The sequence below is a fragment of the Mytilus californianus genome, unplaced genomic scaffold, assembly GCF_021869535.1.
Source record: "Mytilus californianus isolate M0D057914Y unplaced genomic scaffold, xbMytCali1.0.p SCAF_3, whole genome shotgun sequence".
In the NCBI taxonomy this organism is placed as follows: Eukaryota; Metazoa; Mollusca; class Bivalvia; order Mytilida; family Mytilidae; genus Mytilus; species Mytilus californianus.
The window spans coordinates 15,920,054-16,050,276 of NW_026262679.1; the positions used below are offsets into that span (position 1 = coordinate 15,920,054).

At 32.9% G+C, this 130,223-nt stretch overlaps 4 protein-coding genes and 2 long non-coding RNA genes across 7 annotated transcripts; 1 reads left to right on the forward strand and 5 right to left on the reverse strand.

The window, feature by feature from the left end:
- Window positions 1-26,707: 26,707 nt before the first annotated feature.
- Window positions 26,708-39,009, reverse strand: LOC127734008 (uncharacterized). The gene is made up of 2 exons (XR_007997343.1): window positions 38,797-39,009; window positions 26,708-27,304 (listed from the first exon to the last, which is right to left on the reverse strand). It is a non-coding gene; the product is annotated as an uncharacterized LOC127734008 (long non-coding RNA).
- Window positions 39,010-40,636: 1,627 nt separating this feature from the next.
- Window positions 40,637-51,954, reverse strand: LOC127733997 (toll-like receptor 4). The gene is made up of 2 exons (XM_052243491.1): window positions 51,863-51,954; window positions 40,637-46,267 (listed from the first exon to the last, which is right to left on the reverse strand). Exon 2 carries the CDS (start codon window positions 46,256-46,258, stop codon window positions 43,772-43,774), a length of 2,487 nt encoding a protein of 828 aa, XP_052099451.1. The 5' UTR covers window positions 46,259-46,267; window positions 51,863-51,954; the 3' UTR covers window positions 40,637-43,771.
- Window positions 51,955-53,357: 1,403 nt separating this feature from the next.
- Window positions 53,358-55,426, reverse strand: LOC127734007 (uncharacterized). The gene is made up of 3 exons (XR_007997342.1): window positions 54,714-55,426; window positions 54,042-54,137; window positions 53,358-53,746 (listed from the first exon to the last, which is right to left on the reverse strand). It is a non-coding gene; the product is annotated as an uncharacterized LOC127734007 (long non-coding RNA).
- Window positions 55,427-56,561: 1,135 nt separating this feature from the next.
- Window positions 56,562-99,060, forward strand: LOC127734002 (uncharacterized). 2 transcript variants are annotated; one of them, XR_007997336.1, is made up of 2 exons: window positions 56,562-56,606; window positions 98,924-99,060. XR_007997336.1 is itself a non-coding variant. In XM_052243546.1 (2 exons), the coding sequence occupies exon 2, from the start codon at window positions 84,689-84,691 to the stop codon at window positions 86,594-86,596; it is 1,908 nt and encodes a 635-aa protein (XP_052099506.1). In that variant the 5' UTR covers window positions 56,570-56,606; window positions 84,611-84,688; the 3' UTR covers window positions 86,597-89,362. The 2 variants fall into 2 exon arrangements, 1 of the variants encoding a protein (XP_052099506.1); XM_052243546.1 differs by lacking the exon at window positions 98,924-99,060 and adding an exon at window positions 84,611-89,362 and having other exon boundaries at window positions 56,570-56,606.
- Window positions 96,513-115,431, reverse strand: LOC127733993 (toll-like receptor 4). The gene is made up of 2 exons (XM_052243487.1): window positions 115,359-115,431; window positions 96,513-99,332 (listed from the first exon to the last, which is right to left on the reverse strand). Exon 2 carries the CDS (start codon window positions 99,323-99,325, stop codon window positions 96,746-96,748), a length of 2,580 nt encoding a protein of 859 aa, XP_052099447.1. The 5' UTR covers window positions 99,326-99,332; window positions 115,359-115,431; the 3' UTR covers window positions 96,513-96,745.
- A 3,761-nt stretch (window positions 115,432-119,192) lies between these two features.
- Window positions 119,193-124,992, reverse strand: LOC127733992 (alpha-latrotoxin-Lg1a-like). Its single transcript, XM_052243486.1, has 2 exons — window positions 124,901-124,992; window positions 119,193-122,269 (listed from the first exon to the last, which is right to left on the reverse strand). Exon 2 carries the CDS (start codon window positions 122,113-122,115, stop codon window positions 119,347-119,349), a length of 2,769 nt encoding a protein of 922 aa, XP_052099446.1. The 5' UTR covers window positions 122,116-122,269; window positions 124,901-124,992; the 3' UTR covers window positions 119,193-119,346.
- Between the last annotated feature and the right edge of the window lie 5,231 nt (window positions 124,993-130,223).

A 130,223-nucleotide genomic window follows, 5' to 3' on the forward strand; every position in this document is an offset into this window, starting at 1 on the left:
ATAATCTGGTAAATAAAAAACAAACTAACTATTCTTACAGGTATAGTAACATTTTGGATATTCCAAGGGTAACAACTTCTTTTTTTTTTGGCAAAAACTCTTTTCGTTTTGCAGCTCCTACATTATGGAATACCGGTAGTTTGCCTAACGATTTCAGGACTGAAAATAACTTCTCCCAGTTTAAAAGCTTAATTCAGTCCTGGAATAGATCAGAATGTAGATGTAGTGCATGCAAGTAGTATTTTTAATTTGTTCTCATAGCTTTTAATTTTTTCATTTACTTTTTAGTTGCTTATAGTGCTTAATGATTTTGATTGTTTTGCATGGCTATTCTATTCATTTATGAGTGCTTATATGTTCTGCTTATATATGCTTTGATTGCCTTGCATGTATATCATATTCATTCTATGTCTGTATGTATAGATTATAACATGCCCTTTTCCATATTGGCCCTGGTATCATCCCGAGACTCTCATATCGGCCTCGAGGCTTTAGCCGAGGGCCGATATGGGTCGAGGGATGATACCAGGGCCAATATGGAAAAGACATGTAATAATCTATTTATCACATATTACACAATTGCGTAATTCTCCGGCACTTTTTAACCACTCCTTTAGAATTTTAATGTCACTTTCAGTTTTTTTCCTTGTGTTAGAGTTTTTCATTTGCTCTACAAAGTCTGCCGTATCGCTTTCCTCCACTGCGATGAAACGAGCACCGTCATTGTTCGGAATCAGGGCACAATAACCAATAACTTCTTTTTTGCCCCGGGCAATTTTGAGGTTATTACATATGCAAAACCCAACGTATTCGTAACAAATATGTGATAAGTGTATGTATATCTGTTTTATATTATGTGTTATTGTTTTATATATTCGGTGAAAAGCTCTCAAGAGCTTATGTTTGTATGTTTTAACCATGCCGAATCAAAATAAAGTTTTCTTATCTTATCTTATAGTTAAAAGCCAAAAACAATTAATGATAAAAAATCATGCATCAGAGACTAAAATCAACTAAAACACATCCCAGGGATTTAGTATTTTAACGTCATAGACAGTCAAAGATATATATATAAGCCTATATGTTTTTAAATTTGAATCCAGTTTCCAAGAGTTGTATTATATCACGACTGGTTTCAATGATATTTATTTATCACTGAGATTACTCTTGGTTTATCAACATAACACTACGGAGACAATATCTACTCTCATCTCATGATTGTTCATAACTTTGAAAACGAAATATCTATTTATTAGCGTATGATATACACAATACACAGCTTGCCTATCATTTTATAGAAGGAATGTCTGATAACATAAATACAATAATTTGAAGTAAACGTTAATAAAACAAGTAAAGTACCATCCCTTTCCTTATTTTAATTTTCTCAAATGCTTGTAAGGATCAACAGGAACGGATCCAGAAAATTTTCAGGGGGTGACACCAAAACGAACTTATATTTCATTTTTCTTCGTTGATATTAATTATATATAAGGTCATTATAGGTAGTAACAAAACACATGGTAACACATGGTTTACAAAATTTATTCTAATTCTTTTTTTTTTACCGCCTCGTGGTCTTTTTTGTAGCTTGCACCCCTCGAGTGTGGGAAGTTGTGGGTTTCGAACCCGGCCGTGTAAAACCAAAGACTTGGAAATACGTCTTTGCTGCTTCTCCGCTAGGCACGCGGCATTTAAGAGTAAGATCATAGATTTGTCGACAAGGAGTCAGAATAATTTTTCAGCGGAGACTGACATGTCTACCTGTGGACTGTTTCCTTGTGAAAAAACACGTTAAGAATCAGGCTTATTGTGTCGATTCAGTTCAAAGCAGGGTTTGTACTCTGATTATATCAAATCATTATGATGCCCAAAAAGTGTAAACCATCATATCAAGGTTTAAGTGTAAATATATAATACATCAGTGCTAATCCATTTTCAGGAACATGATCTCACTATTTAAACGCTCACATTCGGAAATGATTACTATAATGCAGACAATTTAAGAATGACAACGATGCATTTGGATAGTCAAACTAGATGCATTTCTTTATGCTTTCAGTTGTTGACTTTGGGCAATATTTCTTTTGTATTTTGCCAGAAAGAAATATAAAAATAAGGAGATGTGGTATGATTGCAAATGAGACAACTATCCACCAAATAGATATAAGAAGATGTGGTATGAGTGCCAATGAGACAACTCTCCATCCAAGTCAAAATTTGTAAAAGTAAACCATTATATGTCAAAGTACGGTCTTCAACACGGAGCCTTGGCTCACAGCGAACAGTAAGCTATAAAGGGCCCCAAAAATTACTAGTGCAAAACCACTCAAACGGGAAAACCAACGGTCTAATCTATATAAAAAACGAGAAACGAGAAACACTTATGAACCACATCAACAAACGACAACTACTGAACATCAGATTCTTGACTTAGGCAAAGTCCACTTTGCTAAACACCAAAACAGTTTTAGGTTTTCGAGCCTTGACATGCTAGGTCTATACTCTGGGGAGGGGGGCATTTTCTATTTAATATGTGGTAGGGATCGCTGTAGTAGTTACTGTTTTCTGCTTCATTATATGGATTATACTGAAAATGTGTTTGTGTATATGTGTGTGTGTGTGTTGGGTTGAGGTTTGGCAAGCAATTAATTCAATCTCTGAACTCAAGTAAACCAAACGATATTTCCGATAGACTTTGAATTTTCGATATCGAAAGTAGTCAATAGTTGTCTATGCATGTCAATCTTTTATGTTAGGTTGCCGACCCGCTGATTTTTCACTAATTATCTCCTTATTCATATATTGAATATTAGTATTTAGTATAATAGAATGTTTGGTTCCTTCCTCCTCCCCTAACTGACATGTAACCACACCCCTTTTTAATAGTTCCTTGATCCACCACTGATTAAACTAAGCGAATCAAAATATGCTTCTGTGATTTACCTCTTTCGTTTGAACAATTCATGAAGACAAATAAAACAATTGCTTCTATATACATGGCATTTTTAAGAAACAGTGAGTAAATTAGAAATATTTAAAATTAATCAAAGAACAAAAAAGGTCTACGCGTACTGTTTACACAAGCAAGAGTCACATGAGTATAGAATTTTAGTCACATAAACTTCTCCAGTCTTGTATTGGGGAAGGGAATCTGTTTTAAACAATCACTTATGATCGAAATGCATTCATTAAATTATTATCCAGTACGGTGCAAAACACATTTATCTTTTTTTGTTATCCCTTTCGACCTTCTGTGCCCATAGAACCTAGACAATTGATTACATGTTAAATACTAGTAAATGTGGCTGAAAATTTTTGATATTTGACTTGAAAAAGCAACTGCTAGTAGTCTATATAGAGGTAGAACATTTTTTTTAATTTATTTGCCAGCCATCAGATCTTCGGTTTATCCGAGTAAACAGCACGTCAGTACTTTGATTATTATTTGTTGTTATGCTGTGTTGTTACACCGTTGTGCCAGGTTAGGGGAGGGATGAGCGTTAACAGTTATATTGTTATTCAGTATGCCGCCCAGAATGGCGGTTCGATTTTCAAATGAAAACAGCTCCAAAATACCTGATTTACAATATAACAAGAGTGCACACGCTGAAATGTCTTGCCTACTTTACTAACATTGATTTTATGTTGATAGCCCTAAATTTAAAGTTTTACTACAAGTATCACATTAACTTACTAGTATCATGATCCAACAAAATGAGGTCAAGGTCAGATAAACCAAGCCAGAAATACATGTACACCTTACAACCATTTCATACATTGAATATAGTTGATATTGCTTATAGAATACAAGAAACAGACAAAACCATGAAAACATTGTATTGACCAATGAACCATGAATATGAGGCAGACAGACATGAACACTTCATTCCATACAGCAAACATAGTTGACCTATTGCTTATAGTTTTAGAAAAACAGACCAATACAGAAAAACTTATCATTGAGCAATGAACCGTGAAAATGAGGTCAAGGTCAAATAAAACCTGCTAGACTGAAATTTACATCATAAAATATTTCCATACACCAAATATTGCTGACCTATTGCATACAGTATTAGAAAAATAGACCAAAACACAAAAACTTAACTTTAACCACTGAACCATAAAAATGAGGTCAAGGTGAGATGACACCTGGCAGTTGGACATGTACACCTTACATTCATTCCATACACCAAATATAGTAGAACTATTGCTTAAAGTATCTGAACTATGGACTTGACCACGAAAACTTAACCTTGTTCACAGATCCATTTAATGAGGTCGAGGTCAAGTGAAAACTGTCTGACAGGCACGAGGACCTTGGAAGGTACACAATACTAAATATAGGGTCCTGTTACTCATAAAAGAGAGAAATTAACATTACAAAAAAATTTTTTTTCAAGTAGTCACTGAACCATTAAATTGAGGTCAAGATCAAAGGACATATGACAGACGGAAACTTCATAACATAAGGTATATATATATACAAAGTATGAAGCATCCAGGTCTTCTTCCATCTGTAATATTAATCTTTTAAGTAGTTAGTTAACGCCACCGTGGCCGTCGTGGACGCCGCCGCCGGATCAGTATCCCTATGTCGAGCTTTCTGCGACAAAAGTAGTAATATAGGCAATCGTATGGCCTTCAACAATGAGAATAAAATGCTTCGCTGGGCGCAGCTTGATACGACCGCAGAGGTCGAACCCTGAACAGTTGGGGCAAGTATGGACACAACATTCAAGCTTGATACAGCTCTGAATTTGGATTGTGATTAAATATTTGACACAGCATAGGTTTCTGACACAGAAAGAATGTGGTCTAAAAACTTCAATTTTTTTAATTTACCTATTATGGTCCAATGTCCAAAATCAAAATACATGGTTAGATTCAGCATATCAAAGAACCCCATATATTCAATTTTTGTTGAAATCAAACAAAGTTTAATTTTGGACCCCAACTTGGACAAACTTGAAAACTGGTCCCATAATCAAAAATCTAAACACATGTTTAGATTCAGCATATCAAAGTACCCGAGGATTCAATTTTTGTTAAAATCAAACTAAGTTTAATTTTGGACCCTTTGGACCTTAATGTAGACAAATTTAAAAAACGGGACCCTAAATTAAAAATCTAAAAACACAGTTAGATTTGGCATATCAAAGAACCCCAATAATTCAATTTTTGATGAAATCAAACAAAGTTTAATTTTGGACCCTTTTGACCTCAATATGAACCAATTTGATAGCGGGCCCACAAATAAAAAATCTAAATACATGGTAAGATTCAGCATATCAAAGAACCCCATATATTCAATTTTTGTTGAAATCAAACAAAGTTTAATTTTGGACCCCAATTTGGACCATCTTGAAAACTGGGCCAAAAATCTAAAATCTAAATACATGTTTAGATTCAGCATATCAAAGAACCCCATATATTCAATTTTTGTTGCAATCAAACAAAGTTTAATTTTGGACCCCAACTTGGACCAACTTGAAAACTGGTCCCATAATCAAAAATCTAAACACATGTTTAGATTCAGCATATCAAAGAACCCCAAAAATTCAATTTTTGTTAAAATCAAACTAAGTTTAATTTTGGACCCTTTGGACCTTAATGTAGACCAATTTAAAAAACAGGACCCAAAATTAAAAATCTAAATACACGGTTAGATTTGGCATATCAAAGAACCCCAATAATTCAATTTTTGATGAAATCAAACAAAGTTTAATTTTGGACCCTTTTGACCTCAATATGAACCAATTTGATAGCGGGCCCACAAATAAAAAATCTAAATACATGGTAAGATTCAGCATATCAAAGAACCCCATATATTCAGTTTTTGTTGAAATCAAACAAAGTTTAATTTTGGACCCCAATTTGGACCAACTTGAAAACTGGGCCAAAAATCTAAAATCTAAATACATGTTTAGATTCAGCATATCAAAGAACCCCATATATTCAATTTTTGTTGAAATCAAACAAAGTTTAATTTTGGACCCCAACTTGGACCAACTTGAAAACTGGGCCCATAATCAAAAATCTAAACACATGTTTAGATTCAGCATATCAAAGAACCCTAAGAATTCAATTTTTGTTAAAATCAAACTAAGTTTAATTTTGGACCCTTTGGACCTTAATGTAGACAAATTTAAAAAACGGGACCCAAAATTAAAAATCTAAATACACGGTTAGATTTGGCATATCAAAGAACCCCAATAATTCAATTTTTGATGAAATCAAACAAAGTTTAATTTTGGACCCTTTGGACCTCAATGTCGACCAATTTAAAAACGGGGCCCAAAATCCACAAACTTAATACACAGTTAGATTCAGCATATTAAAGAACCCCAAGAATTCAAGAATAAAACCCCATTGAAATTGATCAAGAAATAAGCAATTTATACGAAGTATCTTCTTTTGCATAATACTGTGCAATTGAATATTTCTTGCTATTGCGCAATACTGTACAATTGACAATTTCTTGCTATTGCACAATATTGTGCTATTGGATATTTCTTGCTATTGCGCAATACTGTTAAATTGAAGATTTCTTGCTATTGCGCAATACTGTGCAATTGAAGATTTCTTGCTATTGTGCAATACTGTGCAATTGAAAATTTCTTGCTATTGCACAATACTTATTATATAATAATTTACACATCCTGTTTGGTGTGTATCTCCTACCATATCATTATTATTTGCTTTTAAATATAAATCAGAAATAACCAACTTAAAATGGAAAATTTTAAAAGAAAAAAAAAAGGAAAAAAAGAAAAAAAAAAAAAAAAAAATCCCCCCCCCAAATTTTTTGAACCCCCTAATGATTCATCACCCCCAAACTCAATCCCAGCCTTCCCTTTGTGGTATGGTACCTTGCAGTACAATTTCAGAGAGATCCATACACTTGAACACAAGTTATTGTCCGGAAACTAGAAAAATGCTTATTTTTGGCCCCTTTTTGGCCCCCAATTCCTAAACGTTTCGGGCAATTACCCCCAAACTCAATTCCAGCTTTCCCTTTGTGATATGGAACCTTGTAGTACAATTTCAGAAATATCCAAACACTTACACACAAGTTATTGTCATGAAACTAGAAACATGCTTGTTTTTTGCCCCTTTTTTGGCCCCTAATTCCTAAAATTTTGAGGCAATTACCCCCAAAATCAATTACAGCCTTCCCTTTGTGATATGGAACCTTGTGGTACAATGTCAGAGAGATCCATACACTTACACACAAGTTATTGTCTGAAAGTTACAAAAATGCTTATTTTTTGCCCCTTTTTGGCCCCTAATTCCTTAACTGTTGGTACCATAACCCCCAAAATCAATCCCAACCTTCCTTTTGTGGTATTGAACCTTATGGTGAAATTTCATGGAGATCCATTCACTTAAACTAAAGTTAGAGTGCGAAAACCAATGTGTCTTCGGACGACGCCGGACGACGCCAGACGACGACGACGACGACGACGACGACGACGACGAGACGACGCCAACGTCATACCAATATACGACCAAAAAAATTTTAATTTTTGCGGTCGTATAAAAACCCACACCGTATGGTCGGCTATAAAAGGACCCGACATGAAAAATATGAAACAATTCAATTGAGAAAACTAATGGCCTAATTTTTAACAAAACAATTTACGAAAAACAAATATGACAGACATGAACCAACGACAACCACTGAACTACAGGCTCCTGACTTGGGACAGGCACATAAAGAAAGTGGCGGGGTTAAACATGTTTGATTTGCAAGTCCATCTTCCGGAGATCTTACGGATGAGATAATCTCATGTGAGAACTAAGCTAGATAGAGGATAATATAAACGTATGATACCTATTTCAGTAAGTTAGAAGAGGCAGATTCATCGACTGAAAGTATCAAGCCTGTTCTAATCACAATATAACTATAGGAGTAGAGGTTTGAACCTTATTAACTCATGTTTTGGAGGTTTTGATGTTGAGTAATATGTCATTTTTCTTAAAGAAAGCCTACAATTATTGTTTGTATTTGATAATATAGTCAATTTTGAATGCCTTGCTTAAACAAGAGTGCACACGCCCAAATGCCTCGCCAGATCTACCGATAATGATTGAAATTATGTTGAAAGTTTGAACTACACGTATCACATAACTAACATTATGATACATGTAAATAGAGTTAGGATCAGAGAACAGAGCCAAATAGACATGCACACATTGCAATAATTCCATACTCCAAATATAGTTATATAGTTTTAACTACAATATATTACTTGCAGTATCTGAGAAACGGGACCAACTATGAAAACTAAACACTGACAATGAACCATGAACATGAGGTCAAGGTAAGTAAAATCCCTCGCCAGACGGATTGTTCATCTTACAATCATTCCGAGTATGTTGACATGAATTATCATTGATTAGTCATAGTTATAAATTAACTATAACAAACCTTTGAGTTTTTCAAAATTCCACCAATAGATAACCTTAGCTGTATTTGACAAAACCTTTCGGAACATTGTAAAGAAAATTTTTTCGAGCGTCACTGATGAGTCTTTTGTAGTCGAGGCTCGCGTCTGGCGTACACAATTTTATTCCTGGGGCCTGTTTATCGAAGCAGTCTTAGGATTACGACGTGTCCTAAGACCAACTTAGGACATATCTTAGTCCTAAGTGGGTTTATCAAACATGTCGTAACTTAGGAAAATAATAGGAATTGTCCTAACTTTAGGATACCAATTTAGGTGTCTTAAGATGGTCTTAGGATGGTCCTAACTTTAGGTTATATTTAGGATTGTTATTTTATAAACAAATATGGCCTGTTTTGGTTGCATTTACTTTAGGGAACTACCATTTGATTTTTATGACGGGGTTGGGCTAGGGTGAAAAATGTTGTTCTTCTTTTGTTATTGTTGTAATCTCTGTCCTTCCTTTTTATTTTTCACTCTTTTCGATCCTGCTTTTTTTTTTATTAGTTTATCCTAACTTATTTTTACATAAATTGTCATCTTGCTTTTTTTTTTGCAAAGTTGCTCATCCTGCCTTTTTTTTTTAACTCCAAACTCCTGTCCTGCCTTTTTTCAAATTTCATCTTACTCACCCCCCCCCCCCCCCCCCCCCCCCCATAAAATCAAATGGTAGTTCCCTTAATGCATATTAAATCCCTATCCCTCTTTTCAGCACCATTTGTTGCAACATTTGGCAATTTACCAAAAAGCAAAGGGTTACTCTTGTCCACGTCGTCTAAGAGAGTCTGTAGTTTTGCATCGGTAGAATTCGAATTTCGTCTTTTATATTCACACGTATCATCGCATGTTTTTTGCAGTAATAAAATAGTTGAAGTACTCAGTATTTATATGAAAGATGCACGAGATTTGCCTTTGAACTTCTAAGTATGAAACCGTGACACTTCGAATTCAGCTCACTCAAAGCATATAATGATTTTACCGATTATATATTTTATTTTAACATTTACAATTCGTTTGTTTCAATTCTTATATAAAACGTAGTTATATTTTTTTGTTTTATGAGTTTAAATGTAAAATTATAATATAAAAAGTATTTATCACCTTTAAATTAAAACTAATAATTATTTCTCATCATATATCTTTTTTTTAAATTATAGTTTTTGGTTAAATTTGATACAATATTTTCATTTTTTCATTTTTAATTTGTTATTTTCTTTTACGCCAATACTTAGGACAGCGGTTAGGACATCCTAGCTAAGATAATCCTAAGATAGCTTCGATGTGCATGCTGAGACATGTCGTAAGTCGGGTCCTAACTTTATCCTAATTTCTGTCCTAAGAAATTCTTAGGACCAATCTTAGGACAGTTTCGATAAACAGACCCCCGGTATCTATGACGAGTTTAATATTGTTATGATATTGTAACTATCATATTTATTTAGTTGGCCTGATTTGTTTTGTGTGGCCTTATAATATGTTTACATAAAATTTTGTAGGTTTTTACAAAATGATATTGTAACTGTGCAGTTTAGAAATCACTGGAAAAATCATAGGGAATGATGGAATGATTAGAACTTTCTATTTGACTTAATTAAATAACGATTCCAGAATGATCATAATAAAAGATGCTTAATTTAAACTTCTTATGTTGTTCTTGAAATTTCCGTTCTATAGTTTTCTATGAGTTTCCTTTCTACAGTGTTCTAGAGATTTCCGTGACAAATATATATATATATACAGACACTTAAGTTAAACTTTCAGACATAGACATCAGTAGACATTAATATTCTCAGAAGTTCTCTCAATTGGTCCAATGGATTGACACTTTTATTTACGAACTACATCATACTAGATTGTGTCCTATTGAACGTAATATTCTGTTTGGATTCCCAAGAAGAATTCCGGATAAAGAAAAGATAAATGATAGGACATATATTTTGACAGTTAAGTTGACATTTCCATTTTTGTAATACTTCTTGTAAACTTGTATTTAATAAATCTTGTTTAATTTAATTATTGATTTGTGTCTTTTGTTGGCTACAATTTAAAGGTGATTCTGGCCGTAACAATATCAATACATCATTAAATATAGTTACCCTATCCTTATGGTATCTGAGAAAAGGACCTAACTCCTTACACATTGACACATGGACCATAAAAATGAGGTTATATTCAGATGAATCCTGCCAGACAGACATGCAGTATACCTTGCAAAAATTCCATACACCAAATAGTACTCGCAGCTACTGACAGCAAGTTAAAAGCCAATAACAAAACAAATCATGTTGTACTAGACTAAAGTATCAATCGGTACACAAACAACGCTGCCAAGCTGTGTGCCAAATACATTAGCCAATAATCAAAACATGTCAAACTTAAATTATAAAGTGGCGTCAATAACTGAAAAGTTAAAAATCATTTTTATGTAACTTAATCTATACAAGCTAGATAATTAATCATACATATATTTTATACCAACCTTCTGTAGTTGAAAATATATACTTACCAATTGCCTTTGCATGAGCAACAAAACCACCTTTGGTCGATATAAGAAAATTCCAAAAGAACATAGAGAGTGCAAAGTTTTCAAAGTTTTAGATGCTGAGGAACACTTTTTCCTTCATTGCCAAATCAGCAGTAATATTAAAAATCCCATTATAAATACAATTAAAACCCATTATCATAATTTTAACCAGCTTTTCTCAAAATGTAAACTATTTAGATCCCAATAAAAATATTTAGTCTAGTGTTGTGGCTATACAAGCAATCAATGGAGTTGCGAAAATAATGTCCACATTGGTCAATTATCTATATACTTATAAATACAAATGTATATTATTAATATTAAATCGACTCGTTTAGAACTTTTTTCATGTATTAAATGTTTCTTGTGTACATGTCTATTATGTTTTCACCCAGCAGGGTTTAACTTTTTGCAATTATGTTATGTATAAAGATTTTTTTTAAATTTTTTTTTATATATATATATACTATTTCTTGCAAATAACAGATGTACCCCATCTGGAAACATTAAAAGTTATATAGTGTGCATGCTAACATTAGTTATTTAAAAAGACCGAATAAGGCAACATTACCTAATGAATGATATCGACTGGTTCCAGAGTTAAAATGTAAAAGAATACGTAGTATCATCTGTACTTGTAGTGGTGTATACCCCTGCAGTTGTATTTAAACATTCGGTTGAAGAAGTCTGATGTCAGTCCTACAACTATGCCTAAGAATTTGCATCAAAATGATGTTGGATGGAAAAATCAGCTTATCACCAACACCACTTAGAAAACACAAAATTTTCAAATAAATTTGTCACTCCAATTATAAGTTTGTTAGTTGATGAATACCACATGTTTTGTTTTCTTGATAATTGGTGGTAGTTGTTGCATGAATGAATTAAAAGTAAATACAAATGTGAATATTTAGTTAATTACAAATGTAAACATGTAATAAAAATTAAAACTTATAGGTAGACAAATAAAAATTTCAATTTTTTTTTAATGTGTAGGGAAGTATAACATCACAAACTTTCCTTCATCCTTTTTAATATTTAATTTCCATGAGTAGTTATTATAAAATGTTAAAATAATCAAAATGTCAATTAATTTCATTGTTCCTTTTCTGGAATGGTAATATCAGAAACTGGACATTTTCTGTATTATCATCTCTACTGTTATTACAAACTCAGTTTTTTGTTTTAAACATCTGTTTGTTAAGTATTATTATCTGACCCTTTATCAGCATCAGGTGACAGATTTACAGCTTTAGTTAACCATTTTATAATTGAGAGAAGATATGAAAATTACACTATGTAGGGTTTGGATGCAAGACTGATGTGGTAAATAGCAATACTATGTAGCCCCAATTTGTAACAGAAGTAGTTGTTGTTTAACTGTGGTACAGGTACCAATATAGTTGTTAGCCTTTTGTTGACTTTCTTGCAGAAGCTGCAACTGACAGTTATTGATGTAGTTTGCTTTTTCTTGCCGACTGTCTGCACTAAGCAGACATAATTGCGTCACCTGCACTGTTTCATTATTGACTTTCTCAACTTTTTATAAGGGTGAATTTTCTATTGTTCTCGTTCACTAGATTGCCCACTGCTTCATAACTACAAAAAAAAAAGTTCTTAAGATATACATTTCCTAGCTACCGTAATGCAAATATATATTACATACAATGATATCATGACACAAATTATCAATGTAAAATTTGATAATAATCAATAATGACAAACAACTCATCCGTAAATATGAATTAGATAAAACAAAAACCATCTCTTTATGATGTTTGTCATCCTCACAATTAAATGGCATGGTCGAAATACGTCTGATGAATAAGAAGTGTGGAACTATAGTTCATCGAAAGAATGCCCAATCTATAAATAAAACCCAATACTGGCAATTATAGTCAAATAAATTAACTTGGTAAAAAAAATTCGAGAAATGATTTTATATATTTTTTTTTATTTTTTCCATATGGTCGCCATGTACTTCTGTATTTCAGTCAGCGTACGTTAAAAAGTGATTCATAATTGACGTCCCTTTATGACGAAACACCTCTCTTGCGTTAGTAAAACCACCAAATATAACTTCAAGGGTTTAAATAATTCTAAATACTCCCTGACAATATTAAAAATTTTCAATTTCTTTTGGTTTTATATTTTAGCTGAATTGTCTTCTGCCTTCCTCCTTGGATCCAAATTGAAAAAGGCTCGTGACGTCAGATTTTATGGTTCAGTAACCACCAATGAGATTCGGTATACTTAAACTCACTAATAACCAAGCAAAACATATATGGTACAGCGCACCGTGATAACTGAATTTACGTACAGGACTTAAATTCTATTAAAGACGTCATAATCACTCTAAGAATCGCATGACCTTGTGCAATGTCAAAATATAAGTATACAATTATAGCCTTTGTATGAGGTCGATACGAGGTTATATCGACCTAAGAGAAGCATATTGACTGAGGACGAAGTCCGAGGTCGATATGCTTCTTTCGGTCGATATAACATCGTATTGACCTCAACCAAAGGCAACAATTGTTATATTATTAATCAACAACTATAGCATGAAGAATGTAAAATTGGGGATTTCTAGAATCTATTTTTAGTAACATGCTGTATGCTCTGTGCAATATGCTGTTTTCGACCTACGAAAAGCTAAACACAACAGTATTGGCGTCCAAACTGAGCAAATACAAATGTACATGTGATCAAGTTTTAACGAATCAAAAATCCTTAAAAATATTTGATTAATAATATTAAACAATATCGACAGGATGTAGGATTATGAGTACTCATAATTTTACATAATTATAAAGCAATATAAATTAAGTTATGTTAAATTCTTGAAAATCAAAGTCAATTTTAGTACCGATAAAAACAATATCTTAAGATTTTACCTCAGTCTTAAATTGGTATCCGTTAAGAATAAGTCTATTCAAAGGATGGATGAGTTTACATGGATCGTATCTAGATTAACAACATCGCCGTAAAAATTAATATGTGATAATCCGTTTTTAATCAGAATTTTACATGCACAATCAACCTTCCTAACCAAACCTTTGCATCTTTGAAAGAATTGGGTAAAAATTTTGATTAATTTACGTTATCGAAATCCCTTACTTAATAATTTATCAAATCAATAATTTAATATCAATACATAAATTACGTTCTTTGAAATCTAAAATGCGACTACAGACAAGGGCACATTGAACACGCTGTGAAATATACAATTCGTAAGAAGGGACTAAAAGAAACATCACCGTAAAAAACAGTTACTGACTTTATTATCAGAACATTTAAAGAAATTCTAAAATTACACGAAAAAATGTATCGTTTAAATCATGTCAGTACCGAACAACTGGTAACTAGACAGATCATCAGGGGCTGTAAGTCCACCAGTTGTGGTACCCGCCTTGACTGATGCACTGTTGTACTGTTTGGTAAAGATATTTGCCAAAATATTTGAAAATCAAAAAATCTAATTCAAACGTTTAAGAGCTGATGTAACCGAGAAAGACCGAAAGTATAGCCAAAGCCAAACAAGAAATCTGAGCTATGCACAAGGGATGTGACAATAGGGAGCAAAGTCATGTAGCTTTATTTCATCTGGATTCCCTGTTTAGCAATATATGTTAAGTATATAAAAATTTCTGACACCATTCTGATTCATCTGTTTTTCACTTAACAATGTATAATTACTACGGAAGGAAACAATTTTCGACTATTTCTTGTTTATATAGATTATTATGTTTTTATCAAGAAACATATTAAGCGTAATGATTTGTCACATGACCTATCTGAATTTGATGGGTATTTCTGTATACACTTTGGGGGGATTTCCAGATTGTAAATGATAAATAAAATGAAATTCGGTATATTCGAGCTTTATTTCTACACATTCAAAACAAAATAGAATAATGAACGAGATGTTAACTTTTACTAAATGTCATGTTCACTATATTGAATCATACCTTAAACTAACGTTTACCTGAAGAATGTAGCTGTTTTGTGTGCTGCATTGAATACGTACTGCCCGATAATGCCTATTCAATTAAGAATGCCCATTTCTGAATTTTTTTCGTCAACTGTGTTATATGTCTGTGGTGTATGTTTACAATTTTGGCTGCTGGATCCCAATTTGTCATATTAACCTATCATGTCTGTTTAGGTTGCTCAACCAACTTTGTCAATTTAACGGAACTTTAAACAACCGTCACACAAGTGGGAGGTTAAGCTACATAAAAAAATATGTTTAACCCACCATTTTCCTAAGAAAATGCCTGTACCAAGTCATGAATGTGGAAGTTGTTTTCGATTCGTTCCCTTGATTGATAAAGTTAAAGTTTGATTTTGTCAGTTTTTATGGACTTCCCCTTTTTGAATTTACCTTGGAGTTCGGTATTTTTGTTACACCTTTTTTTTCTTATTGGTTTCCTGTATAATATTGGAATGTAGTTTATTTTTCATATATCATTTTTATCTCTAACGATTCATAAATGTAAGAATATTGCTTACTATTTCATTACTTCAAACAAATCTATATATGTCCAACAGAAACAAATTCGTGATAAATACAAAAATAAAAGCTAGTAATAGTGACTCTATTATACACAAATATGGAGATAATAGATGTTAAAAAATATCTGATATGAATTCAATGTGCACGTGGTGCGTTTCTGTAATGACATTAAGCAAATACAACCGTGACCAAAAGTGTCAAAGGCCAAAACTATATAACCTTGAGCAGGTATCATCGTGACCAAAAGTGGGAAAAGCCAAAATTATATAACTTTGAGCAGGTACAACCGTGACCAAAAGTGTCAAAGGCCAAAACTATATAACCTTAAGCAGGTACTATCGTGACCAAAAGTGGGAAAAGCCAAAACTATATAACCTTGAGCAGGTACAATCGTGACCAAAAGTTTGGAAAGCCAAAACTATATAACCTTGAGAAGGTACTATGAATAATCGTTACCAAAAGTGGGAAAAGCCAAAACTATATAACCTTAAGCAGGTACTATCGTGACCAAAAGTGGGAAAAGCCGAATTTATATAACCTTAAGCAGGTACTATCGTGACCAAAAGTGGGAAAAGCCAAAATCATATAACCTTAAGCAGGTACTATCGTGACCAAAAGTGGAAAAAAGCCGAATTTAAATAACCTTTAGCAGGTAATATCGTGACCAAAAGTGGGAAAAGCCAAAACTATATAACCTTAAGCAGGTACTATCGTGACCAAAAGTGGGAAAAGCCGAATTTATATAACCTTTAGCAGGTACTATCGTGACCAAAAGTGGGAAAAGCCAAAATCATATAACCTTAAGCAGGTACTATCGTGAATAAAGGTGTGAAAAGACAAAAATATATAACCCTAAGAAGGTACTATCGTGACCAAAGGTATGAAAAGCCAAAACTATATAACCTTGAGTAGGTACTATCGTATATCGTGACCAAAGGTGTGAAAAACCAAAACTATATAACCTTTAGCAGGTACTATCGTGACCAAAAGTAGAAAAAGCCAAAATCATATAACCTTTAGCAGGTACTATCGTGACCAAAAGTGGGAAAAGCCAAAATCATATAACCTTAAGCAGGTACTATCGTGACCAAAATTGACAAAAGTCAAAACTATATAATCTAAAGCAGTTACAATCGTGACCAAAAGTGTCAAAAGCCAAAACTATATAACTTTAAGCAGCCATAATCGTGACCAAAAGTGGTGAAAGCCAAAGACAATTTTTCAAAAGCCTACACAGAACAATAAAACTCATCTTTTTTAAAAATCCACTTTAGATTTAACACACTTACAACTTAATTGGTGTTATTTCTTCCTCTACTTAAACGATACTTCAAGGCCAATGTGAATTTCATTGTCACAGTTTTGATACAAGATGCAGCGATTTATGTCTACAACATTTTTTAAAAAAGCCAGTTATTCATTAGTGAAAATTTTCTCTGTCTATTGTTGAAGACGGTTTGTAGCACTCTATGTGTCTTTTGATTGTTTTTGTCGTTGGGTTGCTGTATCATTGACGAATACGCCGCACCTCAATTTGTTCATATCTGTGAAAATGTTCTGACTATCTGTTTGTTGTCAGTCATCTCTGGTTTAACAAATCATATATTAAACATGAGGATTCTTCCGAACTCCAATTTTTTGCCAAGAAAAAAAGAAAAAAGATTGACATTCAATAAGATTAAAAGGGAGTTAATTTTATACAACAAATATGAATCAATAAAAACACTTATTGTCATCCAACAGTTCTCTGTTATTGCGGTATAAATTGTCTAACATTGGACTATCTCATAATACAATAAATAAAAAAAAAAAAACGAAAAATTAAATATGTTATAAGGTGGTATTCACAAGCCAAACTTATTAGACTGATTTTCATAACAGTGTGGACATGGACACCTGGTATTTAAATGTTATCGTGTCGGTCACTGGCTGCCGACAACAAAGACTTCACGCAATTACAGTATAGCAGGGGCCTCTCAATGGGGATGTACGTAATTACTATGATGATAATAATCTTTACACATGCCCATTCATAAAATAAAAGTTTTTGCATGAAAGTTTCTAGGAATTTGTTTTGAATGAGTATATTCAGAGGTGAAATCACCAAGTAATCGAGAGAAAAAATGTTATGCTTTTTCTTACACAAACGTTCTGCGGCTCATTAAATTAAAATGCTTCGCTGGGGCGCAGCTTGATACGACCGCAGAGGTCGAACCCTGAACAGTTGATGCAAGTATGGACACAACATTCAAGCTTGATACAGCTCTGAATTTGGATTGTTATTAAATATTTGACACAGCATAGGTTTCTGACACAGAAAGAATGTGGTCTAAGAACTTGAATTTTTTTAATTTACCTATTATGGTCCAATGTCCAAAATCAAAATACATGTTTAGATTCAGCATATCAAAGAACCCCAAGAATTCAATTTTTGCTAAAATCAAACTAAGTTTAATTTTGCACCCTTTGGACCTTAATGTAGACCAATTTAAAAAACGGGACTTAAAATTAAAAATCTAAATACACGGTTAGATTTGGAATATCAAAGAACCCCAATAATTCAATTTTTGATGAAATCAAACAAAGTTTAATTTTGGACCCCTTTGACCTCAATATGAACCAATTTGATAGCGGGGCCCACAATCAAAAATCTAAATACATGGTTAGATTCAGCATATCAAAGAACCCCATATATTCAATTTTTGTTGAAATCAAAAAAAGTTTAATTTTGGACCCCAACTTGGACCAACTTGAAAACTGGGCCCATAATCAAAAATCTAAACACATGTTTAGATTCAGCATATCAAAGAACCCCAAGAATTCATTTTTTGTTAAAATCAAACTAAGTTTAATTTTGGACCCTTTGGACCTCAATGAAGACCAATTTAAAAAACGGGACCCAAATTAAAAATCTAAAAACACGGTTAGATTTGGCATATCAAAGAACCCCAATAATTCAATTTTTGATTAAATCAAACAAAGTTTAATTTTGGACCCTTTTGACCTCAATATGAACCAATTTGATAGCGGGGCCCACAAATAAAAAATCTAAATACATGGTTAGATTCAGCACATCAAAGAACCTCATATATTCAATTTTTGTTGAAATCAAACAAAGTTTAATTTTGGACCCCAATTTGGACCAACTTGAAAACTGGGCCCATAATCAAAAATCTAAATACATGTTTAGATTCAGCATATCAAAGAACCCCATATATTCAATTTCTGTTGAAATCAAACAAAGTTTAAATACTGGACCCTATCTTGGACCAACTTCAAAACTGGGCCCATAATAAAAAATCTAAACACATGTTTAGATTCAGCATATCAAAGAACCCCAAGAATTCAATTTTTGTTAAAATCAAACTAAGTTTAATTTTGGACCCTTTGGACCTTAATGTAGACCAATTTAAAAAACAGGACCCAAAATTAAAAATCTAAATACACGGTTAGATTTGGAATATCAAAGAACCCCAATAATTCAATTTTAGATGAAATCAAACAAAGTTAAATTTTGGACCCTTTTGACCTCAATATGAACCAATTTGATAACGGGGTCCACAAATAAAAAATCTAAATACATGGTTAGATTCAGCATATCAAAGAACCCCATATATTCAATTTTTGTTGAAATCAAACAAAGTTTAATTTTGGACCCCAATTTGGACCAACTTGAAAACTGGGCCAAAAATCAAAAATCTAAATACACGTTTAGATTCAGCATATCAAAGAACCTCATATATTCAATTTTTGCTAAAATCAAACAAAGTTTAATTTTGGACCCTTTGGACCTTAATGTAGACCAATTTGAAAACTGGATCCAAAATTAAAATTTTATAATAGAATTAAAAATATAGTGTCAAATCTTTCATATGGATTTTTTTGTAAAAAAAAAAGATGCAACATTTGCAGATATTTTTACTGGTCTTCCTTTATAAATATGCATTTCTTTAAACATAATTTAAAAGCAGTGTAAGGGAAGTAACCAAAACGTTGTATTTGGATTACCTCCCTTACACTGTTTTAAATTATCTTTATTGTTCATTAACCATTACTTTATACATAATTTAAAAGCAGTGTAAGGGAGATAATTTCAATGATGTATTTGATTTATCTCCCTTACACTGCTTTAAATTATGTTTTGTACTAAAGTATTTGTCCATTAACCAGGACAACCTTGTTTTTCCCCCTTTTTTGCCCCTAATTCCTAAACGGTTTGAGCCATAACCCCCCAAAGCAAATCCTAACCATCCTTGGTGGTATGGAAACTTGTAGTATAATTTCAGAGAGATCCATACACCGTTCCACAGTTATTGTCTGGAAACTAGAAAATGCTTATTTTTGGCCCCTTTTTGGCCCCTAATTCCTTAACTATTGGTACCATAACCCCCAAAATCAATCCCAACCTTCCTTTTGTGGTATTTAACCTTATGGTCAAATTTCAAAAAGATCCATTCACTTAAACTAAAGTTAGAGTGCGAAAACCAATGCGTCTTCGGACGACGACGACGACGACGACGACGACGCCGGACGACGACGACGACGACGACGCCGGACGACGACGACGACGACGACGCCAACGTCATACCAATATACGACCACAAAATTTTTTTGCGGTCGTATAAAAATACGAAAACATTTATTCGTATGAGCTGATGTAGAGTAACATACGATCAATTTTCATACTAAGATTATTATTGTTGGTAATAAGAACCCCGGACCTTCGTAAAATCATTTTAATATTCTGGGCTACATATGCACGGAACAAATTTTAATTCCAACCGTGGAAATATCAAGAAGCATATGAATCCGGTCTTATGCATGTGCAAAATTTACGTTGATTGGAGTCTGATATTGTATTAGGTCAGATATCAAACGCACCATACCATAGATGTATGGGTTTATATATCCATGACCATACAAATATCGTGTTTTTTTACAGGTACATGGTGCTGGGTTGACCTAAACTATTTTAGAGGTCCATTAGCACTTTTCTTGTGCAAAATCTTCTTTATTTTCAATAAGTTACTCAGAGTAGCTTTTGTTGAAACAATGATATTTATTTTAGATTTTGTTATTACCTGAACACGTATAATAAAAGTTACGGGATCTATATTCTTTTACTGAAAATGAAGCAGGTAATTTCAATGAATTTTGTCTTACTCAACTATTTTTTTTGTTATATGAGGACGCATATTTGATATAATTCTGCATAAATGTTTATTTTATATTTTTTTCATGCTGATTTCAAAGGCTTGCACATCCAACGACCATCACCTCCCTTATTTTAACTGAATCAGGAATGGTCGCCCACTTACAATTTAAAATTGTACTCACTTCTTTTTTTGTATTTCAATATCTATTCATGAATTTAATGATATGTTCACAATACTTCTGTTTTGTAATAATAAATCAAGTGCACAAGACTTAACTGGTCAACTGTAACACGAGATAATGTACAGGTTATTATGAGTGCATTTCTTTCTAACCAAAAGTTTGTAAACGTTGTGTGGCGTTTGTTGTTGTTTTCTAAACGCTACAAAAGTAGAAACAAATACATCGTTAAATCAGTGTTTTTACTGTCCCTGTTTGAACTTCCAATAATGCATGCACATGTTGTTGGTAAACAGACGTTTTGCAAACGTAGAAACAAATACATCGTTTAATCAGGTTGAAGTTAGAAACAAACTTGTAGCCTTCCTGTACTATTGCCATTTTCAGTTGATTTTTTTTGAGATTCAACATAATCTTTAGCCTCTTTGATAAAATTAGGCAGCGTAAGGTTTTTCCTACATACTTTCTGCATAGCATTGTTGATGCTTTCATTGTCATTGATTGTATACCACTGCAAGGAAGTAAGGTCAGCTTCAGATCTAATAGTTTGTATCATTGTTTGTTTAAAGGTTTCTACCTGATATTTATCGAACCATTTCCAGAAACCTTGACTCATACTTTCCCATTTTTCCTTCAAAGAATTGACTTTGGTATCAAATTCAGCATGTGTCAATCTATCTACCAATCCTAGAATTTTAATTGTTGCACTTTCACTTTTCCCAAATATGTCTGCCAATATCAGCGACCTGTTGTGCAGTTATACACCCATGTTGATCAATTTATTCTTGATATTTTTCCTCATGTGATTGAAACATCGTAGCTGTGTATGTCCTTCAAATGCCATTAGTGTAGCATTTGTCAGTGCTATTTCTCCATCACTACCTATCGCTTTAATGCATTTCAGTTCTTTCTCTGCTTAAATCAGGGTTGAAAAGTATGTAGTATTTTTTTTCTTCTTATGAATACAAATTGGTCCTACAAATACTGGACTATTGTTAATCATCTGTTTACCAGGCACAATGTCTTCCAAGAGAGGATGCTTGTATGTTGTAATGGTTACATCGAAATTCCCGAAATGAAATGTAGGGTCTATACCTACTATACTACATGGATGTCTTGTGCAAAATCTTTTTAAATCATTCAACTGCTGATTAGATGCTAATACTACTATAAAGTCTGGCCGGACATCAAACTTTCTTATGAAAGGCTGCTCTTGATTCTGATTATCATACATGTGAAGTACTTCTGTTAATTGCTTCATCCAGTTCCTCTTTATTTGTCCTTCTTGTGTTTTTCACCTGCTGTTCATTCCTATGATATGAGCTAGGTCCACAAGATTCAATACCACCATTTTCATTTATGACGCCTTTCATAATTGACTTTGCTGATGTTGTTGACTTACTTAGTTCAGTTATTCTCTTCAGTGTACTTGGCGCCACTCTGCGGTAAGGTGCTGCATGCATGCTTTCCATGAGGTTTGAGTACAACTGGTTCTATATCTCCAGTGAAATAGAATTGAAGAATGGCATGTGGATATCCAGGAATCTCTATTATAAGCCGACGGAAATTTGGTGTTTCTTTATGGAAGGAATATGTTCTCCAAAGCTCATAAGAAGATTTGTCTGTTAGCTCAGCTGCTGTTCCCATTAACTGTAATTTCCCTGTCTGGTCTATTCTGTATCTTCTTTTGGCCTTGTTTCTAATTCGCAAGACACCATTTCCATCTGCTCGAATGTCACGTGAGTCTTTTAATTTCTCCATGTTGATAATAAATGCAGCTGGTTTTTGCACATACTGGGGAACAGATACACAATTGGAATATTTGTCAACATTTATAATAACCTCAAATATTTCCTCAACATTCAAACCTCTATTCACAGTTGTAAAAGACTTGTAGAGATCATTGAACATTTCACCTGGATAGTCTGTGAAGTCTGGAACTTTTTTGGTTTTGGTGGTTTCCACTGATTCACTAACATTGTTGGCCTGTAATATCTCTTCAAGGCTGGGCAATGACTCATCAATGCTTGAAGACATTGGTAGTTGTCTCTACGCGTTTTCTATATGGTGGTCTGTCGTCGCTGGAATCACTCTCTATGGTTATGGCATCCTTAAACGGAGACTTTTCAGGAGATGACCATATAATTATTATTTCATCAATTTCTTTGTCAGGTGATGATGAAGGTAAACCTGAAAGATAGAGAAATGCAGTTAGTAGGGACAAAAACTAAAGGTTATAATAGTATAATTTCATTTGTTCAGATTGTTGGTAAAATTGATTAATAACATAAGGTAATCATATAATACAATTGTTCTTTGTGTCGAACATTAAGACATAATGTTTACGTGCATTGTCTATGGTCTCACTCCAATCTTATTCGTGCAATAGATGCTGTATACCTGTTTTGTCATACTAGTATACCTCATACTTGTTCACAGATTATCACTAAACAGTTTCATTGCTGTATACACTATCTCTAGTCCGATAATTTTGCTGTGTGTCTGACGTTTTGCGGACATGCTTTGTTTTTGTATAGTATTTTTGTTTTACGAGGGGGGGTGGGGAGGGTAATTTGTCAGTCACTCTCTGTCCGATATCATATTTGACCGATATCATTGCTTTATATCAATTTTTTGTTTATCCACTCACATTAGTATATAATTTGTTGATAGCTTTTGTCTGTTTCATCTTGCCAATGAAAACAATAATCAAAGAATATATTATGTTATCATTTGAATGATGCTGACATTTAGGTTATTTTTTGTTTTCAAAAGTTTTTATCACTGATCATTAAGTGTCTATCTTCAGAGGTGTGCTTCCTAAAAAGGAGATGGCATTTTCATATTCGAATACATGTTTATATGTGATTCTCAAGTGTAAAGCATTAAAGACATTAAACATTTACATTAAACTAAAGGCTCTTAAGAGTCTGAGTCGCTCACCTGGATTTACTAAGGTATTGAAACCCAGGTCATTGAGTATGTTATGTAATCATTATACGACCAAGGCATTATCGACAATTAACATATCATTTAAATTAAGAGATGCACGTTTAGGGATAATTTATTTCCTTCCTAAAATTCACCTCTTGAAACGCAGACGTTCCAATAAATACAACATGATGGGTTAAATGAATTGAATGTAATTTATAAACAAATACTTAGTAATAGATACGGCAATTGGTGCAGTCCCTTCGGGAACTGCTATTTTGCATGTTGCGTGTTGCATGTTGCATGTTGCATGTTGCATGTTGCGTGTTGCGTGTTGCATGTTGTATGTTGACTTAAAGGATAAAGTTAAATGACATTTTTTGTACATTAAGGAAGCCTTATAGTCTTTTCTTTCTTTTTTGTTTGTTGTTGTTTGATTGCTGTTTCAGTGACGTCATTCATAGATGAATGGTGGTTTGATTTTTAAGGGTGGTTAATTAATCATCATGAGAACAAATTTATGTTTTTTATGTTTTTACCAGTGTCTGTAAATTTAACTTTTTTATGTTGAATTGACAGAATCTGAAAAATAAAGGCTAAAAATTTTCAATATTCATTTGTTAAGTTAAAAACTTGAGGTTCAGTGTTTAGGTTTATGTTATAACTGAATGTATGAGTCAAGTGTATTCTGCACTATATTATGCTTGTAGATAAATGGACCAAACATGAAACTATCTGTTGACATAGTGTATCCTTCAATTCATTTGAAATTTATAATTAACCTATCAACAAAAGTCATCAAAACTTGGATTCTGGAGACTGATAGTATTAATTAGATGATATGGGATAATTTGATAGAATTTTATGACCTGTTAATTATTTTTCAATGACAGAGATTTTCTCTCAACATAGAGATTTTTATATTCGGCTAAAATAAATAAACAATTTATCAAGCTAAAGGTGAAATGATCTCTTATAGTGACCCATAAAACAATTAATAAAATGCTCCGCAGGGCGCAGCTTGATACGACCGCAGAGGTCGAACCCTGAACAGTTGGGGGAAGTATGGACACAACATTCAAGCTTGATACAGCTTTGGATTTGGATTGTGATTAAATATTTGACACAGCATAGGTTTCTAACACAGATTGAATGTGGTCTAAGAACTTAAAAATTTTAAATTGGACATTCACCTATTATGGTCCAATATCCAAAATCTAAATACATGGTTAGATTCAGCATATCAAAGAACCCCAAGAATTCAATTTTTGATGAAATCAAACAAAGTTTAATTTTGGACCCTTTTGACCTCAATGTGGACAAAGTTGATAACGGGGCCCAAAAATCAAAAATCTAAATACATGGTTAGATTCAGCATATCAAAGAACCCCATATATTCAATTTTTGTTGAAATCAAACAAAGTTTAATTTTGGACCCCGATTTGGACCAACTTGAAAACTGGGCCCATAATCAAAAATCTAAATACATGTTTAGATTCAGCATATCAAAGAACCCTAAGAATTCAATTTTTGTTAAAATCAAACTAAGTTTAATTTTGGACCCTTTGGACCTTAATGTAGACCAATTTGAAAACGGAACCAAAATTTAAGAATCTAAATACACAGTTAGATTCGGCATATCAAAGAACCCCAATAATTCAATTTTTGATGAAATCAAACAAAGTTTAATTTTGGACCCTTTGGACCTCAATGTGGACCAATTTAAAAACGGGGCCCAAAATCCAATAAAATGCTCCGCAGGGCGCAGCTTGATACGACCGCAGAGGTCGAACCCTGAACAGTTGGGGGAAGTATGGACACAACATTCAAGCTTGATACAACTCTGAATTTGGATTGTGATTAAATATTTGACACAGCATAGGTTTCTGACACAGAATGAATGTGGTCTAAGAACTTAAAGATTTTAAATTGGACATTCACCTATTATGGTCCAATATCCAAAATCTAAATATATGGTTAGATTCAGCATATCAAAGAACCCCAAGAATTCAATTTTTGATGAAATCAAACAAACTTTAATTTTGGACCCTTTTGACCTCAATGTGGACAAAGTTGATAACGGGGCCCAAAAATCAAAAATCTAAATATATGGTTAGATTCAGCATATCAAAGAACCCCATATATTCAATTTTTGCTGAAATCAAACAAAGTTTAATTTTGGACCCCTATTTGGACCAACTTGAAAACTGGGCCCATAATCAAAAATCTAAATACATGTTTAGATTCAGCATATCAAAGAACCCTAAAAATTCATTTTTTGTTAAAATCAAACTAAGTTTAATTTTGGACCCTTTGGACCTTAATGTAGACCAATTTGAAAACGGAACCAAAAAATTAAGAATCTAAATACACGGTTAGATTCGGCATATCAAAGAACCCCAATAATTCAATTTTTGATGAAATCAAACAAAGTTAAATTTTGGACCCTTTGGACCTCAATGTGGACCAATTTAAAAAGGGGCCCAAAATCCAAAAACTTAATACACGATTAGATTCAGCATATTAAAGAACCCCAAGAATTCAAGAATAAAACCCCATTGAAATTGATCAAGAAATAAGCAATTTATACGAAGTATCTTCTTTTGCACAATACTGTGCAATTGAATATTTCTTGCTATTGCGCAGTACTGTACAATTGACAATTTCTTGCTATTGCGCAATATTGTGCTATTGGATATTTCTTGCTATTGCGCAATACTGTGCAATTGAAGATTTCTTGCTATTGCGCAATACTGTGCAACTGAAGATTTCTTGCTATTGCGCAATTTTGTGTAATTGAAAATTTCTTGCTATTGCACAATACTTATTATATAATAATTTACACATCGTGTTTGGTGTGTATCTCCTACCATATCATTATTATTTGCTTTTAAATATTAATCAGAAATAACCAACTTAAAATGGAAAATTTTAAAAGAAAAAAAAAAAGGAAAAAAAAAAAAAAAAAAAAAAAAAAAAAATCCCCCCCCCAAATTTTTTGAACCCCCTTATGATTCATCACCCCCAAACTCAATCCCAGCCTTCCCTGTGTGGTATGGTACCTTGCAGTACAATTTCAGAGAGATCCATACACTTGAACACAAGTTATTGTCTGGAAACTAGAAAAATGCTTATTTTTGGCCCCTTTTTGGCTCCCAATTCCTAAACGTTTCGGGCAATTACCCCCAAACTCAATTCCAGCTTTCCCTTTGTGATATGGAACCTTGTAGTACAATTTCAGAAATATCCAAACACTTACACACAAGTTATTGTCATGAAACTAGAAAAATGCTTGTTTTTTGCCCCTTTTTTGGCCCCTAATTCCTAAAATTTTGAGGCAATTACCCCAAAAAACAATTACAGCCTTCCCTTTGTGATATGGAACCTTGTGGTACAATGTCAGAGAGATCCATACACTTACACACAAGTTATTGTCTGGAAGTTACAAAAATGCTTATTTTTGGCCCCTTTTTGTCCCCTAATTCCTTAACTGTTGGTACCATAACCCCCAAAATCAATCCCAACCTTCCTTTCGTGGTATTGAACCTCATGGTAAAATTTCATGGAGATCCATTCACTTAAACTAAAGTTAGAGTGCGAAAACCAATGTGTCTTCGGACGACGCCGGACGACGCCAGACGACGACGACGACGACGACGACGCCAAAGTCATACCAATATACGACCAAAAAATTTTTAATTTTTGCGGTCGTATAAAAAAAGAGTCCAAAGATTTTTTGTCAGCTTTTTCCCGTTTTATCCATTTCAAACAGTAAGTATGGAGTGAGTCGTGGATGATATTACGACACTCATTCCAATTAATAATTGACGGGGGACGATATTTAGGTCCTTTACTGAGGAATGATTTTAACTCTCGGTCTTGAACGATGTTAAGATCTCCTGTTATAACATGAAGTAGGTGTATTTTCACTGATATTAACATCTTTACACAATTGGCTATAATTAAACACAGATTTCCGGGTAGATTTCTTGTAAATATAACAAATAAGAGGGAGCTCAGTATTATCAAAATATCCCGGAATTTGTTCTTTAACAGAATGGTCGTTAAAAATACCGGCAATATTTACAAAATCAAAACCTTTATTGACATACTTTATTTTAATAAACTTCAGGGCGATCAATTTTGGGAAACAGTTTAGAATAACAATACGCCATTATAATTTGAACGATTTCATACTTAGGACTGCTATATGAAATTGTGTTGCAATCCTCTAAAATTTTATTTAACTTATTAACCGGTAATGAACAGAGCTTTGTTAACAGATAATGTCTGCCGTTGTTTTTTGAAATAGAAATTAGGTCCGAAATATTGGAATGATTGGTCCGAAATTTTCTTTGGTTGCGATTTTTTCTACGACCATGAGAACGGTTTTTACGAACAGTTTTAGAAACTATATCCAAAATGTTAACAGAATCGGTTCTTGATATATTACCAATTCCCATGATATTATCATTAAGACCGAGAGGGTAGACTGTCTGTAATTTTTTAATCCAAACTTATTCAATTATTTTCCGTGATCGTACAAACTTTGAATGAGATTCACCAGGCTGCTTATTTACTACTTCTAAAGGTTGAACTGCTAAATATTTAATAGGATGATTGTGCTTCTTAAGGTGTTGATAAATGATACTTTTGAATTTATTGGGTCTTTTAAAACGATACGGTTCTTGAGTGCGTTTAGATAAATATCGTCCAGTTTCACCTACGTACTGAATACCACATCCCGGTTTGTTTCATGTGAGTAAATAAATAATACTGTTTGTTTTTCAAGTTATATCAGTTTCAAAATTTAAAGAAAATGTGCAACCATTAAACGTGGACCTTACCGTATTCTTGGTGGAAAGACGGGGACATGTAGGTCATTTTTTGGCATGACACTTATCGATAGAAGGGTAACCATGGTTTTTATTGTTAAAAATGTTAGCAATGGTAGTATTTTTAGATAAGCGATTTTGAAGATTGAGACGTGTAGATACCCTTTGAACGAGTTTAGTATTTAATATTTTTCCATTTCTAAGTTTCATATTTGTTTTTTGTTTGTGAATTACATTAGAAAGGAGCAAAGACTGGCGTCCAGAATATGAACCAGCATACAATGAATTAAATTATGTAAAAATGATAAATCTGTTCGGCTAAAGATGTAAAACGCTATCCGTATTAATTACCCGAAAAAGATAGGGTATATCAGGGTAGCGACTGACGTCTGGCTAAATAGTAGAATGGGGCTGAATATTAAAATACTATTTTTTGATAAATATTCCTAAAGTAATGAACTAGAGAAGTTCTCGCTCGGACACACACTCCATAATCTAGTATATTATAAGAGCATAAACCTGAAGCACGGGGAGGCACTCTACTGTCTCCACACGGCACTAAAGACAAACTCTGTAAAAAATAAAATTGAGAATGGAAATGGGGAATGTGTCAAAGAGACAACAACCCGACCATGGAACAGACAACAGCAGAAGGTCACCAACAGGTCTTCAATGCAGCGAGAAATTCCCGCACCCGGAGGCGTCCTTCAGCTGGCCCCTAAACAAATATATATACTAGTTCAGTGATAATGAACGCCATACTAAACTCCAAATTGTACACAAGAAACTAAAATTAAAAATAATACAAGACTAACAAAGGCTAGAGGCTCCTGACTTGGGACAGGCGCAAAAATGCGGCGGGGTTAAACATGTTTATGAGATCTCAATCCTCCCCCTATACCTCTAGCCAATGTAGAAAAGTAAACGCATAACAATACGCACATTAAAATTCAGTTCAAGAGAAGTCCGAGTCTGATGTCAGAAGATGTAACCAAAGAAAATAAACAAAATGACAATGATACATAAATAACAACAGACTACTAGCAGTTAACTGACATGCCAGCTCCAGACTTGAATTAAACTGATTGAAAGATTATGTCTTCATCATATGAATATCAGGCACAATCCTTCCCGTTAGGGGTTTAGTATCATACCATCATAACATATATGAGAAGAACATAACCCGTGTCATGCCAACAACTGGTTTTTAAATAAATGTGTTTAGTTCCGATGCAAAGACAAGCATTTCAACCTGTCTCTGCACCTTCAACAAATCTAGCTGAAGCATCCCATGCCTCAATGAAGCTATCTGGAGGGACTGGTTTGAATATTGTTCAGTCTGCCATATATGATATAAGTGAATGCTTTAAGTTTGAAAAGAGCATAGAAGGATACTGCCTTGGGTATGTCAAATCCGGAACCGGACCATCCAAAGCATTGAAAACATCTCAAATGGAGAAAAGGACTTTAAAAAATATTGATGAACTAATAAATGACTAAATTAGATGGACAATACCACTCTGGAGAGCAAGGCCCGAGTAGAGTAACAATCGCATCATTTCAGCCAAATGAATCCTCCTCACATAGAGCAGACAAGGGAAAAGATCCTGACAAACGACCTGAGGGCCGAAAGAGAACAGTTAAAAGTAGTAGTTTCAATAATTCTCTCGAAAAAGCATCAGAATTGAGTCAGTTCAAAATTGTTGACGTTGAGCAATATTCACCTACTGAAGCTTGTGTTACGGTAAAAACAAAAGATGGGGATTTCTACAATGTTAAGTTCAACCAAACAACGACATGTTCCTGTCCATACTCAAAATCGCAGGAAATTATAAGACAAAAGAAATATCCATGCAAACATAGATTATTTGTTCTTCTGGAAATTGGTTTTCTTCATGATGATACAGTTTTACTTCAGTATTCTTACAAATCACAAGAAATACGACGGATCATTTCTAAACTTAGAAACCATACAGAAGTTTCCAAGGATAAATCTACAAATCTTTTACCTCATTCTAATTATGAATCTGCTAAAAGTAGTAAAGAATTGAAACTATCGATGGCTAAATATTCAAAAGACAATTTATATGAAATTACATTTTTGATTGGACTTATTTCCAAATGCTATGGTTGTGAAAAAAACTGTTTCACCTGAAGACAAAAATCCACCTAATGACATTGTTATTCGTCATCTGGAAATCAGGCCAGGATACAACAGAGAGAAAAATGAATGGTTTGTGACAAAAGACAAAAAACAAACAAATGCCTACTATCATGCAAAGGCCCAATGTGTGAAAACAATTCACGGCGAATTCATACCCGATTTAGTTGTTTTACCACATTCAATAAAATTACAGCTATCAGACGACCACAAAGAAAAACTCCAATCCTGTGGATTTATAATCTAGTGAAAACTGTGTAAAGAAAGTCTCAATGTCATGTAAATATTTTGTATTATTTCATCTGTAATTATCATGGGAACCCTACATGTACATTTGCGCGAATTTGAATTATGTGTGACAATCATTACTTTTGCACGATAATTGGTAATAGGTTTGCTCGAATTAACCCCATATTTAACTTGTGTTTTACCTGTTGTTTAATCATGAGAATATCAACCTTAATGTCTCTTATTTTTGTTATATTGGTACATATCAGATCATTTACAATATCAGAAGTATTAAATTGTTTATATAAACATTGAAAAAAACATTTTAAGAATGCAGTCTGGATTCCAACACAGCTTATATATATTTTCAAACATGTATGTTTGAACAAATGCTTTACTTTGAAAATAGTCTACTTTATATGATTTATATGTCCATTAGGTATCTCCTGCCATTTCCTTCTTTTTTGGTAGATATTCTAAGAAAAATTAGCAATGTTTAATAGTTATTTTTGGAACATTCAAATTTGCTTACATACTTTAAGGATTTTAGTCTGAATGAAGGAAAACTGTATAAGAATAGTTATTTTAAATAGTTCACCCTTCAAAATGCAAAAGAATACATATTTACGTTTCTATGTTAACATTTATTTACAGCATTTTTTATTGAATTATTTTGTTTATATCTTAAATTCCTTAATTTCTTTTTCAAAACTTGTATAAAAAGATTGATGTATTTTATACATGAATTGCCAAGGACCTCTTTCTAGGTACTAATAATTTGATACTGCTTTGTTTTAAATTTATAACTGTATTATACTTGTTGAGAGAGATGAGACTTAAATAAAATATTGAATTGAATTGATTCAAATTTCATATATACATATTTGTTATCTACAAGTTCGATCATATATACAAATACATGGTTAAAGAGAGACACATTCATTAACATAGGCGTATCAAATGGGGATAGCTAATCAGAGGCGGATCCAATTTTTCCGAAAGGAGGGCAGGCCTGCTTCATTTTTTTAATCTGTAAGTGTGGGGGTCCTTATCTTGGAAATCTGTTTAAAAATCAGGATTTTGAGGCTAAATTTGGTTCTGCCCCCTCCAACTCACAGTTAAAAAATGTAGCGGGCCTGTCCCACCACCCACCCCCACCCCCCTTTTCGAAAAGTCATCACTATACATACTCAACTTTTTCACATTTTAACATTTAAAACTTTATTGTTAATTTTGACCAGGGCTTGGATACTTTCTAACATGCATCAATTTAAAAGTAGCATTTAGTTCCAGATCACACAACTTGAGGAACAGGATATAAAAACAAAGAAGTCGTAAAATATAGGGCTAGTAATGAGAGATGATTAGAGTTGAAACACAACCATGACAGCTGCACCATACATTAAATTTAACGGTCAATGGATCAGTCTGCTAAAGTACATGAAAACAATTAATTAGTAATCTCAACACTCCTGAAAATAGCAAATTATTGTCAGCAATTAAATACTGATTATAGATAAGATATAGTTTACAAACTTAAGCTCAATGACAGTATTTTAAACTTTAATTAAAAGACAGATATTGACAAAAGTGCAAACTCCATGATGTATGTCAAAGAAATAAGGTGAAAATACGATGACTGATAAGAAATTTTACAAAAAGTATATGTATATCCAAATTAAAAATTCTTCCAATTTTACAAAAATTGTAAAAGAAATAATTGAAGATCATGCAACATGCAACACGCAACACGCAACATGCAACACGCAACACGCAACATGCAACACGCAACATGCATACTAGTCAATTTCAAATCCTTCACCGGAAATCTGTGACATACATATGTTCAAAATAATGAATCAAAAATGCATACACTGTATCAACATAAAGACAAAATATCATATCATGGCAGATAAAGGGACGATATGATGGAACATCAGATGAAATTACAGAATTTGTTCGTCTAGCAAATAATTATAACCCCTTATTAAAAATGTTCACCTATGAAATCTCAAATGATAAAATCTCGTTCTTATATGTTGATGTAATTAAAGGTCAAAGATTTATAACACATGACATTCTTGACCTTGAAATACATTTAAAAGAAACACATTCTTATCTCTATCTGCATAGAAATAGCTGTCACTCTGACCTCACTCACGGCATGTATTCCGAGGATTTATTAAAGATGAAACAATACAGCAGATTAGAAACACAATTGACCATAACAAATTAATAAACAATCTAACTAATACTTAACCTATGATATAATTAAGTTTAGTAAAAATCTGGCAAGAATTGTACAGGTGAGAGCACTAACAAGACGGACCGGACACCCGGTATTTCTATGTCCCCTGCAACGCGTTGCTCGGATGGACAATACAAAACATGATGCATGTATTGCACTTAACAAAGGGGTCATGATAACTCTAAAACCACATATATCCAATTTCTCAGGTCTACATCTATATCTAATCTGTCTAAGATAGTTTGGAAATTTCAAGTCAATCCGATAATAAAAACTTGAAATAATGTCCGGAAACTAAAAGTTGATGCAACCTCATACATATGTGCAAGCATAAGCTCTCACTTCCTTCAAACCAATTGAAAGCATTACCAGTTGCTCATTTGTGCTTCTGGTTTTGAAACCAGTGGACCCATAATCCCAACTTTCATTTAGTGGTTATTGATTTAGGATCAGCCAACTTTGAAAAAAAAACCATGTGTCTACAGGTGGACGGCAATGACAGATCAAAACCTTAATAGGACTATATAAAACTAGAGACTCTCAAGAGCCTGTGTCGCTCACCTGCATCTACTGTTTTTTTGGAAATCATGTAAAATAAGGTCAAAATCATAGTTAATAGTATTAGATACCCTAATAATGATTGAGGCCAAGTTTGGTTTAATTTGGCCCAGTTGTTAAAATAAAAGTAGGTCATCCCATTGTAGTCTTACAATAGTTACTGAAGACCCCTTCTCATTAATTAAATAAGATTTCAAGTTGTGAACATTTGAAATTGTTTTTTTACAATTTTCCCTTAGACTTTTCAAGTTAACCCCTATGTTCTGTTTTAGCAATGGCGGCCATGTTGGTTGGATGATAGGGTCATCAGACACGTTTTTCAATCAAGTCCCCTATTGAAAAGTTCAATTTCTAATTGGCCCAGTAGATTAAGTGGAGAAGGTTTTTGTAAAAGATTAGAAAAATTTACGAAAAATCGACTATAAAGGCCAATAACTCCTTAAAAGGTCAATTGACAATTTTGGTCATATTGACTTATTTGTAGACCGTACTTTGCTAAATATTATTGTTGTTTACAGTTTATTTCTATCTATAATAATATTCAAGATAATAACCGAAAACTGCAAAATTTCCTTAAAATTACCAATTCAGGGGCAGCAACCCAACAACTGGTTGTCTGGTTCGTCTGAAAATTTCAGGGCGGATAGATCTCAACCTGATAAACATTTTTACCCACATGTCAGATTTGCTCTAAATGCTTGAAGTTTCAGAGATATAAGCAAAAAACTGTTATGTTCTATTTTTAACCATGTCGGCCATGTCGGTTGGCTGGCGGGGTTATCGGAAGCATTTTAAAAACTAGATACCCCCCCCCCCCCCCCCACAATTTTTTTTTACCACCTCCCTCTCCAAGATTTGTTTTACCCCCTCCCCCTTCCAAGATTTTTTTAACCCCGCCCCCCCCCCTTTTCTCAAATGAAATTTTCTTTTTGTAAAATGTGGTGCATTTTAAGAGACATCAATACACTTAAACACAAGTAATTGTCTGAAAACTAGAAAAATGCTCTTTTAAGACACTTTTTGGCCTCTAATTCCTCAACGATTAGGACCATCACCCCCAAAAACAATCCCAATCTTCCTTTTGTGGTATTTAACCTTTTGGTCAAATTTCAGAGATTCATACACTTAAACTAAAGTTATTGTCCGGAAACCGTCTTTGAAATTGTTGAATTTTTTGTTTCCATTCTCTAACTTTAGTTTGCCTCAACCAAATGTTATGACACTTATACACAATGCTTATTACCACAAAACACAGATCAAGTAGGAATTTTGGTGGCGTCACTTTTGCCGTTCTTGAGGTATGTCCCTTTACAAATGGAAAAATTGCTGAATTTTTTGTTTCCGTTCTCTAACTTTAGTTTGCCTCAATCAAATGTTATGAAACTTATACACAATGCTTATTACCACAAAAAACAGATCAAGTATGAATTTTGGTGGCGTCACTTCTACCGTTCTAGAGAAATGCTCCTTTACAAATGGAAAAATTGCTGAATTTTTTGTTTCCGTTCTCAAACTTTAGTTTGCCTCAACCAAATGTTATGAAAATAATACACAATGCTTATTACCACAAAACACAGATCAAATTTGAATTTTGGTGGCGTCACTTCTATCGTTCTAGAGTTATGCCCCTTTACAAATGGAATAAAATGCTCCGCAGGGCGCAGCTTGATACGACCGCAGAGGTCGAACCCTGAACAGTTGGGGCAAGTATGGACACAACATTCAAGCTTGATACAGCTCTGAATTTGGATTGTGATTAAATATTTGACACAGCATAGGTTTCTGACACAGAATGAATGTGGTCTAAGAACTTAAAAATTTTAAATTGGACATTCACCTATTATGGTCCAATATCCAAAATCTAAATACATGGTTAGATTCAGCATATCAAAGAACCCCAAGAATTCAATTTTTGATGAAATCAAACAAAGTTTAATTTTGGACCCTTTTGATCTCAATGTGGACAAAAATGATAACAGGGCCCAAAAATCAAAAATCTAAATACATGGTTAGATTCAGCATATCAAAGAACCCCATATATTCAATTTTTGTTGAAATCAAACAAAGTTTAATTTTGGACCCCGATTTGGACCAACTTGAAAACTGGGCCCATAATCAAAAATCTAAATACATGTTTAGATTCAGCATATCAAAGAACCATAAAAATTCAATTTTTGTTAAAATCAAACTAAGTTTAATTTTGGACCCTTTGGACCTTTATGTAGACCAATTTGAAAACGGAACCAAAAATTAAGAATCTAAATACACAGTTAGATTCGGCATATCAAAGAACCCCAATAATTCAATTTTTGATGAAATCAAACAAAGTTAAATTTTGGACCCTTTGGACTTCAATGTGGACCAATTTAAAAACGGGGCCCAAAATCCAAAAACTTAATACACGGTTAGATTCAGCATATTAGAGAACCCCATATATTCCATTTTTGTTGAAATCAAACAAAGTTTAATTTTGGACCCCGATTTGGACCAACTTGAAAACTGGGCCCATAATCAAAAATCTAAATACATGGTTAGATTCAGCATATCAAAGAACCCCATATATTCAATTTTTGTTGAAATCAAACAAAGTTTAATTTTGGACCCCGATTTGGACCAACTTGAAAACTGGGCCCATAATCAAAAATCTAAATACATGGTTAGATTCAGCATATCAAAGAACCCCATATATTCAATTTTTGATGAAATCAAACAAAGTTTAATTTTGGACCCTTTTGATCTCAATGTGGACAAAGTTGATAACGGGGCCCAACAATCAAAAATCTAAATACATGGTTAGATTCAGCATATCAAAGAACCCCATATATTCAATTTTTGTTGAAATCAAACAAAGTTTAATTTTGGACCCCGATTTGGACCAACTTGAAAACTGGGCCCATAATCAAAAATCTAAATACATGGTTAGATTCAGCATATCAAAGAACCCCATATATTCAATTTTTGATGAAATCAAACAAAGTTTAATTTTGGACCCTTTTGATCTCAATGTGGACAAAGTTGATAACGGGGCCCAACAATCAAAAATCTAAATACATGGTTAGATTCAGCATATCAAAGAACCCCATATATTCAATTTTTGTTGAAATCAAACAAAGTTTAATTTTGGACCCCGATTTGGACCAACTTGAAAACTGGGCCCATAATCAAAAATCTAAATACATGGTTAGATTCAGCATATCAAAGAACCCCATATATTCAATTTTTGTTGAAATCAAACAAAGTTTAATTTTGGACCCCGATTTGGACCAACTCGAAAACTGGGCCCATAATCAAAAATCTAAATACATGGTTAGATTCAGCATATCAAAGAACCCCATATATTCAATTTTTGATGAAATCAAACAAAGTTTAATTTTGGACCCTTTTGATCTCAATGTGGACAAAGTTGATAACGGGGCCCAACAATCAAAAATCTAAATACATGGTTAGATTCAGCATATCAAAGAACCCCATATATTCAATTTTTGTTGAAATCAAACAAAGTTTAATTTTGGACCCCGATTTGGACCAACTTGAAAACTGGGCCCATAATCAAAAATCTAAATACATGGTTAGATTCAGCATATCAAAGAACCCCATATATTCAATTTTTGTTGAAATCAAACAAAGTTTAATTTTGGACCCCGATTTGGACCAACTCGAAAACTGGGCCCATAATCAAAAATCTAAATACATGGTTAGATTCAGCATATCAAAAAACCCCATATATTCAATTTTTGTTGAAATCAAACTAAGTTTAATTTTGGACCCTTTGGACCTTTATGTAGACCAATTTGAAAACAGAACCAAAAATTAAGAATCTAAATACACGGTTAGATTCGGCATATCAAAGAACCCCAATAATTCAATTTTTGATGAAATCAAACAAAGTAAAATTTTGGACCCTTTGGACCTCAATGTGGACCAATTTAAAAACGGGGCCCAAAATCTAAAAACTTAATACACGGTTAGATTCAGCATATTAAAGAACCCCAAGAATTCAAGAATAATACCCCATTGAAATTGATCAAGAAATAAGCAATTTATACGAAGTATCTTCTTTTGCACAATACTGTGCAATTGATTATTTCTTGCTATTGCGCAATACTGTACAATTGACAATTTCTTGCTATTGCGCAATATTGTGCTATTGGATATTTCTTGCTATTGCGCAATACTGTGCAATTGAAGATTTCTTGCTATTGCGCAATACTGTGCAATTGAAGATTTCTTGCTATTGTGCAATACTGTGCAATTGAAAATTTCTTGCTATTGCACAATACTTATTATATAATAATTTACACATCCTGTTTGGTGTGTATCTCCTACCATATCATTATTATTTGCTTTTAAATATAAATCAGAAATAACCAACTTAAAATGGAAAATTTTAAAAGAAAAAAAAAAAGGAAAAAAAGAAAAAAAAAAGAAAAAAAAAAAAATCCCCCCCCCCCCAAAATTTTTTGAACCCCCTTATGATTCATCACCCCCAAACTCAATCTCAGCCTTCCCTTTGTGGTATGGTACCTTGCAGTACAATTTCAGAGAGATCCATACACTTGAACACAAGTTATTGTCTGGAAACTAGAAAAATGCTTATTTTTGGCCCCTTTTTGGCCCCCAATTCCTAAACGTTTCGGGCAATTACCCCCAAACTCAATTCCAGCTTTCCCTTTGTGATATGGAACCTTGTAGTACAATTTCAGAAATATCCAAACACTTATACACAAGTTATTGTCATGAAACTAGAAAAATGCTTGTTTTTTTCCCCTTTTTTGGCCCCTAATTCCTAACATTTTGAGGCAATTACCCCCAAAATCAATAACAGCCTTCCCTTTGTGATATGGAACCTTGTGGTACAATGTCAGAGAGATCCATACACTTACACACAAGTTATTGTCTGGAAGTTACAAAAATGCTTATTGTTGGCCCCTTTTTGGCCCCTAATTCCTTAACTGTTGGTACCATAACCCCCAAAATCAATCCCAACCTTCCTTTCATGGTATTGAACCTTATGGTAAAATTTCATGGAGATCCATTCACTTAAACCAAAGTTAGAGTGCGAAAACCAATGTGTCTTCGGACGACGCCAGACGACGCCGGACGACGACGACGACGACGACGACGACGACAACGACGACGACGACGACGACGACGACGCCAACGTCATACCAATATACGACCAAAAAATTTTCAATTTTTGCGGTCGTATAAAAATTGCAAATTTTTTGGTTTCCGTTCTCTAACTTTAGTTTGCCTCAACCAAATGTTATGAATCTTATACACAATGCTTACTACCTCAAAACATAGACCAAGTTTGAATTTTGGTGGCGTCACTTTTGCCGTTTTAGAGTTACGCCCCATTACAAATGGAATAAAATGATTCGCTGAGCGCAGCCATATACGACCGCAGAGGTCAAACCCTGAACAGTTGGGGCAAATTTGGACACAATATTCAAGCTTGATACTGTCTGAATTTGGATTGTGATCAAAATTGTGACATAATATAAGTTTCTGACACAAAATAAATGAGGTTAAAAATCTATTGCGCAATACTGTGCAATTGAAGATTTCTTCTTGAAACTTTTCAAAAAATTTTGAAATCTGTTTTCCCAAAAGTTAAACAAATACATTTTTATGTTCTTTTGTTTGTTTTGCGGCCTCACTTGTAGATTGTCATCAAAAATGACACTGCAAACCCCATTTAAAAGTTGTTGACAGAGTTTTTCACATGCTAAAATACCATACTCAATCCCAGCCTTCCCTTAATGATATGGAACATTGTGGTACAATGTCAGTGAGATCCATACACTAACAAACAAGTTATTGTCCCGAAACTACAAAAATGCTTGCTTTTGGCCCCTAATTCCTAAACTGTTGGTACCATAACTCCCAAAATCAATCCCAACCTTCCTTTTGTGGTATTGAACCTTCTTGTAAAATTTCATAGAGATCCATTCACTTAAACTAAAGTTATTGTCCGGAAAGCAAATGTGTCTTCGGACGACGACGACGACGACGACGACATCATAGCATTATACGAACCCAAAAAAAATTTTGCGGTTGTATAAAAATTGCCGAATTTTTTGTTTCGGTTCTCTAACTTTAGTTTGCCTCAACCAAATGTTATGAAACTTATACACAATGCTTATTACCACGACGACGGACGACGGACGCCAAGTGACGCCTTCGGGCCAGGTGAGCTATAAAGTCTAATAATTTAAAAAAAACTTACCTTCATTTTTTTCTTCCGATATACCCCTTCCAGCTTCTGAATAACTTTTCTTTAGAAAAAAATTTCTTCGACATGTTGCTGTGCTGAACAAGTATCTTGCAATGGCTTATTGTCCAACAACCATTGACATAAGTTCACATTCTCAGTTGATAACATTTTTAAGATGTATTGTTGCACCAATTGCCTCTGCCTTGTTTCAAAATTATTTAATTGCTGTCATTGCCGAGAAAAAGTTTACAGATAAAATTCAATTTTATTACCTTTTCCACATAAACTCATCATCTTTCAACACATTGTCGGTGTTTTGTTTATTTTCAGAAGTGACCTATGATTTGTTCATTTAATAAATTATCCCATGAATCTGATATGTTACATTTTATGGAAGTATTATCTTAATGGCCTCCCTCCTTAAATATTGAAATATATTAAATTTTAATCTTGGGAAAAACAATTAAGTTAATTGTGCATTTATATTAAACAAAATCAGTCACTAAAAATCTTTATTCTTCAATTCAGAATAACTTTAAGAATGATACTGATCTCCATAGATACATGTTATTTTCTTCAAGATTCGAAAGATCGGTCACAAATAAAGCAAGTTCAAATTTTTTTCAAATGAACAATACAGAATTTAATGAAACTAAAAGTTTTGTTTGGTTTGAAGACTGCAGTTTATTCTGGTGAATTTGTATTTGCCTAAAAATAACAACAGACACTTTGTTTTCAAGTAAAAAGTTATAACCTGTACACTATTTCAAAGCACCTTCAAATATGTGTATGTGACATGAACTTTGCATGTTTGGAGATACACATACCACCTTAAGTTAGTTATAATATTGGAACAAAGTACATGTACATGTATAATCAAAATCATACCATATTCAAAGAATGAAGTAAGAAGTTGTACTAGACATACATGTATATAAGGGGATACTGTGATACATTGTACAAAAACTGTATACTGAAAATGGGTTTACTTATAAAATTAAAAAATGTACACCCACAACTTCACTCCACTCAAGCATTCAGTACATGACAGCTTTAAATGACGTTTGCTACCATGTTTAATTGAGACCTCGATTTAATTAATTATGATACAAATTTTAGTATATTTCACAGATATTTTATTTCATGTATCTCGTATCTCGTGTCTTGTATCGCTGTATCTCATATCTGTCTTTTACACCTTCCCTAGTTTGTCAAAGTTTATGTAAACTTTGCAAACGTATGTTAGAAACAAATGATCAAAACATGTGCGCGCTTAGCCGTTTGCATCGTTTGTGTTAAAAAGAAATGCACTCTATGTCAACATAACCCGTAACAGTGTAATGATAACCTTTAAACTGTGTGCTCTCGTATGATTACTCTAATATAAAAGGTATTGTGAAGATGTTCAATTCCTGGATAGATACTGAAACACAAATTGAAAAAAAAGTAAGTTCAATTCTAAATGTAATTGCTGTGACCCGTCAATTCGTTTTTCAAATAAAAAAAAAATAGCTGCATTTAAGAGGTCAGACATATTTCCTTATATTATTTAGCATACTTATGCTCCCTTCAATGCATGTATTAGTGTTTGTTAACAAATAAAGTGTTGTTTTTTAAGCGATTGACCAATCCACTGAATGATTTACAATGCATGATGGACTATAAATATTTTTCTTACTTTTTCTTCATTTATATTTACATTTACAGAACACAATATATATTTAGTTCTACGCTCATATTAGCGATTAGTTGTTTCGTTTCTTTGAAAAGAGGGTTTTAAATACACTCATATTATGGACCAATAAACAAATAAAAATCAAACATTATGTCCATGTCCACGCTGTTATGAATTTCTATAAACTGCATTATTGTGTGAGTGTGTAAGTTTGGTCGATTTAAAAAAATATCAAATTGATTCTAAAAAACTTGGAAAAGAAAAAAAATACTTTATTTCAGAAAAAAGAGGGAAACAAATCTAATTGTCGATTTACATCCAAAAGTAGGGACGTAGTTTTCGACCCTGATATTAAAAAAATAATGTTCAGGTATGTGCATGAACACCCCCACCCAAAGAAAAAAAAAACTACACACAAAGGAGGAATAGTCTGTGCATAATCATGAATACGTTTCTGCTGTCAAGGGTTTTTCACAAGTAAAAAAAAGTTCCGGTTTCCTATATACACCTAACAGTACACTTTACCTATTTCATAAAGTTATATTCAAATTTCATAAGACTTGGTCCAACTAGCGTTTACTGTCCAATATTTTGCAAGTACGAAAAAGACCGTACGAAAGTATATTTTGTCTATGTTTTGTAATTGCTAGTTGATCATGCATTCGTTTTAGAATAAAATGTTAGACAAGATAAAAGTTAAAAGATACTAAGTGAAAAAATTAGACAACCGCAATTATTAAATCTCTTTGACGTCCGAAAAAGATAATAGCCAACACGTGCATTGTAACTTTTAAAGCTAGTTAACTTAATTTGTATGTTTAAAGAACGTGCGATATTATAAAAAATTACACGCCAGTAAAGAATGTTTAAGTATTAAATATTAATCAAAACACAATAATAAGAATTTTTTTAAATTCCACACCAAAACGTCTCAACTTGTAGTCATGTCCAAATGCCCGTGGACAAATGGAATCTATGGCGGTATCAAAAGTGTAAGTAATGAGGTGAGGAGCTGAAGCAATATAATTTAAAGGATCTTTTTTTTTTAAAGCGACCGTAGTACTTATCATGTGATAATGTCAATCTTTTTTTGTCACATTGATTTCCTGGTGATGAAATCAATCTTTCTTTCTCAAAACCTTCTTAGTTTACATTTTAGTTATGTGACTATACATGACCTTCCAATTGGTGCTATAATTTTCTTATAATGCATTATATGGTCATTTTTATAAATTAACTGTTTGCAAAAGTATGAATTATTCGAAATACTTAGGATTTTCTTATCCCGGGTATAGATTTTCTTAGCCGTATTTGGCACAACTTTTAGGAATGTTGGGTCCTCAATGCTCATCAACTTTATACTTGTTTGGCTTTCTAACTTTTTTGATCTAAGCAATCTAAGAGTCTTATGTATACGACACGCGCGTCTGGCGTATTAAATTAAAAGCCTGGTACCTTTGATAACTATATATTCCCCACAAATGAACCCAAGTCAACCAAAGGCAGTTCACTCATAAAATCGAAATTGGAATCTCGTGTATTCTTGTGAATAAGTGATTTTGCCATAATTAACGTAAGCTCTAGCATACTTTTCAAATATAACTTGTCAAATCAGACAAGAGAATGCCATTTTATAGATAATAGAATGTTGTTATGCAATGGAAAGTTGACAATAAGATGACATAAGAAAATCTGAAATCATTGTCCCAACGTTCAGTTGACGTTCAGCATCGATTAAAAGAAACCGATCCTTCCTTTTCTGTGAAATACTGAAACAAGGTTAAAAGAAACCTTATTTACTGAATTTGAAACTCCTTTCATCGAAAAAACAAATCGTTTACATATCTCAAAGATTTCCTAAAAACTTAAAAAGAAAAACGAATCACATTAGAAAAACCACTTTTAAATCTTCTTAAATGTTAGTTTGAAAATAATTCCTTCTTTTCTATTTACGAAGAACATTGTGACGAAGTGGAAAAATCTGTTTTCGCTGACCCTGTGTTAAGTTTAAAAGTCATTGAAACAGCTTGAGACTCATCAAAACAACGTTCAACTGTAGGCCTTTGGCATACTAAAGTATAAAGGCGTCTATGCCAAAACTTCCTTCATTTTTTCCCAGAAAACTGTGTCCCCATATTCGTCGTTAGGGTATTCTATGTACGATTGTGACTGTACAAGTTCTAAAACAAATAATGGCAAACCTCTCGGTGACATTTGTTGCAGGAAAACTAGGAATAAAATGTTTTCTTTGTTTCTAGAATAAATACTTTCTACTCTTGCCATATTATATTCGAACATACACCAATAGGAATCTAAATAGTTTGGTGACATTATGACGACAATTTTACGACTGTCGTGAATAGCAGAAGTTATATTTTCTGCAATGTCACGTCCTGGGAGAAAATCTCTTTGGTGAATGCATAATTTTAATCCGGCATCGTTCTCCAGTTTTCGAAGAAGTTGTCCATGGACAAATGATCGATCATTATTTTCGTATGAAACAAAGGCATCGTACGTGTATATCTTCTTCTCGTTAGTCTTTCGCTTAGTTTCAAAATATCTTATCTTAACCATGTAGTACATATATCGAATTCTCCATCTATGTCTGTACACTAGTCCTAAAGTCAGTATGGAAACAAATAAAACAACCAATGATATTAATCCTATGATTAAGGACGTGTAAGAAGCGCATTCCTTTTGCAAATCTTCATATAAACGCTTTGGGTTATTTAAGTTTTGCTTTTTATCGGTTGATAATCTGCACGTGTAGAAATGCAGTCTATTAAATTGAATCTTCGTGTTTCCCATCCATTGTATAAAATCTTTGGTATCACACGTACACTTAAGTGGATTCCCACTAATATCAATGCTTAAATTTTTGTTATTCATAAATACAGTTTCTAACTGATCCCTTGCTTTTTTATCCAAATACGAAAATCGGTTGTTAGATAGACCTAGAAAATTAAGGTCTTTCATATGGTCAATCTTAAATATAAGATAATCTAACAAATTACCATCTAAGTATAAACGTCGAACTAAAATTTGTGACTGAAAAAAATGATATGGTAATGTCGGTATTCTATTTTCTGATAGGTTAATTTCTCTAAGTTGTGGAACATGTTGTAATATTTCACCGTTAACATCATCAGGCAGAACAAATCCTAAAAGATTATTTTGTAATCGCAGTATCTGTAAATTCGGGGTACATTGGAAGAACACTTTTGATACATTAGAACTCATATTATCAGACAGATCCAGATATGTCAAATGATCTAGGGGACACAATGGACCTGTCAAAGAGTAGAACATATTTTGATGACCATCCAGATACTCGATCTTGTTTCCCCCCAAATTAATTGGTGGTATTTCGTATCGAATCAAGCATTTTCTATAGACCAATGATTTAAGCCTATATGGCAAAGGAACAAAAATTGCACTTGATGAAGAAATGTGTTTTTCAACTTTCTCTTCCTCACAATTACTATTATTTCGGTAGTCGCATTGTTCCTCGTTGATTAAAGGAATGTGAGATTTAAATAATTCGGAAATGTTTATATGTTCAGCTGGTACAACCATCATATCCGAAAGATAATCGCCGTACGAAAATTCATTATCGGACATGGATATAGTACGAAGTGAACTCGGTAGATAAAGTAATGCCCCTTTCTGAATTTTTTGTATCCTATTACTATTTATTTGTAGTTCTGTAAGATTTGTTTTCTTCAAGTTTCTTAAATGTGAACGTCTGATCATCGTATTCATCTCAAATGTTTTATGAATTTTATTCACTTTTAAAATCTTGATAGAGGTATATATCAAATCGTGGGTTACATTTTCAGCGACTGAAAATTTAAGGCAAGGATTATAAGATAAATCCAGTATTGAAAGATTCTTCATGAATCGAAAAGTTCCCTTATAGATCCAATTGATTTTACACGCGGAAAGATTGAGATCCTCTATGTTAGGAATAAATTTGAACACATCTACGGTCAACGTTCTAGCGTCACATCTACCAGACGTTCCCGACAAGTCAAGATGTTTTAATTGCAAAAGTCTAAATGATAGACTGTCACTCCCATTTAGTATAAAGTCCATTCTTAATGTTTTCAGAAACGGAAGAGATTGCAGAGTTGAAACATTGATTTTAGTTTGTTTCGCGTCTAAATATGTCAAAGATTGTAAATAGAAAAATGTGTTAGTTTCTACACTGTCTATTTCATTTCGGCTTACGATCAGCTTTGACAATTTACGCAGTCCATGAAAAGAGTAATTTGACAATGTTTTAATCTTGTTGTGTGACAGATTTAATTCCTTTAGGTTGCCATTGTAACTAAAATGTCTGTTTTGTATTCTTTGTATAAGATTGTAGCTTAAATCGATGCTATGTATGTTATCTTTGAAGACTGGAATGGCATGTAACAGTGAATGGGAACATACTGCGTTGTAGTATGGTGTTGGTAAAATTGAGAAACAAAGACATTTTGGTGAAAAGTAACATTTCCTCCCTCTTGCAGCATCTGTATTGACATGGCTGACAGTTAGGTATACAAACATCAGACTGACCAAGAAGAACATTATTTAAATCTACAAAATATAATTCAAATACTCCAGTACAACCTGTGATGAGGTGAATAAAAAGTAACATAGGGTACTATACATTTTAATGAAACAAACATATGGTACATTGGATTGTTAAATATTTACCTCTTATATATTAAAATAAATGTTGTGTATCGTATATCAGACGGACCACAGAAATGTTGTGTATCGTATATCAGACGGACCACAGAAATGTTGTGTATCGTATATCAGACGGACCACAGTGGCCATGTGTATCGTATATCAGACTGACCACAATGGCCATGTGTATCGTATATCAGACTGACCACAATGGCCATGTATATCGTATATTAGACTGACCACAGTGGCCATGTGTAAAGCAAACAGTGTTTAACATATTCATGTGTCATTATCATGTCAAAACCACTTAAATCGGTGTCTTATGTCATGCTCATGTCCCAAACTACTTTAGTCGGTGTCTTATGTCATAACTAAATGTGATTGGTCTCAGGTTAGAAACAACTTTAGTCGGTGTGTTATGTCATAATTAAATGATATTGGTCTCATGTCAGAAACCACTTTGGTCGGTGTCTCATGTCATAACTAAATGTTATTGGTCTCATGTTAAAAACTAATCGGTGTCATTTATCGTAACTTAATGTTATTAGTCTCATGTTAGAAACAACATTAGTCGGTGTCTTATGTCATGTCTATATGTTATCGGTGACTTTTGTCATAACTAAATGTTATTGGTTTCATGTTAGAAACAACATTATTCATTGTCTTATGTCATTACAAAATGTTATTGGTAACATGTCAGAAACCACTCAAGTCGGTGTCTTATGTCATAACTAAATGTTATTGGTTTCATGTTACAAACCACTTTAATCGGTGTCTTATGCCATAACAAAATGTTATATGTCTCATGTTAGAAATCACTCCAGTCGGTGTATTATGCCATAACTAAATGTTATTAGTCTCATGTTAGAACCCACTTTAGTCGGTATCTTATTAAATAACTTAATGTTATTACTCTCATGTTAGAACCCACTTTAGTCGGTATCTTATTAAATAACTTAATGTTATTAGTCTCATGTTAGAACCCACTTTAGTCGGTATCTTATTAAATAACTTAATGTTATTAGTCTCATGTTAGAACCCACTTTAGTCGGTATCTTATTAAATAACTTAATGTTATAAGTCTCATGTTAGAACCCACTTTAGTCGGTATCTTATTAAATAACTTAATGTTATTAGTCTCATGTTAGAACCCACTTTAGTCGGTATCTTATTAAATAACTTAATGTTATTAGTCTCATGTTAGAACCCACTTTAGTCGGTATCTTATTAAATAACTTAATGTTATTAGTCTCATGTTAGAACCCACTTTAGTCGGTATCTTATTAAATAACTTAATGTTATTAGTCTCATGTTAGAACCCACTTTAGTCGGTATCTTATTAAATAACTTAATGTTATTAGTCTCATGTTAGAACCCACTTTAGTCGGTATCTTATTAAATAACTTAATGTTATTAGTCTCATGTTAGAACCCACTTTAGTCGGTATCTTATTAAATAACTTATGGTTATTAGTCTCATGTTAGAACCCACTTTAGTCGGTATCTTATTAAATAACTTAATGTTATTAGTCTCATGTTAGAACCCACTTTAGTCGGTATCTTATTAAATAACTTAATGTTATAAGTCTCATGTTAGATCCCACTTTAGTCGGTATCTTATTAAATAACTTAATGTTATAAGTCTCATGTTAGAACCCACTTTATTCGGTATCTTATTAAATAACTTAATGTTATTAGTCTCATGTTAGAACCCACTTTAGTCGGTATCTTATTAAATAACTTAATGTTATAAGTCTCATGTTAGAACCCACTTTAGTCGGTATCTTATTGAATAACTTAATGTTATTAGTCTCATGTTAGAACCCACTTTAGTCGGTATCTTATTAAATAACTTAATGTTATTAGTCTCATGTTAGAACCCACTTTAGTCGGTATCTTATTAAATAACTTAATGTTATTAGTCTCTTGTTAGAACCCACTTTAGTCGGTATCTTATTAAATAACTTAATGTTATTAGTCTCATGTTAGAACCCACTTTAGTCGGTATCTTATTGAATAACTTAATGTTATAAGTCTCATGTTAGAACCCACTTTAGTCGGTATCTTATTAAATAACTTAATGTTATTAGTCTCATGTTAGAACCCACTTTAGTTGTTATCTTATTAAATAACTTAATGTTATTAGTCTCATGTTAGAGACAACATTAGTCGGTGTCTTATGTCATGTCTATATGTTATCGGTGACTTTTGTCATAACTAAATGTTATTGGTTTCATGTTAGAAACAACATTATTCATTGTCTTATGTCATTACAAAATGTTATTGGTAACATGTCAGAAACCACTCAAGTCGGTGTCTTATGTCATAACTAAATGTTATTGGTTTCATGTTACAAACCACTTTAATCGGTGTCTTATGCCATAACAAAATGTTATATGTCTCATGTTAGAAATCACTCCAGTCGGTGTATTATGCCATAACTAAATGTTATTAGTCTCATGTTAGAACCCACTTTAGTCGGTATCTTATTAAATAACTTAATGTTATTACTCTCATGTTAGAACCCACTTTAGTCGGTATCTTATTAAATAACTTAATGTTATTAGTCTCATGTTAGAACCCACTTTAGTCGGTATCTTATTAAATAACTTAATGTTATAAGTCTCATGTTAGAACCCACTTTAGTCGGTATCTTATTAAATAACTTAATGTTATAAGTCTCATGTTAGAACCCACTTTAGTCGGTATCTTATTAAATAACTTAATGTTATTAGTCTCATGTTCGAACCCACTTTAGTCGGTATCTTATTAAATAACTTAATGTTATAAGTCTCATGTTAGAACCCACTTTAGTCGGTATCTTATTAAATAACTTAATGTTATTAGTCTCATGTTAGAACCCACTTTAGTCGGTATCTTATTAAATAACTTAATGTTATTAGTCTCATGTTAGAACCCACTTTAGTCGGTATCTTATTAAATAACTTAATGTTATTAGTCTCATGTTAGAACCCACTTTAGTCGGTATCTTATTAAATAACTTAATGTTATTAGTCTCATGTTAGAACCCACTTTAGTCGGTATCTTATTAAATAACTTAATGTTATTAGTCTCATGTTAGAACCCACTTTAGTCGGTATCTTATTAAATAACTTAATGTTATTAGTCTCATGTTAGAACCCACTTTAGTCGGTATCTTATTAAATAACTTAATGTTATAAGTCTCATGTTAGATCCCACTTTAGTCGGTATCTTATTAAATAACTTAATGTTATAAGTCTCATGTTAGAACCCACTTTAGTCGGTATCTTATTAAATAACTTAATGTTATTAGTCTCATGTTAGAACCCACTTTAGTCGGTATCTTATTAAATAACTTAATGTTATAAGTCTCATGTTAGAACCCACTTTAGTCGGTATCTTATTAAATAACTTAATGTTATTAGTCTCATGTTAGAACCCACTTTAGTCGGTATCTTATTAAATAACTTAATGTTATAAGTCTCATGTTAGAACCCACTTTAGTCGGTATCTTATTGAATAACTTAATGTTATTAGTCTCATGTTAGAACCCACTTTAGTCGGTATCTTATTAAATAACTTAATGTTATTAGTCTCATGTTAGAACCCACTTTAGTCGGTATCTTATTAAATAACTTAATGTTATTAGTCTCATGTTAGAACCCACTTTAGTCGGTATCTTATTAAATAACTTAATGTTATTAGTCTCATGTTAGAACCCACTTTAGTCGGTATCTTATTGAATAACTTAATGTTATTAGTCTCATGTTAGAACCCACTTTAGTCGGTATCTTATTAAATAACTTAATGTTATTAGTCTCATGTTAGAACCCACTTTAGTCGTTATCTTATTAAATAACTTAATGTTATTAGTCTCATGTTAGAACCCACTTTAGTCGTTATCTTATTAAATAACTTAATGTTATTAGTCTCATGTTAGAACCCACTATAGTCGGTATCTTATTAAATAACTTAATGTTATTAGTCTCATGTTAGAACCCACTATAGTCGTTATCTTATTAAATAACTTAATGTTATTGTGAGAATTGATGATGTATCTCTTACAGCACTAGTTATGTTTCATTTGATCCAAATTTCTTAAGACTCGGTGATGATTTTGAATTTGACATTTTGTATAAACTGTATGTTGACACATTGAATTGTGGGGTTACTGTCTCGTCGAGCTATATCCGTATCTCCTTTACAATACGTATGTACCGATTGAAAAGAAGAAAAGTAATTGATATGAACAATTCACACCATAAATTTATGTATAAATGTTCTTATGTGATTGTTAGTTCATATATCCATGAATAAAACTCGTACCCTGGGGCCCCCTATGTCAACGACAATATCCTTAGGACATTATTTAGAATGGTCTTAGGACGTGTCTAAGACATGTCTTATGATGTAAAACCAGCTATTTTATGGCAGTCATAACCATAATTGTCCTAGCACCATCCTAACACATTTATTTAAATTTATAAAAATATGTAGAGATGCAAAAAATGTTGCTAGTATTGATAGAGTTTTTAAGCTTCAAAAAAGACAGCACGAATTATTTTAAAGGAGTATAATAATATGACATCGTCAAAGATAAATTTTTGAGAGCTGCGATGGATGTCATTTCAAACTGTTTTGTATAGAAAAGCAATTTTAGTTCTAAGTGTATTTAGATATGTGCATCAGGTTACATGTTGTTCTAGAACAACCACACAAGGCATTTTTTGTTCCAAAATCTAAAACTGAAAAATATAAAGTTTAACGACTTGTTGATATCTGGAAGTATTTCATAAAACAATTGTCTACAAATTTAAAACAATGTAACACAATTGAATCTTTTGAAAAAACATTCTTAGAATATCTTCGTTAACCTGCCTTAGGACTAAGACGTGTCCTTAGACCGTCCTACGATATATCCTAGTCCTAAGATAGCTTTGTTGACACGGCCACAGGAACACAAAATGTAAAACGATTTAAAATTTAAAAAAAAACGGCATGAAAATTTTAATAAAAATTAAAACGAAAAACAATATATGACAGACTGTTACCAACACACCAACCATTGGATTACGAGTGTATCGGGATGAAAAATTTATGTGAATGCTTAACTTTCCCCTAACATGCAACAATAACGTTACAGCACAGCATACAAACAAACTAAAAACCAGTTGGAAAGGGTCTAATCTAATTTTTATGAAATCTGTTTCCAATATTCTGTATTTTTTGTAGTATAAAGTATCATTAACAACATTAGATTCTTAGATGATGATAACGTAAGTCTGGATAAACCATAAAAGCATCATGCGTATATTTGTGAGAGGCCTGATGAAGACGTAATTTCATTAAACCGTTTGAAAATACATATATCTATTTATTTTTCATATTTTTCTCTGTACGTTCATTTATTTCGTAAGTAAAAATAGCAACAATGTTATTATTATTATCATTTTTTATTATCATTGAAATTATCTAAAGCTATCTTTTTTAAGGGAATATAATGTAAAAAATAAGTTACCTTGTTTTCCGATCGATAATTTACGTTAACGACCATGGGGGATTTTACACCAAACGAAATCTTCATTTTGAAGATGCTCTTTCCTTGACGGAAACCGTTGAGCACTTGCGATATTTATTTTCATTGAATAGGTTTTCTAAAAGTCTGGATACATTGTAAGTCGTGTCCTCATTCATTTCAAATTGATCTGGGTTTTTCCAAATCAAAATTTTAAAAGGTGAATCTTCTTTGTTTACCACTCATTAGTCTACTACTGACGGAGACGATTGGGAATGAATTCTAAAATGTCCGAATAAACTTACTCCAATTAACATCGTGTCTGAAACTTTATCGTTGTTGTTTTCATTTTAAAAAACATTGTATTTTAAAAGAATATCATCATGATTATAAGATACAAACATGTTCTTTTACTAAATGAGAGAATCCCGGAAAATCATTTTGAGAGTCATTATAGCTAGAATGACAATTATAAATTATTTCAATGAAATTTATTTTTCTGTTGACTATATTAATTAAAATCTTTTTTATATAACTTTACACGTCCACGAATATAGAGTTCGTATTCATATCGCATTAACCTGTTCTCGTCCTGAATGTACATTTAATTTGCCACCGGACATTAAAAATCCATCCATCCACGAATATGGAAATTTGATCTCTGTATATAAATCAGTGTGATAACTTAAATATTTTTAAGATTCATTTGGAATTTAAATATTCAATTACCACATCTATAATAAAATTGCAATTTCTTTAAAACAACTGGGATATTTGGAAGGAAACTTGACCAAAACCTTCCCTGGGGTGTTGAGATTCAATTTGTGTTGATTTTCCCACGGGATAAACCAACATGGTGGTCGTTAATATACATAAATTATAGAGGTAAGCAAGGTGATAGCTTTCCTTGTAAATATATCATTAATTCGAATTTCAGGATTTCCCGGAGTTGTGAAATAAGTACTAAAATATGAAGTGTTATTATTTTTCCAGTCGGTCTTATTGGCCTAATTATTTCCCTTTCTCTCAGAAAGTTCCTGTAAGGTGATAGATTTTTCTGTTTTCAGAATCAACAAGATACCTAAGTCGTTATAACGAATTAGCTAAGTCGTTATAATGACTTAAAAATAAAACTACACCCTGACACTAACCGGCTTCCGTAACGAATAGTTGTTTCTATGCGAAGAAAGTTTACGAATGTTTGAATTACCCAAAAATAAAGCCATTACTATTGATGATTAAACGAAGATTTCAGATATTTGTCCACAAGACACCAACTAAACAACAGTGAAAAACACAATTACCCATAAGATGAACTTTCATTCGGATAGTTAAATTATAAGGGATCCTGGAATTTTGAGTGGGTTCGTACAAAAAGGAGAAGACTTAGAGTGTGTCAAATATATGTTGGGGTCACTGAAATGTCCAAGCAATTCATATAATTGATGTAATGATATTGTACCTACTTTTATGATTAAAAAAGTCATTTAAATCGAGGAGGGGTATCTATTTATTACTTCGTCTCTAAGAAACAAACACAAACACCAACACCTTTCAGAAAGATTGGTTTTCCATTATCTTGAAAAGAGATATTTACTATAGAATTCTTTGTAATGTTTATATATTTATAATAAGAGTATCGTAATTCTTAGTTACTGTTTTCCATTTTATACTAGCTGTTAGACACAATAGAATCATGTGCAAAACAGTGTAGACGAGACCATTGATTGGCGCGCTAAAATATCCCATTGACTGGGTCAGATTAGGTGAACGTTCGTCTGTAATAAATACGTCGTGAGTTGTGGGCGTTACAGATGAACTGACTGAAGGTGTAGAACATGTTGCCGCTTTTGGTTTTTCAATAGACAGCTTGGTCTCTTCCTCGACCTGAAAAAAAAATGTAATGAAATAAATACACGATATTTATTGGAATTGTTGTATTTCACCAACCTACCCCATCCCCCTGCCGTCCCCTATTTTCTCTATGTGTACTAAGAATAAAGAATAAAGAATATTTATTATTCCAATCAAGGGCTCTTGATGGGCAGCATAACATGTACACATAAAACAATACATCATGAATTGTGTAATAGAAAAACATTTTTATATATTAAAATGAAACATTAAAAAGTTCAGACAGATGTTATTATCTTCATTCTATAAAAATACTAGTTTTGCATACCTGATCATGTAAGGTCAAAGTCTCTGAACTGACTGATGGTGTAGAACATGTTGCCGCTTTTCTTTTTTTAATTGACAACTTAATCTCTTCTTTAACCTGCATAAAGTAATGAAATAAAATAAATACACGATATTTATTGGAATTTAACTTTTAAGCCGACCCCTACCCACCCCCCTTTTCCCCATATTTTTTCCAATTCTTCACGTGGATAATAACAGTTTTTTAAATATCCGTTGTTGTTCTCTTGTGTTAATGCACAGCATATTTTATTTAAATAACTAGGCAAACGAATGTTTTGCGTTTCAGTAACGCAGACTGAAAATGGGGTGTTAGAACCTAATCAATATTAGACAACTCGTATGAGACCAGGTTTCAGGACTTTGTTTTTGTTTATTAGTAACTGATATAAGTATTTGACCATCTCAGCAATGCATTATAATAATTGTTTATTATTCCCTGATCTCCGCGAGGAATGTTATATTGAGAACACACCGTGATACCATGATATATATTGTTTACAATCACGCGCATATTAAAAATGACCTCAAACGACCTGATAGTATGATACTACACACACATTACTGCACACGTGGAAATGGTTTTAATTTTGCGTATGACGATAAAACCAAGTACAAGTGATTCTTTTTTTAAATATTATTTTTATTTACTAACCTGTGCACTTCGACGTTTTTGTGTAGAATTGGTCGATCGTTCCTGTGTTTTTCTGGTGTCCATTCCTGTGTTGACAATTGTCGGTACTGCATTTTGTCGCAAATATTTTCTTTTTGGTAAGAAGTTCAAAGATTCTTTGACCAGGTTTCTCTCGAATGAATCGGGCGTGAAATGGTCTTCACAAACAACCTTGCTACTGTTATATTTAAAATTTTCTATTTGCAGTTTACCATTTTTCAAGTTCGAGATCCATTGTTTGCAAAGTTTTTTTTTATCTGCACTTTTTGAAGGATCAGGGATAACGAAAAAACTTTTTGTACACTTCCCCTTTTCGTTAGTACAATTAAATGCTTGGCAAGACGGCATCTTTATTGAAATATTCAGCGAATCGTGTTTAATTATAGCGAAGTAAAAAAATATTTTAATGATATGTTTATCCACACTGCTTCAGTACCAAACAGACTGTGTGACGTCACGAGACCTTCGGGGCTTATCGGTTTGAAACAATAAACAACGAGAATAATTGGCACCGAATCTGTCTTTTATTAGAAGAGTACTTACAGATGGCGTCTACCATGATATTGTGAAAATGTCAAATTTAATAAACCGTATTTCATTATTAGAAGAGTTAATTTAAATCTCGTTGGGTTATTTACGTTTGATAAAACACTTTTTTTCATATAAACTCAGCTTCAGTCAAACCTGGAGTTTTCCTTTAATGTTCGATTATAAGTTCCTCTAAAATGAAATCTAAACCCTGATAAGCATCGATACGACCACTACGGGAAAAGGACTCGTGTTTATTTAAACAGTTTCGAATTTCAATGTGTTTCGAATGGCATTATACAGGATACAAAAAATCCAAGAGCATATATATATAGAGAGAGAGACGTGCAACCGTTTTGACAGGTTTCAAAGAGCTCAAATGATCTTTATACTGGACTGCGGTCACTTCATTGAAAATTTCACTGTTTCACGTGAAATAAATGCACAGGTACAATGCATAACAATGGACAAAACCTGTTTAACTACTTTTACAAGACGAAAAAGAAAGTCGAATCGTGTAGCCAGAAAACAATATTTTTTTAATCTGAGCATGCAAATTAAAGATTATGCTATATATTTTACATTTAATACATTGTCTGAACAAAACTAGTAAGCATGAGAGTCCCAGACACTATATAAGTTGACAGTTTTCCCACTTATTCCACGTGTTTTAAGTAGTAGTAAACTCGTAGTAGCCCACAATGCATTGTAGTTCATTGAGTCGATTGGTGAGTTTTTTCAAGGCCATGTTTACCTTCTATTTGGGAAACTACTATGCAAATATATACTGACGTCAGGAAATGTAGTGGTCTTGACCTGTTTAACAAAGATCTCCTTTGAAAGAAGGACAACTGTGATGACAAAACTGTCTAGTTACTGAATTAAATATGCATGGAATTGAAAGTAACACATTATAAATTTATTACATCAGGAACGGTCGAACTCCAAAATATGAAAGCCAAGGATGTAAAAAGACTTGAATACTTGAGAAGCTATATAACCAAGAGCGCAATATTTATCTAATACATGCTTTTATGTCTAATCTATTTAAATTGATTCTTTATTATGGTGATTATTATTTATAACGATATCATAATGCATTGTTCAAAAATAGAAGTTTATCAATTTGTTAAACGAGAAATATTTGGTATTTGTGGATTTTTTTTTTGCTCGTTTTATTTCTTTTTTGTGTTCAATGTTTTCTTTTTTAAATGCAAATGAAGCCATTGTATGACCGTCATGGGTGGCTTATATATAGAGCACATATGGACCGCATCATGAATATATTTATAGATGGGAGATAATAAATGAATACTGTTTCCGTGGAATATATTCTCTATCAAATTGGTAAGATAACGTTTGTTTTATTTTAATTGAGCTCAAGTTAAAACACAAAACAGCAATTTGATAAAAAGTAGAATATGAGCAAATTTGTATTTTAAAGAATCAGGCCAATCATCTACCACAATGTCTAAATTTTTTTGTGGTAGATGAATCCGGCCTCAAAATGATCAAAGTGACCTATTTTGTTAAAAAAATATGCAGATCAGTCATATGTTGACTTCTTGAAGTTGGGTTGAACTGGAATGACAACAGTCTAATAAAACTGAAACAGATTTGTTTCTGTTAAGACAAATTTGTCTTACCTTGCGAAGGCATGCGTTAACAGCATTTAACAGCTTCTCCTTAAAATAATAATTGTTTTAAAGGAAGAAAACTTACAATCAGTATTCTAAAATTTCTCAAAAATGTATTTTTTTCTCTCTGTATTATGAAAAATTGTACCAAAAATTTAGAACTGGCAAATAGAGCCTTTTATTTATTTATTTTTCATTGATACAATAACAAACTTGTCCAGTTTGAAGATCAATTAAATTTACTGTACATGTGTATGTAAAAATAATTATGGGTAATTTTGTTTTACTATCCAAATTGAAGTTATCACGACGACATTGGTTGAATTTTCATTGTTGAGACATGGACTAAATATGCATGAAAAATTCTCCATGACCATAATTTACCAAAAAAGTAAGTCCCTGGATAATTTTTACAAGGAAAAATAGCCAGACATATTTTACTAGCTATGGACTTATTTTCCTAAGAAAATTTATCCTGGGATTTATTTTTCTAGTAAAATAATGGTCGTGGACTTAATTACCTAGGAAACAAAGTCCGGGGACAAATTTCACTACCGGACCAAATTTACTGTTACATAATATGGTGTTGGTAAAAATAAGAAACAACGACATTTTGTTGAAAAGTAGCATTGTCTCCCACTTGCAGCGTCTGTTTCGACGTAGATGACAGTTAGGTATAGAAAGATCAGATTGATCAAGAGGAACATTATTTAAAATCTACAAAATATTATTCAAAGACTGTATAAATAACTTTGAAGATGTGAATAAAAAAATACATAATCAAACAAACATGTCGTTGGTTCGTGTCTGTCATATTTTTCATGCCGGGGCCTTTTATAGCCGACTATACGGTATAGGGTTTTCTCATTGTTGAAGGCCGTATGGTTTCCTATAATTGCTTACATCCACTTCATTTGAACTTTAGTGGATAGTTTTCTCATTGGCAATCATGCCAATCTCCTTATTTCTATATTGTATATTGGATTTGTAGATCATTCACTTCCTATATTACCATTTTTTCTATCGTATATTTAATCAAAGTGTGTATTTGTAATGCGAACAGTCTCGTCATATATTCATGTGCCAGTCTCATGTCAGAAACCACTTTAGTCGGTGTCTTATGTCATAACGAAATGATATTGGTGCTGATAAATGATCTTATACAGTTCTAGTTGCTGTTTCATTTTATCCCAATTTCTTTAGACTCGGGGGTGATTTTGAGCTCGACATTTTGTATACTAAGATTTTATGTTGACACTTAGCTGTCGTTTTGAGTTGTGGGGATCTCTCTCATCGACCTATATCCATATCTCGTTTTATTCGAATTGCAATAAAATCGTTTTAATAAACAAAACGCATGTACTGTTTGATAAGAAGAAACGTAATTGATATAGAAAATTAACATCACATAGTTATGTATAAATGTTCAGTTGTAATTGTTTGTTTATTGTCATTTATCCATGATCAAACATCCTATCGTTTAAAAGTTCATAAGAACAAAAAATGGAAAACAATTTTAAAGTAAAAAAAACAACAGCAGCTTTTTTAATAAGATTTATAGCTTGCTGTTCGGTGTGAGCCAAGGCTCCGTGTTGAAGGCCGTACTTTGACCTATAATGGTTTACTTTTACAAATTGTGACTTGGATGGAGAGTTGTCTCATTGGCACTCATATCACATCTTCTTATATCTATTAAAACGAAAAACAATATATTATGGCAGACTGTAACAAACACCAACCATTGGATTATGAGTGAAGCGGAATTAAACATTTCTATGAGCGCTCATCCCTCCCCTAACCTGGGACAATGGTGTAACAACACAGCATAACAACAAATAACAAAAGTCAGTTAGAAAGGCTTTAATCTAATTTTATGAAATATGTTTCCAAAATTCCGTATTTTTTGTAGTATAAAGTATTATTTATATGATGATGATTTATATGATGATGATGATGATGATGATGATGATGATGATGATATAACTAAAATGTCTCTTTTGTATTCTTTGTATACGTTATAGCTTAAATCGATTCTTTCAATCAGTTTTATTGAGGTCACGAGCTGGCATGTCAGTAACTGCTAGTAGTCCATTGTTAATTTATGTATCATTGTCATTTTGTTTAGTTTCATTTGTTACCTATTCTGACATCGGACTCAGGCTTCTTTTAAACTGAGTTTTACTGTGCGTATTTCTGTGTGTTTGTTTTTTCTACATTGGCTAGAGGTAAAGGGGGAGGGTTGAGATCTCCAAAAAAATGTTTAACCCCGCCGCATTTTTCGCCTGTCCCAAGTCAGGAGCCTCTGGCCTTTGTTAGTCTTGTATGATTTTTAATTTTAGTTTCTTTTATATATTTCGGAGTTTAGTATGACGTCCATTATTACTGAACTAGTACATATTTTTGTTTAGGGGCCAGCTGAAGCACAACTCCGTGTGTGGGATTTTCTCGCTGTATTGAAGACCCATTGGTGGCCTTCGGCTGTTTTCTGCTCTTTGGTCGGGTTGTTGTCTCTTTGACACATTCCCCATTTCCATTCTCAATTTTATGTATGTTATCTTTGAAGACTGGAATGGCATGTAACATTGAATGGGAGCATACAGCGTTGTAATATGTGACTAGCCACGAGATTTCCATGCTTATGGGAGTACCTTGTCTAAAATGGGTTTCTTGCATATTTATCTAGTACAAAATCAAAATATCAAAATCAAAATATTTTATTATTCTAATCAGTGTCCCACAGGGGGCATTTACAATAAACAATTATGATAATATAAGCAACACACATGAGACATTGTACAGTATATAACGTGACAGATATTATAATAGACAAATGAAAATAGCATTAATAACAAAAAGATCAAAAACATGTATACTAGTTTTTAAGCTAGGATTTAGAGATAATAAATCTTTCCTAAGTTTAAAATATGCTTTTAAAGCTTTCTTGTGTAATTCATTCTGAGCATAGGAGAATGTACCTGAAGCACTAAAATACACACCTAGATATTTACAATGTTGTACACATTCCATATCATATTCTTTGTATTTAAATTTGAGGCGGATATGTCTGCCTGCCTTGTTGAAAATCACATTTTGTTTTATTTGGGTTACAAACTGAAGGAAGACATCCTGTCAAGTTATAATCACATTTTTTGTTGAAAAAAACAGTGTAATGGGTCGTTTTGTAGTGTAATGGGTCGTTTTGTAGTGTAATGGGTCGTTTTGTAGTGTAATGGGTCGTTTTGTAGTGTAATAGGTCGTTTTGTAGTGTAATGGGTCGTTTTGTAGTGTAATGGGTCGTTTTGTAGTGTAATGGGTCGTTTTGTAGTGTAATGGGTCGTTTTGTAGTGTAATGGGTCGTTTTGTAGTGTAATGGGTCGTTTTGTAGTGTAATAGGTCGTTTTGTAGTGTAATGGGTCGTTTTGTAGTGTAATGGGTCGTTTTGTAGTGTAATGGGTCGTTTTGTAGTGTAATGGGTCGTTTTGTAGTGTAATGGGTCGTTTTGTAGTGTAATGGGTCGTTTTGTAGTGTAATGGGTCGTTTTGTAGTGTAATGGGTCGTTTTGTAGTGTAATGGGTCGTTTTGTAGTGTAATGGGTCGTTTTGTAGTGTAATGGGTCGTTTTGTAGTGTAATGGGTCGTTTTGTATAAGTATTCGTTTCAACGTATTGATTAACGAACACATTAATTTATCAAGCACACATATATTTCATTGGCGCAGAGTAATTTTTAACAGCCTATTTGAACACAAATTTCAAATTATACTATAAACAGCTCATTCAATTTTACAGATTAATAATGCATGGCTCTCCAACAAATGGCATGCGAAGCGTAACAGTTTAAGAAGTAGTTTACAAAGTGATATCTGAAATATTCAATCGATACGGTATATGTATATCAATGATTCTAACTATGTGAAATCTATAGAGCAGAGATTTTTTAATTTTAAACACACTGAAAACTTGTTTATCAATTTATGCAAGATACAGTATAATTTTAATTTCATACAAAAACGTAAAACTGCTATAGAACGTGTGTACATGCTATAGAACGTGTGTACATGCCAGCAAAATAATGCAACGAAAATAAAGATGTGTACCTTCTTCACAAATATAACGACGATAAAGCATCATTCAATTTTATCGAAAGGAAATTAGAGGAACTACCTGAAAACAGTCTGAAAACAGTCTTAAATGTGTAAGTGTTTGATTGACTTTCAATTTATATTATTTTTACCAGGCTTCAACTTATGAAGTAAATTATATTTTAAATCTATCTATTAACATGCTAACATATCAACGACTTCTTAAGACATCTTCTATGATAATTTTTAAATGTCTAATATTGTTTCTTATCTTTCTGTTTACCTATATATGGATATTTTGAGGATTTGCACTCCTAATAATAGAGGATATGACAGAATTGAAAAATTCATGGTCTACCTCCAATACAAGAATAGGAAATGATTTTTAAAACACCTTTTTTGTATTGTAGTGTTCTATCTCCAGAAAAGGGAATGCTTTGTTTATTGATTCAAAAACAATTGATCAAAGAGTTGATCTTTAGTCCATAAATTCGATTGCTACATATATTTCTATTCTATACCTCAGTCAAATATTTATGATATTGCACTTTTAAAATATTCAATTTCCAATGAAAAATTGGACTTACATAATTATAACACTCACACGACGAAAGACATCTTCTTTTAATAAACAGAACGGCTCTCTTAATGATACTTGCATTCTTATGGAAACTAAAATACTTTACATATTTTTATAGGCAATAGCGCTGAAAAGTATGTATGATGGGAGACAGTCTTATGGTGAACTGTTAATTATTAGAAAAAGTACGTCAAGTTTTCAAGAATATTAACTGTTAAAGTCCTAACTGAATGCGGTTGGATTTAATAACTTTACAACAGACTATTGTGATATTCTTTAAAATGTTCTGTCACGACATTGAACTGTATAACCTGCTTATACTGTAAACTAGTAACTATTTGTCCTTTTACTGTGTGCTACTTCCTTATACTGTAAACTAGTAACGATTTGTCCTTTTACCTTATACTGTAAACTAGTAACGGTTTGTCCTTTTACTGTGTGCTACTTCCTAATACTGTAAACTAGTAACGATGTGTCCTTTCACCTTGTGCTACTTCCTAATTTCATTCGCTCACGGCTTCAGACAAGCTTTGGTACCCTTGTTTACTTACACAAGGAATTTTTAAATAAGATACTTATAATGAGATTTAATAATATCCAAATACAATAACCCTATAAGGCAGGGGGTCTGGGGAGGGGGGCGCAGCCATCAGAAGTTATTGATATTTTGCAAATAAAAAGAATAGTTTTCAGTATTTCAACAGGAGGAGCATACTGAAACTATATCAACTGATTCAGTTTACTAGCATTTCATCATAGCAATGTTAATATGGCTTGCCCACGTAGACTGCCGGTCTGTAAGAACTGCTGGTTGACTTCAAGTCTCTTATGGTATCATCAGTCCAGTATATAGTAAGTGCTTCGCCACTGATATGATTCATAACATTAATTTCTATAAATTTCCGTTAATAGATTGATAAAAAAATATTACAAATAAAGGTTCCTCCTCCCTCAGATAAATTTGCTTTTAAACATTTTTTTGCTATATTTTTGTTTCCCTTTCTTTTGGTCATAAAAGCTCGTCTATGTTTTTATACATTCATAGTTTTCAAATTTATAGATCTGGGCTGATATGCATAAAACCACTTAAGTACTTTTCCCATGGGAATTTTAAAGTTCCCATCGGAACTTTAAATATCCCATGGGAACATTAGTAAATAGTTTGTTCCCATGGGAATTTAACTTTTCCTATGGGAACAATTTATCTTCCTATGGGAACAATTTTTCTTCCGATGGGAACAATTTTCTTCCCAAGGGAACTTTTTTTTTCTTCCTATGGGAACAATTTTTCTTCCCATTGGCACATATATTTTACGGCGGGAACATTTTTTTTTCATGTTGACTGGTTTTTCCCCTAGAAAAATTGAAATGTGTTGAAAATTCAGGATTTATGTTAAATTATTGCAGAAAGCAGGTTTTCTACAAAATATCAATACGGTTTCGTATCTAAAGTTGCACTCAACGTTCAACTTCCATAAAACTCTGATTATCCAGTAAAATATGAAGCAACGATAAGTAAGTTTTTAAATTTAGTTTTACGTGTGTGTTGTAAAACACAATATTCTTTTGCAATATTTATGTACACTTTGATTCTTTCGTTTTAATATCGTAAATTTAAATTTTATTCAACTGTTATTTAAAAAAAATATCCTTTTAAATGCTGACTGCATGATTAGAACTACAGACCTTCTAAAATTCAAACTGACCACACGCACGATACACGCATGCACGATACACGCACGGTGAATGCACGATACACGCACGGTGAATGCACGATACACGATACACGCACGATGAGCGATGAGCGTTACACGGAGGATTAACGAAAAATGAATGATGAATGATGAACGCACGATACACGCACGATGAATGATGAACACACGATACACGCACGATACACGCACGGTGAATGATTCATTGACGAATGAACGATAAGCGCTTAATACACGGTTCTCAAAGCCATTTTTTTTGGAATTGCATATAAAATTGATGTATGATAATGAAAATCTATAAGGGTATACAAATTTTAGATATCTCGCTTTCTGTGTTGATTGGTCGACAGTTTTACTAAACACTCCATTTATTAAATAAATTAATTGTAGTATAGTATTTCCAATATCAATGAGTGTTGTCAAATTATAAAACTCATCGATTTTATAATTCTACTTAATATAAATAATTTATAAATTGCTACGTTTTAAAGAGTGGCGATTCCAGCCATTTTTAAAAAGAGGGTTCTCAACCCAGGATAAAAGGGGTGGATTTAACCATATGTCCCCATTCAAATACATTGACCCCCCCCCCCCCCCCCCCCTTCTTTTTATCTGTCTAAATTTGTAACCTTAACTAATTAATTATCATATGTTTACCTTCCGAAATTTAGGTAATATTTGTATGTTTCGAAGTTTAGTATGATGTCCATTATCACTGAACTAAAATTCATTTTTGTTTAGGGACCAGCTGAAAAACGCCTTCGGTGCGGGATTTTCTACCCATTGGTGGCCTTCGACTGTTTTCTGCCTGTACGTCTAAACACTGCTAAGGACTTATAATATGCCACTAAGGACTAGAAAGGACGTGTTACTTGTACTCTATTTTCATACTATGGTAGAGATAGATAGATTTTTATTACATAAATTTCAATTTTTAAAGAAAAAGAATCACCATTAAATGAGTAGTTGAACAATATTTGGAACGTGCCGGTTTTTCCTTGATATTGCCGAAAATCAGTGATCCGACTGACACGAGCGAACTTACATAACAACTGATTAAACGATCATAATCTCTTTTTTTTTTACTGAAGTTACAATGTTCCTTAGATTATCAGAATCGTATGAGTTAATTTAGAGCAAAATATATAATTTGTCAGAAAAATCTGATTCGTACAAATTAATTAGAAATAGCTAAGAAAATGAAATTTACCAAATAATGAGAAAATTTAAACATTTGTAATACCAAATACTTCATAATATACTTCTGAAACGACTTTTCGTCCTGAATATGCATGAAATGTTTGCCACTGGACGTTTAAACAACCACTGAATAATCAATCAATCAAATTTTGCTCTCAGTAAAAATAAATTAAACAATATAAGCCACAATTATATCCATCACTTGGTGTCTGTTGTTGGTTTGTACAGTAAACATACTGAATCTTTTTATATTCCTTATACAATTTCAAGTATGTAAAAAATTTATACATATTTTCAAACATCCTGGCACTTCAAATTTCTAGGAGGTGAGATTCTCGGGGTTTTACCTGAAACTCTTTTGGAAATGCAATTTTTAATTCCAATTCCAATTCCAAACTGTAAAAGATATCCCAAGGTTTTTTAAAATGCATTTCTAATTTGATAAGATGATTTGAAAAAAAAAAACGATCTCAATGGTAGTTGAAATTATTCAGTGCAATCATTTTGTGTCCGCCGTTGTCTTTCATACATATCAATTGGTGTATCCACTGTTTGCTGTTCGTTATCTGTTGTTTATGGCAGTCAGGCCGCACGATCGGTCTCCAAATTTAAGCCCCCACTTAGGTAAATTAATGATCATTCATAGGGGGGGGGGGGGCCTTTTTTCTCGGGACAAACATTATTTTCCTTTCTTAAAAACAATTTAATAATTTTCTATATTTTTCTTTTAATCATAAACCGATGAATATTAAATGATTTTTAAAAAATTAAAAAAATATTTTTATTCTAATATATCTAAATATCTGGGTTATTTTCTTATCCAAATAATTATTTTTTCATTTTTTTAAGGAAAAAGTGTTATCAGTTATGGCCCCCTCATTTTAGACATGACATTTGGCTTGATACTGTATGAAGATTATTCGTTGCAACTTTTATGAAGAAATTACCGACTTTTTTTTAACTAGATAAATATACAACAAAAATACCGTTTTTTCTTCTTGTATCAATTTCTTTTCACAAAAATTAAATATTAACAAAGAATTGTTACACAAATGTAGAGCCCAATTTTATAACGAAGATATTCCTAATCTCTTTACCGAAATCCGCATATCTTTATCTTTTGAAACAAAAAAGTTAACTAAGGATGTCTGTTCAAAGGACAAAAATGTCCAAGAAACCGAAATGTTATAAGTAAAATTTTTAATGTAGAATAATTCAAACCCATTTGTCTTTTAAATTTAGCACATGAAGATATAATTTTTATTACATATACAAATTGATTTTGTAAAAATTAGCTTGTATATATGTGAACTTTTGTAAACAAAATCAGTGTGGTTCTAAAACTGTATCGCATGCCCATAATTGTCCTAAAGCTAAATGTCATCGTAAGATTATGAGGGTCTGAATAGGGATTCATTATTTCTGTATTCTATCATTTTAGGCATTTTTTTCTAATCGTTATACCTTTTGTCGATCAATCTTTATTCCATATATTCTAGTACCTCATCATTTTCTTTTCTATATATTTGTCTGGTTATTTTTTGTATTCTTTATTTTTTGGTAATTAATTTTCTATTCTATAAACCCCCATCCACACCCTCATGTATAATGGAAGACGATAAACATTTTAGTATACATACCACCCGTTGTCACTTTCACCTGACATACAAACCACAAATTGTTATTTTTACCTGGACACGGGACTTATATAATTACGTAATAATAACGGATATAGTAAATTCAGTAGAATATAACCTGTATCAACGCACTGGCTTGTTAAATGAATATTGATCTGACAACTGTTTATCATATTTTTAGTTATTTTAAAATTGAGAATGGAAATGATGAATATGTCAAAGAGACAACAACCCGAAAAGAGCAGATGACAGCCGAAGGCCACCATATTTGATAAGGTTTTAGTTTCTAATGAGACAGTAACCATCGTATTTTCAGAAAATCTCTAGACGGATAATGAGAGTTTAGCGACCTTGACTGGCTATACAGCCCAAGCACGGTCGGTCTCTAAAAGTTGCCGAATTTAAGAGCCTATATCAAGAAATAGGCTTTACCTAGCTTTAGGTGTTTAAAAAATATCCATTTAAGAACCAAATGAGGCTTCTTTATATTTATACCAAAATTGAGTTCAAGGCAGTATTTTGTCGAAGTGAACAATTACACAAAGTGCAACATGCGAGAAGAGGTTTCATTTCCCTTATTTATTTTTTATTGAAGTGAGTAATCTTTTGAGATTACTTCACGGAAATATATTTCAAATGAAAAGGTGCAACTGGATGCATCCCTAAAAAACAAATTTAAATATATATATATTACCTGAAGATCTGTAAAAGCAGTGAAAGCGCTAGTAAAAGAGATGAATTGAAACCGTTATTAACTTTTATTAATTTTCTTATATGTTACCAGCATACGGATTCTACTTAACTTTTATTTATATATATATATAATTTAAATTTGTTTGTTATATATATATAAAATAACGGATATTCGTCAATCAGACAGCAATCCAACATAAACACGAGTAAGTTACCTGACATCTAGAATAAGAGGATTAAGCATACCCCGCGCTGGTCAACTTTCTGAGTTGTGGGTAAAATTCAATATACATGTAGGACTGTGAAACGGGAAATATACGAAAGATTTGTTTTTACGTACGATGAAGTGTCATTCCCTCAATACATACGGGTCCACCGTGAAACTATTCTTATGATTATATAACGGTAAATGAGGATCTCATTAGAGGAACAAATTAAGTAAAGATACATGTTGAAGCAAGAATAATTTCCACATGCAAAACATCAAATAGGACGGTCTCTAAATTAGTACGCGGCAACTTTAACTATTACATTCATAGACAATAACACTAGTAAATGTTTTATATACTGACATTGAAACAAATATACTGCTCATAATAATTGCACATCTGTAGACTTTAATCTAGGTATCCCGCGTTATATAAACCATCGCAAACCATCGAACAGCTCATCGCACTTCGGCGCAGACCAGCGCACTTCACGCGTGGCCATCAAACTTTATGATCTCCATTGCACCTCCGAGTCATACACACATATATATTCCGATTTGCTAATAATGGTTTTTATTATTTTAATTCCCGTAGGCCAAAGAAATAGGGTTTATTTAAGGGTTTACACATCTTCATAGCTAAAATATTTTGATACTTATATCACGAACAGATATCTATGACAAACATTTCTTAAATTGTCAGTATATAAATTTAGATTTTTTTAAGAAACGTAGGTTTCAGCTACAGCAGACTAAATTGGCTTTTGATGGATTGAAGGCTTTTGTAAAAATAAGAAAATGTGATATAATTGCTAGCGAGTCACCTATTCAAGAAAGTTCAAATCAAGAGGAATGCTAGCAGTTATATCTATACGACTTCAATAATGAAAAAATACGGGAACTGTAAAGTCGGTTATTAAAGGCCCCGCCCCGACATGAAAAAAATATGAAACAATTCAATTGAGCAAACTAACGGCCTTCTTTATTTCAAAGCTACATGTATCTTGCCACAAAAAAAGCCCAAATACATGTATATAACAGAATTGATGTTACGAAAACCACTGAACTACGTGCTTTATTGGTCATATAGCTCTACACTCCTATCTATTTTATACATTCTTTGGCTTTCAAATATTTAGCATTGAGCGTTCCTAGTGAAAGTAAATCCAGAAAAGCGTTATATATGCATGAAATTTATAATGTGTTGTTTTGTGAGAGGATCAAAACGTAGGGATCGATGTTAATGTCTATTTTATATGTGCAATAATATCGGCCTTCTAACTTTAGTGAAACTCTGCAGTTGTTCAGTGACGGATCCAGGGGGAGGGTTCAGGGGGTTGGAAACCCCCTTTTTTTGGACGATCAATGCATTTGAACTGGTGACATAGTAGTTGGAACCCCCCTTCCCCCCTTTTGCCCTGGGTTGGGAACCCCCCTTTTTAAAATGGCTGGATCCGCCCCTGTTGTTTCATGTATTTGATATGCAAATTATCACAAAACTAAAAGGATAAGATGGATGAATTAATAGTTGATCGTTTAACGTCCAGTGGCATATATTATAGATTCATTATTAGGGGGAGTACAATGATTATGATATAATGATGAACATTGGCAATCATACCACAACTTCTTTTTTTATAAGAACGTACATGTGTAGATTTTCGTCTTTTACTGTAAACGACAGTGTCCCCGGGAGTCAAAGCCGAAATCAAACTTGTGTAAATTTCTGAAACATACATTTCATTATTTAACCCAATGTAAAGCAAAACAAATGATACCGTTTTGAGCTATAAAACCAAGGCAACCCTTTATACTAGTCAAAAGTTGCTGGATCGTGATAGATGCATACGAAACTTCAATTAATTGTTTGTATTTTTCAATCTTTTATACCCGATAAAGATGAACACAAAATCTATCGGATAAAAACTACCGATTTTTCTATAAGATAAAATTTATCCTTATTGGAGTCAAATTTGTCATATGGATTCATAATGGACAAAAAAATGTCCTCAGTAACGGAACAAAAAATACCCCCATGGTAAAATAATCCGTCATTCTTTAATACAAAGTACTATTGTGAATTATTTTTTCGGATATTAATCTTTTAGACATACATTAAAAACGGTGTCCTTCATATGCAACCATGAGCACAATGAAAAGTGAATCTGTGAAAGTGTTCCATGTTTATTCCATTTAAATACAGACTTGTTATGATAATACAATATATTTAACTATTTTATCAAAAAATTTAAATAAAAAAGAATATCTTAAACTCGTAAACACAATTTCAAGTTTAAAAAGTTCCTCAATTTAAAATCCTTCTTGAGGAATACGGGATATATTTGCGTGATCTTATACTTGTTTAATTAAAAAAATGCCTTCAAATACATATGTTTATTTCTATTCAATTTTCCACAAAACATATTTAGCTTATTTTAAATGAAAATAAAGAACAGAGAATAAAAACACTGTTGAAGAGAAAATACATATTCGTGTTAAATTCGCCTCAGTTTAATTTGTTTATTCAAGTTTGACATCTAAAATCTTAATCCGCAATCCACATTTACCCGACAATCTTGTATATTGTATTTTCTCAATGGAATAACCTTACCTGCACGTGACCATCAGAAACGAAGTCAAAAATTATATTTGTAATGGTATTTATCAAAACTTAAATGTTTGAATATTTAGTAGAATATGAATTTGCCAAATAAGCGAAGAATTATAATCTTGCATTGTTCAACATTGGAGAAATGACTCAAGTTGAACATTAATCATGTTAATACTGATTCAATATTTTATTATAGTCTCACCACATACAAACATAAAATGAGAATCACAGAAATAAACATAAAACATTAAAACATTTGCATTGTATGTACCAATCTTAAAAAGAATAATAAGAGACTTTTAAGACACAATATATTTACTCATTTACATTTAAAATTTACAGTGTCCACCTGTACTATATGAAAATAAAACATTTTTTCTTTGAGAACTAGGAAATAAAATGCCGTTTCTTTTCAATGAAATATTGTTGATGTTTTTGGCAACTATAGCAGCAACATTGCCGTTATTAAATAAAAATATAAATTTTTCGCTATCTGATAATTAAAGGTTAAAATGTTCATTAAAATGTTTAGCTTAATGTATCATAATTTGTCTTAAATCTACATATAATGGGCATTTTAAAATGACATGAAGTTCATCTTCAATAGTAGAGCTACAACACATGTCATCTCGTGGACTTCTTTTCTTTCATACTTTCCAGTTTCTATTTTTAGTGGAGCTACCCAACATCTAAATTTTGCAAAAGCACTGTTGTTTTCAATTGGCGGAATATTTTTTAACAAATAGCAGTTGGCCAACAGTATATTTTTAAGCCCATTACGCTCAGTTGAATAGAAATTCCAATTTTAACTGTTCTGTCGTAGAAATGTCATCATGTTATTGTTTGTACGTAGAACATGTATCATTATATTAAAATGTGTCAGTCCCAGCCAAGATTCACTGAATAACCACGAAATGTTTACAGATGATAAATAAATTTTACACAAAACTTCATGAATCTGTATGAACGTTATGTACGATGAAGTTAATTAAGTGTTCATAAGAAAGTAAGTATGAATGTAAATTTTATTTAAAGTCGGAACATATATATACACTTTAACCGTGAGATAAAATATAAGCTTTGATGAGCTCTATAACCGACTATCATATAAAAACCGCAATGAATGAACGTTACCCGATTAGAGATGAACGTTTGACAAATGCACGTTATCTGATGTACACAGTTACATACACGATTGACGAACGCACGATACACGATTAAGAATGAATGATTGATGAACGCACGATACACGCACGATACACGCACCATACACGATTAAGAATACACGATGCACGCACGTTACACGGAAAATACACGGAACGATGAATGATGAGCGCACGATTGGTACACGCACGATACACGCACGATACACGCACGCAACACGCACGATACACGATGAACGCACGGAATAATGGTCAGTTTGAATTTTAGAAGGTCTGTATATGTAATAAAGGCATTATTGTGTCATGGAAGGATTTCAAGTATATTATTTTCCTTGACCTGTATACGAATTCCTATCAAAACCTCTGACAAAGTGTATGTCACCAACATTACTTGGAAATGAATAAGAATAAGAGGAGATAAAGGTACAAATCAACAAGACCGCAATCGAACAAGACAAAAAAGATTATGTAGTTATTTAAAAAAAAAAAAACACCAATAGCTTAAATAGAGACATTGACAAAACTACCATTAACATTTATCCATAGCAGAGAATGTAGAGGGCTTGATATTTATAGAAATAAAAATGTTTAAACAAAATCAATTTCATCTTAACTCGCAATATGAGAAACAGCAGTAACTGTATTTTTCTCTCTTTTTTCAACTTTCTGGTAATATACAATGAAACTCTTAGTTTTCTTCTATCAGTCAATGATAAAATTACATCAAATTGTAAGTTCTAAAATTAACCAAATACTTCCACATAGCAGAAATTTTTGCAATTCATAAAATTTAAAAGTCATAAAATTGTCAGGACAGAAATTCTAAATTTATTAGTGTGTATTTGGTGGTTGTCTGTCATATTTGTTTTTCGTAAATTGTATTGAATAGATTATTTCGTTAGTTTTCGAGTTTGCAGTGTTTCACATGTTTCATGTCGGAGTCTTTTATTATCATTTGAAATCTGGTAGATAGTTGTTTCGTGTGCAGTCATACCACACATCTCCTTATTTTTTACAAGGATTTGTATAGTCGTACTATACAAATCCTTGTTTTTTTTTATTTGCATTTTTGGATATAGATTAAATGAATTTGAACCATACAAAGTATATATATTTATTTGTGCCAAGAAGGTAGTCAATAAGTCGACCTTTTGGTATTTTTTTTCCCTATCATAATGTATAACTATTGATGGTTTACTACAAATGTTTTCAGTATGTAAAAGTTGGAGAAGTGAGTTTTTTTTAGATCTTTGCCAACAAATTATCTCATGTTAGAACCCACTTTAGTCGGTATCTTATTAAATAACTTAATGTTATTAGTCTCATGTTAGAACCCACTTTATAAAAAAAAAATTATGATGTCAATTTCATAAATTCAAGTATTAAAACTAGAAAACAACCTTAAACCCGATTCGTGATTTCCAATGTATATAAATTAAAAAAGATTTATTCATTTTTATTCTTTAATTAAATTCTGAAATACACAGGCATGGCTCTGATCCTTGTCAGTTCAGCGAACAATATTACATTAAATGCACAATGCATTTAATCGAAAACAAAGGTGAAAGATTCAAATTGTAAAATCAGCCACTGGACGTTAAATAGTAACCAATCAATAAACGACGATACAATACAAACTCTGAATACAATCAATGTGTTTCTCAGTATCAATCATTGAATGATAATCAAAGACTTTTGAATGTAAAAGTATGATAGAAATACCTTTAATTTATTCTAATTACATTTTTTTTATCAAATGAAATTTTTATAAACTGCACCTGGTTAATAGTAACCGTCAGTTCATTGCGATATTTCATAGCTCTTTTACAAATTCCGAAAAAAAAATAAAAGAAAAGTAAATGTTCCCATGGGAAAAATGTATGTTCCCATGGGAAGAATAAATGTTCCAAAGGGAAAAAGATGTTCCCATGGGAAGAAAAATTAGTTCCCTTAGAATTTCCCATGGGAAGAAACTATTTACTAATGTTCCCATGGGAAATTGTAGTTCCGATGGGAACTTTAAAATTCCCATGGGAAAAGTACTTTTTCCCATGGGAACTTTAAATTTTCCCATGGGAACTTCTAATATTCCCATGGGAATTTTTAAATTTGGGAAATGTACTTTTAATCAGCTTTAGTGACAACAGTGACATGTTGGGACATATGGGGATTTTTTTTTTTAATTATCTATCACTTGGCCAAAAAATATCTTTGTTATCTTGTAAAACAACAAAGTCAGATTTGCCAATTCTGGAATTGTAAATTTGTCCCGCACAGTGTTTTAAGTAGTTTTATGCATATCAGCCCTAAGCGTTCCTGGTGAAGGTAAATCCAGAAAAAGCATCTGAAGCACCAGAATAAAGTGTTATTTTCATTACACTGTATAAAGTGAGAAGGTTGAAGTTAACAACTGTTACAATTTAATATTTTCTCACTCGAATCCGAATCCTCGATTGTATAAAATTCAAGATTTTGGTGTTTTTTTAGTTTTAAATTACCTTTTCTTCTACTTTTCCGTTATCTTTTGTGGATTTGAATTACTGTATTACTAAGCGTTCATGGATATGATTTATATATGAAAATTAAACATTGAAATCATGTTATGAAAGATAGGACCAATTTCCCTTGAAAATATTTTACACCAGGGCTATATTTTCAAAATGCCGTCCAATTTTTACTAAAGTTAACAGAACCTCAGTTGAAAACAAATTATCAATTATACTCGAAGAAGGAAATTCTGAAAGATTTCAGCAAAGTTGGAGAAAGAAGGTCTTAAGCAGAACGAAAATTTTATCAGCAATAATACATGTATTGTCTTTCAGATTCAAATTAATTTATTTTGGTTATGCGTTTTATTCGTGTTCAATTTGCAATAATTTAATTTTGGATGTAACGCGTCTTCTGATTGGCTGACGTTGTTTTGTTTATCAGCTCATAGACATAATTTAGTCATGTGACCGTGACGTCATCAACGTTTTTTCATGGTTTACTCCGGTTTAAAATGGAATTTAGAATTAAATTATAAGAAATGACTGTAATATTTTTTCTGTCTATTCGAAATAACATAAAAAATGTTGTGCACACTTTAAAATAACACGCTACGCGTGTTATTCAGTGTGCACCACATTTTTGATGTTATTTCTTCATAGACAGAAAAAATATTACAGTCGTTCCTTAAGTATAGCATCAAAATTATTTATAACGTCAATGTATACAGTGGCGCTAAAGAATAATTATCATTTTACAGATATTGTCTAGAAATTCTTTTCACTATCATACTAACAGATTCTCTAATATTCATTGATTCTTTTCTAGATTTCCTCAACATTCAGGTTTAACCACATAAATGGAAAAAAGGGAAATTGGCCCTTCCTCTTTAATTTTAAAAGAATTCTACAATACAAACACGCATGAGGATGTGAAGCACTATACTTCTTCTGTTGCCGCCACGTTGCTGGGGCCGGTAACAAGAAGCATTCTTATGTCTTATGAACGTCTAAAGAGCGTCTTAAGATTTAAGAGTGTAACAAGACCCAACCTCAGACCTATCTTAGAATGATTGACAGCCCTTAATGTTTTGAAAAAGTGCATGATTTAAGAACGATTCTTAAGTCTACCTTAAAGCGATCTTACTAATTCCGGTAACACTAAATCATTCTTAAATTTTGGTCAGTTATTAAGTGTTCTTAAAACAAACTTAGCGACTAAGGAGTGTACCAAGAACAACTCGCAATAGCTTCTCTTGATATTTTTTGTAAGAGTGGTCCCGACTACTCTTAGCTGCACATTCACTTGTTAATAATATAATAAAATGGCGTTGCTTCTGTATGTATGTCAAAAAGGCTAAACTAACTTTACTGAAACTTTCTGCGAAAAAAATCACGCGCGATTTTGTGGGGAAAGAAGATCCTTACGCGGTGTACCCGCGCATGTCAATTGCTTACTGACCCAATAATTTTTTATCACGACCAGTCAACTGATACTGACATTATCAGAAATCAGTTGACACATCAAAGGAAAAATGCACAAATTACCGATAAATTGTTATATATGATATTATAGAATTAAATATGTTTTATTACAAAATATGTGTTCTCAATCTTGTAGACAGATATAACAGGATGTCATATCAGTACCAAAGACAACTCTCCATCCAAGTCACAATTTGTAAAAGTAAACCATTATATGTCGAAGTACGGTCTTCAACACGAAGCCTTGGCTCCCACCAAGCAGCAAGCTATATAGTCTATATCAATCATGACAATAAACATAAACAAATAAAACTATAACAACTATCGCTTACTAATAATCCTGACTATATGTATAACATGAACTGGCTGCCATCAGAAATGGAAATATAAATATTCCAACTAACAAAAGCATATGCTTACACATGCAACCAAATATAAAGCACTAAATGCTAATACCAATATGAAGCTCTCATCTATAGAACTTACAAAAAAATTGTCAAGATTACAAACCACAACGTAATATATCAAAAGATATAGGAAGCCAGCTGACAACATGCTCTAGAAAATTATTTGCAATTAATATTTCATTCCAAATCCATTACCACAAAACATCTTCTTACAGTATTACTACATCTGGAAATTAGTAACAACAACACTCAAACTGTACCGTCAAAACTAATTGCTTCTTCTAAAAACCAGATAAGATATTCATCACTTCTATACATATAAGATGTAATATTCTTATATTTGAACGGCCTTCTGTAGTAGTCGATTTCGTCAAGCAGTAATCCTCAAAAGTAAATAATACGTTTTTCCTATCAAGTTGATTATATTAACCTCACAAACTATTACATAACTGTCCAGACACAGTATGCATTTTAAAACTACTTACATTGTCATAAACAGTAAACAATCATATTCCTCAAAACAAAGAAAAAAGTGTTTGTATTGCTACTCTAGCTATTATATATATATATATACTGTCTGAAATGCTGAGAAACTGGGAGAAGTGCTGCAAATGTTGCCTACAGATGCATCACTCATCAACTTTTCACAGTAAGGCAACCGAAAATAACTATAGGATATTTTGCAATGATACCTGCAAAAGTATGAATGTTATTTACATTCTAGAATGTTTGTGGCCTCCAATATGTTGGTGAGTCAAAGCAGCCTTTCCACAAACGCCTTAATGGCCATAGGAGTGATATCTCTAAGAAGCCACTTCTCCCAGTTTCTCAGCATTTCAGACAGTCGGGTCACAAACATGATGACTTTAATCGCATGAAAATCCTAGTGATTGAACAGAACATTCACTGGAGTGATGCCCAGCGACAGGTTTGGGAAAGCTTTTGGATAAAGGAACTTAATGTACATCATCCAAACGGCATCAATAAGAAATACTAACAGTTTTATTTTTCACTCATTTTGGAATGTAAATATACTCAGATACGTATATCTGAGTATTGAGTTTTGTTTTATATTATGGTGTTCAAGATTTTGGATTAAAGCAATAGACCAAAACTTACCTGTATTACTGAACTATTTTACACATAGAATCAGTATTGTTAAAATTATTGACACTGACGAAGGCTATTTGTTTAGCCAAAATATATATCAACACGATTTAATAGCAACGTCTTTGTGTAATACCATCATATAGTAGTACCTTTGTGCAAATTTTTAGACTTATATACATATAAGTACAATAGTATGCAATTTTATCTGGATATAAATATATATTACATCATATGTGACTATAATACCTCCTTTCATCATTATCCTGATACACCAATACTACAACTAAAAACAAGAACCAGGAGAGAAAAAACACACTATATATTCATATTGCTTGGAGTGCAAGATTCCAATAAAATACCTATACCCACAAACCACCGATCTCGACATAATCAGCTAAAATACAGCAAGCTTTTTAGAAACGCTATTACTTGTTAGAATGAACCGTTAGAATTCCTTAGGTTAAATGGGTAGTTGATTATTGTGCGCATTTTATCGTTCATTAAAACGTTCGTAAGATTCATTTGAGGCGATTCTAATTTCTTTGCGAGGAGCCTAACACGGAGACGCCGGAAAATTATTAAGAATTCGTAACATGAAAACTATTACGATGCAACTTAAGGGGGAAATAAGACCGATCTACGAACAACCTGAGGGAGCTTTGATTAACACTCTTTGAATGATCTTAGGATTATCTTATCTTCCCCTTAATTCAATACTTACGATCTCTCTTTATAAAATTTCTTGTTACCGGCCCCTGGTACACTAGCTCGACCATTTTGTTTTACTTACGTATATGGCCTATTTAGAAAAAAATCTGTGCAAGTTAAATCTTAGTCGTAATAAATCAATAGACTTCATGATTACCTTATTACCTGATCTAATGAGACCGGGGAAGGCTCGTGCGCAATATTTCTGAGGCTATTCACAATGAGTATGAATTATACGACTATCTAGAGTCTGCTGTATTAGGCGGAAACTGTTTAAAAATATATATCTATGCTACTAAAATAACGAGGTCCAATTTGTTAGCCGGCATGGCGTAAAAACGACGAATCAAAGAATTCAATTTTATAAATAGCTAATATAGGACAATGGTGTTGATTAAAAATTACACCATTCCAGGCCCTTTTGTTTTCCACATAATTAAATATTACCAATAAGTTCCGGGTCGAATTCGATACCGATACCAATACTGTATATGTCTTCTTCTTCTCTTAGTAAATTCCTCCCTTGTCGGACCACCCGTGTCACACGGTATTAACAGCCCTTAATTTTGATACTACTTATTTGAAAATCAAAACTTAAAATACTAAAACAAAAAGGGTATATACATCCTTCATAAAATATTATTGTCCAAAAAATAACAGAAATGTAAAAAGCGTAATTGAATACTATTTACACCTATTAGTGCAAGTGAATTAAAATCCAGGCTATAAATAAGGCGTAGGTACTTTAATTGAGTCACAGATCCCGCGATGTAGCAGGTGTGTTCAGGTAAATATGGGTGTAATCAATTGTTTCCTTGATTTATTTTTCCATATTTTTACCATGGCAGCTGCCTCGGTTGTCTTAATAGAGGCTACGCCAATTTTAGCACGTATATATGTTTATTATTAATACACGTGTTGAATGTATATAATAGGTGTAATGCTTTTCATTAGTTGAGTAAGAACTGGCCATGATATTTGAATAAGATCAATTCAAATATTTCGTGCTATAGTTTTATTTAGAATAATAAATTATTCTAAATAATAAGGATGTTCTTGTCCCAGGCAGAAAACCCTGGCCGTGTTAGGCGCAACTTTTTGGAAGTTTTGGTCCTCGGTGCTCTTCAGCTTTATACTTGTTTTGGCTTTCAAACTTTTTTCATCTGAGCGTCACTGGTTGGTCTTGTGTGGACGAGACGCACGTCTGGCGTATTGAATTTTAAGCCTAGTACCTTTTGTTAGCTATTATTCGTGTGTTTCTTTGTCCTATATGTTCTCCCATTTATTTGTATTGTGGTCCTGTCATGTGATGTTGTCGTTTTGGTGTTTTGTTTGACGTTGCCATAAAAGCGGGAGGTTTGGCATGCCACAAAACCAGGTTCAACCCACCATTTTTTTCTTAAAATGTCCTGTACCTAGTAAGGAAAATGGCCATTGTTATATTATAATTCGTTTCTGTGTGTGTTACATTTTAATGTTGTGTTTTTGTTGTGTCGTTGTTCTTCTCTTATATTTGATGCGTTTCCCTCAGTTTTAGTTTGTAACCCGGATTTGTTTTTATCTCTATCGATTTATGAGTTTCGAACAGAGGTATACTACTGTTGCCTTTATTTATCGGTTGTGTCATTTTCAGATATTGCATTCCAGGTTCGCTTTCTGCAAAGTTGTTAGCTGTGCTTAACCTTAGTATGTCAGAGCAGGTAGTTCAATGTCTGAAGGTTAGACTGAGCATTCACACTTTCACAAAACAGAAGAGCGCCGTGATCTGGTCGAAACATTTAAGCATTTTAAAGTGTATCTTGATTATAGAGTAGTTGATGTACAATCAGATTTAGTCTGTGATCATGACGGTTTTAAAAAAAAAAACTAAAAAGAGAAGTTTCGGTCAAATTCAAGCACGAGGCCAATAAAATCCAACACAAATTTAACGAATAAGTTATTTCTGAGCTAAACAAGATTCATAGCTTTGTTTCCCGTTCTGAGGTATCTCGTATCACTATAGGCCTCATGGACATGGTTAAATGCAGAAACAAGGTCATACGTATAGGAGATACTTCAGCCGGTGGTTGGGCTACTGTCAAAGAATATTAATTTAATGTTAACGCTTTAGATGAAAAAAAAAAAACGCCAGGCGCAGTTCAAGGCCCAATGTACTATCAGAAATAAATTCTACTGTTAACATCCTTTAAAGACACCTTCTAATTTCTCCTAATCCTTAGTCTTAATCCGCCGCCCTTTCTAATTTCTCCTAATCCTTAGTCATAATCCGCCGCCCTTTCTAATTTCTCCTAATCCTTAGTCATAATCCGCCGCCCTTTCTGTGTCGGCAACGGGCGGCGTGACATGACATGTACCATGCCTGCAAGCAATTTTGTAATTGGCGAAAGGATTGTCCGCTACTTAAACGCAAATTAGACCTCAGACCACAATTATTATTCCCATTGGTTACAATGCATTTTTTTTGTAAAAGTCAAATTGAATTAAAAAATTTGCACCGGGTCAACATGAAATAAATTTAACTGCTTATAGACCATTATTATTCTAATAAAATATGCTTGTCCGAGGACAATCCATCTCTGCTTATTCTTCTGAGAACCCTATTAACATGCCAATGGTAGGATTTGAATCTTGAATAAATGCCGAAGGCATATTTCTACCCTACTTTCATTTTGGCCAAATCACTACTTTCACTTTCAACAATAAATTTTCCCCACATGTTTTACTTATTTCAATATATATGCAACTGATAGAATAGTAAACTTTTCAGAGAAAACAGTAGTCAGAATACTCAGGAAGAAATACCCCATATAATAATTGGAAACTATATTCCTAGACCACGAACAAAGGGAATTTATTGTGGTATGAAGCCATTATTTCTGTTAAAATGATTCATCTTCCTTATTTCATATTATTTTTGAAAAAAAAGTATATTTTTGTTGATTTTTAATCAAAATTGATCGTGAAAGATCATTCAACGCATTATTTTGATCGTGAAAGATAAGGCGTGACCAGACTTAATGATCAGAAAACAGCATTTACTTTATCAATTGATATACATGTACTTGTAATTGGTTGAAGCGTGTAATTACTTATTTAAAACGTAAATTAATGCTTTAATTTACTTTGGTAATATATATATATATATATAAATATGGGTAAATATATATTTACCTATATTTAGACCTGTTTTTCATTTAAGAGGCAATGCTACATGTAACTAGGCATCCAAGATAATAAGACCTTCAGGAGCTTAAATTGTCGAAAAGTAAATATCTTTGTATATATAATATGCGTAATGCATCCACAAATGAGTGAAGCGAGAGGGGGTCTGGTGGTCTTCCCCTGGAAATGTCTAAATGTGTACGTTTTTGCTTTCGTAAGGGTTAGATCAAAGAAGCTATAATATTTCATTTTACATACAGGTGTATTGAAGATGTTCTTTCCATTAACAATACAAACTTTTCTAATTGGGTCCCGTTTATAGTCATGAACTAGAGAATACAGACAGCATATAAACGGCTTCCTCTGTCTCATTTTTTAGACATATATCCCGAATTTGACTACAGAGGTCATCTCAATACCAGAGTCTATGACAAAAGCGGTCATCTCAATACCAGAGTCTATGACAAACGAGATGATCCAATTTTGAAATTATCAATTTTCCTCACCTTATATATAGCAGCGATTTACCAACTTCATCCGCGTATGGAGTATACATTTCTCAACTCATACGATTTTCAGGAGCTTGCAGCTGCTACTCAGAGTTTGTAACACGTTATCAGTGCCTTAGCAAAAAAAATAATGAGCTAGGGTTTTGTGAAAGAACATATCGTCCGTTTTCTCAAAAAGTTCATTGGAAAGTACCAAGAAATAATAAAATAATATTCAGCGTCTACTTAACAAATAATACAGGGTGGTCTTGAGTTTCTATGTGCTGACTCTGTGTAGCATTTTATCTACTTTACAGTTTCCATTTGTTTGTCTTTGTACTAATATGTTCCATTTGATCGTAAGCCTCTTGACGTGGTTCGGTATATGTGCATCCATCCAGATTTAAGGTTTTTGGCTTTTGGCGTTCCTTATGTGGGTGGGTCCAGAGATGCGATTCGGACACATGAGTTTTTTATAGTGTTGTTTCATTTTGTATACTCTTGTATTTATATTTTACTTTTTTTTGTATTTTATCGAGAAAGTGTATATGTCATTATGTAAGGAACCCCTTACGGAGCCCCTTAAGTGCCAAGTAAATAGAAATATTTTCGTTTGCCGGAGATTTAATCTGGTGCGCACTACTTTGAAAAATCGTGCGCACGACTTTTCATCTCGTGCAGACGACATTTGAAAACTGGTGCGCACGACTTTCAAACTGGTGCTCACGACTTTCAAACTAGTGCGCACCATTTTTGAAAGTCGTGACCACGAGCTTGAATGTCGTGCGCACCATTTTGAAAGTCGTGCGCGCCAGTTTGAAAGTCATGCGCACAAGTTTGATTGTCTCTCGTGCGCACGAGCTGAAAAGTTGCGCGCACCAGTTCTTGAAGGTCGTGCACACCATTTTTGAAAGTCATGAGCACGAGTTTGATAGTCGTGCGCACCATTTTGAAAGTCTTCTGCGCCCGTTTGAAAGTCATGCGCACCAGTTTGAAAGTCAGGCGCACAAGTTTGAAAGTCTTGCGCACGATTTTTAAAACTGGTGCGCACCAGATTAAATATCCGCGGCAAACAAAAATAATATATTTACATGACACTTAAGGGGTTCCGTAATTATGCGTTACTATACTGACTGTATTCTCATTTTGGCTGATGGATCCAAGATATAGCCACGTTAACCAATTATGTCTGTGTGGTGTCCTTACCCAATTTGACAATATTACGGAACATTAAACAACTGTCATACAAGTGGGCGTATTAGCTAGCTAGAAAACCAGATTTAAACCACCATTTTCTTAGGAAAATGCCTATGCCAAGTCAGGAATATGGCAGTTGTTTTCCTGCTGTTTTTCTAAACAAATTTTTTTCCAATTTTTACAAAAAATCAACAAGGATCTTCGTTTTAAAATATATGATTGTGCATGAAAAGTATGGAATTCAGATGAGACAATCTTAACTTTTCAAACGACATAAAACTTATGCAGGACGGACAGACGGACTTAATATATTGTTAGATTAAAACTAGTCGGTGTGATATTATCAAATAATCAGATCCAACGGCATTGAACCATCATAGCCCTATTCACAAACAAAAGTGAAGCGGAATAAGTCATGCAAATCCAATCTTTTGATATACCAATTACAAATATAAATTATCATTTGTTTAAAGAAAGATTTGATCGTTTTCGTGGATTTTTTTGCAATAACGAATAAGCGACAACAGATCTTTCACGATCCTTTTAATAATAATAATAATAATAATAATAATAATAATAATAATAATAATAATATCTTTATTTAGAGAGAGTAACTCATTTGGATTACACCACTTTTCAATAAGGCTCTCTTAATACAATAATAATTATATTAAAAATAAACAATACATATTTAATAATAATGATAAATAAAGATGTAATACAATTTAAATACAATAAACAATTACAGTACAAGTATCATGGTAATGTTAAAAGTGCATAGATTTGTAGTTATGTTTAAATTCTAATACTGTGTTTGATTTTTTAATTGAATTAGGAAGAGCATTCCATACTTTTGGTCCATTGTACGAGAAACTAGACTTATACAACTCTGTATTTGGTTTTGGAATTATAAAATTATCTGAGGACGAAAATCTCGTATTGTATTTTTGGTTTGCAGAAGCTGATAAAATAAGACTGGACATATATTCTGGAGCTAAACCATGTTTTGCCTTATACATTAGTTATGATTTATGATAATGTATTCTTTGTGTAATCGGCACAATGTTACATTCGTGAAATAATTCGCTTGAAGGTTTGGTGTAATCATGTTCGTCTAAAATTATTCTTGCTGCCCTCTTTTTCAGTTTTAGTAAACTATCTAATAGAAAGTTATTACAGTTTCCCCATATTGAACAACAATAATTTAAGTGAGGTAAGACGTAAGCGTTATAGAACATTTGTCTAGCTTTGTGATTTGAATATTTCTTTATCCTTTTTAGTAAAGCTAAAGAAGAGTTAACCCTTTTTATGATATAATCAATATGAGAAGACCAAGATAGAGATGCATCAACAAAAATACCTAGAACCTTTTCACACGTACTTTCTTTAATTTGTTGTCCATTCATAGCAAGATTAATGTTTTCATTTGATGTAACTGAAAGCTTCTGTTTAGAGCCAATACATATAGCCTTCGTTTTAGATACATTTACAGCCATTTTATTGTCATCACACCAGCGAAAAATATCTTGTAAAACCGTATTAAGTTTATGACTGATACAACTTTTGTTTTGTACAATGACTGATATGGTGCTATCATCAGCAAATAAATCGGTGTTATGATTAGGATTAGACAAAGGAAGATCATTTATAAAAATTAAAAACATAACAGGTCCTAAAACGGATCCTTGAGGTACACCCGTTTTTTTGTTTTTGTACGTCTGAAAATGTATTTGAAATAGATACCATCTGATATCTGTCAGCCAAATATGATGTAAACCATCGTAGCGAAGTATAAGCAAATTTGTATTTGTTTAATTTTTGAATAAGCAGTTCATGATTGAGAAGATCAAAGGCTTTTGCTATATCTAGAAACACTGCCCCAACAAGATCGCCATCATCAACGGCTTTAAGCCATTTATCCAATAAAGCTGTTAACGATTTTTCAAGTATTGCGATTAACTTGTGTCTCATCCCTTTTGCATATTTAAGCAAATAAAATATGTATAAACTAAACGATTTTTCACGATCCGAAATATCAAATTTTTACAAATATTACCGTTTTTGCAAAGTTTCTGATTAAACTAAATCAAAATAACTTTAAGAAATTTTAAACGATATTTTTTAAGAGAAAAGTAGATGATGCATTTAAAATTTGAAAAAAAACCTGTTTGTTTACATTTTTTTTTCTCTGAAATTTCGAAGAGCAATCTGCCTTTTGTAGTTTTGTAAAAACTGTTTACTTTTAAGCTTTGATTTTTTCGGATACTGTTCATAATGTTGAACCATTTTGACAGACAGTTTTATTTTTCCAATATTTGTCATCATAATTGATTAAATTAGATTATTTACTGACGTTGCATGTGTTTTCTCGATAAGATTTCTTTCACGATCCTATACCAGATCTTTCACGATCCAATCGCAATACTTGACCACCGTTACTTATTCTCTAACGATCATTTTTTCTCGATATACCGAATGACAGCCATGCTCTTTATCAGGTAACAAAATGTTATTAAAATTATTTATATAATATTGTTGTAATGTTAAACATTATTGTGTAGCTCATTTAATGCTATTACAAAACCAAATACCTGAATTTTTATTTTCTGGAGTTGGAACGGTACGAGGAAACCATACTGCCACACTTATTTACCTTTTATTGAAATCATAATGTTGCATACGATTAATTGTACTTTTCATAAAGCCTTTTCAAGCTTAACATATGGGGAAAATCCAGTAAAAATCAATCCAAAAAGGAATATCTTCACATTTTTCATTTCTTTTCAGAGGAATAAACCTGTTCTTGTGATACATTATAGAAAAGCATCTTTAGCCTGGAAAGTTTTTTGTTTTTACGCATACGCCATGAAGTCTAAGAAGAGAAATTTCTGCACGCGACGAAGACAATTGTTTTCTTTGTTTTGGTGTTTAGTTTTTTTATATGGACTCATGTTGTATGAAGAAAACGAGGTTCAGTTTAATTTTATTCATATCAATACAAAAGAGAAATGTGTAATTCCAAAAGTAAATCCTTTCGACGAATCGATATTGCCGTTCTTATGGAAACCAGATCCTATTGTCTGTCCCGAAAACACTGAATTAGTTTATATTGATGAGGATGAGATGATACACATTAACAAAAGTCAAACAAAAGGGAAACAAATTGAATGTAATTATCAAAGTGTGATTCGAAAACATCTAAGCGATGACGAAATATTGTTTGGTACTTCTGTATGGTTCAATGTATCACGTAGCGCTATGATGGAATCTGATTTTGCAAAGGTAGTATGTGTCTTTGAAGGAAAAATTATCTACGAACGATTACATTACCATATAAAGAAAAAACAAAAATATTTTGAGTCAGATAATGATAGCTTTAGTGTTCTGATATTTGGAGTAGATAGTATGTCAAGACTTGCTGCTATTCGCGAACTACCCAAAACACTATCATACCTTGAAAAAACTCTTGGCGCTTATGTATTTAATGGCTTTACAAAAGTAGGCGGTAATTCATATCCCAACCTTATGGCAATGTTGACAGGAAATTTTAGTGTACCATTCAGCAAGACAAAGTTTTTTGACGAACAACCATTTGTTTGGAAGAAATTTTCAAAAAGAGGTGCAGCGACGATGTATTCTGAGGATTATCCTAGGCTTTCAACGTTTAATTATGTTACTCGTGGATTTAATGACCCTCCAGGGGATCATTATCTACGACCATTTTATCTTGGGATAAACTCCAAGAGAAAATACCAGTCAACAATCAATGATGTATTATTGTTTTTAGAAGACAAGGATATTACTCTAGGAAGTACGTCCACTCTTTGTTATGGCGATCGTCCGAAGCACGTCATTCAAATAGATTATTTTAAACGTTTTTTGAATAAGTACAAGAACAGCAGGAAGTTTGCAATGTCCTGGTTGAATGAAATAGGGCATGAGTATGTGAACTTTATAAAGTTAGGAGATGCTGATTTTTATAATTTTCTAGTCTTTTTGAAAGAAGGTGGCCACTTGAAAAGGTCAATTTTATTTTTTATGAGTGACCATGGGACAATGATAGATAAGATAAGGAATACACCGATTGGTCGTATAGAAGCAAAACTTCCTTTTTTGTCAATAGTTCTGCCTACAATTTTGAAGCAAAAATATCCTCATATAGATCAAAACTTACAAACTAATATCAATCGCCTGACGTCACCATTGGATCTCCATAAAACCTTAATTGATATAGCTACCAATAGTTACAACCATCACCCAAAGGATACAGAAGCTATTCAAAATCGAGGAATTAGTTTATTCAATGAAATTCCGAAAGACAGGACTTGTGCCGATGCACATATTCCTGAATCAAGCTGTGCCTGCTATACATCGGAAGCTATTCCTACAAATAATGCCGTTATTGAAAAGATTACTAGTTTCGTTGTAGTAACCATTAACACCTATTTACAAACTCATCGATCAAAATGTGCTTTACTTACCTTGAAAAAGATTCATGAAGCCAAATTAATTCATTCTAATCTGAAACACTCAAAACCAGGAAGGAAGAAAGCTATATGGCAATATTTGTACAAACCCAAGTTAGACAAGAAGCAACGCTATTTTATTTTATTTGAAGTGATGCCAAGCGAGGGAATGTTTGAAGTCACTACAGAGATCACTCAAACGAACAACTTTATTATCTTAGATAAAATAATCCGATCAAATAGATACGGGAATCAGTCTGCTTGTATTGATGATAGGGATTTAAAACCATATTGTTATTGTAAATAATAACTTTAGTGGTACAGTCCTAACGTTTATGAACAAAACTTACGGAGTGTCTAAAACAGAATGTCAATTAATGATTTTTTTTAAGTGTGTATCCTCTCGGTCTCAATGACAAAATATTAGGACAGGGGAACATAACTAAAACTTCTATCGATGTCATTAATATTGTCGATAAACGACTTAGAAATAATAGGTCTCATGGTAAAAGGAAAAACCGTAATCAACGTATTAAACATCGTATAAATTATACACTTGCTGATCTGTTATCTATAATAAAAAATAATGGCAGACATCAAGTATTATGCAAACTGGGACAGATACCAATAAGTAAATTATATGCTATTTTTCTGGAGTGTGATAAAATTTCTTTTTTTAGCCCGTTGTATGAATACACCCGTATTATTACAGCTTTTGTCATCACAGGCGGTTTCCTAGTATCGATAAACCTGAAAATCATAAACGTCATTTTCTTAAATTAAAATATATAAATAGAGGTATTGATTTTATCAACTTATCTAGTATATTCAATGAATTTACCATCCTAAGCCAAATACCTCCATATTTTGATAATATAGAACCACCTATTATTTCGTATTCTTATTAAAAACAACAGAAGAAGTTTGATTTTTAATTATACGTCAGTTACATCAGACGTCAACATAGAAAATAATGTTCCTTCCACTTGAGACTGTGAAACATCTAGTTTTAGATATGTTCTCTATGGTCATGTCATTACAGGAGACCTCAACATCGTCGAAGACCGTGAGGTCAAAACGTTTCTTAAGAAAGGACCAAAATATCGTCCTCCATCTATAATAGATTGGAAACAGTGTCGTCAGGTCATTAAAGACGCTCTGTCTGCCTACTGTAAAAGTTAGTGTAAACGTGAAAAATCTGATAAAAAATCTCTAGACAGTTATTTTGAATAAAATTATGAATACTGTTAATATTCGTATATCTCATTTTGAAAACAATTCTGAAATTAATAATAGGGTCCATGATATTCCCATTTCTAGAATAAAAAATAAACTCCAAGTACTCGTAAAGCGGTGTATTCGTACCGGCAGACAAAGCAGCCAATAATGTAGTGGTGGTGTGACGCATATACTACACGGAAGTTCTCCAAAACGAAATTATCAATTTTTCTACACTCAGGTCCGTACACTCCACAGAGAGTCAAATTGTAAACAAGCATATCACTGCCACTACCCAGTTTAAAGCCTGTCCCGAACATTTGAAAGTCCCTACTATGTACTGGTTACCTAAATTGCACAAAAAAACATTTAAATTCCGTTTCATCTCCGCATCTAGTAAGTGTTCTACTACTAATCTATCAGTGCTTCTAACTGCCTCCCTTACTAGTATCAAAGAACTTGTTATTAACTTTTGTAATAAAGCTTATGAAAATAATGGTATTAATTATTTTTGGAGTGTTAAAAATTCTTTAGAGGTTGTGGATAAAATACGTGCTTTTGATGGTCCTTTTAATTCTGTTGACAGTTATGATTTTTCTACTCTCTACACTACACTTCCACACAATCTTATCTAGAAAAAGTTTTCATATTTAATTGAATGGTCTTTTGAGAAATCTCGTTGCAAATTTATTGGCTGTAACTCGTTTAAAGCCTTTTTTTCTGTAACGAAAAAGGAAAGTTTGCTAGATACACTTACTGGAAATGTGAAGATATGATTGAAGCTTTAAATTTTCTCCTGGACAACATATATGTGCGTTTCGGCGATAAAGTGTATCGACAAGTAGTAGGTCCTTTTCTAGATGTAGACATTTCAATATCTAAAGGGGAACTCCATACTAAAATTTACAACAAAAGAGACGATTTTTCATTCCCTATTGTTAATTTTCCCTTTTTAGACGGCGATGTTCCTTTGGCTCCATCATACGGTGTTTATATATCCCAACTCGTTTGTTATGCCCGTGTGTGTAGTGATGTCATAAATTTTAACGAACGTAATCAATGCATCACTGGTAAATTATTAAGTCAGGGATTTCTTTACCATAAATTGCTTAAAACTTTTACTAAATTCTTTCATAGATACAAAGATTTGATTAGTAAATTTCGCTGTACCTGTAGAAAACTTATTAAAAACGGTATTTCACATCCTACATTTTACGGTAATATTGTACTAAAAGCGCGGAAATCACTATGTGATCCGTGTAAACTCATCGAACCTTTAAACAAACTTATAAGTAAAGGTTATCTTACCAATGTTGTAATTAGATCTTTGAATATAGTTTACATTGGCACTTATATCGATTTTGTCATCAGAAAATTAAAACATAACTAAATTTGTATTCTTTTCAAACGGGATGTATAAAGACACACCCACGTTCATCTTTATCTATTAAGAGGTTAACTCCTAAATAACCTACTGCCTGTCGATACATTTATTTTTGGCATTGCACAAGTCATGTCTTCTTTGACTGTCCATGACGTTAAAATACTAAATCCCTGGGATGTGTTCTAGCTGATTTTAGTCTCTAATGCATGATTTTTTTTTATTAATTTTTTTTTGGCTTTTAACTAGCTGTCAGTAACTGCGAGTACTCTCAAATCGTACTTTCTTGTTAATTTGACCTGTTGATACTATTTGTAATGCTTTTTTGTTATTTTTTGTTTACTTATTCAGGGTTATATCTGGTCTATATACCAGCTTTGATAAGTGTTTGGTATTACTATAAATTTTCACTTCTTCGAACTATGAACATCAAAATTATTTATTTTGTAAAAATATTTCCTTTCTCCTTCTAAACTGTATACCATTTCATTTTCATTTACCTGTGTATAATATCATTGTAAACGGCGGATTTTTGTTTAAGGTTATTGTTGTTTTTCTGAAATTGTTTAACATTTCACAGCGGTATAATACTGTTACTTTAATTATTCATCCCTTATTTTATTTATTTTGTATTTACATTGTATCATAGATCAAATTTATTCGTTCAGTGTATGTTAACTTGTGTTAATATGTCTTTTGATTAAGTTAAGCCATTTCAATTGATATTTTATAGTGTGTCTTTCTATGTTGTGATGTTACACTATTGTTTCAGATAAGGGTGAAGGTTTGGTACCATTAAAACGTTTAATCTCGCTGCATTTGTTTGCACCTGTCCTAAGTCAGGAATCTGATGTTCAGTAGTTGTCGTTTGATGATGTGGTTCATAAGTGTTTCTCGTTTCTCGTTTTTTTATATAGATTAGACCGTTGGTTTTCCCGTTTAAATGGTTTTACACTAGTAATTTTCGAGGTTCTTTATAGCTTGCTGTGCGGTGTGAGCCAAGGCTCCGCGTTGAAGACCGTACTTTGACCTATAATGGTTTACTTAATAAATTGTGACTTGGATGGAGATTTGTCTCATTGGCACTAATACAATGTACCATATATCTACATATTTTGCTTTAAAATTTTTGGTTTGAGATCACCAGTGATGATAAATCCGTAAAAGCGATTCGGATGCATTAAATAGTGTTATTTTTATGTTCCCAAGGGTATTATTAGCTCAGTTGTCAGTGCTTCGGTACTGACATGATTTGTAACATACCTGTCTTATATTCCCCGTTAATAAATTAATATATTAAAGAAACTAAGGTTAGAACTTCCTCATTCAAGGTTGACTTAAGGTGGATCTGGTTATTTGGTCATAAAGTTCCTCAAGTATTTACGTATGTATAGGCCCTACATTCTTGGAATTCACATGCTTGAGATTGATCATTCCTGAGTGATGAAGATCAATCCAGAAAAGCGCTTCGGATGCACCAAAGGATTGATTAGAAACATTTTTTGGCCGCTAGAATTGCAAAAATTAGATGAATTATTTAAGCCTCTCAAAATTATTTTAAATGTATTGGTAAATGAACTGGGTTATATAATCTGGATACTGTAGTGCAGAAATGTCAATTGTGGTGTTACTATGATGTCATAAACATGTCGAAATTTACATATATGACCTAAAAAGGCCATTGGACACAATCGATTAGGTCAAGACCTTAGTACCCCGAAAGATATTTTAAAAACATTAACATCTTTATATAAGAACATCTTGTCGCTATTTTTTTTTTTTTTTTTGTGAAGCCTTGGTTAATGAAAAGATTTCAAAATGAGGTTATTAAGACGTTACACACGTTACACACGATACTGAGACTCAATTGGTAACTCCGACAGACGTTTAACACCGAAAATCGATGCCCTTTTCTTTCTTTTCGTCGGCACAGTTATTTGTAGTCAATATGTAGTCTAAACATATATACATAAAAAATATTAGTGTATATATCCAATATATTTACCGACTTTGTATAACATCGAGACGTTACTCTTCAGGAACAACAATTTTGTTGTCACTCTAAAGTTCTGTACATATGAATAGTTTTGAGGAAGAATAACAAATTGCAATTTTACGTTGGACGTGTTTAAAATGAAATGGCTTATTCTTTATCCCATAAACATAGACCCCTTTGACAACTTTTTGTCTTCGTTCTGAACAGCCCTAGTCATCAAAAATACTTTGTATGGTTGTTTGTTGGATGCTTATATTTATTTAAAGGGTAATATTCATAATTTGGATCATCTGGAACATGTACAGCAACTAAGTTTTCTACAAGATCATGGCATCATTTGAGTCAGAAGTCACAAACAACTTGAGTTGCAATACTATATGCTTTCTCATAATAGCTTATCTAGGTTAGGGGAGGGTTGAGCGTTCACAAACATGTTTAACCCCGCCACATTCTTTATGTGCATCTCCCAATTCAGGAACATGTAGTTCAGTGGTTGTCGTTGGTTCATGTCTGTCATATTTTTTTTGTAAAATGTTTTATAATAAATTAGGCCTTTAGCTTTCTCAATTGAATTGTTTCATTTTTTTTCATGTTGAGGCCTTTTATAGCAGATTATACGGTATGGGTTTTCTCATTGTTGAAGGCCGTACGGTTGCCTATAATTGCTTACATCCATTTCATTTGAACTTGGATGGTTAGTTGTCTCATTGGCAATCATACCACATTTCCTTATTTTTTGATCAGTGCATTGCATGAGTTATCATAGCTCTCGGACCTGAGGATTTGGAGTATTAGTGTGCTAATATAATTAGTTAAATTTTGAGATTCTGTTCCAGGTGTTTACAGTTTTTAAAAATGGTACTTATTTAATGAAAAATTTTGTTTTACCTCCATATAGATAAGATCATTTAACAAATTATTCATTAAATATTTGCTGCTGTTATCTTCATTTCTATTATTTGCATATAAAAATAAAAGAGAAATATTTCGGGACATGAATAATTCGCAAAATTCAAAATTGTTTTACTCTATTTTGTCCTCTAATCTTAAAATGAGTCCTAACCATACTTTTAATTTTAAAAGTTTTTAAGAAATACAAAGGCACAATCGCGGAATTATTAAAATTGCTTTTAAATGTGATAACATGTTCAAATATGGAATGAGAAAACCTTTCAATTGGTTTTCAAAAAGACATCTATAGCGTCCCGAACTGATAACATTCAAAACGTACGAAAATCTTTGAGTAGACAAACTTGCAAGACATTGGACTTGACTTGTTCAGATCATTAAAGCGATGTCCCAATCAGTTTGCAAACTATCAATAGTATGCAACTGTTTTTTCGGGTACTAGTATAATTACGGAAAAGCAATATATTGTGTACTTGTAATCAATGTGACGTCGCAACTGACAGTCAACTTGTAAAAAGCGCCGAAATTCGATATAACGGACATTCTTGCAAGACATTTACATGAAGCCGTTGCGTTTTTATTTGTGACGCGAAAGTTGTAAAAAGCCGAATTATAAATCATCCTTGTATGTGCTTTTGTTAGCACTATTTATCAAACGAAACATGATATCGTCTTTTATTCAAAATACCCCTAGCTATTGATAACTTATCATTTTCTGAAATCTGACCATGGTGAAAACTCATGAAATCAATTTTGGCCCTAGAATCACCGCGAATTCGATAATAACACCATAAATTATATAAAATTAAGCATATTTTCGTGAATTTCACAATCTCCAGAAGAGTGCAAATTTGCTTTTCAAAGTTATTATGATTATCGTTTGTAACGTCTGACATGCACAATTTTGACGTTTTGTTAATAATTCTGGCGGTTATGCGAACTATTAATAAAAGATCAAATTTAATAGATTTTTAGAAACAGTAATACCTATTGAGTTTATAGATATACAGGTTCTATAGTTCAAACAGCTGCTTATAATTGCGTTTGTATATGATTTCATGCATTGACGCAATAATATGCAAAATGCCATAGGTAAGTTCGGCAGAGTAAGTCAACTTGGATGAAGGACATGCGAACAGTATCATATAGATATAAGAAGATATGGTATGAGTGCCAATGAGACAACTCTCCATCCAAGTCACAATTTGTAAAAGTAAACCATTATAAGTCAAAGTACGGCCTTCAACACGGAGCCTTGGCTCACACCGAACAGCAAGCTATAAAGGGCCCCAAAAATTGCGAGTGTAAAACCGTTCAAACAGGAAAACAAACGGTATAATCTATATAAAAAACGAGAAACGAGAAACACTTATGAACCACATCAACAAATAACAACCACTGAACATCGAACGGGTTTAAACGTTTTAATAGGCGCCAACCTTCACCCTACCTGAAACAATAGTGTGACATCACAACATAGAAAGACACACTATAAAATATCAATTGAAATAGCTTAACTCAATCAAAAGACATATTAACAAAAACAAGTGAACATACACTGAACGAATAAATTTGATCTATGACACAATGTAAATACAAAATTAATAAAACAAGGGGGTTAGATGTAAAACAATATCAGAAAAACAACCCATAACCTTGGACAAAATGCCGCCAAATAAAATAACGTACACAGGTAAATAAAAATAATTTTGTTGTAAGGTATACATGGAATACGGAAATAATTTTTACAAAATAAATAATTTTGTTGTTCTTACTACGAGAACAAAATTGAAAATGTATCGTCATACTAAACACTAAGTCTTATCAAAGGTGGTATATATTAAAATTAGTGAGACTAGATATATCATGCCTATCTAACTAGAAATGTGTTATAAAACTTTTTTTAAATGCAGGGAGTATTGTACTCCCTGATAGTCAAACATATATTTATATATATATATACAGCCCTGACAGTTAAACACACATATATATATATATATATATATATATATACAAGTCTAAATTGAAAACAACGTTCAAACCTATGATTGCGTTGGATAAAAACCGCAATTTTTATACGTGTGCATGCAAAACAAATTTCTTGGTAGAGGGGTCTAAATACAGCACAAACAACATCTTCCAAAAGACCAAAAAGTGAAAAAGTATATTTTAACAAAACGCATTTGACTAGCAGGTCGAACAACGGATGTTCTTAAACCCTGCTGACTGCCATGGCGATTGCCAAATAAACGGATCACAGATGTAACAACATGGATCTTAATTTTAATCTAATACCAAATAGAAAACAAAAAACTTGCGGAAAAGATCGTATACCGCAAACATGAGGTGCAAAAATTTGTACACCATATCCGGATTTCGACAATTAATGTCTCTTCAGTGATGTTAGGAATCGAATGGGTATTTGGAAGGCCATATAATTTACCTCAATTTGGGATTGACTCTTGAATTTTGAAGAGTCGAAATAGGATGAACGGATCATATAAACCCGAAGGCAAATATAATACAAGCCCAAACGAAAAAATATAAACAAGTCTAAATTGAAAACAACGTTCATACCTATGATTGCGTTGGATAAAAACCGCAATTTTCATACGTGTGCATGCAAAACAAATTTCTTGGTAGAGGGGTCTAAATACAGCACAAACAACATTTTCCAAAAGACCAAAAAGTGAAAAAGTATATTTTAACAAAACGAATTTGACTAGCAGGTCGAACAACGGATGTTGTATATATATATATATATATATATATAGATTGCCTAACAATGTAATTTTAACACACTATTTAGTATGTAAATATAAGAATGTTTAAAATATTTACAAAATGATGAAAATAAACGCAATATTTCGCTAGACTAACTAGCTTTATCAAGCGTGCATCTATCCAGGTGAAATCGGATGTAGATGATAAGAAACTTTTGCAGCTCAATGTATATGTTGCACTTGAATTTAGCTGCCTTGAAAATAATACATAATTTGGATGAAGTTCAAGATTTTTACAAAATTGGTAGTTGAAGTTAGCAACGTCCATTGGCCAATATTACAGGATAAAAAGGACGATGCTGTGTACTAAATTATTCTTTATCTTTCCTGTATCTTTTCTCATCTTTTTCGTTAAGACCATCAGGTTCTAAAGTGTGGAGTTGGTGGATCCAAAAATTTTCTCTTCTCCTTCTCGCCGTGGTGTCCCACTCGGTGTTGACTTCTATGATTTGGAAGGTAACATTATCAAAAGAATGTTTCGTTGAACGAAGATGTCTTGTGAGAGGACAGTTTTTGTTGGTTTTGTACCATGAACGATGGTTATTGAGCCGAACTTCTAGAGTACAAAGATAAGAATAAAGCAGCTAACAGAACACCCCTTGTACTCACTTACCATCCTGATTTTAAAAATGTGTCTTCCATTGTTCAGAAGCATTGGAAAATTATAGAAAATGATTCAAATCTTAAAAAAGTATTTTCCTCACCACCAGTCATGGCCTTCAGAAGACCTAAAAACATCTGTGACAAATTAGTGACATCTGTATTAGCAAAGCAGCCTACTCCATCTCCCGGTTGCTACAAACAATGTGGTCGAAGGAACTGCTTGTGTTGTAAAGCTGCCAATACAAGCAGTTCTTTCATCAGCTCCGTTACTAAACAAAATTATACCATCTACTCAAATTCCAACTGTAAAACGGAGAACTCAATTTATATATTAACATGTGACACATGTGGCATTCAGTATGTGGGAGAAACAATGGACAAATTTAATATTCGGCTCAATAACCATCGTTCATGGTACAAAACCAACAAAAACTGTCCTCTCACAAGACATCTTCGTTCAACGAAACATTCTTTTGATAATGTTACCTTCCAAATCATAGAAGTCAACACCGAGTGGGACACCACGGCGAGAAGGAGAAGAGAAAATTTTTGGATCCACCAACTCCACACTTTAGAACCTGATGGTCTTAACGAAAAAGATGAGAAAAGATACAGGAAAGATAAAGAACAATTTAGTACACAGCATCGTCCTTTTTATCCTGTAATATTGGCCAATGGACGTTGCTAACTTCAACTACCAATTTTGTAAAAATCTTGAACTTCATCCAAATTATGTATTATTTTCAAGGCAGCTAAATTCAAGTGCAACATATACATTGAGCTGCAAAAGTTTCTTATCATCTACATCCGATTTCACCTGGATAGATGCACGCTTGATAAAGCTAGTTAGTCTAGCGAAATATTGCGTTTATTTTCATCATTTTGTAAATATTTTAAACATTCTTATATTTACATACTAAATAGTGTGTTAAAATTACATTGTTAGGCAATCTATAATTTTATTTGTGTAATTGAATTAATCTCTGTACTGATTAATCCACACTCCCATAGATTTGTATGTCATGTGCTGCTATTTATAGGCACTTATATATATATATATATATATATATATATATACAGACCTGATGACAGTCAAACACTCACATATATATATATATATATACAGCCCTGACAGTCAAACAGACACCCCTAAGCACGAGTCTTAATGCCAGATTACAGAAGCACAGGTAATAATATATCTATGGGTGTGCCTTAGTCGCCTTTTGTACATAATTGGGTCAAATGTTTTTTTGTAGAGTAAAGAAACAAATTTTTCTGCAATAAATGCCAGCAACTAAATTGTATTTTACTATCTGAAAAAAACAATTGAAAATACAGTGAACTTTGAGGCGGTATATGAATTCACCAGTCTCATTTTATTCATCGTTTACAAACATTAAAATAATTGCTGATCCTGTGTGTAATTACAGCCTTTTTCTATGACCTTCTATCTTATTCTTTTTACGACATAAGGTGGAAACGCAAGTTCAATATTTATAATGTTCACATTCAAATAGTCCTATTTTGATAAATTATAACTACTTTTCATACACATTCATACTGACGTCACGACAAAACTTCTGTTAATTTGGTCCAGAAAACCTCGTTACCGTATTCATCATGTGGATACTCTATATATGACTGTGACTGCACTAGCTCTAACACAATAAGCGGTAAATCTTTAGACGACAACTCCTCGAGGAAAACAAGAAATAAAATGTTTTCTTTATTTCTGGAGTAAATGCTTTCTATTCTGGCCATGTTATATTCAAACATACACCAATAAGACTTTAGAAAGTGTTGTGACATAATGACAACAACTTTGCGACTCTCGTGTATAGCGTTCGTAATATTCGCAGCTATATCGTTTCCTGGTAGGAAATCTCTTTTATGCAGACAGAGTTTTAATCCAGATTCATCCTCAAGCTTGTTTAGAAACTTTTCATGGACAAAGAATCTATCATTGTCAGCATATGATATGAAGGCATCGTACGTATATATTCTTTCGTTTTCCGTAGATGTGATTGGTTGTTGACCATGATACCTGTTTTTCACCATGTAATACATATATCTTAATTTCCAGCGATATCTATAAATTATTGCCCATGAAATTATTGCAAGAAGCAACAACATCACGACTGTTGTTCCAATAATTAAGGAAGTGAAAGTTGAACATTCTTTTTTTAGTTTTTCATACAATCGAGAAGGGTTTTGAATGAAAATCTTTTCTCCATTTGACAGTTTACATTGATATTTTCTTTGATTATGTAACTTGATGGCTGTCTGAAACATCCATTTTACAAATCCTATGGTTTCACACGTGCATTTGAAAGGATTGCCCGTTAGGTCTAATTCTAACTTCATATTGGGACGCACTGTCTTGTCTAGATGATCCCGAACGTCTTTTGATATAGACGATAGTCTGTTGTACGATAAATCAAGATGCCGTAAATGTATCATATGGCTAATTTTGAATGAAATTTCATCTAACATGTTTCCAGAAAGTGATATTTTTTTCAGCAAGGCTTGTGATTTGAAAAACTTGTAGGGTAAGCTAGGTATTCTATTGTATGCCAAATTGATCTCCTCTAGCTTATGGAGATTTTGTAATATTTCTCCATTAACGTCATCAGGCAGGACGAAACCAAGTAAATTATTGTCTACATGCATTATTTGTAGATTTGGTGTACTATAGAAAAATACTTTAGATACGTATGAACACAAGTTGTTTGATAAATTAAGAAATCGCACATGATTCAAATTTAACAAAGGTCCTTTCCAGGAATAAAAAATATTAGAACTACCGTCTAAATATTCTAAAGTGTTGTCTGAAAATCGTAAACTTGGTATTTCATATCGAAGTTGACATTGGCGGTAAATCAGTGTTTTTAAAAGCCTAGGAACCGGGAAAAATTTCGGATGATCACGTGATTGGAAAGTTTCGAGTTTACTGTCACTGTTCAACTTACTAAACGTAAAATTTGTTTGTCCTTTTCCCAGACGATGGAATGGTCGAATTTCGAACATATTAAATCCTTCGTCATGTTGTTGACGCTGATTGACTGATGGTTCCTCATCATGATGCTTACAAATCTCTTCTTTTTCAGGATTGTGGGTGTTAAATAGAAAAGAAATGTTAGCAAAATGAACAGGCATTATGAAAATCTCAGTTAAGTAACTCCCATAAGAAAATACATTGTCGGACATATACAAATTTCGGATTGTATGAGGAAGCATTGATATCACGCCTTTTTCTACTTGTTGAATCCTGTTACTATCCACATGCAATTCTGTTATATTTGTATACCGTAAATAACGAACGTGAGATTTCATAAGTTTTGTGTTCATTTCAAAAGTTTTATGAATCTTATTTATCTTAAGAATTTTAATAGATGTATGTGGCAAATCGTACGTCACATTGACAAATCCACTGAACTTGAGACATGTGTTAAACGATAGATCTAAAGCAAATAGGTTTTTCATATTGCTAAAAGTTCCTTTGTAAATATTGTTGATTTTACATGCAGATAATTTAAGGGCATTTAGTCCGGATAAATATTTAAATGTATCTGGAGTCAACAGTTTGATTTCACACCTCCCCGATTCCCCAGAAATGTCTAGGGATTTTAAACTGGCGAGTTCAGCTGGGAGTTGAAATGCATTAAGGAAGTCAATTCTGAGTGATGTAAGATTGGACAAATAAGTCAAATTTAAATTCTTAAATTTAAATTTGTTATTTTTCAGGTCGAGGTGTCGAAGTTTTGGCAGAAATCGGAATGTTTCGGCTGATACCATGGAAATGTTGTTATTGTCTACTTTTATACTGATAAGTTCGGAAGGACCAGAAAAAGTATGACTGTCTAAGCGGTTCAAAAGGTTATGAGAGAATGAAATGTTACGTAGAATCGCATTTACAGCAAAGTGAAAGTCAGGAATTCTGTTAATCATATTGAAACTTAAATCTATACTCGTTACGTTTTTTGGAAAGACAGGAATATATCTGATTGTACGGTTTGAACAATCGACTTTATACAGTGATGATCCAGGAAGAGAACTGCAATAACATCTTGTGTCAAATGCACATCGACGAGATTCGATTACACTTGTTGAGATGAATACCAATATCACTGGAGCAAAGATGAGCATGATATACCTAGAAAAAAAAAAGAAAAAAAAAATCAGTCAGGAAAATTAAACAAAAACACCTACATGGCAAAATAATCAAGATTACAAAATATTCCTTGTCAAACCAGAGAGAACTTAAGGTATATTTCCGATGTACCATACCAACAAACCAGAGAGAACTTAAGGTATATTTCCGATGTACCATACCAACAAACCAGAGAGAAACTTAAGGTATATTTCCGATGTACCATACCAACAAACCAGAGAGAACTTAAGGTATATTTCCGATGTACCATACCAACAAACCAGAGAGAACTTAAGGTATATTTCCGATGTACCATACCAACAAACCAGAGAGAACTTAATGTATATTTCCGATGTACCATACCAACACTACTTTCATATAGTACAATTTTATATATGTAACTGTTTGCACAATGACTATCAAATGTTTAGCCGACACTCCCGAATTCTCATCTACATTAAACTCACCTCTAACAAGCATTTTTAATTACAATTATTAAACAAGATAAAGTGGTATTGTGAAATCAGTGGAGACTAGTTACTTAATCGTGGATTTTTGTAAAAACAATATGTAAATTAATTTTAAAAATGTTGACGAGTAACCAAAACAGACGGTCCATTGATTAGTCCGTTGAGAGTAAAGTTTGCGAACTTAACTTTCCTTGGACTGTCAAATGCTTAATATGAGGATACTTTTAGGATGTATATACATGTATCAGCATCTGAATGTAAAACTGAAATTTAAACAAATCTTCAGATGAATTTGTTTGCGTTTTAATGGCATATGTCAAAGGTTAGGAGAAGGATTTAACCCGCCTCATTCGTTATGTGCCTATCCTAAGTCAGGAGCCTGTAATTCAGTGGTTGTCCTTAATTGATTTTTTCATATTTGTTTTTTCAAAAATTGATATAGCATAAATCAAGGCGTTGATGTTCCCGTTTTAAGTATTTCACATTTTGTCATGCCTGTGCTTTTTATAGCTTACTATACGGTATGGGTTTTGCTCATTGTTGATGACTATGTTTTGCATAGTGTATGTAAAATTTAACATCACTCACACATAGATATAAACAGTAAATTATATGAAATATTATGGTGAACATAGCTGGTCTAAATATAAAGGTAAGCTGTCAACCTGATGGAACTAATATCAAACATATATATAATATGGAAAGCCAATAACCATTGTGGTTCAATTGATTTTCTAAAATTGGTTTCAGTTTGTGATAAACTAATAAGACAACAGTGTTTGTTCTGGTTAAAACAGATTTATAGGAACAAATAAATGATGTGATAAGTCATTTCAGAACAAAAATCAGATTTACATCGACAAATTCGTCTTAAGCGAGGCAACCTACAAATTCTGAAGCAGCACAAAATCGAGCATCAAAGGGTAATGCCTCATAATTTTTGGAATTGATTATTGAATAAGAATTATTTCCCTTTTTCAAATAATTCATTGTTTTCTTGGGCATTGAATAGTAGTAACATTAAAAATCATGAGGTTAAAACACGCATCTTAATCTCTTATCTTTAAAATCAAACAGCCAATCAGGATCACGTATTGCATTTTTGTGCTATTTTTAATTTATCAAAAATATATAATTGGCGACTGGAGATTTAAAAAATAGACTTTATACTGTTCCAATTATTTCGATTCTTTACATTTAGCTAATGAGACAACTTGTTACGAATTTTATATTTGAACAACGAATTTTGATTGGTTCCTTTATCGACTTGTGATTTAAAGAAATAAAAGTTTTTCATTCTATCGTTGATTGCCGAAAACTAATGTGGTGTTTTCTGGTAGAAGTTCATCCTGTGAGGCATGGCAATTATATTTTGAGTCTTTTGAATTTTGAAACTTTTGTATACCTTATTTTTCGTAAGTTCTTATTCTGTTGGATATTTTTTTAATTTGTTATCAAGTCATTTTTTGTCTTACACAGGAGGCATGCCATGCCTTTTACCCGAAATAGAGCAAGAAAAAATAAAAAATTGATAAGTGAATTTGGTTTAGGTCATATGTCGCATGAGGACATACTCGATGTGTCGGATCCGACATCCGATATATTTGACAATGAGACCACACCAGACGATGAAATAGATATGTTGGAACATCGTATTCGTAATTTGGAATTGAGTATCTCCGAAAAAGAAAGAACGCTTGAAAAAGCAGATTATGAAAAACAAGGGGCATTTCCTAAAACACACGTTAAGAGTAAATTTGTGAAGTCGAATATACCTAAATGACAAACACTAATTTCGTTCTCCCGTAACACTGTACTAAAAGAGCTGCCTACAGCTAGGGATTAAAAAACATGACAAAGGTTTCTGTCGTGCAAACAGCACACACCGAGACAAATCCTTGAAATGGGCGCTAAATTTTTTCTAAGCGGAAATCATTGCAGATAACTATCTCTAAACAGTGTTCAAGGTACAGATATAACAGTAATATTTTGTAATTACTAAGAATCACGCATTCATTAATATTCTTTACGAATATTATTAAAATATATGTTCCCGTAAAACCTAACGAAAAACTAGTGCCACAGGGAAAGTTTAACTTTGTGGAATCGAGATGAATTCTTAATGACACATTCATTGAAAATAAACCAATATAATAGCATCGAATTTCAGAACCGGAGGGAAAGATTTCCTTTCTGGGCTCGTGCCTGTCAAGTCTACATATTTGACAATTTAGGTGACAGTTCGTCAAGTGTCACACAAATTTGAACCATGATACAAAACAAGTCAACTTCAGTAGAGGTCCCAAGCTGATCAATTGAAACCTCTCATTTATAAACTTATATTATTTTCAGAAAGACAAGTACAATATAAGTTCAAGCGAATCACCTGGTTAACAAAATAGAAATAAAGGATGAAAACCATACTGAAATAGGTGAACATGTAGAAGTAACTGAACCTAAAGTATGCCATAAAACCATACTGAAATAGGTGAACATGTAGAATTAACTGAACCTAAAGTATGTCATAAAACCATACTGAAATAGGTGAACATGTAGAAGTAACTGAACCTAAAGTATGCCATAAAACCATACTGAAATAGGTGAACATGTAGAAGTAACTGAACCTAAAGTATGCCATAAAACCATACTGAAATAGGTGAACATGTAGAAGTAACTGAACCTAAAGTATGCCATAAAACCATACTGAAATAGGTGAACATAGAAGTAACTGAACCTAAAGTATGCCATAAAACCATACTGAAATAGTTGAACATGTAGAAGTAACTGAACCTAAAGTATGCCATAAAACCATACTGAAATAGGTGAACATAGAAGTAACTGAACCTAAAGTATGCCATAAAACCATACTGAAATAGGTGAACATGTAGAAGTAACTGAACCTAAAGTATGCCATAAAACCATACTGAAATAAGTGAACATGTAGAAGTAACTGAACCTAAAGTATGCCATAAAACCATACTGAAATAGGTGAACATAGAAGTAACTGAACCTAAAGTATGCCATAAAACCATACTGAAATAGGTGAACATGTAGAAGTAACTGAACCTAAAGTATGCCATAAAACCATACTGAAATAGGTGAACATGTAGAAGTAACTGAACCTAAAGTATGCCATAAAACCATACTGAAATAGGTGAACATGTAGAAGTAACTGAACCTAAAGTATGCCATAAAACCATACTGAAATAGGTGAACATAGAAGTAACTGAACCTAAAGTATGCCATAAAACCATACTGAAATAGGTGAACATGTAGAAGTAACTGAACCTAAAGTATGCCATAAAACCATACTGAAATAGGTGAACATGTAGAAGTAACTGAACCTAAAGTATGTCCGGCCAGTCCAGCTATAATTAAATTAAATGTTCAATAATCTGGACACGACCAAACCAGCAATATGACCCCATCAAGAATTCCTCGTCCAATACATTCTACGGACACTTTAGGAGTTCCATCCATTGATGATTTCAAATGTGAGCTCGTCAAGATGTCAAATGTGAGCTCGTCAAGATGGAGAGTAGCATGGTTGATGCCGTGAACAAGCTCGTCAAGATGGAGAGTAGCATGGTTGATTCCGTGAACAAGCTCGTCAAGATGGAGAGTAGCATGGTTGATGCCGTGAACAAGCTCGTCAAGATGGAAAGTAGCATGGTTGATGCCGTGAACAAGTTTCTTTAACACGACAAAATGTACTTTGGGGGGATCTTCATTCAAAGTATCAAAGACAAATGTTTTTTTTCTTTCTCATAGTCACCCGAAGATTTATGTACAGATCTTGGCCTCGAGCATCACTGAACAGACAATTTTTGTCGAAATGTGCATCCTGTGCAGTAAACTTGGTATCGTTAATGTTATTACTATACATGATTAGAGACACTAATAAATTTCGCTTAATAAAAAATAAAGTTTTGACTTTCAATAATGATTTGAAATAAAATATGATCATCTAATGTTTAAAACAGTGTGCAAAGAATATGCATGAGCTGAAGGTGTCCCAACTCGAAACTGAGCTACAAACACATGTAGAAAACTTGAACTTTAGTCATGATTTATTTCTACCACATTCATTGACAAATTAACCAAGAAAAACCCGCCAGAATACTGTGTTCAACAAATAAAAAAAAATATTAACATTTTGGATAAGAAATGGCCTATAATTTGTTCTTATGTTGTACTGTTACACCACTGTCCCAGGTTAGGGGGAGGGTTGGGCGCCCGCTAACATGTTTAACCCCGCCACATTCTGTATGTGCCTGTCCCAAGTCAGGAGCCTGTAATCCATTGGTTGTCGTTTGTTTCTTCTGTGTATCATATTTGTTTTGCGTTCATTATTTTGTACATAAATTATGCCGTTAGTTTTGAATAGTTTTATTTTTGTAATTTCTGGGCCTTTTATAGCTGACTATGCGGTATCGATTTTGCTCATTGTTGAAGGCCGTACGGTGACCTACAGTTGCTAATTTTTGTGCCATTTGGTCTCTTGTGGAGAGTTGTTTCATTGGCAATCATACCACATCTTCTTATTTTTATACAGAAAAACAAACTTTATCTCCTTATCTACGTCTTGATGGATACAACGTCTACTTCTCTACGTCTTGATGGATACAACGTCTCCTTATCTACTTCTTGGTCAATGCAACGTCTACTTCTCTACGTCTTGGTGGATACAACATTTCCTTATCTACTTCTTAGTGGATACAACGTCTTCTTCTCTACGTCTTGGTGGGTACAACGTCTACTTCTCTTCGTCTTGGTGGATACAACGTCTCTTTATCTACTTCTTGGTCAATACAACGTCTTGGTGGATACAACATTTCCTTATCTACTTCTTGTTGCATACAACGTCTTCTTCTCTACGTCTTGGTGGGTACAACGTCTACTTCTCTACGTCTTGATTGATACAACGTCTACTTCTCTACGTCTTGATGGATACAACGTCTATTTCTCTACGTCTTGGTGGATACAACGTCTACTTCTCTGCGTCTTGATGGATACAACGTCTACTTCTCCACGTCTTGATGGATACAAAGTCTACTTCTCTACGTCTTGATGGATACAACGTCTACTTCTCTACGTCTTGGTGGGTACAACATCTACTTATCTACGTCTTGATGGATACAAAGTCTACTTCTCTACGTCTTGATGGATACAACGTCTACTTCTCTACGTCTTGATGGATACAACGTCTACTTCTCTACGTCTTGGTGGGTACAACATCTACTTATCTACGTCTTGATGGATACAAAGTCTACTTCTCTACGTCTTGATGGATACAACGTCTACTTCTCTACGTCTTGGTGGATATAACGTCTTCTTCTCTGTGTCTTGATGGATACAAAGTCTACTTCTCCACGTCTTGATGGATACAAAGTCTACTTCTCTACGTCTTAGTGGATACAACGTCTACTTCTCTACGTCTTGTTGGATACAACATCTCCTTATCTACGTCTTGATGAATACAACGTCTACTTCTCTAAGTCTTGATGGATACAAAGTCTACTTCTCTGCGTCTTGATGGATACAAAGTCTACTTCTCTACGTCTTGGTGGATACAAAGTCTACTTCTCTACGTCTTGATGGATACAAAGTCTACTTCTCTACGTCTTGATGGATACAAAGTCTACTTCTCTACGTCTTGATGGATACACAGTTTACTTCTCTACGTCTTGGTGGATACAAAGTCTACTTCTCTACGTCTTGGTGGATACAAAGTCTACTTCTCCACGTCTTGGTGGATACAAAGTCTACTTCTCTACGTCTTGGTGGATACAACGTCTACTTCTCTACGTCTTGATGGATACAACACTAAAGTAGACTATGTGAATGCCCTGATGAATGACAAATATTCTGATTCTCCAAATTTTATGTGTGATAACAGCAATTTGCGGCGTACAGGTGTACCGCAAACAAACCCTTTTATGATACATGTACAAATACATGTACAAGTCTTAGATACATGATTTTTTTATTATTAGTTGTTATTTGCTTTGAGCTAGCTGTGAGTAACTGTGAGTACCATAAGATCTGTAACTGGTGTTTGTTTTGTTGTTAGGGATGAGGAATGGATAAATACCCTGCTACATCCGGTCTATGTTTTTGTTTGATGTTTTTTGCTTTGTATTGATCTGATGAGTTAAAGCCTTTTCAACTTATTTTTATAGTTAAACATTGATCTTTTGTTGTGCTGTTACACCACTGTCCCATGTTAGGGGAGGGTTGAGCGCTCACAAACATGTTTAACCCCGCCACATTCTTTATATATGTTCCTGTCTCAAGTCAGGAGCCTGTAGTTTAGTGGTTGTCGTTGGTTCATGTCTGTCATATTTGTTTTTCGTAAATTGTTTTGTTATAAATTAGGCCGTTAGTTTTCTCGATTGAATTGTTTCATATTTTTCCTGTCGGGGCCTTTTTAATTCGACTATACGGTATGGGTTTTTCTCATTGTTGAAGGCCGTACGGTTGCCTAAATTGATTACATCCACTTCATTTCTCCTTATTTTTATCCTATCTTAGCAAAGCAGGAACCTCTCAGATCGCTGCAAATTTGAAACCATCTATCGTTACATGTCTTCAAGTACTTTATTAATAAAACTTACGCAAATACAAGTACTATCTAAAAAAAATCGATGCCCTCAGGTGGGAGCATATAGTTGAAACTTATTTAGTCTTTATAATCATATTTAAGTACTTTAAATTTGACGACAAAATTCTAACACTTCTTAAAATTCTGAAAATTGAGCACATGAACTTATGTTCAACTTATAAAGGTATGTGTAGTATTTTCTAAGAGACAAGTGCCTGTGAAATTAAGATATCATACGTATATACAGTTGTTCAACTAGATAGAGTCTGTGGGAGATACATGTAGCTTATTTTCAACTACAGTAGCTTTAAAAATTAACATTATATGGGTCATTTTAAAAACATTTCGAATTTCAAAATTTCTAAATTTTCTAAAATTTCCTAGTTAAGACCACCCTATTTTTAGGAAATCAAAACAAACAATACTTTTGAAACAACATATAGAAAAAAAATTCAATCTTGATTATGTCATACAAGAATTAGTTAAAACATTTTTTGATAGGTGGTGCAATATTTTGTCGCTCCTGTTACCATGTTTCTTTACCCCCACTCCCTCATTGATATCAGTCACGGTTTCAAAGGCTTTATCGAACCCATAATTTGCATGACGTCACGTCACGTGGAAACATACACCGAGGTATATAGATAGAGAATATCATATATATGACTTTTTCTGCTATAGTACGGAAGGGAATATCCGCCATAATTATACATTTCATATTTTGTAAAATGCAATTTCTTAATTTGTAACATGCAATTTCTTAATTTGTAAAATGTAATTTCTTAATTTGTAACATGTATTTTTTACATCTGTTACATGAATTTCTACATTTCTTGGTTTGTGAAATGTAACTTCTTAATGTGTAAATGCAATTTCTTAATTTGTTACATGTAACGTATTTCCTTCAATCGTTACATGAAACTCTACATTCCTTAATTTGTGAAATATAATTTCTTTGTTTGAGTCACGTTATGGGAGAATGTGTCAGTATAATTGTTACCGCTGCCGCTAATGAGAAGTTCCGTTTCTCAAGAAAAACTTCAAGTTAAAAACCAACAAGTTACAAATCAAGGAGTTTTACATATCAAGATGTTTTACAAATCAAGAATGAAATAGTTCCACAATATTCCGCACAAGGTCGCTGTGGATCCATGTAAACTCATACCTCAGCCAACTCGTACCCAATTTTTACCAACTCGTACTTCTACCAACTCGTACTTTTACCAATCGCACCCAATATTTTATTATTTATACGCAATAAAATTTCATGTTCTTTTATATGATATACAAAATACAATAAAGTACAGCTTTATTTATGGGTAATCAGATGCAATTTGTTTTCAAATCAGAAATATTTAAAGTAAATAATTCGTCTTTAGAAGTAAGTGATTATATGAAATTGTTTGAACGATAAAATTATTTCATACACATGTTGAATAATTATAATCAGACAATGTTCTAATCAGCGACCATTAGTCAGTGGCCGGGAGGTTGAAACCCCTATTTAAATGACATTTTTATATGACTTGTATGTGTTGGTCCCCTTTTGAAAATGGCTGGATCCGCGCCTGATTGGTGGAAAATAGGCTCGGACCTACAAAAATAGAACGGGGTTGTTTAAATGAAAAATAAACATAGGAGGGTTTATGAAAACACAGATTTCGGAATAAATGCTGCACCAAAGTCCGTTGAGTTTTACTTATTAACATTGCAAAAGCCAAGCCGAGCTGGGCATATCTGTTATAGTATCTAAATAACTGTATATGTAAAAACGTTAGGACTATGTTTAATTCCTGTGCTGGCTTTATCGCTCCAAAAAGATTAAAAAGACCTTCATATATATACTAACAAGAAAAATCTTCTAGAACACATGTTCAACGCAAAAATCAGTTAAAAATTTCTTTCTCCATATTCTATGGAGCTTTTTTTTACTGATTTTTGCGTTGAAAATGTGTCCAAGAAGATCTGCTAGTTAGTTTATATATGAAGGCACTCCGAAAATTTTAGCAGTGATAAAGTCGGCACAGGAATTAAAAATAGTCCCAAGACATAGATATAATGGTCTGGTAGGTTTAAATTATCTAAGCCAGTTAAGATCGTTTCAACAAAAAGAAAGAATGACTATATTCCACATACACGTCATAAGGAACTAAATTGACGGTAGATTCTGGTCACTTTACGAGGTATGTCCTAGACGCGATGTAGTTTCGATATCGACGACATCGACAAATAACGATCCAAATGTCTATCTGCTATAGTTTTCTATCGAGTCGATATCGACAAATTATGTTCCAAATGTATATCTGCTACAGCTACAGTTATGTATATGGACAATATAGTGTCTCCTAATTCGTCTGTTTAAGATGTCGATATCAACGATATCGACGACATCGAATTGATATCGACACGTTAAGTTATAAATATCTATCTACTACAGCTATTTATACAAACAATATAGTTTCTCCTGGTTCGTCTGTTTAAGATGTCGACACTCCAAATGTATCTGCTACAGTTATGTATACAGACAATTAGGTTTCTCCTGATTCGTCTGTTTAACATGTCGACGATATGAATTCCATATCTACATTAAAAACTTTCGTCAGAATTTGTTTCTCTATTCATTTCAATTAGTTTAGTTTACGTTTAAGATAAGGAGATGTTTTAAGATTTCTAATGAGACAACAAACCACCAGACACAAAAAGGATGAGGATGTAAAACAACTATAGGTCACCGTACAGTCGACAACAAAGATTAACACTAATACCGTCAAAATGTCAAATATTTCGAATGGACAAACAAACATTCTGATTTATTCATAAATGATAAACAACAATCAAATATGGCTGACAGCAACCGACGACAACCAATAAATCAGAGAGGTCTAGAGCAGGATCAGTCTTCCTGAGGATGTGGCGGGGTTAAACATGTTTATGAGCGCTAACCCCTTCCTTTAAATCTAAGACTGTTGTGTAGTATCAATACATAAATGCAAAATGTAAAATCAGTTGGAAAAAGGCTTGACTTATCAGATCGGTACGAAGCACAACAACAAATTATCGACATCTGGATTAGTCTTGGACATGTATGCACTTTACCGGCCAATCTCGAAATTTATCCAATTAATGTGTTGGTTTAAGTAAAATTGAAGTTAGTCTAATTCTGGTGGTTTTGTATACCAACACAAATAGTTAATATCACCGCATTAGTTACTGTAAACTTAAGCGTGTACATTGCTGAATTGTTGATCGCCTTAAGTGTTCCACGATTTAATTCCTCCTGGGCTGCTCCATTGCCATATCGATTGCTGGTAAAAGGTCGGATCATTAAACCCGTTGGGAGACCAGCGGATATGATATCGTATTTAAAAGTGGGTAAATTATTGAAAATAAATAAAATGTATAGTAAAAATATCCTTTATCATTTAATCCAGTGTTAAATTATAAATAGGAATGATTAAGATCTTTATACCTGTCTATTGTTAAACCTGCATGTTGACCTGTATATATCTTTTGGTTATTTGGGTGTGGGTGAGTCGATAATTGCTGTCTCATTGATGTATATGTACCGATTATCAGGTTGTCATATGTCTGCATATTGATATGTACCGATTACGCGGATTATTCAGTGTGCACCACATTTTTGATGTTATTTAAGGAATGACTGTAATATTTTTTCTGTCTATGAAGAAATAACATAAAAATGTGGTGCACACTGAATAGCCGGCGTAGCAGGTTATTTTAAAGTATGCACCACATTTTTTATGTTATTTCGAATAGACAGAAAAAATATTAAAGTCATTCCTTATAATTTAATTCTAAAAAGGAGTAAATAATGATAAAAACGTTGATGACGTCGCGGTCACATGACAAAATTATGTCTATGAGCTGATAAACAAAACAACGTCAGCCAATCAGAAGACGCGTTACATCCAAAATTAAATTATTCCTTCATAGACAGAAAAAAAATATCACAGTCATTCCTTAAGGGCATACGATACAGTTTTGATCCCGTAATGAAATTTTGATGAAAATTTGCATATAGGCTATTTTTTACCTGATTAAATCAAATATGCAATAAAAAATATACCATCATGTGCTACTTTTTGAGTAAATTGAGGTTGAAATTTCAGATATTTCCTCAAAATTCGGATTTATGGACGTATTTTTCCTTTCGACAGAAATACACAACTTTTTTGTTTTAAAAGATAAACACAAGCTGTTTTTTGTTAAATTATTTGTAATTTCTGTTTTATATAAATGTTCTATTAATTTGTACATTTTATTTTTACAAATAAGTCATATTTATCAAATGCTCATGAATGTAGAAAAAAACGTCATTTTTTGCTGTATATTTATCAAATTTAAAATAATTGCAATATTGACTTTTTCATGAAAATTGGTACACATAATCTTCATACGTAATTCAACCAAATGTCATTTTAAAAAAGAAGGGTCCATGAACTCGTTTTCAAGTTAAATCAGTTTGAATGATAAAAATCAGTCGAAAACTGCATCTTTTCCCGATAAGTCACAGTTTGACGTCGCGAAAATGACAATTAACGTTAGCAACGTCATTACTTTCCCTGTAACTGTATCGTATGCCCTTAATTGTATTTGAATGGAAAAATTCATTCATAGACACTCGTGAAGTAAATATTTTAGTATTTTTGTGATGAAGGACTCATATAAAAGTTTAAAGTTAGTACAAATATTACATGTACAATGGACATATAAAAGTCTTTTTCTTTGAACTTTTAAAAATCAATCTCTTTCAGGAGTCGGTTTCACAAAAAAACTTACGACTAAGATTGATCGTAAGTCATGAACAATGCAGTATACTTACGATCAATCTTAGTCGTAAGTTTTTTTGTGAAACCGACTCCAGACTTGCATTTTCATAATTACATGAAGCGTGACTAATTTCTGTTAAAAAAACGACTTAGCACCAAAAACTGCAATGCAATAGGCCTAGTTATATTATTTTTAGATAGAAGAAAAGTTCGAAGTCGAATCTTTCTCATTATTATTTATTGGCAAGTTCACGATTTGCCGTCTAAATTACTAAAGTCCTCTTTTTGACAATTTGAATCCATTAAGCAGAACCCGAATAGAATAGAATGAGATAAAATTTATAGTTTACTTATTTAGTTTAATTACATGTAATATACATACACACAAAAGCAAACTAATTTGCTTTAAAATTCGTGTTTTAAGAAAGAAGTTTAAACTTGAAAAAAAAAACTGTCGTGACGGGTGACGAGCTGGAATTTAAAGGCTTCGCATTCTAATTCAGTACATTTAATAAAAAAAAAATTATGTTAGAACTTCTAAAACGTATACGCAGTAGTCATTTATAACGTACAGCATGCTTTGATTGCATTTGATGGGACTTTTTGAAGGAAACAGACTCGTTTCAGTTGAACAACAAATGACAAAAATATGCCCAAATATGGTAGTCACGTTACTTCGTTGTTGTCTTTAGACATGGGACCAAACCGGGGTCAGCTTTCCGACTGCTGAACAGAGTTGTACAGACAGTGGGAACACCGATAATCCACATTTTCAGTTCAAAGAACTAAACTTTCTGAAATTAAATACTGCCATCTGAATTCTGATATCGGTGGCTGGACTTCAGAGAAAATTGTACGTATCACATTGAACGCATGGCGGGAAATGCCAATAATAAATGTGTACATATTTCAGTATAGAAAAGGTAAAATAAGCTGTTCATTGTTGTTTCAACTATAGATCAGTGAATTGATAGCGATCCTCAAAAATACAAGACACAGTAATTGAACAACAATAGTATGATTATAAGCATTATGAATAAGTCTTATACTAGTAAGTCAGTAAGACAGATTAAAAGGACGTATCCTAAGCATGTTTAAATGACGGCGAGGTGCACTGAAAATTTAAATTAGTCACTATGACTATACAGTTAGTCAAATATTAGTAGAAAGGTAGTCAACAGCATATATGACTACCCATCTGGTCATTGTGACTACCTGCATGGTCAATTTGACTTTGTTAGTGGTCACAGCACCACGTGGTGTTGAGTATCGGTTTTCACGCGCACTTTCGCGTTCCTTTGTTCCCTAGATCGTGTCACTGAGATGTAAACAAACCAGGAGGCACGAAACTGTTATATTTTGTCAATTAAACTAATTGTTTAAAGTAAGTATCATTTATATTTGTTTCAATTTAACTTAAAAAAATTAAATTTAAGAAAAAAAAGTTTAATAAATGTAATATCGACACATTTTGACGTAATAACAATAAAAAAGGTGGAGATATGAATACGGGATGTCAATTTTGATACACATACAACGTATTGTCGATTGAAAAGAGTATTGGGCGGTATTTTTTGTTTCACCTGATCAAAAGCTGTTAAAAATAAACACTGCAATCGATATTCACAACAACAAATGAAAAAAACCTCAGGATCCCAGAGCTTTCATTAATGAGGGGCCCCATTAATATTGGATTGTAGTATGGGAGACTGCTTTGTTTCTTATGCTTACACTATATTGTTGTGTTACAAGATTAGTGACTTTATATATCCTTGTGCTTACATTACAATGATGTAGTATAGGATGGCAGGCTGTCAAGATCGTGGTGCTTATATTACAATGTTGTGGTATAAGATGGGTGGCTGTCAAGATCCCGGTGCTTACATTACAATGATGTGGTATAAGATGAGTGGCTGTCAAGATCATGGTGCTTACATTACAATGCTGTGGTATAGGATGGGTGGCTGTCAAGATCCTGGTGCTTATATTACAATGTTGTGGTATTAGATGGGTGGCTGTCAAGATCTCGGTGCTTACATTACAATGTTGTGGTATAAGATGGGTGGCTGTCAAGATCCCGGTGCTTACATTACAATGTTGTGGTATAAGATGGGTGGCTGTCAAGATCCTGGTGCTTATATTACAATGTTGTGGTCTAGGAGGGATGGCTTTCAAGATCCTGGTGCTTACATTACAATGTTGTGGTATAAGATGGGTGGCTGTCAAGATCCTGGTGCTTATATTACAATGATGTGGTATATTATGGGTGGCTGTCAAGATCCCGGTGCTTACATTACAATGTCGTGGTATAAGATTGGTGGCTGTCAAGATCCCGGTGCTTACATTACAATGTTTGTTGTTTATGATGGCTGACTGTTAAGATATTTATGATTGCATTGCAATTTTCTGTTCTTGAGATGAATGAATTTTAGGACATTTGTGTCTGTGTTACAAAGATGTGAAGTCATGATAAGATAAAAAAAAAATAGCAATATTCCGGTCTTGACAATACAAGTTGTATTTATCAGGGGTTAATTGACCAAGTATTGGTCTCAACACAACAAACAGCTCTGAATTTGAAACACAATAAAAATATGCATACAAAGAAAACATATTTGCTCTCCCTCTCCTTCTCGAGCTCGAGGACAATGTCCCCAACATACCCGTCATAATCATGAATTATTCAAGTAAGTGTTTTAAATCAAAGATTTTTAAATTTGTTTTTTTTCTGAACTGACTTGACTGATGTACATTATTTATTGTTATATTTTAGCTTCTAAAATGATATAATTATATTTTTCAGCCAATGAAGACATTACTATTTGTATGAAAACAGCTGAGCGATGTTTTGACCAGAGAGAATATTACACTGACACATGCAGAGATGATACTGACAAAATATCTGAAATAAACACTTCAAATTCTGACATACTGAAAATGTATAAAATAGTTCATATATCTTTAAGTTGGGATATCATGATGTATGGAAAATGAGTTTATAATAAATATATTTTCTTTATTTGATTTTTAGACTTCAATATATGCCACTGAGTAATGGTAACATATGCAAACTTGCATCCTATTTTGTTTTCAAAAATTCTAAATTAAAGAAAGAAAAAATAATTTGGCTTGAGGTCATAAACTGAAAAATTGATTAAGGGTTATCAAAGGCCACTCAAAATCTAATAAAGCAACCACAGAGCAAAAGGAATCAGAGCACTCTGGTGTTCTTAGACCTAAAGATATAGGAAGGTTTTGAACATTGAGCACTGTGTGGTCCTATACTGTTATCATTGTTAGTAATTGCAGCTTTTGTATTTTTATGATATTATATTCAAGATGTATTTGTCAATCCCATGGAAGAGAAACAAAATAAAGTAAATTACAGAAAAATATAACATAAAAGTACCAAACAGATAGAAACACACACAAAGTAAAATGGTAGAACAACAAAAAAACACAAATCAAAAAAACAGTCAAACAGTCTATTGGTTGTGACTATTCACAATAATCATGTTGACTAACCAACATGGTCACTTTCGACCATTTCAATAAGTCATATGGACTGCATTCAATTGTCAAACTGACAAATAAGCATAGTCAATTTGAACAATCCAATTCGTTATGACGAGTATAACATATAGTCATTTTGACTTCCAAACATAGTTATAATTACCACCCTACTCAGTCAAATGTGACTAACCATCTAGTTAAACGACTAATAGCATAGTCAAAATGATTAAAATGCATTTTCATCTAGAGGACAGTCAAAATGACCAATTAAACTGGTCAAATTGACTAATTTAGGTTTTCAGTGTGAGAGTTTGTGATCCGTGTTGAAAGTCTCACTGTGACTTTGAGATGAATAAAAGCAATAAAAGCGCCTTTCCTTTGCTTTTTGTGTTTTTTGCTGTGCAGGTATTGGTTTTGTCTCGTGGATGATATCTTTTTTTCTATTGGTTACATATATAATAATAAAAATCTAAGTATAAAATACTGAAATTCTAGTACCACGTTTTGAAAAATTCCGGGTTGTTTTTGGTTTTTAAAAAAAACTTTTTTTCGTTTTGTATTTTTTTGTTAATTACTATTGTTGTATAGAAAACTTACTTAAAAGATCTCTCGACTATTGGTGTTAACATACTTCTATAAATATACAACTTACCCTGCTCTTCCTGTTTAAACTGTTATGAATGGGAATAAGTTGAGGAAAACCATTTACCTCATTGTTTGTACTAGTAATTTAAATGTAGTTGACAAAATTAACCCACTGTCGTATCGTGTTGCTAAGAAACATTGACGTAGTAGAGAATTGATAAGAAGTAGTGGATTCGTAAACGATAATCAACTAGCGACTTTAGTCGCAAGTTGATTATCGTTTCCGAATCCACTACTTCTTATCAATTCTCTAGCTTAACCCATTTCTAGTAAAACGACTGTCTGTTTTATGTTTTGACAATGAATCAACGGAATTTCATAAAAATAATTTCGTATTTTGTCTTTTTTATTTTATAATAGCTGGAAATGATTATATCCACACGGTTCACGTCTATATTTAAGTTAACATACGTTTAATATAACTTAAATGGGTTGTTAGCTCCCCTTTTTATTACCAGATTTCATACTTGTATATTTATATTTCATTTAATGCTTTATCATTACAAAGTATTTAAATTATATAGATTTTGGTATTTATGGTTTATTCAAAAAGACATATATAAATATACAGAATTTATTTATCTTTTTTTGAATAGTTAAAAAATTGTAATTACCAAAATTTAGAAACCTTTGAAATTTACATATATAGTATTTAGCAATCTGCTGTTGTCGACAGCTGATTACGGATTGTCTACCATTTTAACCGTACTAAGTCAAATACATATATTTAGCGTAGTTGCCATAATACTACAATTTCATCATGCTCCAGTTAATGATGCTTTCCGAAATAAATAAAATAATTGCTTAAGGTCTTTTTTGAACAATTATACATGAATTTTGTTTAAACTGTTTCCCTTTCATTAAGTTTAGATTATTTTTAACGTTATTACATTTGGCATCCATCGTAAACCAGTCAATAAACTAGTATTATCTGTGGTACGCATTCTGAATCTCCAGCAGAATTGCTCTTGCTACAGATGTACAATGTATAATTATGTAAATTTTTAACTTTTACATTCAAGCTGTTCATAGCCGTGATCGTCTAGTCGTTGGTACCGAAAAACATAACTGTGACATTAACAGTGCCAAGTTCAAACCTTGTACCCGAATTGAAATTTTTTCATTGTAATTTTTTTCTCAACAAAAATCATTATATTGTTTTAATCATAGAGGTATTATATACTTCATTTTCATTTAAAGGCGATAATTTTGTTTCTGGTTTTACAATCAAAGAAGTAGTTTTACGGTCGTAGCTTATATATCACACTTTATTCAAGTTAGAGTCCGTTCAATGTTGACGTGATGTATATTTGGACCATTTATAATCAAACAAAGAAAAAAATATTGATAGTACGATATCATTATAAGACTAAAACCATAAGTAAGTATTTGCTATGATAAAAAGGAAAAGTCCTTGTACGTTAAAAGTGACAAGTGTAATGGGCATATGAATGTTTATTTTATCAAGGAATTGCACTAATATATACAATTCCTTGATTCTCTAGTGTTTAGAACTAGTGTGTAATAGCCACAATCGTATAAAGACCCATCGGTTCATTATAACGATGTTGAAAATCGACCAATGTTCAAACCTGACATCGTGAATAAACTCTGTTTTAAGATATTTCCATACTGCTATATAACTATAATCAAGAACGTTCAAATGTAGAACATAATCTTCCTTAAAAAATAACGTCCAAAATAAAACAATTTAAATAAATTTGAAAAGAACATGAACAAATCCAGACATAGTATATATATTTTATTAGATAACAAAAGCGAATTATCTCTGAGACAGACATACAGTTTATTGACATGTATTGACAGTTGTGCGCTTTATGAGTGTTATTTAAATATTGATTTATGTCAGCACTCGTGGTATAGTGGTATCATGCATAGACTGAAGACTCTACTGATTATGAAGAAAATACGCGCGAGTTCGAACCCTTCATATGCCACTCTTTTTTGAGAGGATAAAAAATCGTAAGTTAAAAGTTTAAAGTTATAATATAAGTTATCTTAAGTTAACGAAGTGGTCAGTGGATTCTTGAAAAATAATCTACTGTAAGAACAATAGACTGACGTCAGAGAAATGGGTTAAATCAATAAATATTTTACTTTCATTGAGATTATCAATGTGATTCATCATTTTTTAATTTACTTAATATTAAAACGGAACTATAAACAAATGTGATACAAGTGGGAGGTTTTTCTAGCTATAAAACCTTTTTTTTGTCCTAAGTTAAAGTTTTTTTTTTACATTGATACATCTTTTTTTATTTATATTGTGTCATAGATCAAATTTATTCGTTCAGTGTATATTTACTTGTTTTTTTTTGTATGTCTTTTTGATCGAGTTAAGCCATTTCAATTGATATTTTATTGTGTCTTTTTATATTGTAATATTACACCACTGTTTCAGGTTAGGGTGAAGGTTGGTTAAAACGTTTAAACCTGTTGCATTTTTATGCACCTGTCCTAAGTCAGGAGCCTGTTGTTCAGTGGTTGTCGTTTGTTGGTGTGGTTCATAAGTGTTTCTCGTTTCTCGTTTTTCATATAGATTAGACCGTCTGTTTTCCTGTTTGAATTGTTTTACATTTTGGAGCCCTTTATAGCTTGCTGTTCGGTGTGAGCCAAGGCTCCGTGTTGAAGGCCGTACTTTGACCTATAATTGTTTACTTTTTACACATTGTGACTTAAATGGATAGTTGTCTAATTGGCACTCATACCACATCTTCTTATTTATATTAACCCACCATTTTCCTCGAGTAAGGAATATGGCAATTGTTTTTCGCTTGTTCCGTTAATTGGAAGTGTTTGATTTTGTCAGTTTTTATGGACTTCTCCTTTATGAATTTGCCTTGAAGTTTGGTATTTTTGTTATACTTTTTTATAGTCAATACAAGAAAATTGTATGTGTAATACGATCAATGCCAGTCGTGTTGTATCAGCGATACTTTATGATATCGAATATCAGTCACAGTTCCCAAGGCTTTATCAAAACCCCTAATCTATATAACGTCATGTCACGTGAAAAACATCGATATGAGGTATACATTTAAGGAATGACTGTAATATTTTTTCTGTCTATGAAGAAATAACATAAACAATGTGGTGCACACTGAATAACCCGCGTAGCGGGTTATTTTAAAGTGTGCACCACATTTTTATGTTATTTCGAATAGACAGAAAAAATATTACAGTCATTCCTTATAAAATTTAATTCTTAATTCCATTTTAAACCGGAGTGAATCATGAAAAAACGTTGATGACGTCAAGGTCACATGACAAAATTATGTCTACTAGTGAGCTGATAAACAAAACAACGTCAGCCAATCGGAAGACGCGTTACATCCAAAATTAAATTATTAAACAATAAAACGAAAGTGTATATGATATGGCTTTTTTCAATATAACACACCGTATCAACCCTCAACCAACGTAATCCCTCGAGCAGGGATCTTTGAACTTTATTGGTGTCTCAGGTTGATACAGGTGTGATATTGTAAAAGTCCTTCGATATGTATAGATTATCGGTTTTTCTGCCGTTGATATCGTAACATATCAGCCGTAAGCGACAATGTGAACCTTTTTGGCGAGTAAGTGTAGCAAACGAGCATAACAGCTTCACGTGTTTTGAGCAGCTGATATTTTACAATATCTACACGCAAAAAATCCGATAATCTGTTTATCGTGCAAACTAGTATTTCTCCTTTCCCGTTTTATATAGACAGTGTTGCGTTTGATAACGTCTCCTACCACATTGTGATGTCGCCCACACATTTTGACGTCTCATAGCCGTGATACGAGAATTAAGGAGTGACTGAGCTCCAATACATTATTAAAAAAAAGACTTGCATTTATAATGAATAATTTACTAGTAGAAGTAGAGCTAGACAATAAGTAAACTTAATATTTCCTTGTTTTTTTTTTATAAAATAAACGAACATTGAATAAGTGCAGTTTGCAGTTTAAAGAAATTACGAAGGAACATTTCAAACTGCATTTAGCTTTCTGATGAAATCAGAGAACATTTTAATTTTTTTGCATGTAGTAACATCTTTTTCGCATATAACATCACGTTCTTCATCAGGAACATATTTGTTGTTAGTTTGTCCCCATTCCTTTTCAAATAGATTCAAACGCGGTAATAAAAATACCGGAAGCTTACCCGCTAGAGCAGATTTCTCAAGCAGGTCATATATTTTCAATGCTAGTACAATAGAGTTGTAAAGAACTGACATATGTGGATAGGGCAGATCATGCAGGATTCTTGATTCGGAATCTACTGTGTGGAATAAACAATTTTTCAACATGTAGCTAGATATTTCATCACTGGCGATGAATGTAACATTCCGACTCGGATTATTTCCGTCAAACGTATCAGCCATTTCAATCATCTGCTTTCTTTCATATTTTATTTTTGGACACACAAAGTTACTTTTCATAATTTTTGCTAAGGAATAACTTTGACGTATCCACTTTGGAAAAGAACGCATTAACTGAAGTTCCAACGGAGCGCAAGATATTCTGAAGAAAATATTAGTATCGACTTCTTCAAACTCTTCCTCGTCGTCCTCTGGATGTTGACATAACATCAAGAAATTTTCTTGTAAAACTCTTTCAGAAACAATGTTATTTGCGGTCAAATTAGCACCTATCGGACGCCAGTTCATTACTCGAATTGCGGGTACAATATCTATACTGGCATGTATTCCTTTGTAATTTTCGCCAATAATGAAAAGTCTAAAATTGATTGTAGGAGTGTTTAACTTATTATGTATTGAAAAACCATCCACGAAAACTTCATCATAAATCCATGTTGATGGATTTGTTAAAACACTTTTGACTAACACAAAGAAATCATCTCGTAATATTTTGCAGTTAAGAAACTTCTCCTGATCAAAGTAATATTGAAAATCCTCTTTTATAACATCGTTATTAATATGTCTGACATTGTGAAATCCTTTGTTGAAATGATTTCCTTGTCTAGTCTGATCTGGTGTACAAATCTGAGAGAATTTATCGAGAATTAGAAGAAAATCAAATTCATCGGGGTCGTCAACCTTTGTTCCTTCGTATGTGCTGCCAGAACGGAAAAGTGAACATTTGAATCTTTTGTCAAGATAACCAACCTGGTTTGCAATATGGCGAGTAATTGAGAAAACTAGCGATTCTATCCACCGGGCTTCATCTACAGCTTGAGGTAAACCCACTCCTTGAAATTCTAGAACATGACTGTAGTACTTCTCTATATCTTTTGGGAGGTCAAAGTGTTCTCTCAGATTTGAAATACTTTGGTATTCGGTATAACCAATTGACCAGTTGAGATTTATCCAGGAAGAGTCATAACCAAGTGCATTAGTGGAGTATGGTCGTTCAAATGATCCTCTATTCATAGATTTTTCCAGTAATTCTGATGTATCCCAACATTTCCAGAACAGGGCAATGTCGTGTGGTGTTCGACCAGACCGATCGCGCTTATAAACATCGGCTCCATTTCTTATTAAAACGTCCACCTCTCGAATTCTGTTTTCCCATGCAGCGTAATGCAGAGCAGTGCTTCCAAATTTATCGGTTTTGTTAACCCGACATCCTTTATTTATAAGATACTGGCATATCCGTGGATCACAGGCAGGAAAAGTTGCTACTATCAGGGTACGTCTGCACTGATCAGTCAAATTTAAGTCTGCACCACTTTCAACCAAAAGCTTCACTACCCTAAGTTTCCGAGCAAAGAAAAGAGCTGTTCTTCCAAAAACATCTCTAATGTTTACATGCGCTCCACGTTTGATCAAATATTTGAGAATTGCTATCTTTTCATTTTGCTCTAAAGGTGAATGTGAGGTTAAATGGAGAAGTGTGTGGCCAAATTTCTCTTGCGTATTGATGTTCTGAATAAACATGATGAAATGTTTGACAAGTTTTACGTTAACGATTCCGCGAATAATGTAGAAAGACACAGGTATATGACCATCGTTATTTTGTTGATTCATAATAATGGTCAATTGCTCTTTGGGGATAAGATACAATTTTTCATCCAATAAATGAAACATAAATCTTTCTGATGTATCAATACCTGCTCGACAACGTAGAAAACTATGTATAAAATTCTCTCTAAATTTGTTTTGTATTGTTACATTTATACCTTTGATTTTAAGCAGCTCTGGTATGAAAAGTTCACTGTTGATCCCTCGACTTGCAAAGTGCAAAATAGTTTCTCCTTCTTCCGTTTTGGTATTTATATTAAAGCCTTTCTTTATAGCAAGTTTTATAGCTTTAACGACGTGGTGGATATTGTCGCCTTCAAACTCGGATGAAGCAGCAACTAGAAAATGTAGTGGGGTGGCTCCGTCCTCGTCAGGTTCATTTACTGGTGGATTTAAACATTTCAACATTGCTACAACTTTGTCAACATTGGCTTCCAAACAAGCGTAATGCAAAGGTGTTTTTTCAGTAATGTCTTTGCAGTACATGTTAGCACCGGCCTTGAGGACCTCTTTAAATACTGTGAAGGATGTTTCACTGACTGCGGCAAGATGTAAAGCCGTGTCTCCGTCAGAATCTGGTAAATTTACATTTGCCTTATTTTGAATCAATGTTTTAACGCAGTGAATGTCATCATTGGTTATAGCAATTTGCAAAGGAGAGATAAAATCCCTACATGGTCCGTCAACAGAAACGGGATTGAACCGTAGAAGTTTTTCAACCGTTTTGTTAGATTTAAACTGAACGGCTGCTAAAAGAGGGTCTTTCCAAGGCATTATATTGGTAAGTGTTTTTGTTGTTCTGTCAAACTAGTAAGTAAATGTAGTGATTTTCCCATAATTATGTATTTTAAAATGCATCTTTACATTGTCGTTAATGTGTAATATACACTCTGGTTGGTTTACAGTCGATTTGTGTGCCGTATTTCATCTGAAATTAGAAACAATGATAACGAATTACAAATATAATGTGATTTTTCTACAATCTGGTACGAAATATGTGGTAGTCGTAGTAGTTTTTATCTCGTCTTGTATATGCAAGAAATACTGATTTTGTCACTTGGCTTACAGAAAACATTTACTGTTGTTTACAATCAATCTATCAGTTGTAACTTTTCAAACAAATAAATGTTGAGCTTAAGTTAATTCAACTTCTTTAATACTCTGAAGGTAACCTGCTTCTTTATATTTTGGAATATTTAAGCCGAAGAGTGAACTTAAGATATAGGAACTTGCACAATCATGCAGCTTTAACTTCATACTCTCCATCGTTGAGGGTTGACGCCAAATACAGAAATAGATTGTCATGCCCTTGATGTATAAAATCTACATGGACGTTCAAATGCTGATATTGGAATATAAAGTAAGGGATTATTTCAATATCAGCAGACTAAGCACGTTGAATAAAAGATTCAGGGCAAATGTGGCAGCGACCGAACGACACTCAAAAATATAGCTACAGGTAATTTAAACATATTTTCTGGTCTAAATAAACAATAGGAGTGTCACTATAGGTTCCTTTACAATCGAGAAATGTCTCTACAATATGTGAATAGAAAGCCTATCAAAGATAGGCTTTAACATTAAATTTAAAGAGCAACATATCATTCAAATGTGCTCTAAGAACCACTGATGATATTATTGCGCTTCCTCTGAGTAATTACAAGCATTTTTGTACGACATTATCTAGTATGTGTTTACTTGTATCTACGTAATTTTTGTCTGTTATACCTATATCATACACCAGTTCGTCTTCTGAACAGATTTGTTCTACTTTTTGTTTGAACTTTTAGTCATTTCCTATATCGAAATTGAATAAAGCTGAGTTGAGTACTAAACTACATCCTCACCCCACCCACCCACCAAAAATAAAACAAATCAAAACAAGTCAAAACAAAACAAAACAAAACAAAACACATGCTAAAGAACAACACCGTTGATTTTGTGATGTGTGTAGATCTATTGAGTCAAACCCTCTGGATAAAAATACAAATAATACAAACATCATTTTAAAAGACTATGAAAGGTTAATCTTTTATAGTTTTATTTGGGGTTAGTCATTAATTCATATTTTTGTAAGCAGTTAACCATTATCAATATAAAAATAAGAAGGTGTGGTATGATTGCCAATGAGACAACTCTCCACCAGAGACCAAATGACGAAGAAGTTAGTTATTATATACGCCACCGCAGGGACTTCAACAATGAGCAAACCAATACCGCACAGCAACCTACAAAAGGCCCCGAAATGACAATAGAAAACAATTCAAACGAGAAAACTAACGGCCGGATTTATGTACAAAACAATAAACTAAAAACAAATATGATACACAGTAACAAACGACAACCACTGGATTACAGGCAAATACAGATTGTGACGGGATTAAACATGTTAGCGGTTGCCCAATCCTCCCTATTGATCTGGGACAGTGGTGGAACATGTTTTCCAATGTTTTCCTTTTAAACCACATCCTTCGATTGGCCCATGAAAGTACCATTTAAATTCGGGTGCGGGAAAGAAGAGCTCCTTGTCGTTGGTCGCTGTCTGCTATATTCGTTTTTCTTCATTGTTGAAGCATCAATCAAGTCGGTTGTGTTATCTTTTGAATTGTTTCATACTAGTATAGTGTCATACGGTGGCCTTTTATAGATGACTATACGATAAGAGTATTGCTCATTCTTGTAGACTGAACGGTGAAGTGTAATTGTTCACGCCGTTGTCATTTATTCTTTATGGATAGTTGTATCATTGACATTTCCTTATTATTATACACAAAACATCTGTTGCTATCAATCCGCTTCTTTACGGATTATTTTGTTTGGAATTCTACTGGGTCTGGAGATATTAATCGATCTCCTTTCCGTAAACTCATGGAAGTGTCTATGGCCTAAACATATACCAAACAAATGATAATAAAAGACTGCATGTTTAAAACTCTGTACTACAAACGTGTTTACTTAAAAATCTCTTAATAAATGTTTTCTTTTTTTTGCTAGCAGTGGGTCTCATGCATTTGCTTTGTGTTCAGATTATATTTGTAGTTGATTCATTATTTGTGAGTTTTTAGATATAGTGAATTTATCATGACAGAGTCAAGTTGTTTTTTCCTGTCACTTTTATAGTCAGGTTAACATTAAGACTCAGTGATAGATGCAGGCCATCGGCGTGCCGCCCATTTTTTTGGATCTGAAAAATAGCAGTTTTTTTGTAAAAAAAATCGTAAAAAAAGATCGCAGTGCTACGCTCGCCGCGATTTCTACCCTTACGGACAATTAAGCCACCTATCCTTGGACCCTGGAGGACACACCCTAATACTTTAGGATGGTAGGTCTTTAAAACATTTATGGTCCCCATTGTCAATGGGGATGTGAATTTTGTAATGGTATGACTTAAAATTATTTCCGCAATGAGAACCCCTCCTTATAGAACAGGTAATATTTTGTCGTATCATTCCCTGAAATTCTATTTATATATGTTCTGAATGTCCTGAATAGTCTAATAGATAAAAGATTTAACTGCATCCCGAACACCTGTGTTTACAACTAATGTAAATGTACTCACTCAAACGGTGCAATTCATCAGATTAAGGCGTGTAGTGTCGCAAGTTTGATCAGGGGGATTTCCATACGGAAGTTTATTATTAATAATAGTGTAATTTTAAGTTGAATTTAAATGATTTTTAATCTTTACGTAGGTGATCTATTTTAAGATTATCGAGATATGAAAAAAATAAAAATAACTCTCTATAGACGTGGTGAGTCCGAAGCGCTTTTCTTGTTTTACCTTCATTGGGAACCCACAAACTTGAAAGTCAAAGATGTATAAATACTTGAAGAGGAAAATAACCTAATGATGCTGGATGTATAAATTCGGTCTGTCTTGAAACGGTGTATCGATGTGTGTGCCACGGTAGAACTTGAATAAAGATACTTGGCCTAAGACCGTAGATTCGCCTTCGATGTTTTTAATGGTATTTTTGTTGTTGTTCGATTACTGTAAAAATTGGGTATTCCACACATTTCTTTTATGTATATACACGTAGATGAAAATAACACTTTATAATTTTTGTACGCCTAAAGCGCTTTTCTGTATTTGTATTTACCAGGAACGCTCAAACAAAAACATGTGATAGCCAGCTCAGTAGGGATGTATAAATACACAGACACTCTAGGGTCCAATATATTAACATGTGATAGCCTGGGATGTATAAATACACAGACACTCTAGGACCCTATATATATATATATATATATATAAATAGCCAAATTATTCTAAGGTCAACTTTGCTTGAGGGCGTTTCCTAGCAGTTCCTTAATTTACCAACGGGGAATTTCACTGACTACTGAGCTTTTTGCACCCTCGGGGACTTACAGTCTATCAGCAGTGGTACAGGTATCAACCCAATGATAGTTAACAAAAATAACACTTTGTAAATTTCGTGCGTACAAAGCGATTTTCTGGTTTTACCTTTACCAGGAACGCTCAATCCCAAACATGTCGAAGCCAGAGATGTATACATACGAAGGAAACGTTAGGAGCTATGTATGACCAAAGACATAAAAAAAAAATAAGCCAAATTCATAAACGGTCAACTTTACTTGGGGGAGTCGGAACATTAGTTTCTTAAAGATTTCTAGATTTATTAACGGAGAATTTTAGAGAGGTATATATTATAAATTTATCAGTGCCAAAGAACTGCCATCTAACATCTAGTAACACCACTCTTCTTTTCTCATTCCTTCCTGCAATCGAAGAGAAGCCAGCTGTAGATACTCTCAATTCTTACAAGTTTAAAATGTTTGCTTTTATGTTTCAAGAGCAAAAATGAAATTGGTCAATAGTTCTGAAAGAATTTCTCTGGTGGTCATGTTTTTATTGATATCAATCCATCCAGCTTATATTTGTTTGAAGAGAGCCTGCTCTACCTTTCTCCTAAGTTTACTAACCCATAAATAATGCCAGAAATATACAAACCATTAAGCTTGCCGGATCGACGAAGGACACATAGTGTTAGCTAAAGTATTTTAAGGAGCCAGCTATTGTTCTTTGAGCATTGCATCGAATCGTTTACCCTGTCTTCGTTTGGCGTATGCTTTATTTGTCAAGGAATTAAAAGTATCTATCCAACGTACTCTCCTCTTCCTGTAGCAGTCGAAATTTCCCGTTCATCGTCGTAGTCGACCTACTTTACAGAACCTATGAATTATCGTCCTGACTTATAGTATTCATGACAAGTCATGTTTGCCACTAGACGTTAAGCCATCAACAATCAATTGTTTTGTTTTGGCCTAAATGTCCTATATAACACAATGTAATACATACAATTAATGAATTATGACCCTCGATTTCAGTTAATTCTTAAAAAAAATATACCAGACGCCATGATTTAACAACAGCATAACTAAGCCAAAAAGAAAGCTTAGTTAGATGGTCCTCATTTGCTGCAACTCATTTAAAGTTTTCTATAATGAAAAAATGGTATTATATGCTAGATATACTTTATACTGGAAATGTGATTAGGTGATTAAAACTGTAAATGTTCTCCTTGACAACACTTTTGTACATTTCGGCAATAAAGTTAATCGATCCGGTTGTAGGTATTCGATAAAATAAAGCTGTAAAATTTATTTCAAATATTACAGTTTGTCCTCCTCTTTTCTAACTTTTTTTATTAAGATATGTCGTTTTTAATCTTCAGTTTCTAGGAAATTGACGTTTATGATAAATAAAATACGTTGTGATAAGCTTCGTGAACGAGACTGCAAAAAGTTATAGTGTCAATATTTGATATGCATGGATATAGCTTTTTCTCTGTTTAAAGAAGTCTTTTTAAAAGTTTCATGCCTTACATATTTTTAGAATAATTGAAATATTTGAAGAAACGATCATGACAATGGCCTGCTTTAGTTTTTTATGTAGCGATTTGTAGACCGTTGTTTGTCTTTTCGGTGTTTTGTCATGATTTTGTGGATCTCTCTTCGACTTACGAGTTATGATTCTCCCTTTGTTATCATCTGCCTCTTATTTGTCGAGCCTGCGAGACATAGCGATCTTAGATTCCGCCGTCGGCGTTAACATCTAGGTTCAGTCTGTGGTTAAAGTTTTTTTAGACATCAATTTGTCAAAACTACATGGAATTTTATGAAATTTGGACAAAATCTTGTTTATGACCAAAATACAGTATCCAGGGCAAAATTTTGAAAATATCTATTTTTCATTTTTCCGTATTTTACTGATAAATGGAAATTTTAGTCGGAGGTTTAAGTTTTTCAGTCATCAAGCCTTCATGGAATTTTAGGAAATTTTGACAGAAGCTTAAGTTCTGACCAAAATACAGTATCCAGGGCAAAGTTTTGAAAATATTTATTTATTACAGATAAATGGACTTAGTTTTTTTTTTTACATTTAACAAATAGAAGCTTTTTTTATGATTAAGAGATAATTTCTTAAACAAATTTTTTAAAATATATATATTTTTTTCATTTTCAGTATTTTTCTGATAGATGAGCTTAGTTTTTTTACAGTTATTTTTTTGATATGATAAATTTGTAAACCTTCATGGATTGTTATGAAACTTGGACAGAATCTAATCTTCAATACCATGAAATAGCATCTAAAGAAAAAGTTTGATTTTTTTTTAAATTCTGTATCTAACTGATAAATGGACTCACTTTTTAAGTCAACATTTCACTTTTACACTGACAGCAACAATCGCAGGCGAGACGAATTTTTATGTGTTATCTTCGAGACATTTTTATTGCGGACCGTGTCCTAATTATTCATAAATGAGTCGAGAAGTTGTGAATTAGTTTGAAAGAGACTTCCAAAGATCGACCATCAACACATGATTCTTGAAACATTACCAAAGGCAGCTACAGAGGAGGATCATGGCTTGAAACGGACTCTCGGCACCCAGCTTTTCGTGTTAATATTATCTTTTTGACTACATAGACTTAATGATTGGGGTCATAAGAGAGACATATATAGTTCTAGTATCAGAGACTTAGTGATTGTTATAGTAGAGACATGTTTAGTTTTAGTATCAGAGACTTAATGATTGGGGTCATATGAGAGACATATTTAGTTCTAGTATCAGAGACTTAATGATTAGGGTCATAGGAGAGACATATATAGTTCTAGTATCAGAGACTTGGTGATTGTTATAGTAGAGACATATATAGTTCTAGTTTCAGAGACTTAGTGATTGTTATAGTAAAGTCATATTTAGTTCTAGTATCAGAGACTTATTGATTGTTATAGCAGAGACACATTTAGTTCTAGTATCAGAGACTTAGTGATTGTTATAGTAGAGACATATTTAGTTCTAATAATAGAGACTTAGTGATTGTTATAGTAGAGTCATATTTAGTTCTAGTATCAGAGACTAAGTGATTGTGGTTATAGCAGAGACATATTTAGTTCTAGTATCAAAGACTTAGTGATTGTGGTTATAGCAGAGACATATTTATTTCTAGTATCAGAGACTTAGTGATTGTGGTTATAGCAGAGACATATTTAGTTCTAGTATCAGAGTCTTAGGGATTGTGGTTATAGCAGAGACATGTTTAGTGCAATTATCAGTTACCGCTTACCTATTGATTAAGTTGGCTTGTTTGTTAGTTCAACCATGCGTTTTTTTATTGACTATTAAAAATATTAAAAAAATAAAATGGCCAAACAGGTATTTTGTATTTTGGATAAACCTGTCAAAATTTTGGGTTATCAGTGCTCTTCAACTTTGTACCTATTTTGCCTTTTTACTTTTTTTAATTCAAGCGTCACTGATGAGTCTTTTGTAGATGAAACACGCGTCTGGTGTACAAAATGTGAGTCCTGTTATCTATGATGAGTTTATTTACAACCACTGGGTTGATGCCCTTGTGGCTGCAGGTTTCCTTCATGAGTGTATCACCAACCCAGTAGTCCGCACTTCTGTGTTGACATGAATTATCATTGATATGGTCATAACTATAAATTAACTGTTTACAAAACTTTGAATTTTTCGAAATGCTAAGGATCTTCTACCTCAGGAATGGATTACCTTAGCTGTATTTTGGCAAAAACTTTCGGAATTTGGGGTCGTCAATGCTCTTCAACTTCGTTCTTGATTTGACCTTTTGAACTTTTTTTTATTGGAGCGTCACTGATGAGTCTTTTGTAGATGAAACGCGCGTCTGGCGTACGACATTTTAATCCTGTTATCTATGATGAGTTTATCTCATGCTTTGATTGGCAAATGACAATTAATTAATACTTAATTATCAAAAAGTAGAAAGCACATTTCGCATCTGTCAGGAGCCTACTGCCTGTTTGACGATACTTTGAGGGTTTTCCCTTGTTTCCGATTACAAGAATCACTTCATATTTAAGCAGCAGATTGGCAGGGATGATATTTTATCATGATTTTCAGACACTTACTTCCGGTTTTGCAATTGGTCCATGGACACAGTTATCGTCCTTCGGTTTTCGTCGTCTACAAATATAGTCCCTAGTGTGAACAGTGTATAACTTGCATTTTTTTTTTGATACACTTTCCCAATTTATTTCTTGATATTTTATGCATGAAATATTAAGTAAGGGGATGAAATTACATGTTAAAAAAATTTGGGTGCTGAATCTTAATGTTAAGTAGTGATTTGGTCCAGTTAAAAAAGGTCAAAAATTAGAATGTCTGAAGCTGTCAAACTGAATTTTAGCCCCCTTAACACAGAATTGTCAATATTTTGAGTTAGAGCTGGTAGAAGTTTCTATAATTTTGATATTATTTGTATCAATAGTAGTACACTACACTGTAAAAATCTTTTTGAGATAGAGCAGGTGCGATTTTTTTAATTTGAATTTATTGTCTAAAAGAAATGCACTACGAAATAACTGTGTTCTCGGG

What these genes read in the sequence shown, in the direction of transcription:
- LOC127733993 (XM_052243487.1), bottom strand. Translation starts at nt 99,325, where the DNA reads ATGCTCATCTTTGCTCCAGTGATATTGGTATTCATCTCAACAAGTGTA.
- LOC127734002 (XM_052243546.1), top strand. Translation starts at nt 84,689, where the DNA reads ATGAAGTCTAAGAAGAGAAATTTCTGCACGCGACGAAGACAATTGTTT.
- LOC127733997 (XM_052243491.1), bottom strand. Translation starts at nt 46,258, where the DNA reads ATGTTCTTCTTGGTCAGTCTGATGTTTGTATACCTAACTGTCAGCCAT.
- LOC127733992 (XM_052243486.1), bottom strand. Translation starts at nt 122,115, where the DNA reads ATGCCTTGGAAAGACCCTCTTTTAGCAGCCGTTCAGTTTAAATCTAAC.